General features: G+C 43.7%; 2 protein-coding genes across 8 annotated transcripts in view; one reads left to right on the top strand and one right to left on the bottom strand.

Moving 5' to 3' along the window:
- Positions 1-5374: 5374 nt before the first annotated feature.
- On the bottom strand, positions 5375-66016 carry LOC140741558 (parathyroid hormone/parathyroid hormone-related peptide receptor-like). Of its 4 annotated transcripts, none has more exons than XM_073071857.1 (14): positions 65776-66016; positions 65188-65467; positions 43109-43214; positions 36328-36438; positions 31655-31776; positions 30486-30580; positions 27342-27522; positions 26653-26806; positions 26165-26225; positions 18224-18290; positions 17637-17731; positions 17193-17334; positions 9726-9767; positions 5375-5793 (listed from the first exon to the last, which is right to left on the bottom strand). In XM_073071857.1, the coding sequence occupies exons 2-14, from the start codon at positions 65248-65250 to the stop codon at positions 5434-5436; spliced, it is 1599 nt and encodes a 532-aa protein (XP_072927958.1). In that variant the 5' UTR covers positions 65251-65467; positions 65776-66016; the 3' UTR covers positions 5375-5433. The 4 variants fall into 4 exon arrangements, with proteins under 4 accessions (XP_072927958.1, XP_072927959.1, XP_072927957.1 ...); XM_073071858.1 differs by having other exon boundaries at positions 65188-65464; XM_073071856.1 differs by lacking the exon at positions 65776-66016 and adding an exon at positions 65582-65656.
- Positions 66017-101401: 35385 nt separating this feature from the next.
- LOC140741080 (aquaporin-5-like) overlaps positions 101402-121896 on the top strand; it is a 31050-nt gene continuing 10555 nt past the window's right edge. The window contains exons 1-3 of one of the 4 annotated variants that reach the window (XM_073070790.1): positions 101403-101851; positions 110634-110795; positions 116310-116390. In XM_073070790.1, coding sequence (XP_072926891.1) covers positions 101462-101851; positions 110634-110795; positions 116310-116390 — 633 coding nt within the window. In that variant the 5' untranslated portion in view covers positions 101403-101461. Of the gene's footprint in view, positions 101852-110633; positions 110796-116309; positions 116391-121896 lie in introns of all 4 variants that reach the window. The other 3 variants (XM_073070791.1, XM_073070788.1, XM_073070789.1) reach the window with 3 other exon arrangements.

Genomic DNA, 121896 nt, shown 5'->3' with positions numbered 1-121896 from the left:
ATCACCAAGACTACCTGTAGGGTGAAAGTGAGCTTGCACAGGTTCTGGTCAGCTGATGAGTCACACTCGAGGGTCCAGGAAGCCTTTCCACCACTGAGAAGATCAGGACTGTAAAGCTGCAGGAACTCCTCGCCCTCTTTGCAACTTTAATTTCATTTCTTTCGTCTGACAAAGGGTTTTTGAACTGAAGCATAAACTCTGTTTCTTTTTCTTCTGGTACTGCCCAACCTGCTGTATGTTTCCACCATTTTCTGTTTTCAGATTTCCTACAGTTTATAATTTTCACTCATTGCTTAATTCATTGTCACTTGTCTTCCATGAACACCAAATGTGAAGTTGGCTCCATGCTCCAGCAGATCTTCTGTTTTTGTTAAACCTTGCTCACCCTCTGTTTTTCCTGTTTCCCTTGTTGTCTTCAATATAGTGTTGACCAAATCCTCCCTCCAATGCCACATCTCAGAAGATTTTAGAATCAGATCTATTATCACTGACATATGACATGATTTTCTTTTGTTTTTATCGCAGTAGTACAATGCAAAGACATAAAAAATAAATGGTGCAAAAAAAAAAAGGAAAAATGAAATATTGTTCACAGGTCATTCAGAAATCTAATAGTAGAGGGGAAGTACTGTTTCTAAATCATTGTGTGTGGGTCTTCAGGCTTCTGTACCCTTCTCCTTGATGTTAGTAATGAGAAGAGGGCATGTCCGGATGGTGAGGGTCATTAGTGATGGATGCCGACTTCTTGAGGCACTGAAGATCTACCAACCTCTACAGCATCTTGTAATCCTATGCATTGGAGGATTCATACCAGGTTGTGATACCAGTCAGAATTCTCTCCACATCTATAGAAATTTGTAAGAGTTTTTTGTGACATACCATATCTCCTCAAACTCCTAATGAAGCAGAGCCACTGGCATACCTTCATCATGCTTGTATCCTGTGGCCAGGATAGATACTCGGAAATATTAACGCCCAAGAAATTGAAGCTGCTTACCTTTTCCACTGCTGACACCTTAATAAGGACTGATGTGTGTTCTCCAGACTTTCTTTTCTTTAAGTGCACAATCAGGTCCTTGGTCTTACTGACATTGAGTGTGAGATAGTTGTTACAACATCATTTTTCGTTATCAATTCAGTCCATGTGGATTCCTCACTTCATCATTCTGATACATCCAGGATCACTGTTATGTTCAAGCTATCCAGTGTTTCTCCATCTATTGTGTCATCACATCTTGAGATCCATGCTTGATGCCATGTGGTAGATCTCTCTCTGCAACAAAACTCACTCTGCCTCAAAGCTGCCATGGTCCACAGTTCCACTTCATCCTCTGCTGCCTTCAGTGCACCAGAAAGTCATCTTTGGCCTTCCCTTTAGATGTCTCAGATGCAAATGCAACAGCTTCTGAATTCCAATTTCCATCCCCAGTCTTTCATTTCATTTTCTTTCCTCCAATCCCATTCCTTTCCCCAGTTTTACCTAGGGCTGTGTTTCCACTATCCTCTCCAAACTTCCCCTTTCACTGCCATAAGATCAGTGCTCAGCTTTGTCCCCTTACATCCCCCGCTAGTAAAGGACTGTATTCAGGTGATCCACTCACTGACTAGTTCCACTAATAGAGGAGTATGTTCAAATGATACCTCATTGACAAGTTCCACTAGTAGAGTGGGGTTTTCAAGTAATCCCTCACTGACTAGCTCCACTAGTAGAGGGGTGTATCCAAAGATTCAAAGTATTTATTATTAAAATAGGTATGCAGTATTCAACTCTGAGATTTGTCTTTCCACAGACAGCCACAAAACAAAGAAAACCATGAAATCCATTCAAAGAAAAACATCGACACCCCCCCCCCCCCCATGTGCTAAAACACAAAATCAAAAGAGTCCAATGGTAAAAAACATTCCAGTGGTTGGAGACAGACCTCACACAAAGGAAGATGGGTGTGGTTGTTGGAGATAAATTAAGCCAGCTCCAGGTCATTACTGCAGGAGTTCCTTGGGCAGTATCCTGGGTCTAACCATCTTCTACTGCTTCATCAGTGGCCTTCCTTCCATCTAAGGTTACAGTCTGGGCTGTTCACTGATGATTGTATAGTGTTCAATTCCATTTCTAAGTTCTCAGCAAATGAAGTAACCTATAACTGCAGGTAGCAAGACCTCAACAGGGGCTGATAAATGTTAATAATATTCAAGCTACAAAAGTGCCAAGTAATGACCATCTCCAACAAGGGGGAGGGGGAGTCTAACTTCTGAATCTTGACCACCAATGGCATTGTGCCCACCATTATCTTCCTGAGGGTCACCACTAACCAGAAACTCAACTGGACTAACACACCTCTTTAAACTTTACTCCCTTGACTTAAATTCATGTTGACTGCTTGGGAAAAAAGATTGTCTACCATATCTGTGCCTCATAATTTTATCAACATCTATCAGGTCCCCCCTCAGCCTCCAATGTTTCAAAGAGAAACCCAGGTTTGTCCTACCTCTCCTTATGAATCATACCCTATAATCTAGGCCGCATCCTGGTATATCTTTTCTGCAGCCTCTCCAAAGCATTCATTGGTTAGGGTATTTAGCACCAGTCAACCTTTCTGTAATGCAGAAGCCAGAACTATACTATGCTTCAAATGTGGCCTAATCATGGTTTTATACAGCTGCAACATGACTTCCTGACTTATACTCAATGTCTTGATCAATGAAAGCAAACATGACGTACATCTTCCTTACCACCCTATTTACTTGTATGGCCACTTTCAGGGAGCTATGGATTTGGACCCAAAGATCTCTCTGTACGTCAATGCTGTTAGGAGTCCTGCCATTAACTGTATGCTTCCCCTTTAAATTTGATTTTCCAAGTGCAATACCTCACAGTTTGCTGGATTTAACTGTGTCTGCCATTTGTCTACCTATCTGTGTCTGCCATTTGTCTACCTGTAACCTATCTACATCCTGCTGTATCCTTAGACAACTTTCTACACTATCCACAACTCCTCCAATCTTTGTGCCATCTGCAAATCTACTAACGCACCATTCTACATTTTCTTCCAAGTTATTTACATATCTCGCAAACAACAGAGATCCCAGCACTGATCCCTACAGAACACCACTGGTCACAGTCCTCCAGCCAGAATAACTCCCATACATCACTACCCACTGTCCTGTGATTCCCATGCATTTTAATCTTCTGGATGAGCTACCATGAGGGGTCTTGTTAAATGCCTTACTATAATCCATGTAGACAACATCCATTGTCCTACCTTCGTTAATCACTTTCATCACCACTTCAAAAAAACTCAATTGTTTGTAAGACATAACCTGCCCATACAAAGCCATACTGACTGCCCCTAATCAGACCATATCTTTCTGAATCCATGTAAATCCTATCCCTAAAAATCCTCTCCAATAGGGTCCCTACCACTGACATGAGGCTCACTGGCCTATAATTTCCTAGATTATCCTTATTTTCCTTCTTGAATAAAGGAACAACATTGGCTACTCTCCAGTCCTCTAGGTCCTCATCTGTTGCTAACCAGGATACAAAGAACTTGGTCAAGACTCCAGCCTCTTTCAGTAACCTAGGATATATCTCATCAGCCTTGAGGCTTTATCCACCCTCGATGCTCTTCAAAAGACCCAGCACCACCTCTTTGATCTCAAAGTGCCCTAGCACATTAGTGTGTTCCACGCTGTTTTCACTAACCTCTGTCTCCTTCTTTAATTCTACTTGTTAAGGAAATGTCATAGTCTGTTTTTGACTCCCCTAGTTCCATGCTTGAGTTCTATCCTGCTATCTTTATATTCCTTAAGGACTTTGTCTAAATTTTATATTTTTTATTTAGAGATTCAGCACGGTAACAGCCCTTTCCTGCAGAACAAACCTGTCCCAGTTACACCCATGTGACCAGTTAACCTACTTAACCCGTACATCTTTGGAATGTGGGAGGAAACCGGAGCACCCAGAAGAAACCTATGCGGTCATGAGGAAAATTTGCAATCTCCTTACAGATAGCAGTAGGAATTGAATCCAGGTCACTGGCACTGTAATAGCATTATGCTCACCACTATGCTATTGTGCTGCCTGAAAGCTAAAGTTAGATTTCTAAGCCTTCCTTTTTCTTTTTGACTAAGTTCATAACCTCTCTTGCCATACAAAGTTTCCTTATCTTGCCATCCATGTCCTTCTTTCTTTCCAAAACTTACTGGTCGTGAACTATGATCAGCCAGTCTTTAAACAACTCCCACGTATCAAATGTGGACTTGCCTAACAATAGCTGCTCTCAATTAATTCCCCCAGCTCCTGTGCAATAATGTTGTAATATGCCCTCCCACAATTTAGTACTTTCCTGCAAGCTCCAAACTTATTCATATCTATCTTAAAGCTTAGAGTTGTTATCACTGTTCTCAAAAGCTTTCCCAATGAAAGGTCAGTCTGCTGGCTGGGCTCATCTTTCAAAATAAAGTCTAGTATAGTCCCCATTCAAATTGGATTACCCATGTATTGTTTCAAGAAACTCTAATCCTAACTCTAAAACTCTTGGATTTACCAAAGAAATTCTACAAAGATATTTAAGCCTTGTGCATTAAGGATGTCCCAGTCAATAATGGGAAGTTAAAACCATCCATTATGATAATTCTATTACTTTAATATTGTTCCATAATTTGCCTATATTTCTGTTCCTCTCTCTCCCAAAGACTATTGGGAGGTCAATAGTATAATCCCATCAGACTGATTGTATCTTTCTTATTTTTTTGTTTCTACCCATATTGACTCAGTAGATGAGCCCTTCAGTGTGTCCCCTCTGAATGCAGTTGTAACATTCTCCCTGATTACAGTGCAGCTCCTCCATCTCTTTTACCACCCTATCTTGTTAAGACATCAAAACCCTGGAATGTTGAGCTGCCAGTTCTATCCCTCCCACAAAACTAAATCTCATAGTTCCATGTACTCATCTGGGCTCTAAGTTAATCTGCTGGACCTGTAACATTGAAATAAACACATTCATCCCACCTGTCTCTCTGTTCACCAACCAGTCCTTCTTTTCAAACTTCCTAACATTGACCTTCCCCTTAATCCATCTGTTGATAGGTGTACCTGGCATGCATTGTGTTGTGTTACTTGGTCTGCCCTTCTCTAGATGCTATCTGCCTATTATAAAATGTCTAACATGGGAGATGCTCAAACTACTACAGGCCACAGACTCTGTTGCCTTAGGGCAGGGGTTCCCAACTATTTTTATGCCATGGACCTCTACCATTAACTAAGGGATCTGTGGATCCCAGGTTGTGAACACCTGGCCTTGGGACTTGTCTCTCAAGTTCAGTCTCTCCTGCCTGGTAATAAATGAGTCGACACCAACTTTTAGTTGTTCTGTATACTGTTTCTTTTATTCAGCAGATTGAAGGTTGCAGGGATAAAGCACTTCAGTTTGTTCACATCACTGTTTCCCATTGATGATGGAGAGAAGGCTGGAGATGCTGCTCCTGCTCCGTGCCCTCTACATTTTTCTCTGTGCCCTCTGCATGTCTCTCTGTGCTGGGCAGGCAGTTGTCTGAGGGGGGTGTGCTTGGAGTGTTGCCAGGCAGCTTGATGATGGAATGCAGAGGCAGTGTACAGGGCCGGGCATTGCTGTGTGTTGTGGACAAGCCTCGTGTGGCGATGGTGCTGCTAATGCTGTTGGTGGCATGAGAGGTCACAGCTCCATAAGGGCAGCTACTGCCTGCCCGTGCCTGTTGCTGAAAATTCAGGCGTATGTTCCGCCTCAACCAGGACTTCTTTATTTCTGCCTGAACCTGCAGAGAGCATAGAATAAAAATCTGAGTTAGAGAGTGAGGATTGCAAATGCTGGAAATATTCAGCAGGTTAGATAGACAGCATCTGTTGGGAAAGAATGGTTATGTTTCTGGGCATTAGAGCCAGTGCAGATTGTGATGGGTTGATGTCGTTGAAGAGGAGACTTGAGTGATGATGTCATTACAATGGGATAATAGGGGCTGTGATATGACTGCAAAGGGTTGACTGGGATTTATGACGTCATTCTGAAGGAGCAAAATGGGCTTTGTCACTGTGAAGGAGTGCTGGTTGTTATGATGTCATTTTGAAAGAACGATTTGCCTAATGAAGTCATTGTGAAGAGGAGATGTGTTAAGGTGTCACTGAGAAAGAGATGGGTTATGAACTCATTAGGAGGTGCTGACTGGGATCTGATGCCATTGTGAAGAGCAGGCAGGTCATTTTGTTGAAGAGACTAGGGTGATCATTATTCATCTTTTACACTTTTGTAATTTAAAGCAATTATTATGTATTGCACTCTATTGCCCGGGATTACGGCTGCACAGGTGAAAGGTCAACTGAGGAAGATCTGTACCAGCAAGGCGGCTGGACCGGATGGAGTTTCCCCACGATTACTGAGGGCCTGTGCGACTGAGCTGGGAGAACCACTACAGCGCATCTTCAACATGAGCCTGGAGCAGAGAAGAGTACCCAGACAGTGGAAAACATCCTGTATTGTCCCGGTACCGAAGAAACCACAACCAAAGGAGTTGAATGACTTCAGACCTATTGCCTTGACATCGCACGTGATGAAGACCATGGAGCGGCTGATAATACAGAATCTGAGGCTACAAACCAGGCACGCCCAGGATCCTCTTCAGTTTACGTATCAGGAGAAGGTGGGAGTGGAGGATGCTATCACGTATTTGCTGCACAAATCCCTCTCTCACCTGGATGGGGTCAGTGGTACTGTGAGGATTACATTCCTGGACTTCTCTAGTGCCTTTAATACCATCCAGCCCAGGATCTTAAGGCACAAACTAACGGAGATGGGAGTAGACTCTCACATGGTGGCTTGGATAGTGGACTACTTGACAGATAGACCTCAGTATGTGCGGTTGGGAGACTGTAGGTCTGACATGGTGGTCAGCAGCACAGGAGCGCCGCAGGGGACCGTGCTCTCTCCGATCCTGTTCACCCTGTACACATCAGACTTCCAATATAACTCGGAGTTCTACCATGTGCAGAAGTTCGCTGATGACACGGCCATAGTGAGGTGTGTCAGGAATGGACAGGAGGAAGAGTATAGGAAACTGATACAGGACTTTGTGATATGGTGCAACTCAAATTACCTGTGTCTCAATATCACCAAGACCAAGGAGATGGTGGTGGACTTTAGGAGATCTAGGCCTCATATGGAGCCAGTAATCATTAATGAAGAATGTGTGGAGCAGGTTAAGACCTACAAGTATCTGGGAGTGCAGTTAGATGAGAAGCTAGACTGGACTGCCAACACAGATGCCTTGTGCAGGAAGGCACAGAGTCGACTGTACTTCCTTAGAAGGTTGGCGTCATTCAATGTTTGTAGTGAGATGCTGAAGATGTTCTATAGGTCAGTTGTGGAGAGCGCCCTCTTCTTTGTGGTGGCATGTTGGGGAGGCAGCATTAAGAAGAGGGATGCCTCACGTCTTAATAAGCTGGTAAGGAAGGCGGGCTCTGTCGTGGGCACAGAACTGGAGAGTATGACATCGGTAGCAGAGCGAAGGGCGCTGAGTAGGCTACGGTCAATCATGGAAAACCCTGAACATCCTCTGCATAGCACCATCCAGAGACAGAGAAGCAGCTTCAGCGGCAGGTTGCTATCGATGCAATGCTCCTCAGACAGGATGAAGAGATCATTACTCCCCAATGCCATTCGGCTTTACAATTCAACCGCCAGAGGTAAGATATGTTAAAGTGCTGGGGTTAGGACTGAGCTTAAGTTACCATTCAATGTATTTTAGTAAACTATTTAAGAACTTTTTAAAAGCTATTTATTAATGCTTTTTGAGAGGGTGATTTTAGATGCATATCATATTTATACTGAGTTAAGTATTGTATGTAATTAGTTTTGCTACAACAAGTGTATGGGACATTGGAAAAAATGTTGAATTTCCCCATGGGGATGAATAAAGTATCTATCTATCTATCTATCTATCTATCTATCTACTTTGAGAGAGAGGCATGTGGACCCTGTTGTTATGGTGTAAACAGCTCATTTGGGTGATGTTGACATTGTGAAGAAGTTTACAGGGTTTCTGTGAAAAGTGATGGTGGTGACACTACAAAGGGGAAACAGTATGTTATGTCTTTGGAATACCTTAGATCAGCCTCTCACAATGGCATCATAGACCATTGTGAGAGGGGACTGAGGTTATGATATTTTAAAAGGTGGTTTGGAATAATGATGTCTTTGTCATGGGAGATTGAGATCATGATGTCACTGGTAGGGGTTGAGTGAGGTTCTGATATCATCTGCAGAGGTGATCAGAAACTGGGATTCTGATATAATTGTGAAGGGGTGATTTTAGTAATGATGTAACCATGATGGGGAGCTGGTGCTATAGTGTCATTGAGGAACTGATTGGAGGATGACATTATTGTGAAGGGGTTACTGGATCTATGGTGTCTCTAAAGTGCTGATTGGTGCTATGATGTCACTGTAAAGTGGAGTTTGAGGTAAAATGCATTCTGATAGGGTGATTAGTGTCATATAATTGTTAAGTGCTGAATAGAATTGTGTCATAACTTGAGTTCTTAAAGGAAGAGGTGATTGAAATGAAGATGCGTAGCATAGTGAAGAGCACATTGTGATTATGATGCTCTGGGACTCCACACAATTTTGAAGCTTTGATTACATCATTGTGAAGGAATGGTCATATTTATGGTGCCATGATTAGTTGACTGGGCTTTTGATGCTGTGGGATAATTGGGGTTATGATATCATTGTGACCTAAGTTTTAATCAGGTGTGGGGGAGTTATATTGCTGCTTAGAGAGACACCTTTGATGAACCTTGGTGGTGTCTTGACAGAGATCTTGGTATCCTCTTTTGCCAAGGGCAAGGTAGCAAAAGACTGGACAGTAGCCAATGTTGTTCTCCTGTTTATGAAGAGCAACAAGGATAATTCAGTAAATTATAGTCATGATATTGTTCCAGAGTCTGGGTTTATATTTAAGGGTAACTAGGGATATGGCATCGCCAACATGTACATTAAGCCTAAAGATTAATTAGGTTTTTAAAATCAGCAAAGGATCACCAAGAAAGTTATATAGAAGAAGAAAGTTGAATCTTAGCTCAATGAACAAAAATGTAAGGAAAAACTGAATATTTTCAATAAAAATTAACAAAAATAATTTGTTTAGCAGTCGGCATCATCTCTACAATGAAATGTTTACTGTGAAAAGTGTTTTCATGTCACAGCCAGTGGCTATAGAGCATGTTTTACATGGTTAAAATATCTCGGGCACTTCATAGAGAGAAATTCAGACAAAATTTTAACACTTTCTCAGAGGAACATAACAGATGATCAGGAGACAAGAGACTGTAGTTGCTGGAACTTGGAGCAAAAATTAATCTGCTGGAGGAACTCAATGGGTCAGAAAGCATCTGCAGATGATTAGAAATCTCATACAAGGAGGAAGAGGGAGGCATGGAGTGGCAGAAATATTCAAGGAGGGAATAGCAGCTGGTAAGTTGCAGACAGCTGAAGCAAAGATTAAATTCAGATGATGAGAGATTGCAAAGTAAAGGGTTTCAGAGTTAGAGTGAAGTAGAAAAATCAGGAGAGTGGTGTTGTGAGAGCACTTGAAAGGAAAAATAAGACCTTTTCAGTTCTGGGTTTTTTTAGAGCATGATGTTTTTCTGTTTCTGAAGTAAAGTTTCTCCTTACTTCTGGCCTCGTAAAACTTACCTCACCATTGCAGAAGCAGTAGATAAATGCAACAAAAAAGCCCTGTTTGGGGGTAAAAAAATCAAATTAGTTTAATCATAGAAATACAAGAGCAAAAAGCCGCGCAAACCAACAAGTGTACTCCCCATTAGGGAACTGAAGTCTGTAAACATCATCTTCTAGCAGTGGAAGGTTATTGATGAAGCTGATTGGGCCTAGGCCACTGTTGAAGGAGAATCAACAGGTGGCAATCAGAAGCAGGGTTCCCTCTTCAAGTTTGACCTGATACTATGAGCTTCCGGGGGTCAAGAAATGATATTGCAGATTTGTAGAATACTCTCCCATTTCTACACCACTGCCTCAACACTCTGATGCCTATACTGTCTGGTACCAGTAGGAGAGCAAGATTGATAAAGGAATTTGGGATCCTGGCTGATGGCACGATTCCATTGTTCAATTATGGTACATGATCCAGATGCTGGTATGGAAGACATTGTAGGACTAACTATTGTGTGTCTTCATCGGGACTATCAGCAGGAGGTTTGTGGTTTCAGTTTGACACTCCCATATCAGCTCAGACCCATCTGTGGACCTGTGGTCAGGATCACCCTCAACTCCAAACATCACTGCTACTGCTGAGGAAATCCTCCAGTGTGGCAGGTGGAGAAGGAGCAAGGACTGGGTAAAGCAGACATGTTGCCCAGGCGTGCTTTATATCTGGGATGTCCAAGGGAAGGCGATAACTGAGGCATTAATGAGCCTCCATACCCCACATAGTTATGATGGCCATGTAACCTACCATGTGGCAGCATCTACATGAAGTATTATGAACACTCATTCATCCAAGGGTTAGCCAACGCCCACACTGTCCAAGGAATATCTGGTAGTGAAAGGCCTCCTCCAGTCTCTTGTGGAGCTGGGCCAATTTGGTGATGGCAACAGTTCTGACCTTGGCACTGTGTTCTTGTCCATGGAAGAGGAACAGAGTTTCAACAGTTCCCAGTTCCTCAGAGACCTGAGCCTTCAATACCATAATGATTGTGAATAGAAATAGCTGATGTCAGCACGACTCAGTTTGACATCAAGGAGAGTAAATTAGTCGCCACTTGGAAGGAGGGGATGTTGGACTGAGTTAACAAGACCTGTTTCCTCTCTGCCAGGCCTATTTTCTGTCTCTGCAGATCACTGGTGACACCAGAAGGCTGCACTTTGATTTAGCAGCACCCTGTGACACTGACTGGCACTCTGTCCTAAGAGCCCACCTACAACTAGAAATTCATGCTGCCGAGCTCACCCAGCCAACTCACAGAACTGTTGGAGACATCCAATCAATGGCCTTCCCAACAAATCAGAGGGATCACCTCTGCATTTAAAGTTGAGTTTGGATGAGCTGGTACCGACTACAGTATATTAATAAATACTAGAAATGCTCGTGATTCTGTCTGCAGTGCCATATCATGGCTTCCCAAACAAGAATCCCACATCTGAAACCATAGAGTCACAGAGTTTTAGATGACAGAAACAGGCCTTTTGGCCCATCACTTCCATGCTGATAATCTGTGGTAATCCCATTTATCAGCCACTTCGTCTGTAGCCTCTTGTACTTTGGTGGTTCAAGTGTTCATCTAATTACCATTTACACGCTACATATGAGGGCCTCTGCCTCCATCACCCCTTCAGGCAGTGCATCCAAATTCCAACAACCCTCTACTGATAAATTTCTTCCTTGGATCCTCTCTAAACTTTACACCCCTTACCTTAAACTATATCAGCTGGTTTTAGATACATCTGTGATGGAGAAAGTTTTTCTACTTCTAAACCTGTCCATTCCACTTATAACTTTTTATCTCTGTCAGGTTCCCTATAAACATGGTTTGCTGTAAGGAAAACAAACACAGCATATCCAGTCTTTCCTTGTAAATAAAAAGTTCAATCACATGCAACATTTTCTCTGGGCTCTCACTATTTCAATCTCATCCTTCCTATAATTTATAATTCTATAAATAAGTTGTTATAGAAAACATAGAAAACCTACAGCACAATACAGGCCCTTTGGCCCACAAAGTTGAGCAGAACACGTCCCTACCTTAGAAGTTACTAGAGTTACCCATAGCCCTCTATTTTTTTAAGCTCCATGTACCTATCCGAAAGTCTCTTAAAAGACCCTATTGTATCCGCCTCCAACACCGTTGCTGGCAGCCCATTCCACACACTCACCACTCTCTGCGTTTTAAAAAAAAACTTACCCCTGACCTCTCCCCTGTACCTACTTCCAAGCACCTTAAACCTGTGCCCTCTTGTGGCAGCCATTTCAGCCCTGGGAAAAAGCCTCTGACTATCCACACGACCAATGCCTCTCATCATCTTGTACACCTCTATCAGGTCGCCTCTCATCCTCCGTCACTCCAAGGAGAGAAGGTCGAGTTCACTCAACCTATTCTCATAAGGCATGCTCCCCAATTCAGGCAACATCCTTGTAAATCTCCTCTGCATCCTTTCTATGGTTTCCACATCCTTCAAGTGGGGTCTGACCAGGGTCCTACATAGCTGCAACCATTATTTTTTATTATTTTATTTTTATTATTGTTATTTTTATTTTTTCTTATCTCATGCTGGTAAAACCTGAGGTACAGGCATAGCCAAGCACACTCATTTCTCAATCGCTAGGAACTTTCAGACTATTCTAGCTGTGTTTAATATTGTGGTTTTCTGGAGATTTTCATAAATATTGCTGTGTAGCCCTAATTGTTTAATGCTATTGTGTAGTGTTTGGGATGATATCAGTTGCAGATATTACTATAGGGACAATGTATACCCTGTTCATGTTCCATAATCTTTCAATTTCTTCTTTTGATTCAGCATAGTTCTGGTGTTTTTCACTTATTGATTTCTGTATGTTGTGCGCTATACCTATTGAGTAAGTTGTTCTTTCTTGCATATGCTGTAATATCCGGATGGTTATTATGGATTGTCCTACTTGTAATAACTGATCGGTCATAATATAATTTGTGGGACTCTGACTCTAAAACTGGATCAGGATTGTATTTATAGCAAGGTTTGGTGTCTATTATGAGTCTGTATTTTAAAGCAAGGTTTTGGTGAATGATGTTTGCCTCTTGATTGTGTCTGTGTAAGTAAATCAGATTGAATCGAACTACTACAGGATCCTGTAAAGTGTTGGATTGTTTATGGTTTCTCTTGGTATTTTCTGCATTTATCATCTTGAATTTGTTGGTCACTTATTATGTATTTTTGATCATTTTTATGTTAACCACCTGGTCCTGTATTGCCACAATGACCTCCTGTGTTTCTGGGAAGAGGTCTCCAACTCTGAGCCAGGTGTTTGACGCTTCTCTGACAACATCTAGCCGGCTCAGATTGTGGGGATGTCTTCCATCGAGGTTCACACTCTTCATTGTTTAACTTTTTCTTCTGTAGTGATAATTTCTTCATTTTTCTGGGTTGTACTTTCATTTAAGTTTAGTGGTGTGTACATCTTATCAGAATTGCATCTCCTTGCATGGAGTGCTGAATCCTGGTTTTGTTGATGAAATTACACCTGCCCATTTATCTCCTCCCTCACCTCCCTTCAGGGCCCCAAACAGTCCTTCCAGGTGAAGCAACACTTTATCTGTGAATCTGCTGGAGCTATCTATTGTGTCTGGTGCTCCTGATGCACCCTCCTTACATGAGTGAGACCCATCGTAAATTGGGGGACTGCTTTGTTGAACACCTCTGCTCCATCTGCCAAAAGTAGAACTTCCCAGTAGCCAAACAATTTAATTCTGATTCCTGTTCCTGTTCCAACGTTTTGGTCCATGGCCTCTTCTTGTGCCAAGTTCAGGCCAACCTCAGGGTGGAGGAGCAACGCCTTATATTCTGTCAGGATAGCCTCCAACCTGATGGCATGAATATCGATTTCTCCTTCACATAAAAAAAATACCCCCTTCCCTCTTCTCTGCTCTGGCCTCTTTCCTCTTCCCATTTGCCTATCACCTCCCCCATTACCCCTCCCCTTCTCCCTTTCTCTGATGGTCCACTCTCCTCTCCTATCAGATTCCTTTATCAGCTGTTTATCTTTCTAACAAACCTGGCTTCACCTATCACCCTCTAGCTATCCTCCTACCCCCTACCCCTCATCCCCCTTCCTTGCCAGTCCTGAAGAAGGGTCTCGGCCTAAAACATCAAGTGTTTATCCACTTCCATAGATGCTGTCTGACTTGCTGAGTTCCTCCAGCATGTTGTATGTGTTGCTTTGGATTTCCAGCATCTGTAGACTTTCTCGTGTTTTTGATGAAAATATATCCTTAGAAGTTTTATCTGACTGTTGCGTAATTTTTTTGTCTGTTATTCCTCTTCCTCCTTCTGTCCTAGGTAGTGTTAATCTAAGTACATTTGAGTGTACATGGTCTTTTCTAAAATTTGTCATTTCAGTTGTTATTTTTCTTCATAAATTTTCCAGATCGGCTTAGTACCAAGATATTATACCAAAAGAATATATTAATATGGGTATAGTGCAAGTGTTTATTAACTTTTTTATATTTTCACTGTTGAGCTCCTTTTGGTAGATTTTCTTAAGCCTTGAAGTAAATTCTGTCAAAAGAGTTCCCTTTATCGCATAAATTCTGTCAGAAGATTTCCCTTAATCGCACTATGAACTATTTTCTTTGCTTATTGGTATCTCAGATACTTATACCCGCTCTCTAACTTGCTGAATCAGATGAAAATGGGGAATGAAATCATGTTAGAGAGTGTGTTTAAAGCTAGACAAAACCATTGTGGGATTAGGGAATCGCCCTGGAAAATGCTCGGTTTATTTTGATAATGGTGGTGGTTGTTTTTTGGTTGTTAATAGGGTGATTATAGTACGCCAATGCTTTATCAGATATTGTTGGAATTTCACAAGTATTGGGTGGAGTTTATAGATATTAAGAGCTTCTGTTAACCATGAGTGTGGGACAGAATTGAACATGAAAGATTTCTACTTTACTGCCAAGCTTGATTTAGAATTACAGAATCTATTATCAGTTGTTCTTTACATCCTTTCATACATTTACAAAATCTTTTTGCTCTTCTGTAAGTATATTGTGGTTATCTAAGTAAGTGGTGATTAGTTGCGAGATGCATGATGTTACAATTTTATATATAAAATTTTATATGTTGATATTTTGATGGGTCATTTGTGATATCTGAAAGATATGTTTTACATTCTCTCAAAAATTAGGGCACTTTTTCAGGATTTTTAAGAAAATTGTTGATATGTATTAATAGGTAAGGACAAAGGTAAATACATTTTTATAACCATTTTTAGCATATCCATTGTAACTTGAGGTATTTGCATGTTTTCAATTGTGTGAGTACATTCTTTTTCCTCCCTTGCTTCTTCATTGAGTGTCACCATGTTTGACAGATATTAGACCAAGAGTTCTTTTTCTCTGTTTGCTGGTAATTCTGTGCTAGGGTTGGTGAAATTTTGGTCCGTCATATTTAGTTTCAATGTTCTGTATAAACCATTTTCATTGTTCTTGAACTGATAATTCTGTTTTCTTTGGTGTATCTATTTAGTATGGCTTTGTGTGCACCAAGCTTTTGTTTTAGTTTGTCTATAAATTCGACAGTGCTTTTGTTAGGTTGATCATATCTTGTGTGGACCTTGTATCTTAGAAACACAGAAAATCTACAGCACAATACAGGCCCTTCGGCCCACAAAGTTGTGCCGAAAATGTCCCTACCTTAGAAATTACTAGGGTTACCCGTTGCCCTCTATTTTCCTAAGCTCCATGTACCTATCCAAAAGTCTCTTAAAAGACTCTATTGTATCCACCTCCAACACCGTTGCTGGCAGCCCATTCCGCGCACTCAACACTCTGTGTAAAAAAACTTACCCCTGACATCTCCTCTGTACCTACTCCCCAGCACCTTAAACCTGTGTCCTCTTGTGGCAACCATTTCAGCCCTGGGAAAAAGCCTCTGACTATTCACACGATCAATGCCTCTCATCATCTTATACACCTCTATCAGGTCACCTCTCATCCTCCATCGCTCCAAGGAGAAAAGGCCAGGTTGACTCAACCTATTCTCAGAAGGCATGCTCTCCAATCCAGGCAACGTCCTTGTAAATCTCCTCTGCATCCTTTCTATGGTTTCCACATCCTTCCCATAGTGAGGCGACCAGAACTGAGCACAGTATTCCAAGTAGGGTCTGACCAGGGTCCAATATACAGTAGCTGCAACATTACCTCTCGGCTCTTAAACTCAGTCTCACGATTGATGAAGGCCAATGCACCGTATGCCTTCTTAACCACAGAGTCAACCTGCACAGCTGCTTTGAGCGTCCTATGGACTCAGACCCCAAGATCCCTCTGATCCTCCAGACTGCCAAGAGTCTTACCATTAATACTATATTCTGCCTATATACTATATAATACTATATTATATGCTGTAATACTATCTTCTTGGTATTTCCTTAGCTTTTCTCTTAATTTTCTTGCTTGGTTATCCGTTTTATACTCCATCAAGTGGGCTATTTCTGCTCTTAGGGGTTCACTTTTGTCTCTTGATCTCTTCTGCCATTTCAGTGTCCTCATTTCATTACTAAGTTTAGTGTTTCTATTAATGAATGCCTCTATTTTGCAGCCATTGCACTGCACTGCTGTTTATACTTCACAGTATGTCATTGTGTGTAGTTTTTCAGTGATTTGGTTGTATTTCTTTGTTCTACTGTGAATGCCTGCAAGAAAATTAATCTCACAGTGACACATGTATACGTAGTTTGATAATAAAGTTACTTTGAAGTTAATCTGCTTCCTCAGACCAGCAGATTATTATTATAAGGCGGTGATTAGAATTGCACAGAATACTCCAGCTGTGCCAAACTAATGTTTTATAAAGTTGTAACCGTAATCTCCCTGCTCTTATACTTTAAACCCCAGCAATAAAGACATGTATCCTCTTTGCCTTCATCATCTTACTATTCGTACCTCCTCCATTCACTTCCAGACAAACAGCAAAGGCCCCAGCAACAATCTCTGTGGTACACCACTGGTCAGAGACTTTCAATCACTAAAACATCCCTCACATCACCCCCTGCCTCTTAACACCAAACCAATTTTAGATTCAATTCAGTAACTTGTCTGACCATATGGGGTCTCGTATTTTGGATTAATCTTCCATATGGGATCTTATCAAATATCATCCACATTACCTTAATCTCTATTTAATTATCCATGTATAAATCAATATGTGAGTGTGTGTATGTATGTGAGGGAATGCTTGAGTGTGTGACTGTGAGATTTTGCATAAGTATGTGAGTATGAATGAGTGTGTACAAATACATATAAATGAGTGTGTCAATCTGAGTATGTGTGTTGTGTTGATGTGTGTGTCTGTTTATGATTGTGTGTTTTTGGCATGTGTGTGTGCATGAGTCAAGAGGCCTGAGACTAAGGGTCAGAGCCCTGTTTCCAGATCTGGAGGTGCCAGCCATACCTGAGAGGAATTGAAGAGCATCTCGTAATGCATCTGGATCTGCCAGAGGATCCCGGAGACATCAGTGTATGGTATGGCCATAAAAACCACATAATGGACACCAAAAAGAGGCATAAGGACAAGTGTGGACTTCAACAGTTTTCTGTAAGGAACACAAAACAAAATCACTGTCAGAATGATCCAGGGTCACAGAATGCAGACTGCAGAGTTCACATTACTCCTTGGTCAAAGATCACTTGATAGTCTTGGTCAATGACCAAGGTTCAAGGTTTCAGTCAGTGATCTCAGCTCACGGTCCAGTGGTCAGTCATGAATTGTGGTCACTGTCCTTTGTCAGTGGTGGGATGATGGTCCCAGTGACCAGTTGTGGCTTTTGTTGATAATGGTCATTTGTCAACATGGAGGTAGTGGTCTCTGTGCTGTCTGACTCTGATTGTGGCTCACCTGTACTGTTGCCGAGGGTTTAGCTTTCCTGTATTTGTCTCCCACAGTTTTGATGCCAAAACACGGACAATGTTGATAAAGAGAAAGAAATTTACCTAAAAAATATAACATCAATTATTGTAAATCTACAAGTTTCATTTTCTGGTCCTGGAGTTTGCATTGGCAGAAATCCCAGAATCAGGGGACCCTGTCCCATCAGGGTCAGCACCAGTGAATCCCTATCCCAGCAGGAGTCAGTTCTTGTAGTGTTCTACTCCAGTAGACAGTCACTCCTGTAGATCAGCGGTTTCCAACTTTTATATGCCATGGACCTCTACCATTAACAGAGGGGTTCGTGGACCCCAGGTTGAGAATCCCTACAGTAGATTCTTATCCCGGCAAAGGTTATCACTTTGAGTCGGAGTGTGAGATAGGTGCTGAAAGCCACAATAAAGCAGGGGTCCGAGTAACTTTCTATCCAGTGGAAGATTCTGCTGAGCTCCCCACCCTCACTGCACAGTGATGCCCTGTTCCTGCTGGTTAACCTGGTGTGACTCTGGCTCCCCAGAGCTGCCCACCCCAGCCCAGTGATGACACCCCTCACTTACCACAACAGCAGCAAGAATGGGAACTTGGTAAATCCACTTCACATTTCCAGCACTGAGGTCCCAGCACCTGATGGGGAGAAGAGAAAGGGAGAATGTGTTGATGTATTACAGGTGTTCCAGAGTGCAGCAAGACTGAGACTCCCAGTGGCACGATTAGTATCAGCAACTGGGCACAAATAATCTACTCTGGGATACATACAGGAGCTGGAGGAACTCAACTGGTCAGGCAGCATCTATGGTGAGTTCTATGATTCCACTTGCTCTCGTACAGTACAATCACATCCACATAAGAAAGCTGGCAATGCTAGATCCTACAAGCAGTGAGGCGAGAAAAGCCAGGTCATTTTTTAAAACTGGTATTAATTATGGATTGGGATGTGACCAAAGTACCCACAATGACAGAAGCCCACATTCTACAAATCATTTCAGATCTGATTAGATGTAGAATGGTACAGGAGCACTGGAAGGTTTCTAATGTTATGCTGATACACAAGAACAGGAGCATGAACAAGCATTAGTGAGAGAAAGATTAGCTTTATTTGTCACATTTACATTGAAATGTACAGTCAAATGTGTTGTTTTGCATCAAATCAAATCAGCGTACGTTGTGCTGGGCAGCCTGCAAGTGTTGCCACACTTCTGCCACCACATAGCCTGTCTAATTCTAACCAGAATTCTTTGGAAGTGGGAGGAAACCAAAACAGCTGGAAGAAACCCACACGGTCACAGTGAGAATGTACAAACTCCTTATTGATTGTGGCAAAAATCGAACCCAAATCTTACAGCTGGCTGCTGTAAAGCATTACACTAACAACTACATTACCGTGCAGCCCAGTATGATGTTTATAGAAGTCAATATTTTAGACTCAGAGACATTTGGGTCAGTATGTTAGCATAGCACTTATCATAATGATATTACTGTGTCAGTGACCCGGGTTCAATTCCTGCTGCTATCTGCAAGGAGTTTGCACATTCTCCCCATGACTGTGCAGGTTTCCTCTGGGTGCTCTGGTTTCCTCCCACATTTGAAAGATGTACAAGTTAATGGGTTAATTAGTCACATGGGTGCAATTGGGTGGCATGAGTTCATTTGCAGTTACTGTGCTGAATAAAATAAATGAAACAGTCCCTTTGGCCCACTAAGTTTGTGCTGACCATCAAAGATCCTGTAATCCCATGTAATACTTCCATATTTCCATCAACTCTCTGTAGGTTCTACCACCCACCCTCACACCAGAGACAATTTGCAGTGGCTGATTAACCTCCCAATCTGCATGACTTTGGAGGAAACCCAACATGGTCACAGGGAGAAGGTGCAAACTCCACACAGACAGCAACAGAGGTCAGGATTGTACCTGGATCTCTGAAGTTGTGAGGCAGTGGTTCTACCAACTGCATTACTGTGAAAAGTATATTTTTACTTGGAAACCACTCTCCAGCTTTTACCTTTCCCACCCACCAGGCTTCACCTATCACCTTCTAGCTTATCTCCTTCTCTTCCCCCCACCTTTTTATTCTGGCATCTTCTCCCCTTCCTTTCCAGTCTTGAAGAAGTGTGTCGGTCCGAAATGTTGACTGTTTATTCATTTCCATTGATGCTGCCTGACCAGCTGAGTTCCTTCAGCAGTGTGTATGTATGTTGCTGTCACAGAGAGCTAGCATGAAAATGTGAAAGACAAATTGTGAACAACAGCAGAATTCTTTGATAGTGCAATGCAAAAGGTTGATCAGGTAAATGTGGTGCATGCTTTATACATGAACATTTGGGGAACTTTGAACAAAATATCACAAGGGAGGCTTCAGAAGTGGGATGAATATGAAATGAAGGAGGAAGTAGTCCTACAGATGTCAGGTTCATTTAGTGACTGGAAGCTGGTGTTGGTTGGATCTCTTCTGTACGAGGAGATATTTTCCAAAAATCAGCTTTGGATCCATCATACTCTCTAATTTTGATATGTGACTTGATCTGGGAGGTGGTGAGCAGTGACAGGAATATAACAAAGTACAACTTGAAGGTGAGGGCATTTATTGACTTCACAATGAAGAGGATAATACAACAGACAGCAGGTGGAAGGTCAGCACACCTAAACAGTGTGAGATAGAAAACTATAAGTGAATGGAGGATGTACACATAGACACGTCCTTGTAGATGATGGTTGTGGGGGAGGGGGGGTGGAATATGGTAGATAACGTGATAAAATGTGCGGATAGTTTTTCTTTAACATAAAAACAGGCCATTCAATTTATTCTTTGGCATTTCTGTTTTCCTCTCTCCTTATGTTGTCAACATTATGTTACGGCTCAGGACATTCCAGAGTTCACAGTTCAATTCTGTCACTATCTGTACGTTTCTCCCCATGAATCGCTTGGGTTTCCTCTAGCTGCTCCAGTTTCCTCCCACAGTCCAAAGACATATTGGTTAATAGGTTAATTGGCCATTGTAAATTGTCCTGTGATTAGGCTAGTATTAAATAGGTGGGTTAGAACCATAGAACATTACAGCACAGAAACAGGCCTTTTGGCCCTTCTTGGCTGTGCCGAACCATTTTTCTGCCTAGTCCCACTGACCTGCACCTGGCCCATATCCCTCCAAACCCCTCTCATCCATGTACCTGTCCAAGTTTTTCTTAAACGTTAAAAGTGAGCCCGCATTCACCACTTCATCTGGCAGCTTATTCCACACTCCCACTACTCTGTGTGAAGAAGCCCCCCCAATGTTCCCTTTAAACTTTTCCCCCTTCACCCTTAACCCATGTCCTCTGGTTTTTTTCTCTCCTAGCCTGGGGTTGCTGGGGTAGTGCAGCTCAGCTAGTTGGGTCAGAAGGACCTGTTCTGCACTGTATCTCTAAATAAATAAAACCTGGAAAAAAGCCCTTCAACTCATTTTGTTCATGTTAACCATTGTTATGAGTGATGAACAGACCTGATGGACAATGGGGTAAAGAGTTAACCATCCCCCCCCCCCCCAAGAACCACGAACTATTACTGTTGCTATGCTGACCATGAGAAAGAGAGATGAAAAACAGGCAAGAACATCTGCGACAGATAAGAGAGAGGGGGAGTTTGCTGAATAATTGTATTGTGACTCCTTTTTGAATTATTTACTGTTTCGCTGCAAGGACAATAGTTTGCTCATTAACATTCCTCAGTGGACTGAAGGAGTGGCATGATTTGATGGACACAGTCATTCAGAGTTGATGGATAGCTGAGACCCCGTTAGTAGGGATAAAAAGACAGGTCTGGAGAGACACCCTCCAGACATGCCAGTGGACACTGATTGAGTGTTGGAACCCACAAGAAAGAAGGGGCTTCGGAGACCGAACCAGGAGATCGGTCTGTAAAGCTCACAATGTTACAGCAGGGCCGGTGGGGACTTGTGTGTGTGTCCACTCATGCCAGAGTGACGAGTCCACCACAGAAGAACAGTCTGGCTGAAGACCAGAGGGGTCATAACTGAATGACCACAACGATACGACGGATTAAGAAAGCAAAGGAAGGTTTGGCTGCTGTAGCTGTTACATCTCGCTCGCTCTCTCCCTCTCTCCAACGATTATAACTCAACAAGCATAACTACCTGAGCACTCATGAACTGAACTGAACTTTATATTCTATGACAATTCATTTACCCCTAGACATCGATAGAGCTTGTTTATTATTGCTTATTATTATTATTCCTACACTTATAGGTTTATTACTGCTACCTTGTGTTATATGTATATTTGCATTATTGATATGGTTTTGCTTATTTTTATTAATAAACACCTTTAAATATAGTACCACCAGACTCCAACGGATTCTTCTTTCTCTGCTGGTCTGACACCCAGTTACGGGGTACGTAACACCATGGTTTGAGCTAGTCCTATTTTCCTATGTTTTTCCCATACCCCTCTAAACCTGTCATCCATTCTATAGGACATTCTATTCCATTTCCCTCAGAGCTGACTTATCCTCCTTCAGAATGGATTGAAGAATGTCTTCTCAACCATAATATAAGGTATTTCTTCTGAAGGCATGATTTGTTGGTGATTTTTTATAAATGGGCTGATGTTAAAATTCAGCCATAATTAATTAGTTGAGCTAGCATTTGACCCACTGCTGGCCATGTTTCTTGTACCAGAGCCCTGGCCGTTTAGGTAACAAGAAAAAGCAACGCCCACCAACAACCCCTCCAATCGGAAAACATCTGATCACCACCTCTCTCCGAGGAGCCTCTGAGCCTTTCAGTTATCCACTTCACAATTTCCCTTACCACCATCTGCTTCTACTTGCTGAATCACCTTTAGGAAATTCACCTTTACATTGACAATGCTACTTGTATCAACTCAAGACTTTGTATAGATGTTTGAGTATTTTAAAGGCAGAATGTATTTGTTAAGTAAGGGGGTGAGAATATAAATATAGTTACAAACAGATCAACCATGATCATATTGAATGAAGTAGGCTCAAGGGACTGACTGGCCTGTTCCTGCTTCTGAATTACATACTAGTATGTTGGGCATCTTTACAAGAAATCCAGCTGGCTTTTGCTTATTACCATATATGTCTCTGAGCAAGCATGTACTTTCTCTTTGGCCATGATCTCTAGTCATGTTTCCATTGCTGGCATTAACCAGATTTGCCTGAATTATTACATTCATTCACTTATGTGTTTCTTTTCCTCTAGCCCTCTTTCATCCCCAAGGTTGAATGGGAGGGTGGGGTCAGAACTTCTGGTATCTCCAGCCAGCTTCCTTAACTTATCAGGGTATATCACACTGCACCATCAGAGCGACACCAGTATCTCTAGATCCTACTTTTAATCCACCTCCTCTTTGGTGTTCTTCTGTTCTGAATCTGCTCCACCAGAACATTATTCTCATTTGTATTCATGAGGATGCAAAGTAAACATTTGTTATTTCTGACATGACTTCTGTCTCTACCAGTTTCTTTTTGGTCCAGAAGTTGTGCAGCTATCCTTGAATTGTTACATTTTTATAGAAGTTTTTTGAGTTTTGTTTTAGGTATCCTGCTCACCTTTCTAATACTCTTTACTTCACCTTCCTGGTTGAGGTTTTGTATTCTGCCAGATTATAGATAGTGACTTGTACCTGTAAACTAATGCTTTCTGTTTCATTTAATTTTATTTCCTGGGCCAAGAGGCTTTCTTCCACAAAAAAAAACAGAATATGAAATGTGAGTAAGGAGCTAGTTGTATTATTTAATTGAGAGTGAGGCACTGCTGTCAGGGGTCAGCATTTAATGCCCATCATTAATTTTTTAGAGAGGTGGTGGAAAGCTGATTGTGGACTTCAGGAAAGGTAAGATGAAGGAACACATACCAATCCTCATAGAAGGATCAAAAGTGGAGAGAGTGAGCAGTTTCAAGTTCCTGGGTGTCAAGATCTCTGAGGATCTAACCAGGTCCCAACATATCGATATAGTTGTAAAGAAGGCAAGACAGTGGCTATACTTTATTAGGAGTTTGAAGAGATTTGGCATGTCAACAAATACATTCAAAAACTTCTATAGATGTACCGTGGAGAGCATTCTGACAGGCTGCATCACTGTCTGGTATGGGGGGCTACTGCACAGGACTGAAAGAATCTGCAGAAGGTTGTAAATCTAGTCAACTCCATCTTGGTTACTAGCCTACAAAGTACCCAGGACTTCTTTAGGGAGTGGTGTCTCAGAAAGGCAGCGTCCATTATTAAGGGCATGCCTTTTTCTCATTGTTACCATCAGGTAGGAGGTAAAGAAGCCTGAAGGCACACATTCAGTGATTCAGGAACAGCTTCTTTCCCTCTGTCATCTGATTCCTAAATGGACATTGAATCTTTGGACACTACCTCGCTTTTTAAAAAAATATACAATATTTCTGTTTATGCACTTTAATTTTTTTTTATTCAATATACATAATTGATTTACTTGTTTATTTATTATTATTTTTATGTTATTTATTGTTATTCTTTTCTCTCTGCTAGATTATGTATTGCTTTGAACTGCTGGTGGTAAGTTAACAAATATTACATCACATGCCGGTGATAATAAACCTGATTCTGATAAAGTAAATTTAACTATGCTGTTAATCTTCCACTTCCAGGATTTTGACCCAGTGGCAATGAAGAAATGTCAGGATATATCCTAGGTTAGTATAAGCCATGAAAGGAGAGTGTCCCATAATCCTGGTGACCTTTGTCCTCTTGCTGGTAGAGCTGCTTTTAAATGACCTTAAGGAGTGGGTGGGTAGAGCTTTGAAGGTGGTATACTCTGTGCTGATGGTGCAGGAAATGAATATCTTGAGGCAGTGACTGAATTGTCAGTCATGCAGACAGTTATGCCCTGTGTAACATGACCTTCTTAAGAGTTCTTGGGGTGCAAGTGGAGATTATTCACCTGACCTCTGCCTTGTAGATGGTGGAAAGGCCTTGAGGTATCAGGAGACGAGTGACCCACCAGAGGACACCTGACCTCTGACCTATTCTTGTAGTCATGGTGATTATGTGCTGGTCCAGCTAAGTTTCTAATCAATGGTAATGCTGGGGAACTTGATTTGAATGTCAGACTCACACTTACTGGAGAAAGTCATTACTTGTCATGTATCAGCTCATCCCTGAACTGTCTGGGTCTAGCTGCATGCAAGAATGGGATAAGGGGCTGTGAAGAAAATCAAATATGAAACAATCATCAGGGAAAATCCACACCTCTGCCCACATGATGACAATAAGGTCATTGATGAAGCTGCTGAAAATGGTTGGACCATGGAGACTTTTTTGAAGAACCCACCTCTATAATACTGACCAGCAACCACACTATCTTCCTTTCACCGTTGGAGTGTCTTCCCAGTGATGTCAAGTTTACTAGGGCGACTTATAGACAAGCATACAATTTAAGGGAATAGGAAAATAACTCACTCATCCACCCCTCCAACCCCAGTAACAATTCACCCCCTTACTTGTCAATAATCCATCTCTCTTAAAACATTCAAAGACCCCACATCTACTGCCTTTTGAGCAGGAGAGTTCCTTTGGGAGAAAAGATATTTCCTCATCTAATTTCAAAGAGTGTCCTCAGTTCCATGTTCTCTCATGAAAAAAGCTATCCTCCCCACATCCAGCCAGATCAGACTCCTCGAGATCTCATATGTTCCAATCATAACTTCATTCATTCTTTCAAACCCCAGTCATAGATAAGCTAAACTTGTCCAATCTTTCCCTATCCCACCCCAGGCATTGGTCCAGTGAACTTCTCAATTGCTGGTGATGTACAGTATTATCATTTTTAAGGAGGCCAGTTTTGTCCGCAGTACCCCAGGTGTGGCTTCACTAACACCCTTTAAAACCTCCCATTATGTATAAAATTCCCCTAGCATTAAACAATAACTTCCTGCATGCTGGCCTTGGTGATACCAGAGTGGACATACAAGAGACTGCAGATGCTGAAATCGGGAACAACGATCAATCTGTTGAGAATCGGTTAGTGGGTGATGCTGCCTGACCTGGTGTGTTCCTCCAGCCACTAGGGTGTAGGTCTCCCTGCATCTCAGAACTCTGCAGTCCCTCACTATTTACATAATATACTTCTTTCCTGTGACATTTCCCACATTCTTCATCTTTGCCCACTCACTTCCTTTAGAGGTCCTGGCCAAGCCCAAACTGAGTATCGGTGGGTTATTGATGACCAGAACTTTGACATTACAGGTTGCAGGCTGCTTAATATCAGCACCCCCCCACCTCTCCTGCAGTTCCTGGAATCTTATCTACATCCCACCCACACGTTACCTCATTTTCCACTCAGTGTATAACAAGTCCCACTATGGGTTGTTCCATTCCCCACCCATAGGTTACTTGGATTCCACCCAAAGGTCACCCCATTTCCCCGCCCACTGGATGATGTCGGGTCCCACCCAGCACCTTCTGATAGCTCGGCCAGTTCTGCCACTGTTGTGCCCAAGGATGTACGTACTGTGTATCGGCCAGCAATGCTCTGGTGCTTCCCCATGCAGCCACCACCACAGCAGGGACTCCTGCAGAAGAGGACAGAAGCACGGTCGTCATTGCAAGCCTTACTGTGTTCACGTTTCCTCACCTTCCATAACCCTCACCCCATCAGCATCCCCAAACTCAACACGAAGATCCCAACACTCCAATTGGCAATGAGACTAACAGGACCAATTTCCAGCCTTCATGAGATACAGTAGATGATCCCCCACCTTAGACTCTGTACTGCTCTTTGGGATTTCTCCACGCTCTGTCCTCCCATGGGCTCTCAGTTCACTTCTAAAGGGAGCAGACCACATGCTTGCGCCTGCGGTGGTTACAGTCTCTTGTATGTTTTCGTTGCCTGAGAGGATTACCCCAGGACCCTGTGAGTGGGAATGTCAAACTCACGTGCTGGAGATGGGGCAATCAGTGGGCAGCAAATAATCATTATGGAGTGATCAGCAGCCTTACCCCAGCCAATCAGAGTCAGTGCCCAGAGATACTTCTTGTCCGATAAGAAAGCCATGAAGATCAGACTGTGCAGGTAAAGGCCCTCCACCAGAATCCAGTAGTGATTGGTAGCAAGGAAATACAGAAATGAGATCACTGCCACCTTACAGCCAACCTGCAAACATACAGCTCAGTTACCAGGCAACAAAAGCAATGGGTACCACACTGTCCTAACATCTCAGTAGCCACTGACCCATAACCAGCCACTGGAGCATTTCCTATCGAGTCCCAAAATGGGAGCCCAGAAACCTGCTCTCTGCTCAAACCAGAAGTATTGTTGCGGGAAGTTGATACGGAGTTCGCTGGCTACCTCTCCCTCCCTCCTGGACAGGCAGCTATGGAAGCAGCTTCCTACAGCAATTCCGGACCTGGGCTCTGCCCATTTCTGGCCGGCTGCCCACCCTCGGCTCGTGTCTCCAGAGAAAAGCTCTGCGTCCGTGACTGGAACTTGCCTTGGCCAGGTCGAGATAGACGTGACCTCCCTGCTGTTGGTCAGAACTGGCTCCCTCGTGTTAACTGGTCCTCAGCAGAGGCCTACTATCAACCCTTGGGTTACGCCTCAAGTACAATGTCTTGGCCATGAATGCAAAGCACTGACCAGCCTAAAGGCTGTCCTTCTGATACCCAGCACGAGGTGCGTGTGTACTTACAAACTGCTTGTTGCTGGGGAGTAGTGTCACATCACCCACTAAATCTTCAGTGCGGACCTCCAGCCCGTCCAGCTCCGAGTCCGAATAGACCACAGCATCCTTGACAAAGATGCTGACGGCCCGGCACATGAAGGAAGTGAAAAGGTGCATGTGGATGTAGTTCCTGGTGCAGTGCAGCCGTCTGTGGTGAGAGGGGAGAGACCACAGCATCAAACGGGCAGCACCCCAGAAACATTCCCCATTCTGCTGGCTCCGTTCCACTATCCCCTCTGTTGGAAGCTAGCTCCCTTATGCAGCGAAACGTCATGGGGGTGGTGAGGAGAGGGATCCTCCGAGTAAGGTCCAAAGACAGCAGGAGGAGCACAGCACCAGTGTACAGGAAGTATAACAGAGCAGGCAGGTGAGCTGGGAGCAGCTGTCTTGAGTCAAAATGTGGGTTTGGTGAGGAGGGACAGTAGGTAAGGGACTGGGGATAAATGATGTGGAGGGTAGCGCAGTGCTACGGGACGTGGGAGATCAGGGACGTATCCAGTGTTCATGGTGACCACACCTGTAGGACGTGTGTCCAGCTGCAGCTTCCGTCAGACTGCATGGAGCTGTTGGAGTATGGAGTACTTGGAAAGCAGAGAATGTGGTAGACAGTAGACTTGGTGAGTTGGTCGTGCCATGGGTACAGAAGGAAAGGAGCTCCAAGAAGGGCATTAGGTGCAGGTCTCAAACAGGTACGCCATATCAGATACTGAGGGTGGGGGGGGGGGGTTAGCAGGGGTTGATCTCTCAGAGTTACATACAGAAGGGGAGGGGAGGTCAATGTAAGAACTAGTGTGGATTCATTAGTGACAGAAACAGGCAGCCACTCCTATGGCTGAGAGCAAGACTCCAGATTGGTCTGTTGCCTTCCTAGGATCAGGGATGTTGTCTAAGATACGTCTGAAAGAGGACAGAGACCAGCCAGCAGCTGTCGTACATACTGGTATTTGCAACATGGAACCTGCAGAGTGTGTTAATTCAGCTGCTCCTTACAGCACCCGAGACCGCGTCTCAATCCTGACTTTGGGTGCTGTTTATTCGGAATTTGCACATTCTCCTGTGACTGTATGGGCTTCCTCCCACATCCCAAAGGTTAATTGGGCACAGTATATTCTTCCAAGTGTCTGAGTGAGGGTAGGAGTAGAGGAGAATGAAAAATGGGATTGATACAGGATTGGTGTAAATGGACTGATGTGGACCAAAGGACCTGCTTTCATGCTTCGTCTCTCTAGGACTGGTGAATATTTCTTGACTGTGTTCACCAAAGTGAGGGGCACAGAAAATAGTTCAGGGAAAGGATGTGGATAATCTGGAACACTTCATATTACAAAGATATTATAAATCTCCAGGGTCAGACAAGGTAATATGGGAAGCAAGGGAGGAGATTGCTGAGCCCTGTCAGAGATTTCTGCGTTTTTGTTAGCCATCAGTGAGTTAACAGAAGACTGGAGGTTAGTCAATTATTTAAGACTCAGTGGTAGGGAAATTATTGGGTGGAATTCTAAGGGATTAGGTTTGGAAAGGCAGGGAATAGTCAAGGATAGTCAGCATTGCTTTGTAAGGGAAAGGCCCGATTTCACAGATTTGTGTTGTTTAACGAGGCAACTCAAAAGACTGATGAAAGCCGGGAGGTGGATATTGTCTCATGGATGTTAGTAAGGCATTTGACAAGGTCCTGCATCGTAAGCTGGTCCAAAGGTTTAGGGACATGGTGAGCCAGTTAATTGGATCCAAGATTGCCTTGGTGATTGGAGGCAGAGAACGGTGGTGGAGGTCTGTGGTGTACCACCGGGATTAATGCTGGGACCATGTTTGTGATTACTTGGAAGTGAATGTAAGAGACATAATTAGTGAGTTTTCAGATGACATGAAAATTTGTGGTGTTGTGGATAGAGAGGAAGGTTGTCAATGTCTACAGCAGGATATAGACCAGGGGGAAAGTTGGGCAGAGAATGACAGATGGAATTTAATTCTGATGAATGTCCATTGATGCATTTTGGAAAGTCATGTAGGGGTGGGACATGTATAGTAAATTTGAGGGCACAAAGGGCTCGTGAACAGGGGGACTTGGGGGTTCAAGTCCATAATTGTTCAAAAGTGGCAACGCATGTTTCTAGGGTGGCAATGAAGGCACATGGCTTAATTACATTCATAGGCTGGGGCACAGAATGTAAGCATCAAGATATTATGTTGCAACTCACGACACTCTGGCCACATTGCGCATGGAACGTGGTGTGCAATTCAGATGCCACACTATAGGAAGGATGTAATCACACTGGAGAAGATGAAGAGGGGATTCATCAGGATGCTGCTAGCTAGGGTTAATGGACTTAAGTTATTGGGACAGAGTGGATAAGCTGTTTTCTAGAGGGAAGGAGGCCAAGGAGTGACAATGATAGAAGTATAGTACATTATGAGAGGCAAAGATCGGGTAGACAGTAAAAAAAAAGCTTTTCCTGTGTCAGAGGTATCAAAAACAAGAGGGCAAATGTTTAAGGAAGGAGAAGAAAGAATATTAAAGGGGATCTGACATTGGAAGTTGCGATATCTGGAGGAAGTGGTGGAGTCAGATGCAATCACTATATTTAAGAGACATTTAAACAGACACTTATATAGGCAAGCAAAAGAAGAATATGGGCCTAAATCAGGCAAAAAGGTCAACATAGATGAGGTGGGCCAAATGGCCAGTACAGCATCTGTTGTGCTTCTGTATGGCTAGGACACTGAGGAGGAGATGGGTCTAAGATGAACAGAAAGTGGTCTGAGTGGTGGAGGAGGGGCAGAGTTAAAGGGAGGTGTCCCTAGGTGAGGAAGACTGAGGTGACGAGAGGTCAGAGGTGAGGAGGTACAGAAGTGACAAGTGGTCAGAGATGAGGAGATGTGTGGGATTGGGTGGGTCCCAGAATGGGAGGTGGGAGTGAAAAGCCTCAGCCAGTGTATGGGTTCTCAGCCGATAGTGAGCTCACCCCTTTTCCCAAGCGCCCAAGGTTCAGTGTCATTTATCAGCTGAGGAATAGGTACAATGATGACACTTTTCTGTTGCAATCACACCCTCCCGACACGTTGACTTTGTCAGGCGGTTAAAAGGTCATTGTCCTATTGAAAGGTGCTTACTTGAAATAGCTGAGTATGGCAACAGCGCCCAGCAGGGAGGCCAGAGAAATAGAATAACCCACTGTATACATCAGGTGCAGACGGTCAAACACTTCCTGCAGAAGTCACAAAGAAACAAGCATTCACCACTGTGGCCACAGTACTTTCCCCCTCAGCACTCTCCCTTTGCTAGGGTAGAGATCACCATTCCTACCCCCAGCTAATGACAGCCAGGCCCATCCTTGGAGTGGAAGGTAATCCAAAGGTCTGGTTCTGACTGTAATTGCTGTGTTAGTTTAGTTTAACCTGATCAAAGGTGTTGACAAATTAGTATATAGGAGGGAGTCCTCATTGAAGGATCAGAGGTGGAGAGAGTCAGCAACTTTAAATTATTTGGTTTTAATACTTCAGAGGACCTCTACTAGACCCAGCACGTAAGTGCAATTACAAAGGAAGCACGGCAACACCTCTACTTCCTTGGGAGTTTGCAAAGATTTGGCTTGACATCTTAAAATTTTGATAAACTTTTATAAATGTGCGGTGGAGAGTATATTGCCTGGCTGCATCACAGCCTGGTGTGGAAACACCAATGCCCTTGAACAGAAAATCCTACAAAATGTAGTGGATACAGTCCAGTCCATTAATGGTAATGCCCTCCCCACCATTGAGAACACCTACACGGAGTGCTGTCGCAGGAAAGCAGCATCCATCATCAAGGACCCTCACTATCCAGGCCAGGCTCTCTTCTTGCTGCTGCCATCAGGAAGAAGGTGCAAGAGCTTTAGGACTCACACCACCAGGTTCAGGAACAGTTATTCAACTTCACTCAACGTCACTCAACTTCACTTGCCCCATCACTGAACTGTTGCCACAACCAATTGACTCACTTTCAAGGACTCTTCATACAATGTTCTCAATACTTATTGCTTATTTATTTATTATTATTTATTTGTTTTTATATTTGCACAGTTTGTTGTCTTTTGCACATTGGTTGAACACCCAAGTTGGTGTGGTCTTTCAATATTATGGTTATTATTTTATTATGGATTTATTGAGTGTGCCCGCAAGAAAATAAATCTCAGGGTTGTATATGGTGACATATATGTACTTTGATGATAAATTTACTTTGAACTTTGAACTTTAACTCTAGGTTCATCTGACCCTTGATCGGTTGGTGAGGAGTTGTCTACCTTTTGGTGCCACAAGTCTGCTCTCTGGAGCTGGATGCATTCAGTGTAGTTTGCCCACGTTCTGTTCCTGCTGGAAACCAGCTCCCAGTCACCGTGAGCACTGCACCTGCGATAAGCATGCCCTGCCAAAGGGGTAATGAGACAGTTATTGGACAGGATCATCGAGGTAGTAGCTAAGTCAGCACAGATATAGAGTGAATATGGACTGTAAAGAGTGGGCACAGTGTACAGAGCGTGAGAAGAGAGTTAACAAAAAGTCTGCGGATGGTGAGAAGAAAGTTAATACAAAGTACACAGTGTATGGAGTGTGTAGGAGTGTGATTAGAGGGTTAACACCATGTACAGAGTGAGAATCATCTGAGAGTGAGCCAAGATGTGTGACTTGTGAGCTCCGTGTGAGTGTGATCCCTAGAAATGTGACAGGGAAAGTAATAGAGAGGAGCTATAGACAAGTAGTCACACCAGGGCCTTGGGACACAGATAAGTGGATAACAGTCAGGAGAGGCAAGGGCAAGAATCAGATACTAGAAAGTACCTCAATCACGAGGAAATCTGCAGATGCTGGAAATTCGAACAACACACACAAAATGCTGGTGGAACACAGCAGGCCAGGCAGCACCTATAGGGAGAAGCACTGTCAACATTTCGGGCCGAGACCCTTCGTCAGGACTAACTGAAAGGAAAGATACTAAGAGGATCTTTTCTCTTAGAAGATACTAAGAGGTAAGGAAAGATACTAAGAGATACTAGAAAGTACCTCTGTGGATGTTCCCCTTGACAATAAGTACTCCTGCTTGAGTACTGTTGGGGGGGCTGGCCTACCTGGGGGAAGCAACAGGGGCCGCATCTCTGGCACTGAGTCTGGCCCTGTGGCTCAGAGGGGTAGGGAAAGGAAGAGGATGGCAGCAGTGATAGGGGACTCTATAGTTAGGGGATCAGACAGGCAATTCTGTGGACACAGGAAAGAAACACGGATGGTAGTTTGCCTCCTAGGTGCCAGGGTCCAGGATGTTTCTGATCGCGTCCACGATATCCTGAAGTGGGAAGGAGAACAGCCAGAGGTCGTGATACATACTGGTACCAATGACATAGGTAGGAAAAGGGAGGAGGTCCTGAAAACAGACTACAGGGAGTTTGGAAGGAAGTTGAGAAGCAGGACCTCAAAGGTCGTAATCTTGGGATTATTGCCTGTGCCACGTGACAGTGAGTATAGGAATACAGGAATAGAGTGAGGTGGAGGATAAATGCATGGCTGAGGGATTGGAACAGGGGGCAGGAATTCAGATTTCTGGATCATTGGGACCTCTTTTGGGGCAGGAGTGACCTGTACAAAAAGGACGGGTTGCACTTGAATCAGAGGGGGACCAATATCCTGGCAGGGAAGTTTGCTAAGGCTATTGGGGAGAGTTTAAACTAGAATTGCTGGGGGTGGGAACCAAACTGAAGAGACGGAGGAAGGGGGGGGGGGTTGCCTCACAAATAGAGAAAGCTTGGAGACAGTGTGAGAGGGAGGATAGGCAGGTGATAGAGAAGGGACACACTCAGACCGAAGGTTTGAGATGTGTCTATTTTAATGCAAGGAGTATCATGAACAAAGCAGATGAGCTTAGAGCATGGGTCAGTACTTGGAGCTATGTTGTTATGGCCATTACAGAGACTTGGGTGGCTCAGGGACAGGAATGGTTACTTCGAGTGTCAGGCTTTAGGTGTTTCAGAAAGGAAAGGGAGGGAGGCAAAAGAGGTGGGAGCGTGGCACTGTTGACCAGAGATAGTGTCACAGCCGTAGAAAAGGAGGAAGACATGGAGGGGTTATCTACTGAGACTCTATGGGTGGAAGTTAGGAATACGGAGTGGTCAATAACTCTACTGGGTGTTTTTCTCGAGTACCCAACAGTAACAGGGACATCGAGGAGCAGATAGGGAGACAGATTCTGGAAAGGTGTAATAATAACAGGGTTGTCATTGTGGGAGATTTTAATTTCCCAAATATTGATTGGCATCTCCCTAGAGCAAAGAGTTTAGATGGCGTGCAGTTTGTTAGGTGTGTTCAGGAAGATTTCCTGACACAAAATGTAAATAAGCCTACAAGAGGAGAGGCTGTACTTGATCTGGTATTGGGAAATGAACTTGGTCAGGTGTTGGGTCTCTCAGTGGGAGAGCATTTTGAAGATAGTGATCACAGTTCGATCTCCTTTACCATAGCATTGGAGAGGAATAGGAACAGACAAGTTAGGAAAGTGTTTAATTGGAGTAAGGGGAAATATGAAGCTATCAGGCAGGAACTTGGAAGCATAAATTGGGAACAGATGTTCTCAGAGAAATGTACGGCTGAAATGTGGCAAATGTTCTGGGGATATTTGCATGGGGTTCTGCATAGGTACATTCCAATGAGACGGAAAGGATGGTAGGGTGCAGGTTGTTGAAAATCTATTCAAGAAGAGAAGAAAAACTTATGAAAGGGTCAAAAAACTAGGTAATGATAGAGATCTAGAAAATTATAAGGTTAGCAGGAAGGAGTTTAAGAATGAAATTAGGAGAGCCAGAACTGGTCATGAAAAGGGGTTGGTGAACAGGATTAAGGAAAACCCAAGGCATTCTACAAGAATGTGAAGAGCAAGAGGATAAGACGTGAGAGAATAGGACCAATCAAGTGTGACAGTGGGAAAGTGTGTATTGAACCAGAGATAGCAGAGGTACTTAATGAGTACTTTGCTTCAGTATTCACTATGGAAAAGGATCTTGGTGATTATAGGGATGATTTATAGCAGAGTGAAAAGCTTGAGCATATAGACATTAAGAAAGAGGATGTGCTGGAGCTTTAGGAAAGCTGGACAAGTCACTGGGACTAGATGAGGTGTACCCCAGGCTACGGTGGGAGGTGTGGGAGGAGATTACTGAGCCTCTGGCAATGATCTTTGCATCATCAATGGGGATGGGAGAGGTTCCGGAGGATTGGAGGGTTGCAGATGTTGTTCCCTTATTTGAGAAAGGGAGTAGAGATAGCCCAGGAAATTATAGACCAGTGAGTCTATAATTGTTAAGTTGATGGATAAGATCCTGATAGGCAGGATTTATGAACATTTTGAGAGACATAATATGATTAGGAATAGTCAGCATGGCTTTGTCAACAGCAGGTCATGTCTTACAAGCCTGATAGAATTTTTTGAGGATGTGACTAAACACATTGATGAAGGTAGAGCAATGGACATAGTGTATATGGATTTCAGCAAGGCATTTGATAAGGTACCCCATGCAAGGTTTATTGAGAAAGTAAGGAGGCATGCGATCCAAGGGGACCTTGCTTTGAGGATCTAGAACTGGCTTGCCCACAGAAGGCAAAGAGTGGTTGTAGACGGGTCATATTCTGCATGGAGGTCGGTGACCAGTGGAGTGTCTCAGGGGTCTGTTCTGGGACTCCTTCTCTTCGTGATTTTTATAAATGACCTGGATGAGGAAGTGGAGGGATGGGTTAGTGAATTTGCTGTTGACACAAAGGTTGGGGGTGTTGTGGATAGTGCGGAGGGTTGTCAGAGGTTACAGTAAGACATTGATAGGATGCAGAACTGGTCTGAAAAGTGGCAGATGGAGTTCAACCCAGATAAGTGTGAATTGGTTCATTTTGGTAGGTCAAATATAATGGCAGAATATAGTATTAATGGAAAGACACTTGGCAGTGTGGAGGATCAGAGGGATCTTGAGGTCCGAATCCACAGGACACTCAAAGCAGCTACGCAGGTTGACTCTGTGGTTAAGAAAGCATACGGTACATTGGTCTTCATCAATCATGGGATTGAGTTCAAAGCCGAGAGGTGATGTTACAGCTATATAGGACCCTGGTCAGATCCCACTTCAGTACTGTGCTCAGTTCTGGTCGCCTCACTACAGGAAGGATGTGGAAACTATAGATAGGGTGCAGAGGAGATTTACAAGGATGTTGCCTGGATTTGGGAGCATGCCTTATGAGAATAGGTTGAGTGAACTCAGCCTTTTCTCCTTGGAGCGATGGAGGATGAGAGGTGACCTGATAGAGGTGTACAAGATGATGAGAGGCATTGATCGTGTGGATAGTCAGAGGCTTTTTCCCAGGGCTGAAATGGCTAGCACGAGAGGGCAGTTTTAAGGTACTTGGAAGGAGGCACAGAGGAGATGTTGGGGGGGGGGGGGGGTAAGTTTTTTTACGCAGAGAGTGGTGAGTGCGTGGAATGGGCTACTGGCGACGGTGGTGGAGGCGGATACGGTAGGGTCTTTTGAGAGACTCCTGGATAGGTACATGGAGCTCAGAAAAATAGAGGGTTATGGGTAACCCTAGGTAATTTCTAAGGTAAGTACATGTTCTGCACAGCATTGTGGGCCGAAGAGCCTGTATTGTGCTGTAGGTTTTCTATGTTTCTATAAGCAGAGCCTGTGTGGGCATTGGCATGAGTACAGCAAGCATGGTGTGAGTGACATCGTGTGTGATCAGAGCAAGTGTGAGTGTATTGTGAGCAGGTTCAGTCCGAGCATGGGTGTGGTGTGAGCACAAGGAAAATTAGCCCTGAGTGTGCTGTCAGGAACAGCACCATCTGAGGGTGGCTGGTGTATACGAGGTGTGAGACCACTGTGGGTATTGAATACAGTGCCACTGCACCCAGTGTGAGCAATGTCTCCGTCAGAGTGCAAGCAGGAGTGGTTACCTTTGTGGTTAAAGTCATGGATGTAGTGGGGGCAGGAGACAGAGACGCTGTGGTTGGCCTGGGCAGAGGGCCAACACACAATGCCATCCCACTCAGGCTGGCAGACAGCACCTGCAGAGACACCAAGGAGAGAGCAATCAGAGATGTGCACAATCCAGCAAAAGGCAACCACAGGACAGAGCGGATTGAGTGAGAGGTACCGAGGAGCTTCACCTCCTCTGTACCTCCGTGCTCACTGATATGAGTCAGTGTGGCTGGGAGTCAGAAACAGGAAGGGAGCAATCACTCTGTTGGGGAGTATTCTTTCGTTCCCACCGCCCTTCCCCAGCTACAACATCAGCATAGAGGAGTGGATGAGTAGACAGATATTTAGCAAGTTACAAAAATACCAGGGTTGTCGTCATGGGCATCTTCAACTTCCCTAATATTGCTTGGCACTTCCTTAGTGCAAAAGTATCAGTTAGGTGTGTCTCGGAAGGGTTCCTGACACAGTATGTGGATCAGTTTGCTGGAGGAGAGGCTACACTGGATCTAGCCTTAGGTAGTGAGTGTGGTCAAGTGAAGACCTCTCGGTGAGATGATGACCACAACTCTCTGACATTTAGCGTACTGAAGGAGCAATTCTGTGAACAATTTTCGGCCCCATGTCTAAGGGAATGTGTGCTGGGTCTGGAGTGGATTACAAATTACAGCAGGAGATAGAAAAGGTGTGTCAGAGGTGATAATCGTTGGGGATTTTAACATGACTGAGGATTGGGAAAACCAGGCCAGTACTGGACCTCAGAGAGAATTTGTAGAATGTCTAAGAACAGCTTGTTGGTGAGCCCACTAGGGGATTGGCTGTACTGGATTGGGTGTTGTGCAATGATCTGGAGGTGATAAGAGAGCTTAAGGTTAAGGAACCCTTAGGGAACAATGATCACAATATGATCGAGTTCACTTTGAAATTTGAGGAGAAACTAAATTCCAATGTGTCGGTATTTCAGTGCAATAAAGGAAATTACAATGGCATGAGAGGGGAACTAGCTAAGGTTGATTGGAAAGGGACATTAGCAGGAAGGACAGCAGAGCAGCAATGGCTGGAGTTTCTGCAAAAAATGAGGGAAGTGCAAGACAGATATGTTCCAAATAAGAAGAAATTTTCGAATGGAAAAAGGACACTACCGTGGCTAACAAGTGAAGTCAGAGCCAAAGTAAAAGCAAAAGAGAGGGCATACAAGGAAGCTAAAGCTAGTGGGAAGATAAAGGATTGGGAAGCTGTTAAAAACTTGCAGAAGGAAACTAAGAAGGTCTTTAGGAAGGAAAAGATGAATTATGAAAGGAAGCTGCCAACAAATATCAAAGAAGATACAAAAAGCTTTTTTCAGTATATAAAGGGTAAAAGAGAGTTGAGGGTAGATTTAGGACCAATAGAAAATGACGCTGGAGTCATTGTAATGTGAGACGCAGAGATAGCAGAGGAACTGAATACATATTTTGCATCAGTCTTCACAGTGGAAGTCATCTGCAGTATACCGGACATTCAAGAGTATCAGAGAAGTGAAGTTTGTGCAGTGAAAATTACAACTGAGAAGGTGCTCAGGAAACTTAATGGACTGAGAGTGGATAAATCTCCTGGACCTGATGGAATGCCTGAACAGAGTAGGTATGGCAAAGTTATTTTCCATGATAGGGAAGTCCAGGACAAGAAGACACGACTTCAGGATTGAAGGACGTCCATTTAGAACAGCGATGCAGAGAAATTACTTTAGTCAGAGGGTGGTAAATCTGCGGAATTTGTTCCACAAGTGGCTGTGGAGGCCAAGTCATTGGATGTATTTAAGGCAGAGATTGATATGTTCTTGATTAGCCAGGGCATCAAAGTGTATGGGGAGAAGGCAGGGGAGTGGGGATAACTGGAAGAATTGGATCAGCCCATGATTGAATGGCGGAGCAGACTCGATGGGCCAAATGACCTACTTCTGCTCCTGTATCTTATGGTCTTATGGTGTATGTTCCCAGAATTATATGCACCGAACATTTCTCCACTAACCATCTCTCCTGTCCGTGGAGAATCCCACCACTGATAATCTTCAGAATTCACAACACCCAAATTCTCTCCTATACCCCTGCACTGACGAGCTCCAGGTATGAAGACTTTAGGAAACACTCACTGAGACTACTAAGCAAATCAGCAGTACTTTCACTACCAACCATCTCCACAACTCACTGTACACTTTACAAACTATCACACATGGTGATGGACACACCTGCCGTTAACCACATCAACAATACACATGCACTTTCTCTGCTAATTATTTCCCTAATTCATAAATACAACATACACTAATCACCTGAATTTACTCATCCTGTTCCCATTAAGCATCTCCCAATTTCAGTCAGCTTTCCACTCATAACCTCCTTGATTCACTGACACTGTCTGTCCTAACTCTCCCCACCTTCTGTCCCTATATGTTCATGCACCATTGTTACTCTGCTCTTCATCTACACACTCGCCAAAGCTTCAACATTTTTCAATAATCACTGGTTCTAGATTTTTGTGATGGTCTGGATTTAATTTTTCCTGTAATTACTGACAATTATTGTCCATCCATTATCCCCATTACAGTATAATGATCCTGAATCTTTGCTATTGTTTGTGCAAGGTTGTATTCAATGTTTTTTTTCATGTTTATCTTACCTGATTATCTTTTGAATCCTTTTTTTAAAAAGTAGAGTTATTCAGCACTGAAACAACTCATTCATCCTGACCAAGGTGCTTTCCTGAGCTAATCCCATTTCCCTGTGATTGGCCCATATTGCTCTAACCCTTTCCCATCCATGAAATGTCTAAATGTCCTTTACATGTAATTGCACCTGCTTCTACCACTTTCTCTGGTAGCTCATTTCACATACTCACCATCCAGCTTGTGAAAAGTTGCCCCTCTCACCTTAAACCCATGCCCTATAGTTTTATACTCCTCTACCCTGAGAAGACTACTGTGATCAGTGACCGTCCACCTTATCTATACTCGTGATGATTTTATACATCTTTATAAGGGCACCCCTCAACCTCCTTCGGTTCAGTCCCGACCTATCCAGCTTCACTTTGTAACTCAAGATCTCTATTGCTAGCAACACCCTTGTGAATCTTTTCTGTACCCTCTCTACCTTAATCACGTTCTTGCTATAATATGGTGATCAGAATTGGTGATCCCCCACTTTACGAAAGTTCACTTTATGCCACTTTGCTTTTACAAAAGACTTACATTAGTACCTGTTTTCGCTAACCGAAATAAATCCGCAGAGGATTTTCGCTTTTAGGAAAAAAGGCGAAAAATGAAAATAACGTTCAGCGTTTGTTTTGCAGCAAGCTGTTATAGAGGCAGCGCGCACCCTGAGCAGCGAGTGGCGAAAAGCGAAAATAGCGTTCAGCGTTTGTTTTGCAGTGAGCCATTACAGAGGCAGTGCGCACCCTGAGCAGCGAGAGTGGCGTCGCCAAGCTCCTTCCCCGGGAGCTACACTCAGCATCTGATTGCAGCATCTCAGTGCTGCAATGACTACAGAAAAGTATGACTTTAATTTTGAAAGGGCACATAGCTTTAGAGCAGGTTTGCAGGATGGTTTGAGTGCTTACAAAGAACTGTATGATAGAAAAATGCATGAACCTTCCAGTGTGCTCACTGTCTTCCCAATTCTGGTAAGTGAAACTACACTGTACATACATTATTTCTACTTTATATAGGCTGTGTATTTATCATATCATTCCTGCTTTTACTATATGTTAGTGTTATTTTAGGTTTTATGTGTTATTTGGTATGATTTGGTAGGTTATTTTTTGGGTCTGGGAACGCTCAAAAATTTTTCCCATATAAATTAATGGTAATTGCTTCTTTGCTTTACGCCATTTCGGCTTACAAACGGTTTCATAGGAACGCTCTACCTTTGGATAGCAGGGGAAACCTGTATGCACAGTATTCCAGATGCACTCTCACCAACTTCTTGTACAGCTGTAACATAACATCCCAACTGCTATACTCAATGCCCTTTCCTATATAGGCAAGTGTGCTATAAGCCTTCTTCATCACCCTGTTACCTGTGATGGCACTTTTGGGGAGCCATGTACCTGAACTCCTAGGTTTCTCTGTTATACAACACTCCCAGGGCCCTGTTATTTACTGTGAACCACTATTTAGTCTTTTGAACCAGCTCTGCAATCTACTGATCTTCCATCTCAATGTAATATTTCAGCTCTTTGTGTTTAGAAATCTAGCTCTCTAGTCACACCTATATCCACTGACTCGCCTCCACAGCTCTCTGTGATAGAAAATTCCATCTTCTCCAACCTCTGGGTGAAGAACTTTTGCTTACCTCAGTCTTACCCCATATCCAGAGACTATGCTCCCTGACTCTCTACCTCTCAGCCAGGGGATAGAACCTCCCCATATCCAGACCATCAAACCCTGTCGGGATTTTGTACTCTTAACTGAAATCTCCAGCCCTCAGCCAAACAGTGTTTCCTTGTACAATAATTCCTGCCATCTCAGGAATCAATCTGGTAAGCACACCCTTGCTCTGTAAGGAAAACAGAAATACCCACAGGAGTGCTCTCCCCAAAGCCCTGTGTGACTTGTGCCAATTGCTCCTGCAGTCCAGTCCTCTTGCAATGAGGGACAACATATCATTTGCCCTGCCTACTGTCTACATCCACATATTTGCTTTCAGCAACTGGTGTCTATGGAGACCTAGGTCTCTGTATATCAAAAATCTATCATCAGTTCCACAATACCCTGCCTTTCTGTGGTTCCTACCAAACTGAATAACTTTACATTTATCCATGTAATACTGCATCTGCCGTGTGTTTGCCCACCCACTCAACTTGCCTAACTACTTTGGAGATTCTTTGCCCGCTCCTAACGGTTTACAATCCCACTTTTGTTTCATGTCATCAGCAGGCTTAGAAATGCGTGTTTCCCTCATCCAAGTTATTGACATACTGTATATTACCAGTAGGTGGCGTCCAAGCACAAGTTGCTATAGTACTGCCTGCCAACCTGAAATAGACTCATTTACACTGTTTTCGTCAATGAACCACTTTCAGTCTAGACTAGTATATTACCCCTAATCTCATGTGCTTGTACTTCACTCACTTAACCTCCTATATGGAACTTTATTGGCCTTGTGAAATCCAAGCAAACCATGTCCATTGGTTGCCTTATCTTTTCTATTGGTTACATTTTCAAAAAACTCCAGTGAGCTTGTTAAATGCAATTTCCCACAATTTTTTTTAATTAAGTGCAATCATGAACAATAGCCAGATCAGAAATGCTGATCAAGTCTACTAGATCCCAAAGAGAACTCTGATAGGCCAATCAGATGGTTCACTGCTGCTGAACAATAGAACAGAAAAAAAAAATCATACGTACAGTTAAGAAACATTAAAAAATAGTAGTACTGGAGTCATGATGAAGACTGCTGGAGAGAGACATTTATACACATGTTGTTCTCCACAATTCAGAGAGATTACATGGTGACAAAACATGACAGGGGCACTTGGAACTTTGTATAATCTTACTGATATGTATTCAAAGTGACTTGTACCATAACCTTCTGTACACAGCATTTTCCCTCTGCTGATGTTGGACCAATCAGTTTGTTAGCAGTGTTTTTTCTCTTTTTATTGTGTAGTCTGGACATATATGCACCACTCTGCACCTTGCATATCCTCCAGACCTTTGAAAAGCGCCACAACTGCACCAATGCTTTTAATCCCTTGGGAGCAGATTACCAGGTACTGGACATTTACAGTCCCTTTCATTTCTCCTGTGTATTTTTTTTCACTAATATAAACTTCCTTTAACTCCACATTTTCATTGTCCTCTGCTATCTGTGTATTTCTGAGAAGTTAGCCATAGAGTCATAAAGTTACACAGCACGGAAACTGGCTGACCAAGCTGCTTTGCTAGTTCGTCCCATTTGCCTGAATTTGGCTCATATCCCTTGCTTTAACCCTTTCCTATCCGTGAACTATTCCAAGTGCCATTACTCTCACATAATCTTTCCTGCCTTTCCTCTCTGGTTCCAGACTCCCCTAGCCTGGGAAACCCTCCACGTTATTGAGCCTCTCATCATTTGCAGTCTGGAACACACTGTCTGAGGTGTGGTGGAGGCAGAGACACTCATTACATCTAAGGAGGATCTGCACAAGCATTTGGATCTCTAGGATATAGAAGGTTACTGATCAAGAGCTTTTAAACAGGATTAGTGTAGACGGACACTAAATGCTCAGCATGGACATGATGGGCTGAAGGGCCACAGAAACCAGACCTTTGGACCACTGAGTCTACTGGTCATCCAATGCCCATTTACACCAATCCTACAACAATCCCTTTTTAATGTGCTAACTCCAAACATACAGGTCTGGAGGTTAGGATTGAATCAAGGCTGTTGGTGGACCGTCTGGCACTTTTCTACGCCTGCCCTTCTGTTATTAGCCACGGTTGGGTCACTTGCTTCATTGGGTTTTGCTCCATTCTTGCATTAGTTACTTTTCTGGCTTTTATCCACCCACCAAAGCACCTTTCTGTGAATCTCTCCAATCTACCACAATCAACTCATTCCTCATACCTTCAAAGTTTCATTTGTTTAGATTTAAAACCCCATTTCTGCCATGATGAAGAATTCTATCATGATGGACCCTGTTTTCTAGTTAGATCCGCAATGTATTGGTTTTATCCAATTCTGCATTTGTCGATAGTGGCTGATTTTCCAATTCAAACATTTGAAGTCAGTGGAACATTACCTTCTGTCTGTGCTGCTCTTGCTCTCAGATTTTTTTCACAATCCGCCTTCGCTTCAAACAACAGATAGATCTGCTCCTCCTTCGTGATGACATCATCAGGATCCACCTGTCAATAATAAGTATGAGCTGACACTTTGAACCAAGTAAGGTATGCACAGTTCCATTGACCTGGCACCCAAGGTGTCTCTGCAAATCCATGACCCCCTTGACCTATTGATGGTAATTACTCCACACTCCCCTGTCCTTGCACTGACTCTTGTCCTTGATCTCTAAGTCCTTTGCTTCTCTCTCCTTATTCCAACCACTGCCATATACCTACTTTCCCAAGCATTTTCATAACCTGTATAATTTCTCATTGTGACTCCATCCCAGTCTTGTATCTTTAATCCCACCACAAGATCACGCCTTCTGACACCAGCCCACCTTTACACCATTTGACTGCCCTGAGCTTAGCATCCCTTTCCCTGTTCTCCACTGGAGATTGGCAAGAAAGTGGCCCAATGAGATAAGTCCATTTACTAAGATAGGGTTTGGAGAAAACTGTCTGATCATGGTCGCAATGTTTTCTCCTGATCTTACACTTTGTCTGTGTCCCTGATCATACCATTTACTCTCCTTCCCTTTTGTCTATTGCTTAAACCACAAGGGAAAGACAGCACTGAACATAACAGTGAAGGACCCCTCATAGTCACACTGACCAATTCTACCTGTACCAGGCCAGGTAACCTACACGGATGGAATCAGCACAATAACTTCACAGAGAGAGGAAACATAATACCACGTTGGACCAATTGACAGTAGGTGCCTAGACATCAGAAGCTCTTTGCCCACTTACCTCTCACTGCCCTGTTCCTAAAGGCATTCATTATTTATTAAAGGTCAACAATATCATTTACCATTAACATTAAAATTAAGATATTGTTTAGAATGTACATATGTGGACCATACTGATTTCTCTGAGTGTGTGTTTATATGGCAATGCCATGGTACAGAATTGTCATGTTGAATACCTGCTTCATAAGCTAACAGTTTCACAGGCACACAGTTTGGTTTGTAATCCCCTAAAGTCTTCACACATCAGTAGAGTGCTGACTTTCGCACAAACATTTCCTGCATGTTGTGTCTCACAGCATTTTGAAGATGATTGTAAAGTGATATGTGTCCTAGGCTCATCAGTGCTTCCGAATGTACCATCTCACATTAAAGCCCATCTGCCACTTTCAGTGCATTTCACCGACACATGGATATCTTTCTGTAGCCTTCATACTTCAATAACACTTCCAATTATTGTATCATCTGCAAACTTATGGAATATGCCTCCCATATCCATGTCTAAGTCATTCACAAACAACAAGGGTCCCAGCACTAATCCTGTGGGACACCACTAACCACAGGGATCCCATCACACAAAAAGACCTCTACCATTATCATGTCTTCTATTTCCAAGCCATTTTTGGATCCAGTTTATCAATTTGCTTTGCATCCCATCACCCCTAACCTATAGAACCTTGTCAAAGGCTTTACATCACGTCTATTTTCCAGCCTTCATGATATATTTTTTTGCTCATCAGATTTGTCAGACAGGATCTGTCCTTGTCAAAGCCACTTTAGCTGTCACTGATTAGTCCTTGGCTTTCCTCTCCCTCAGAATTGTTTCCATACCTTTCTACCACTGATGTTAGGCTCAGAGGTCGAGTTTCCAGGCTTCTTCCTGTTACCTTTCTTGCAGTTGTGTTCAGTCAAGGTTTAAAAATCTCAGCTGGAACCTGAACAATCTTTTCCTTGCCTTCTGTAGTAGCCTGAGGTAAATCCCCTCTGGTCCTGGGAAGTTATCCACCTTTAAGCCCACTAAGGCATCAAGTATCCACTTACTTATGAGACCTGCATTTGACTGTCACCTTCACTTTCACTGAGTTCTCCAATTACAAGTCTATTTCCTTTGTGAATACCACAGATTTAATTTAGGACCTTACCTTAACCTTCTGGCTCCATGCACAATTGTCTGTTATCCCTTATAAAACCCCTTTGAATTTATATTAACCATGTCACCCCTCTTTGCCTTCTTAATTTCTTTTTAAGTATCTCCCTATGCTTCTTATACTCTTGACATGCCTCCTTTGTTTTTACTTCCTGATACCTGTCATATGTTTCCTTTCATTTCTTTATTCATCTCTTGACGTTCAGTATTCCTTGTACGTGTTACCCCTGGTTTTTCCTTTGTATGGGAGTATTTTGGCCTTGATCTCCTGCTATTTCTCCTTTGCTTGCTGCTGGGCAGATGTGTACTTGCCTGCAAGTAGGTGCTCCCAGTCTACCTCTGCCAGGTTCTCCCTTATATTAATGAAATTGTCCTTACCACAATTTCAGAACTTTCTAACTGGTTCATCCTTATCATTTTCCATAACAGCTTTAAAATATATGGAGTTACGGTCACTGTCTCCAACATGTTCCACTATTGATACTCCCTCTGCTTGATCATTTACATCACCCAAAATAAAGTCCAGTAAAGCTCCTTCCCTTGTCTGTCCACTTTCAAAGATGATGAACCCTGTAATACTTCCTCTTTGCCTTATTTCACACTCATCCACCTCAACTGTAACACACTTTTGTGGTGAGAAATTATAATATTCATTTTGAACCTGACCCACATCCCTGCTCAGGTCCATCATGGGTCACACTCCCTCCTTTGTTTATCCCCTTGCTCTCTAATCAGTTATCAACCATCTTTGGATTGCCTTTGATTTTACCTGTCAGTATTTTTTTTCATTCCCTTCTTAGCTCTCCCTTTTTCCTTTTAACTTCAAGCCTACACTCACTGCACCTTCCAAAATTTCTGGTGGAAGCTTTCATTTTAACATAGGCATTATCTTATCTTCTACGGGGTGCAGAGGTTTTGCAGGCTGTTCGCTGTGAAAGAACCTACTCTCTCCTTGGAATTCCAGGGGCTGCAAAGAAATGAACCATCAGAATTATTAAAGAGACTGTTGAGCAAGCCTCCAGATGGCTACGGATCCAAAGGTGTGATGAATGGACCTATGTTGCTGGGACACAAGCCAGGGCCTGATCAGCCATGGCTGGGTTGCCTAGGTGAAGGTGCCTGATGTTGAAAGACCCAAAAAACCTGATGTCACCAGGTTATATCACTGATGATGTCGTCGTCTGAACCCTTAGTTCCTAGGTGGCACATGGGGCCTCACACTGATGATGTGTCCCAGCACATCCTAGGATGCATCTTGGTAGCATTATACATCTTATCGTTACACAGCCTAGGCAATAAGGTAGAAGATCAGCCATTATCTTAACGAATGGTAGATGCTTATTGTGTGATGTTTAACTGTCTAGATATTTAGTCAGTGAAGGAACCAGCAATGATTTGGAGCTTGGCCTCTAAATCTGTCTATTCATGAGCATTATCTGCAAAATGCAGTTTGTGACGGCACAGAAGTTGGTGACCTAATTCTGAAGAGGAGATCACACTGGTCTATTTTCTGTTTAACCTGAAGATGACTTCTAATCCTGTGGGAAGTGTGTAGGTAAAGTGCAGCACTGTAGAAACAATGAGGAAAGTGTTGGTACAATGACACACCCTCACAAGAGAAAATCTGCAGATGCTGGAAATCCAAGGAACGTGCTGGAGAAACTCAAAATGCTGGAGGATCTCAGCAGGCCAGGCAGCATCTGTGGAAAAGAGTACAGTCAACATTTTGGGTCGAGACACTTCATCAGGACTGATCAGCATTTTGTGTGTGTTACACAGCTCCACTTGATGCCTTCTGCACTGGGATTGGTTAAGGTAATTTCCTACATGTCATCTTCACAAGGAATGGAAATGAATTTCTGCAGCAACCAAATCTGAGGTAAAGGCTTTGGTGATGTCAAGGAAGTCTAATCACAGAGGTCAGTGCTGCTCCCTGCATTTCTGGCCTTGACTTCCATCCCTTCGCCACTGCACCAAGTCAATTCTGTGTGGTACTGGTGTCTGATGACCATACCTCATTAAGAGAAAATCATGCCTACTATGCCTTTAGAAGGACACAGTCCACACTGTGATCCCCTACACTTCACCCTCTGATGGAGACACCGAAGGAAAGCTCTTGCAATGATCTTCCCTGGGGAAGACAGCAGAGAAGCCCCTCTGTAGTCACCACAGTCAGATGACTCCTTTCTTGAGGCTGGTCATGATTATGCTGTCTCCGAGTACCTCTGTTGCATTCTCCTCTTCCCAGGTGTGGGAGGTGAGGCTGTGAATTAATATCTGAAATTTCCCTTCAGAAAGTTTTGGATATCAGCAGCGATACAATCTGCCCCAGAACCCTTGCCTTTCAGTTGACCTGTGGCTTTCTTAGCTCATTTTTGGCCTGTGGAGGTGTAGAAACTTGACTGGAAAGTCTCAAGGATGGGATCTTGGTGGCGATCTTCCTTTCAGCAGTCACTAACTACTTCCTTCTCCTCTATAAGTTCATCCCCGTTTTGTGTTCTCATAGACAAGGGGGCTTGGATGTTTGATCTGGAGATGGTCTTGACTGTGCTGGAGAATCTGCATGTGCTATGGCTATCAGTGAGCTGCTGTACCTCCTGAACCTTTTCTACCCAAAGCCTGTTCTTTACATTATTGGCTTCTTATTGGACCTCAATCTTCAATAACCTGTAAAGCAGTTTCCTTTCCCTTTATTCAGAGTGGAGTTTCCAACCAAGAAGTTCCTGGATCTCCTAGTCATTCTGGTAATCATTCACAAACACTCACGGTCACATAAACGCACTCATATACAAGTGCACACTAACACTTGTGCATGCTCACACTCCTGTATGTGCATACACACATGCACACAGTATCTCTCAGACCGTGATCGCAGACACTGATCTACAGCTACCCGTCTCACGCATTCTGCAGATTTAAAAAAAGAGGCTCACAAACAGGAGAGAGGAGACTGTTGAATCAGTTTATTCTCCGGCTTCAGCATCACTGATGCTCTCAACAATTAATCCTATTTGCTTTTTATAATTATTTGATCTACATTCCCGTCTGAAATCCAAGGCAGGTTAAAATTTCACGCTGTGACTCAACCTTCCTTCAGGATTTCCCACATTTGCTGCAGAGATAATTCTAGAAGTAACACGAGTGAGAGAAACCCACAGACAAACAAAGGAGCCCAGGCACACAGCACATGTCTGACAATGACTGGGTCAGCAAGCACTGTGACTCTGCCCCACACTTCAGTCTGCACCAGTCACTTTCAGCCATGTAACAGTTCCTCACCAAACAAAACTTAGCTGTGAACTATGCAGGCAGATATTTCACAGTCTAGTTAAACTCAGAAGGCTGCCCATCAATAAGGACTGAGGAGTGGGAATGAATAGATCTGAACACAGGCAGTGTTGTCTGCCAACTGATTTAACTGCCTGTCACAGCTTTTGTACATAACACCTTACTGTGATCAATGCACACCTATTTAGTCCTGAGGGATATCTGTAGCACATGACACAGCATAGTTGTGGTGTTACTGGAATAGTAATATGGAGTGAATTCTTGCATCTGTCTCTGGGCTGGAGCTGTAACACATTTAATTCAGGCAGAAGTGCACCTACTAGCAGAACCCTGGCAGGGCTGTAATATAAGGGAGGTCCAGTTTAGGGTCCAAAACTCATCAGCTACACAAAGGACCCAAATACGTGACGAGAAGGAGATCTGCCTGCTTGGTCCAATAGCCATTGGGATATTGAAAACACACAACAGATCTCAGACAGAACAGAAACATTGTGAAGCAATTTCATAGTGGGAGCTGGGTATCAGACATTCCACTTGAATGGTACAAACCCAGTTTTACCTCACCACTAGCAAAAGATTCAACAACCTGAATCATTAACTTGGTTTCTCTCTGCACAGATACTGCCTCATCTACTGAGTGTTGCCAACATTTATAATGTTAGTTTGCAGTATTAAACCATAAGATCATATGATATAGGAGCACAATTAGGGCATTTGGCCCATCGAGTCTGTTCTGCCAGGCTCCTTTCTTCCCCGTATCCCTTCATACCCTGTTCAATCAAGAATCTATCAACCTCTACCTTAAATATACATGAAGACTTGGCCTCCACAGCTGCCTGTGGCAAAGAATTCCCACAGATTGACCACTCTCTGTCTAAAGACATTTGTCCTCACCTCTATTCTAAAAGGACACCCTTCTATTCTAAAGCTGTGTCCTCTGGTTTTAGACTCTTTCACCATGGGAAACATCCTCTCCACGTCCGCTCTATCAAGGCCTTCCACCATTCAATAGGTTTCAATGAGGTCCCCCACATTCTTCTGAGTTCTAGTGAATACAAGCCCAGAGCCAGTCAATCCTGGAATAATTTCTGTGAACCTCCATTGAACCCTCTCCAGTTTCAGCACATCCTTTCTAAGATAAGTGGCCCAAACGTGCTCACAATACTCCAAGTGAGGCCTCATCTGTGCTTTATAAAATCTCAACCTTAATCCTTGCTTTTATATTCTAGTCCTCTTGAAATGATTGCTAACGTTGCATTTGCCTTCCTCACCACAGACTCAACCTGCAAATTAGCCTCTAGGGAATCCTACACAAGGACTCCTATGTCCCTTTGTGCCTCAGTTTTTGTATTTTCTCTCCATTTAGAAAATAGTCAACCCTTTCATTTCTTCTACCAAAGTGTATAACCATATACTTCCCAACATTGTGTTCCATCTGCCACTTCTTTGTCCATTTTCCTAATCTAAGTCCTTCTGTAGCCTCTCTACTTCCTCAAACCTACCTGCCCCTCTTCATATCATCTGCAGCCTTTGCAACAAAGCCATCAATTCCATCATCCAAATCATTGAAATAAAACGTAAAAAGGACGGTCCCAACACAGACCCCGTGGAACACCACGAGGTACCGGCAGCCAACCAGAAAAGGCTCCCTTTATTCCCACTCTTTGCCTCCTGCCGATCCGCCACTGCTTTATCCATGCTAGAATCATCCCTGTAATACCATGGGCTCATAACTTGATAAGCAGCCTCATGTGTGGCATCTTGTCAAAGGCCTTCTGAAAATGCAAGTACACAACATCAACCAGTTAGTTTCTAAAACTTCCCAATCCTCTAACTTTGCAATAATCTTTGGTCTGTTATATGTCCTCTCTTTGACTTTTATGTTGGCCAAAGCTTTGACTTCTTTTGTTAGCCACGGTTGTGTCATCTTTCCTTTAGAATACTTCTTCCTCTTTGGGATGTATATATTCTGTGCCTTCTGGATTGCTTCCAGAAATTCCAGCCATTGCTGTTCTGCCGTCATCCCTGCCAGTGTTCTTTTCCAATCAATTCTGGCCAGCTCCCCTCTCATGCCTCTGTAATTCCCTTTACTCCACTGTAATACTGATATATCTGACTTCAGCTTCTCCTTCTCAAATTTCAGGGTGAATTCGGTCATATTATGATCACTTTCTCCTAAGGGTTCTTTTATCTTAAACTCTCTAATCAATTCTGGTTCATTGCACAACATCCAATCCAGAATAGTTGATCCTCTAGTGGGCTCAACCATGAGCTGCTCTAAAAAAGCATCTCGTAGCACTCTAGAAAATCCCCCTCCTGGAATCCAGCACCGACCTGATTTTCCCAATCTACCCACATATTGAATTCCCTCATGAATATTGTAACATTGCCCTTTTGGCGTGCACTTTCTATCTCCCATTGTAATTTGTAGACCCACATCCTTAATACTGTTTTGGGGAGGGTGTCTGTATACAACTCCCATCAGGGTCTTTTTACCCTTGCAGTTCCTTAGCTCTACCCACAATAATTTAACAACTTCCGATCCTGTGATCCTCTTTCTAATGATTTAATTCCATTTTTTACCAACAGAGCAACGCCGCCCCCTCTGCTTTTCGATACAATGTGTATTCTTGGACATTGAACTCCCAGCTATAATCTTTCAGCCATGATTCAGTGATGCCTACAACCTCATACCTCCCAATCTGCGACTGTGCTTCAAGTTCATTTACCTTATTCCGTTAACTGCGTGCATTCAGATACAACATCTTCAATCCTGTATTCACCCTTTTTGATTTTGTTGCAACCTTTTGATTCCTAACTTTGACTGAGGTCTTACCAACAGCTGCTTCCACAACCTCTGCACTAACTGTTCTGGTACTCTGGTTCCCAATCCCCTGTAACTCCAGTTTAAACACCACTATGCAACTCTAACAAACCTTCCTGCTAGGATATTAGTCCCCTTCTAGTTCAGGTGCAAACCATCCCTTCTGTACAGAAGGTCTCCCTGGAAGAGAGCCCAATGATTCAAGAATTTTATGCCCTCCCTCCTACACCAACTCCTTAGCCACATATTAAACTGTATAACCTTCCTAGTTCCAGCCTGTCTAGCATGTGACACAGTTAGCAATCCTGAGATCACAACCCTGGAGTCCTACTCTTTAACTTAGCACCTAACTCCCTGAACTTCCTACGCAGAGCCTCATCACTCATCCTACCCATGTCATTGGTAGCTACGTGGACCATGACTTCAGGCTGTTCACCCTCACACCTAAGAATGCTGAAGACTGGACCCTGGCACCCAGGAGGCAACATAGTATCTGGGAATCTCATTCTTGCCCACAGAGCCTCCTATTTATTCCTCTAACAAATCCCCTATCACTACAACTTGCCTCTTCTTCCCCCTTCCCTTCTGAGTTACACTCAGTGCCAGAGACCTGACCACTGTGCCTTTCCTCTGTTAGTCATCTCCTCCCCCCACCCCCCGACAGTATCCAAAGTGATATATCTGTTGTTGAGGGGGATAACCACAGGGGTACTCTGCACTGGCTGTTTAATCCCTTTCCCCTTCCTGACTGTCACCGAGTTTCCTGTGTCCTGCACCTTGGGTGTAACTACCTCTGTATATGTCCTGTCTGTTACCCCCTCAGCCTCCAGAATGATCCAGAGTTCATCCAGTTTCACCTCCAACACCTTAACACAGATTGTTAGAAGCTGCAGCTGGATGCACTTCTCACAGTTGTAGTGGTCAGGGGCACTGGAGGTTTCCTTGCCTTCCTACATCCTGTGAGAAGACCATTTCATTATCCTGCCTGGCATCTCTACTGTCCTAGCTGAGCTTGAGTTTTTTCTTTGCTTTCTCTGAGTGAAGCTTCAAAGAGCTAAAGACTCAAGATCACCACTCTGACACTGTCCGTTCAGACGGCGGCTGCTGTAACAATTTTGTGTTTTTTTAATCATCTGTCACTAGTATTTCTCTCTATTCCTTCCTCACTGTACCATGGTCACTAATTTTCTAATTTCCTCTGGGTCACAATTCTCTATCAGACCCACACTTGCTAACCTGCACTGCCTCCACCTGTCAATGTAAACTCTGGAAGTCCTGCTTTAAATCCCTTAGTCAGTCTGTCTCTCCCCCTCTCTGTCCCTAAATCTCTCTCTCTCTCCCCCGCTCCCCCTCTCCTTCTCCCTCTTTCCCTCCCTCTCAATGGCACATTTTATTTTTCAATTTTCTGTACAGGAGACTGAAGTCCCACACCATCAGGTTCAGGAACAGCTACCATTCAACCATTTGGTTCTTGAATCAACTGGCAAACCCTAATCACCAGTACAGTTTAGCAACAGTACGATCACTTTGATCACTTGCACGAGAATGGACTTGTAATATATTGCCTCAGCACACACAAAACACTGGAGGAACACAGCAGGTCAGGTAGCATCTATGGAGGAAAATTAACAGTCGATGTTTTGGGCTAAGACAGTGCATCAGCCCCAGAAAGGAAGGGGGCAGAAGCCAGAATAAAAGGGTAGAGGAAGCGGGGGGGGGGGGGGGCTCACATGCTGGCAAGTGATAGGTGAATCCAGATGAGGGGTGAAGGCATGAGGGTGGTGGTGGAGGAAAGAATAATATGAGAATCTGGGAGGTGATAGGTGGAAGAGGGAAAAAGGTTAAACTTTCAGCTTCTCACATTATTCTCTTTTCCCTCCATAGATGCTGCCTGACCTGTTGAGTTCCTCAAGCATTTTATGTGTGTTGGTCCAGATTTGCAGCATCAGCAGGATTGCAGAATCTCTTGTGGCTCTGTTGTGTTATACAGCCGTCCAACAGCAGAACAACAGAGTGGAATACAGGAATGGTATCTACGCTCACAGTGAGACAATTGTAAATAGACAATGACAAAAATCTTTGTATTCTCTCTAGCTGCACATGAGGTCCCAGGTTAGCATGTAGACATTGTTGTTTTGTTGTTCAAGAAGGCATTTGGGATAATCCAGTAAATAATAGACTGGGGAGGGCTCTTAGTGATAGGATTTACTCACATTTGGAAAAGCATGTTCCTATTCAGGATAGTCAGCATGCCTTTGTGTGGGGAAGGTCATGTCTTACAAACTTGAGGTGATGAAGGTAGTTTATGAGACTTCGACAGTGGATGTTGTCTATGTGGACTTTAGCAAGGCATTTCACAAGTTCCTTGTGGTAGGCTAGTTTAATTAATAAAGATGCATGGGATTTTAGTGGATTGGATTCAAAATTGGCTTGGCCATAGAAGACAGAGGCTAGCGCTGAAAGAGTGACCAGTGGTGTTCTGCAGGGATCAGTGCTTTTTATGTATCTGACTTCGATAAAAATGTAGAGGAGCTTATTAGTAAGTTTCTTAACAACACCTAAAATTGGTGGAGTTGTGGACAGTGAAGAAGGTCCTCAAAAGGTTCAGCAGGATATAAATCAGTTACAGAGATGGGTGGAGAAATAACAAATGGAGTTTAATTCAAGCCAGTGTGAAGTGATGAACTTTGAGAGGTCAAATATAAGTGGAAAGTATACAGTACGTAACAGGGCTCTTAAAAGCACTGAGGGATTTTGGGGTGCAAGCCCACAGTTCCATGAAAGTAGCAACATAAATGGATAGCATGGTAAAGAGGTGTACAGCATGCTTGCCTTCATTGTTCAGGTATTGAGAATTAGTCACAAAATCATGTTTGATTAGCCCCCTTTAGAATATTGTGTTCAGTTCTGGTCAGTCCATTACAGGAAGGATGGTGGAGGCTTTGAAGAGGATGCAGAAGAGTTTCACCAGGATGCTGCCTTAGCTATAAGGAGAGGTTGACAAACTTGGGTAGTTTACCCTGAGAGTCTTAAGCTGGGGGGGGGGGGGGGAGAGATTTAATAGAGGTTTATAAAATTGTGAGAGATAGAGATGGGGTTGATAATCAAAGTCTTTTTCCCAGGATGGAAATGTCAAATACCGGAGAGCATGGGAAGAGGGGGATGTGTTGGGTAAGTTTTGATACATGGAGAGTGGTAAGTGCATATAATGAGCTGCCAGGGGAAATAGTGGAGGCAGATCCAATTAAAAAGGTTTTTTGACAGTTACATGAGCAAGTGAGGAATGTAGGGATATGGATCATGTGTAGGCAGATAGGTTTGGTTAATTTAGCATCACAGTCAGCACAGATATCATGAGCCAAAGAGCTTCTTTACTTTGTTCTATCTGATGACTATCAGGATTTGGTAGTGCAGTTGGTGAGATTAAGGTGACAGTGATATTAACTCATCCAAGGACTCAGACTGATTCAAATGCACATGAGTTCCAGTATTAAGGTACTGCTTAGATAACTATAAAGAAACACATGACTGCTCCTGTTTCTCTAGTAGCAGTCTGACTCATTTGACAAGTGGCACATTTATGGCTAGTGCACTCTGTGTATAATCAGTCTCCCATGCGTTGTATGCAGCTTACACAAGCCTGTAACATTTCTTTATATTAAACTGACAAGCTGAACGATGAGTAACAATCAGTAACACGTAACAAGCAAAAGCATCAAGGCAGCTACATAAACTAAAGAGGGGTTTGAAGAGACTAACATCTGGTGGATGACACTTTTATTAAATATTCAGTGTGACTAAAGTATCAGCAGATTGTTCAGTGTACTTTACACTTAGGAAAGGATGTGTGGAGCTTTGGTCTAATATACCACTGTGGAGAGTCACCTGTACAACTGCAGGGCTAAAGAGCAACAAAATAAAGGATGTAGTAAATAAAAAACACAAAATGCTGGCCTGCTGAGTTCTGCCAGCATTTTGTGTTTTTTATTTATTTCCAGCATCTGCAGATTCACTCGTGTTGCCAAAGGATGTAGTAACTTGGTTTGTACAGGTGAATTTGGAAAATTGAGAGGTGATGTGACAAAATGTTTAAGCATAGAGAGATTTATGGATGGCAGAGTGCAGCTGCTAGGGCCACTGCCTCACAGCTATATGGCTCAATCCTGACCTCCAGTGCTGCCAACATGGAGTTTGCATGTTCTCCCTGTGACTGTGTGGATTTTCTCCACATTCCAAAGATGCATGGGTCAGTGGATTAATTGCTCCTTCTGTGCTGGTGAGGGATAGAATCTGGGGAGAAATTAGAACATAGAAAAGAAAAGAATTGGAAGTTGATAAGAGGATTAATGTAGGATTGGTGTAGTTAGGTGATTGATGGTCACCACAGACTTGGAGGTTTGAAGAGCCTTCACCATGCTGTATCTCTCCATAGGAGAGGGTCATGAGGGTCACTTTTCCTGGGCGGAGAATTCAAGAAAAACGAGCACAAAATGAGATTAACATAATTCAGACTTAAGACCGAGAAGTAGTTCTTCTCAAAACAGGTGGTAGGAATCGGAGACTCTCCATCAACTGGGGTCCTCAAACCAATGGACTGAGCTGATATTAGGGCATGGTGCAAGACTAATACATATGGAAAAAGTGGGATTGTAGTTGAGGGAGGCAGAGTCATCAATTGAGAAAGAGCACTCTGACCACCTCCACACTGTTGTTTAATTATGCAAAAGTATATGTAAGGCTGAAGCACTGAAATTGGGGGCAGCACTTCAGGGCTCAAGAGGAACTTCTCAGCTGCAAATGCCTAGAAAGAAGAGAGCAAAGTTGGGAGATTTCAATTGGGACAGTGAAATCCAAGAGGACATTAAATTTAAAAAAGGATGCATTGGATGTATTAGTGAGCATAGGGGTAGATAAACCCCTAGGGCCTGGTGAGAGGTATTCCAGGCTGCTTCAGGAGAGCAAAGGAGAAGGCCGCTGGGCTGTAAGGAGATAGTTAAATTTTCACTACGTAGAGGTAAGATGCCAAATGACTGTTTTATTCTAGAAGAGAACAGAGATAACTGAGGTTATTAAGGGAAATTATTAGAAAAAATGATGTACAGTATCTACACTTAGAAAGTCAGGGCTTAATTGGGGGTTGTAGGTGGGAGATCAAATCTGAATAATTTAATGAAGTTTTTGAAGAGGTAACTTAATATATTGATGAGGGTAGCATGGTGAGTTGAAATTGGTTTATTATTGTCACAAGGTACAGAAAAAAGCTATACTTGAATCCTGTTCATATGTGATAATTTTGGGTTCACTGTTTGCAAAGTCCTAAACTCAATCTTTACCACCCCCCAACTCTGTGTTTTCCATAGGGATCACTCCTTTCATGATTCCCTTGTTCATTCATCCCTCCACACTACTCTCCCTCCCAGCACTTATCCCATCAAGTGGCCAAAGTACTACACCTGCCCTTTCACCTCCTCCCTCACCTCCATTCAGGGCCCCAAACAGTTCTTCCAGGTGAGGCAACACCTCATCTGTGAATCTGTTGGGGACATCTATTGTGTTCGGTACTCCTGATACAGCCTCCTCTACATTGGTGAGATACAATGTAGATTGGGGACCGTTTTTTTGAGCGCCTCCGCTCCATCTGCAAAAAGTGGGATTTCCCTGTGGTCAAACATTTTAATTCCAATTCCCATTCCTGTTCAGATGTGTCGGTCCATGGCTGCCTCTTTTGCCATGATGAGGCCAACCTCAGGCCAGAGGAGTAAGAGCTCATATTCTGACAAGGTAGCCTCCAACCTGATGGCATGAACATTGAATTCACCGATTTCCAATAGTTCTCTCCCTCCTCTTTCCCTCTTCTATCATTCTCCTTCTCATTCCTGACAATCCACATGTTTCTAGTATTTATACTGTTTTGCTACTAGTTGACATTATTAGCACAAAATGTTTCTCAGATAACCTTTGCTGCGACAAAGTAATTCACATAGATGTGAAAAAGCTTCTGGGGACAGAGATCCCAGACACCCAAACTTAATACTGTGTGGGCTAACTCTCCCTGTACACAAATATCCCAACTATTGATTGATCATACCTGTGGTTATGTTTGATGTGCTAAATGACAAAATAAATCTGGCCTGGGACCTTCCTTGATCTCTATCACAATGATGCAAATAACTTAGCTGTAGTTACCTGATTTGGTGTAGAGCAATTAACATAACTCCATTGTCTTACATTTAGCTTATGCAGACCAGAATGCCTCATGGTCACTTCACTTTGTAAACCAAATCTCTTGAACCACCCATTATGGGCCAGCAGCCTGTGCTGACAGTGTTTTTTGTTTGCAAAGCTGTCCTTTTAACTTCAGACAGGTTGTTTGTAATTTACACTAAGAATTGAAGACTGGTTCTTGTTTAGAACAGAATCCTGAGCAAGGAATATTTGTTAGAAGTTTAACTTTGTCGCAGGCAAATCTGACCCTTTGGAAAGGCCATGCTGCTGTGCTAGAGAGCTGAGGTTAGCTATAAGCTTCTTGGACCCTTGAAAGTGATTACCCATTACATATACAGATCAATTCATTACACAGTCCATTGTGGCAGCACAAAGTAGAACAATAACAGAATGCAGAATAAAGTGTAACAGATACAGAGAAAATGCAGTGCAGGTGGTCTACATGGACCTTTGACAAGGTCCCAGCTGGTAATGGGAGACAGAGGGTGATCGCAGAGGGTTGCTGCCTGTGTCCTCCACCTTGTTTTATATACTGTGTATTACTGGTTCTGATGTGAATGTAGGAAGCATGCTTAGTAAATTTTCAGGTGGCATAAAAAAAAATTGCAGTATTGTTGACAGTGAGGAGGATTGTTTAAGACTACATTGTAACATTGATCAACCAGAAAATTGGCCAGGGTAATGGCAAAATGAATTTAATCCTGAAAATTCCTTTTTGTACAGGTCATAACTTCCCCAGAAGAGATCCCAGTGATCTTGAAATCTGAAGCCTTGCCCCCTGCACCAGTTCCTCAGCAGGCATTCATCTGCCAAATCATCCTATTCCTACCCTCACTGGTGCATGGCACAGGCACCAATCCAGAAATTAATACCTTGGAGGTCATGCTTTTCAGTTTCCTACCTAGCTCTCCTTATCTCTCTTCAGGACCCCCATGCTTTTCCTACCTATGTTGTTGGTACCAATATGTACCATGACTTCTGGTTGCGATTGTTTTGCATGACTGCAGTTTTTGAAATTTGCTGGGGCTTGTCAACATGTACATTCTTTTCCCTAAACTTTAGCATGTTTGAATGTTACAAGTGTTCCAATCTTTGTTATACGAATATTCAGTATTGTTAGAGTTGTTTAGGTGCTGGTTGAGGAAAGGAACGTGAAGTACAGTATGTAATGCTGAGGAGAACTCCGGAGACATCTGGTATCATTGTACATTCAGTGGCCAAGAGATGCAAGCATGTAATCTGATGCACGTGTGACTCGACGTAAATGTGTGGCTTGGAGACTTGAGTTCCTTTCCCTTTTGAATGTGAAAGACCTTGAGTAATTGACTAGCTATGAGATGTGTTTCAGTACCATAAAAAGAAACAATATTTAAATCATGAAATATTTGAGGGAGAGGTTTGGAGAGGGTAACTTGGGAGAGGACAGCTGCCTCTGTGCTGGCCCATTCTACAACTGTATGATGTCCAGTGATGACACAGGTTAACTCTGCCATAAAAGTTAGCACTGGGTTCAGGTTAGAAAGTCTGAGTTAAAAAGCAGAAAAGATAGGTTTAAACATGCTGAACTTTAGATGACTTAGTGTTTTGAACTCATAACATAAGAATATAGAAACACTGGGGTATGTGTACAAAATCAAAAAATGATACTTCGATTGAGAAGGTGGATATATCTGGAAATAGTGATTAGCATAGATATTTTTCTTTGGAAAGGAGAAAGCAGGGACATGATCTAATCGAGGTTACTAAAATCGAGGAAGTTTTTGGTAAGCTAACTTGAAGAAAATATCTCCAAAATTAGAGAGACCAAAATTAGGATTGAAGACAGTCCCCTTATTATCTGAGTACAGAATTATGCAGAAATATCTTTTCTCCAAGGGAGCTAAGAACGTAGAGCTTGTTGCCATAAGTAGTGTTTGAGAACATTGATTGCAAAGCAGTTTAAGTAGATAATACAGAAAGAACATAGAACAGAGAAATTTACAGCACATTACAGGCCCTTCAGCCCACAATGTTGTGCCAACCATGTAACCTGCTCTAGAGACTACCTAGAATTCCCCCAGCACGTAACCTATTTTAAAGCTCCATGTACCTATCTAAGAGGCTCTTAAAAGACCCTATTGTATCCGCTTCCACCACCGGCACTGACAGTGCAATCCACACACCCACCACTCTCTGTGTGGAAAAACTTACCCCTGACATCTCCTCAGTACCTATTTCTAAGCACCTTAAAACTATGCCCCCTTGTGTTAGCCATTTCAGCCCTGGGGAAAACGCCTCTGGCTATGCCCCTCATCATCTTATACACTTCTATCAGGTCACCTCTCATCCTCTGCCGCTCCAAAGAGAAAAGGCCAAGTTCACTCAACCTTTTACCATAAGGCATGCTCCCCAATCCAGGCAACATCCTTGTAAATCTCCTCTGCACTCTCTCTGTAGTATCCACATCCTTCCTGTAGTGAGGTGACCAGAACTAAATACAGTACTCCAAGTGGGGTCTGACCAAGGTCTTGTATAGCTGTAACATTACCTCACAGCTCTTGAACTCAATCCCATGGTTGATGAATGCCAACACACCATGCATCTTCTTAACAACACTCTCAACCTGTGCAGTAGCTTTGAATGTCCTATGGACTCGGACCCCAAGATCCCTCTGATCCTCCACACTGCCAAGAGTCTTACCATTAATACTATATACTGCCATCATATTTGACCTACCAAAATGAACCACCTCACACTTATCTGGGTTGAACTCCATCTGCCACTTCTCAGCCCGGTTCTGCATCCTATCAATGTCTCGCTGTAACCTCTGACAACCCTCCAAACTATCCACAGCACCCCCAACTTTTGCGTCATCAGCAAACTTACTAAACCACCCTTCTTCTTCAACTAGGTCATTTATAAAAATCACGAAGAGGAGGGGTCACAGAACAGATCCCTGAGGCACACCACTGGTCACCAATCTCCATGCAGAATACAAACCAGCTACAACTACCCTTTGCCTTCTGTGGGCAAACCATTTTCTGGATTCATGAAGCAAAGTCTCCTTGGATCCCATGCCTCCTTACTTTCTGAAGGAGCCTTGCAAGGGGTACCTTATCAAATGCCTTACTGAAATCCATATACACCACATCCACTGCTCTACCTTCATCAATGTGTTTTGTTACATCCTCAGAAAATTCAATCAGGGTCGTAAGGCATGACCTGCCCTTGACAAAGCCATGCTGACTATCCTTAATCAGATTATGTCTCTCCAAATGTTCATAAATCCTGACTTTCAGGATCTTCTCCACGACTTGTTCACCATTGAAGTCAGACTCACTGGTCTATAATTTCCTGGGTTATCTCTACTCCCTTTCTTGAACAAGGGAACAACATTTGCAACCCTCCAGTCCTCCGGTACTTCTCCTGTCCTTGTTGATGATACAAAGATCATTGCCAGACGCTCAGCAATCTCCTCCCTCACTTCCCACAGTAGCCTGGAGTACATTTTGTCTGGTCCTGGAAACTTATCCAACTCGATGCTTTCCAAAAGCTCCAGCACCTCCTCTTTCTTAATGTCTATATGCTCAATCTTTTCAATGGACTGTAAGTCATCCCCACAATTGCCAAGGTCTTTTTCCCTGGTAAAAGAAGTTGAAGGATATGTTGACTCTATGAAAATGTTGTTTAATCAATCATCAGGGGTGATTGATAAGTTTGTGGCCTAAGGTAGAAGGAGATGATTTATTAACTTCAAACTTTCTGCATAATCACTCAAAGTGTTGAACTGGATGTGCTTGTAACAAGAGCTGTATAATTATCTCCTTCTACCTTAGGCCACGAACTTATCAATCACCCATGCTGTGGACACTTTCTGGAGGTCCAAGATCAGTATGCTCTATGACCGTTGGACTAAGTGTATAAATGTAGGAGGAGACTATGTTGAAAAATAAATGTGCTTGGTTTTCTAAAATTGACTCCTTCTACCTTAGGCCATGAACTTGTCAATCACCCCTCGTAATAGGAAAGGACAGAAGTCCATGGAAGAAAGAAATGTGGGGTGGGGGGAGAAGCACCAGAAGGAGGTGGTGGGCAGGCAAGGAGTTAAGGTGAGAGAGGAGAAAGGGGCTGGGAATTGGTGAAGGGGTGCATTAATGGAAGGTTGAGAAATCGTTGCTCATGCCATCAGGTTGGAGGCTACCCAGATGGAATATGAGGTGTTGTTCTTCCAACATCATGACAGTAGAGGAGGCCATGGATTGACATATCGGAATGGGATTGGGAAGTGGAATTAAAATGCGTGTGCCACTGGGATATCCCGCTTCTTCTGGTGGATGGAGTGTTGTTCCAATAAAAGAATTTCCTAATACAAGTTGAAGATCAGTGAAGAGCCCTCTCACACCAATAAGCCAGTGCAGCTTGAAGCTAGGCAGAGGACATAGTTCTGTTGAAGGTAACTAAACATCCAATCTTTTACAAATGATTTTACAAGGGTAATGCAGAACCTGATCTAATATTTATTAGATGGTAAAGTTTTTGCACGACTCCTGAATACAATGGTGTGATAAAGGAATGAATAAATTGAATGAGAAAATGTGAGCCAGGGTATAAAGTAGAACAGGACCAATGAATTAGTGGTGCATAGAATTGAAGATCAAGATACAGTGTCTTAACCAGGCTGATATAGTCATCTTGTACCTGCAGTGGTGAAATCACTCTTTGTGGTACTGCATGGCCGCTGATGAAAATTTTTGTTCAAAGCTTTGACTGTTCCACACAGAAATTAACTTCTTGAAATACAATTAATTAAACAAATAGAATAGGACAATCACACAGGCACCAAATGTGAGATAAAGTAGAAGGTTACAGAAGTCTAAATTCAAATTCAAATTAAATGGTCCACCATAATTAGAATTACCATTATACTTCTAGGATCTAGTTAATAAATGTTTGATATGTTCAACTGCATAATGAGGAAAGGGTTTGTTATGTATTTACAATTCAAGCTATTTAAAATCAATAAACAGACATTTGTACTCATTGCCCTCATGGATTTGGAATGTCACTGGCAAGGCAGGGTTGATTGACCAGTCCTGATTCCCAAAACCAAGGAGAGCATTGGTGTGTCTGGACTCTGGTATTGAGCAGAACTGGCAAGGATAGCACATTTCCTTCCTAGAGGGCATGTGAACAAAATGGGTTTTTACAACAATCTGGTAGTTCCTTGGTGATCGTACTATCTTTTTAACAATGAATTCCCGTATTTTATTTAGAACCATAGAACATTACAGCACAGAAACAGGCCTTTTGGCCCTTCTTGGCTGTGCCAAACCATTTTTCTGCCTAGTCCCACTGATCTGCACCTGGACCATATCCCTCCATACACCTCTCATCCATGTACCTGTCCAAGTTTTTCTTAAATGTTAAAAGTGAGCCCACATTTACCACTTCATCTGGCAGCTCATTCCACACTCCCACCACTCTCTGTGTGAAGAAACCCCCCCTAATATTCCCTTTAAACTTTTCCCCCTTCACCCTTAACCCATGTCCTCTGGTTTTTTCTCCCCTAGCCTCAGTGGAAAAAGCCTGCTTACATTCACTCTATCTATACCCATCATAATTTTATACACCTCTATCAAATCACCCCTCATTCTTCTATGCTCCAGGGAATAAAGTCCTAACCTATTCAACCTTTCTCTGTAACTCAGTTTCTCAAGTCCCGGCAACATCATTGTAAACCTTCTCTGCACTCTTTCAACCTTATTAATATCCTTCCTCTAATTCAGTGACCAAAACCGCACACAATACTCCAAATTCGGCCTCACCGATGCCTTATACAACCTCACCATAACATTATAACTCTTATACTCAAAACTTTGATTTATAAAGGCCAATGTACCAAAAGCTCTCTTTACAATCCTATCTACTTGTGACGCCACTTTTAGGGAATTTTGTATCTGTATTCCCAGATCCCTCTGTTCTACTGCACTCCTCAGTGTCCTACCATTTACCTTATACGTTCTACCTTGGTTTGTCCTTCCAAAGTGCAATACCTCACACTTGTCTGCATTAAACTCCATCTGCCATTTTTCAGCCCATTCCTCCAACTGGTCCAAATCCCTCTGCAAGCTTTGAAAACCTTCTTCACTGTCCACTACACCTCCAATCTTTGTATCATTTGTATGGGACATTGGGAAAAAAAAAGTTGAATTTCCCCATGGGGATGAATAAAGTATCTATCTATCTATCTATCATCAGCAAATTTGCTGATCCAATTTACCACATTATCATCCAGATCATTGATATAGATGACAAATAACAATGGGCACAGCACCGATCCCTGTGGCACACCACTAGTCACAGGCCTCCACTCAGAGAAGCAATCCTCCACTACCACTCTCTGACTTCTCCCATTGAGCCAATGTCTAATCCAATTTACTACCTCACCACATATACCTAGCGACTGAATCTTCCTAACTAACCTCCCATGCAGGACCTTGTCAAAGGCCTTGCTGAAGTCCATGTAGGCAACATTCACTGCCTTCCCTCCATCCACTTTCCTGGTAACCTCCTCGAAAAACTCTAATAGATTTGTTAAACATAACCTACCACGCACAAAGCCATGTTGACTCTCCCTAATAAGACCCTGTCTATCCAAATACTTGTAGATCCTATCTCTTTGTACTCCTTCCAATAATTTACCTACTACCGACGTCAAACTTACCGGCCTATAGTTTCCTGGATTAGCTTTAGAGCCTTTTTTAAACAACGGAACAATATGAGCTATCCTCCAATCCTCCAGCACCTCACCCGTAGATACTGACATTTTAAGTATATCTGCCAGTGCACCTGCAATTCAATTTAATTTATTTAAACTATTTATCTAACTACCATGGTCGTATTTCCACTCTTGCTTCTGGTTGTAGGGTTAATGCAGGAATGGTTGGACTGTCAGATTGAATTGTTTGTGAAAAGATATTAAAACTTGCCCCTGGAATATGGATGGATGATTCAAAAGTCTGCAGTCTTTTAAAATAAAGTGAGAGGAGCAAGGACATCACTGTGAAGTTTATAGAATGGTCACAGCAGGAGGACTGTGTCCTGTTCTCCACAGTGGACTTTAGGGAAGAATGCAGTGGATCCCAGAGATGAGACTTTTTAGTTGTACGAATGCTCTGGAGATGCCGAGGTTGTTCTCCCTGTTTACAGAGATGAGGGTATAGTAGTGTGAAGTATTGAGACCAACTGGAATGCACATCACAGAGACAGTCCAGATTTGATGGGCTGAATGGACTCCTTCCATCCTTCTGTGATTTCATAACTTTGTTGACTTTAGGTCTTCCAACCACCTTGGAAGATTAGGTTATGTTGATTAATACTTCTTACTGTTTGCTAACTTTGACATTTGGTGCTAAGGATCCTTTCGATTTTAAGAGTGATTTCCAAGAGGACCAGTTACTAATCTTTTCTCAAACACCGGTATATGGCGTCAGTTACAGACACCGTCCTGACTCTTCCCAATCCAGATGTTCACCACATCTAAGGCGATTCACACAACCGGGAGCCATAAAACCAAAATCTGAGCGCCCTCCCCGATAAAACGAAGCCCAAGAGGGCTGACTAGGAAGCTATCCTGCTAAGCACCTGTCACCATCACTGTCCTTGGAGGCACAACCTACCCCGTCTGGCACAGATACCCTATTCCCACCTCTGCCCAACCGCTGGCAGGGAGGATGCAGAAGTGTTGATCTGCCGGTAACATCAGTGGTTGGGTTCGCTACTCACCAGGGTATGGGCAGAGCCGAGCAGGGCACAGCATAGCAGGAGCCCAAGGCAGCGGACGGCCATCTCCGCAATTCCACCGATCGGAGCCTGTCTTCACTGGGACCCCTTCCACCTGCGCCGGACGCGCCCGGTCCCCCGGAGGTGATTAGTCACTTCTTCAGAGAGTGAGACGCAGTTGACAGCGGCGGCGTGTGAACTCCCCACTGACCGCCCGGACTAAGTAAACGGGACACAGCGGAGACCATTGAAAGCGCTCGGGTCAGCGGGTTAATGGAAACTGCTGCGAAATAAGAGAATGTCAAACAAATTCAAATGAATAAAGTAAAACTAACAGTCAAACGAAACATTTAAACGAAAATAAATGTATGACATATTCCAGGGTTATTGTTCCCACCTCCGCACCGGATTTACAGCACATTGACTGCTCCCCATACCTCTGCTTCCTCTCCTCCTTTCCCCTTCCCCGATCCTACCTCCCTCCCACCCACTCCAATTTCCCCTCCCCTTCCCTCCCTCCATCCCCACTCCCTCCCTCCCCTCTTCTTCCTCTCAGCCTCCTTCTTTATCCCCTCGCCCGCGAGTACCCACTGACTGGGATGCTGGCGGTGCTGAGATTCTGGGACAATGTCCCGGCTCGGGCTGAAGCTGATTGAACGGATAGCTCACACACTCTGTGTGGCTGACGCGCGAGCAGAAAGTCTGGGTGTGAGCCGGCGCCGTTCAGCGATCATTCGGAGATGCGATCACAAGGAAAGCATATCAGTGACATTTCTTTCTCAGGAGGTTCGGCTTGTCAGCTGACATTCTAACAAACTTCTACAGATGTGCAATTCTAAGTGTCCTGCTTGCGTCAAGATGTGGTACGGCAGCTCCAATGCATGGGAATGTACAATAAGAAATTACAGAGTAATGGACTCTGTCCAATACATTACGGGCGCATCTCTCGCCACTACTGGTAGTATCTACGGGTGGGGACGCCTGAAGAAGCAACATCCTTTATCAAAAATCCCCACCATCCAGGCCATACCATCTTCTGAGGACTAGCATCGGGCAGGAGGTACAGAAGCCTGAAGTCCCACACCAGCAGGTTCAAGAATAACTACTGTCATTCAACTATTTGGTTCTTGAACCCACCAATATAACCTGAATCACTAGAGTTTAGCAAAAGTACGACTACTGATCATTAGTTTTGTTCTAATTGTGTTCTTTCTTCTAAAAATTGCATATAATTTATGTTCAATTTATCTTTTTTTTCCTCTTAAGAATGTGCTGTATGCCTGTGGTGTTACTGCAGGCAATATTTTCATTGCACCTGTGCATACACTTAGACTTTTCCAGTCCCCACCCTACCTTACCTACCCTCCCCCACCTGCTTCCATCTGCCCATCACCCATGCACCTATCCTCCTGGCTTTCTTCTCCCTTGGTCTATCCTTCCTAGGCTATGGTTCAATCTGTTCATCAACCCTTCTTTAACTGATCACTTCCACTTGCCTATACCACCACCTGACTCCATCCAACCAAATCCATTTCTTACCTTTTCTCTTGAATGTTTCCACCTATCGCCCATCAGCCTCTATCTATAAATTACTCCCCCAACCCTTTCCATCTGCCCATCACACCCCCCCCCACTTCACCTATTTTATCAAAGATCTAAAGAGATACAGACCAAAAGCAGGCAAATGTGACTAGCTCAAGTAGACATTTTAGTAAACATGGTTAAATTGGGCCAAAGATCCTGTTTATGTACTGTATAACTCAAAGAAATCCTGACCCTATTCCATTGATCACCTATCAGCTCCACCTCAACCTTTCCTCTTCTGCTGATGATCTCTCCTCTACACCCTCAGTCTTGATGCAGGGACTTGGCCTGAAACATCGACCATCCCTCTGCCTCCACAAATGCTGTTTGACCTGCTGAGATCCTCCAGCAGTTTGTTTTATGCTCCAGGTTCCTACATCTGCAATCTCTTGTGTCTCCACTTAATGAGGAGATGAATAGGTCACCTCAGTTTTGGGCACCTTGTTACAGGAAAGATGCAATCTGCAATCTCTTGTGTCTCCACTTAATCAGGAGATGAGTAGGTCACCCAGTTACAGGAAAGGTGTGGCCATACTCAAAAGAGTGCAGATGAAATTGATGAGGATGTTGTGAAGACTAAAGGACTTTTGAGTTTATAGGGAAAGGTTGGCTAGGATAAGTCTATACCTTCAAATGTATAAGAACAATAGGCAACTATATAAAATGTTTAAAATTATGGGAGGCATAGATAAAAGTAGATGGTAATAGGGTGTATAGATTTAGGGTGAGAAGGGAAAGATTTAAAAGGGACTGGAGGGGAAATTCTTCACACAGATGGTGGTGAAGTATAGAATGAATTGCTAGATAAGGTGGTTGAGGATGGTACAATAATATTGTTGAAAAAGCACTTAGATCTATGGAAGGACAGGGCTTTGAGAGATATGGGTCGAATGCAGGAAATTGGGATTAACTGGGTGGGCGCCAAGGTCGGCATGGAGTTTTTGACCTGAAGGGCCCATATCTCTGCTGTATTGCTCTCTGACTACATGGGTTCATTCACTTACCCTGGTTCAAAACCTCTGCCTCCTCCTCCTCCTCTGGGTGCTCCGGTTACCTCCCATGTTCCAAAGATGCACGGATCACTGTTCCCTCTAACATGTGAGGGTACAGAAACTGAAATGCTTCTGCACCCATAGCCTTTGTTGCCATGCAGCTGGAATTTTCTTTTATATGATATTAATATAAATTTGAAATTATGTTAATATAATTTTAAATCTATGTTAATGTAATTGTGAAATACCGTGTAATTAATTATGTGTTAATGAATATAATCCATAAATTTTCTAAATAATAAAACCACAACCTTCACTTTGGAATATTTTAGAGCTTCAACATATTTACATTGTTAGTGTTTCAAGTTACAACATGGTTACAAATTGTAATAATAAACACAGAATGGAAGTTGAAGGCTCATTGTTAATAAACTGCCGGCCTGCTGAACACCAACACCATCTAAGTTTACAAAATGTGAAAGATTTTCTTTGTTGTACTGCATTTCATTGTACCCTTCAATTAATAAATAAAATCTAAAGTATGTGATGTTTCAATTTTCATTCTAAATATTTACAATATGCATATTACAAAAAAAACATTCAAAATGCTGTGCAGTTTTCAGGCTGTGTAAAAATTTCCTGCTCAGAGCAATGGTGGGCCGATGCAGCTGTAAAAAAAAAATTAGAGGGAATGTTGCGTACGGGTTAGTGCTAGTAAGTTGTGGGCAGGACATGTTGGCGCTGGAAGCATGGCAACAGTTGTAGGTTGCCCCTAGCACAATCCTCGGACTGTTGCTCGGTGTGCAAATGACATATCTCGTGCGTTTTGATGTTTTGATGTAGACGTGACAAATCAAGCTAATCAGCTCACTTTCCCATTCTTTTTTACTATGACCAGACTTTACCTTAACCCGGTCATCTAGATCATTAAAATAGCATTAATGTTAACAGTCAAATCCCCAGCACTGTTCCCTTAGGCGCAGCTATTCGCAGCCTGCTAATGTGAAAATGTTCTGGTGTCTATTCTTTGTTTTTTGTGTCTGCTAACAAATCCTCTATGACTGATCTCACAAGGTCTTTATCTCGTGCTGAGAGCTTTCTTGATGCACCTTATCAAATGAATTAAGCACCTCCCATCTGTCTATCCAGATCTATCTTCAAAAGTAACAAATTTCAACACTATATTCTTTTTCACAAAACCATGTCAACTCTGCCTTTTCCAGGTATTCTCCTGACACGGGCCAACCAGTGATGTTAAGCTAACTGGCCCATAGTTTCTTGTCTTTGCACTGTATTGCTGCCAGAAAATCAGAAATTTTATCTCATTTAAGACAGTCATAGTAATCACGATTCAAATTTCCTAAATTTGTTTCCCTCTCCCTCTTTGTTTTTTAATCTAAAAACCTGTTAGATTCTGGCCCAGATTTGTACTCTCCCCCCCCCCCCCCCCCACCCCATCTTTTTATTCTGGCTTTATCCCCATTCTTTTCCAGTTCTGATGAAGGGTCTTGGCCCAAAGCATCATCTATTCCATTCCCATAGATTCTGCCTGACCTGCCAAGTTCCTCCAGCATTTTTAGTGTGTTGCTCTGGATTTCCATTTGTCATTTCAGCTACTATATGTTGCTTATGTGTTTGTATAATCATCTGTTTGTATACCTTTAGCAACTTGCGGTACATTTGGTTCTATACTTCTGTAGTCTCTTTGTAAAACTGGTGCTCAGCCAATACCTTTTCACTGGTTTCCTTATCTAACCAGTTACACCAGTTTGGTAGACAGTAGGTGCAGGAGTAGGCCATTCAGCCCTTCTAGTCAGCACCGTCATTCACTGTGATCATACACAATCAGTACCCCATTCCTGCCCTCTCCCCATATCCCTTGACCCCGCTATCTATAAGAGCTCTATCTAACTCTCTCTTGAATGCATCCAGAGACTTGGCCTCCACTGCCTTCTGGGGCAAAGCATTCCACATATCCACCACTCTCTGGGTGAAAATGTTTTTCTGCATCTCTGTTCTAAATGGCCTACCCCTTATTCTTAAACTGTGGCCTCTAGATCTGGACTCACCCATCAGCGGGAACATGCTTCCTGCCTCCAGTGTGTCCAATCCCTTAATAATCTTATATGTTTCAATCAGATCCCCTCTCATCCTACTAAATTCCAGTGTATACAAGCCCAGTCGCTCCAATCTTCCAACATATGACAGTCCCACCATTCCAGGAATTAACCTTGTCGACCTACACTGCACTCCCTCAATAGCAAGAATGTCCTTCCTCAAATTTGGAGACTAAAACTGCACACAATACTCCAGGTGGGGTCTCACCAGGGCCCTGTACAGCTGCAGAAGGACCTCTTTACTCCTATACTCAATTCCTCTTGTTATAAAAGCCAGCATGCCATTAGCTTTCTTCACTGCCTGCTGTACCTGCATGCTTGCTTTCATTGACTGATGTACAAGAACACCTAGATCTCGTTGTACTTCCCCTTTTCCTAACTTGACTCCATTTAGATAGTAATCTGCCTTCCTGTTCTTGCCACCAAAGTGGATAACCTCACATTTATCCACATTAAACTGCATCTGCCATACATTTGCCCACTCACTCAACCTGTCCAAGTCACCCTGCATTCTCTTAACATCCTCCTGACATTTCACACTGACACCCAGCTTTGTGTCATCAGCAAATTTGCTAATGTTACTTTTAATCCCTTCATCTAAATCATTAATGTATATTGTAAACAGCTGCAGTCCCACCACCGAACCTTGCGGTACCCCACTGGTCACAGCCTGCCATTCCGAAAGGGACCCGTTAATCGCTACTCTTTGTTTCCTGTCAGCCAGCCAATTTTCAATCCATGTCAATACTCTGCCCCCAATACCATGTGCCCTAATTTTGCCCACTAATCTCCTATGTGGGACTTTATCAAAAGCTTTCTGGAAGTCCAGGTATGCTACATCCACTGGCTCTCCCTTGTCCATTTTCATAGTTACATCCTCAAAAAACTCCAGAAAATTAGTCAAGCATGATTTTCCCTTCATAAATCCATGCTGACTCGGACTGATCCTTCTACTGCTATCCAAATGTGTCATAATTTCCTCTTTTATAATTGACTCCAGCATCTTTCCCACCACTGACGTCAGGCTAACCGGTCTATAATTCCCTGTTTTCTCTCTCCCTCCTTTCTTGAAAAGTGGGACAACATTAGCCACCCTCCAATCAGCAGGAACTGTTCCTGAATCTATAGAACATTGGAAAATGATTACCAATATGTCCACGATTTCTAGAGCCACCTCTTTAAGTACCCTGGGATGCAGACCATCAGGTCCCGGGGACTTATCAGCCTTCAGACTCAACAGTTTATCCAACACCGTTTCTTGCCTAATATAAATTTCCTTCAGTTCATCCTTTACCCTAATTCCTTTGGCCACTATTACATCTGGGAGATTGTTTGTGTCTTCTCTAGTGAAGACAGATCCAAAGTACTTGTTCAACTCATCTGCCATTTCCTTGTTCCCCATAATAAATTCACCCGTTTCTGTCTTCAATGGCCCAATTTTGGTCTTAACTATTTTTTTGTTATTCACATACCTAAAGAAGGTTTTACTATCCTCGTTTATATTCTTGGCTAGTTTACCTTCGTACCTCATTTTTTCTTGGCGTATTGCCTTTTTTGTTATCTTCTGTTGCTCTTTAAAAGCTTCCCAGTCCTCCGGTTTCCCGCTCATCTTTGCTATGTTATACTTCTTCTCTTTTATTTTTATACTGCCCTTTACTTCCCTCGTCAGCCACGGCCACCCCTTACTCCCCTTAGGATCTTTCTTCCTCTTTGGAATGAACCGATCCTGCACCTTCTGCATTATTCCCAGAAATACCTGCCATTTTTGTTCCACTGTCTTCCCTGCTAGGGTATTGTTCCATTGAACTTTGGCCAGCTCCTCCCTCATAGCTCTGTAGTTCCCTTTGTTCAACTGTAATACATACACATCTGATTCTCCCTTCTCCTTCTCAAATTGTAGGTTAAAACATATCATATTATGGTCACTACCTGCTAATGGTTCTTTTACCTCAAGGTCCCTGATCAAATCCGGTTCATTGCACAACACTAAATCTAGAATTGCCTTCTCCCTAGTAGGCTCCAGTACAAGCTGTTCTAAGAATCCATCTCGGAGGCACTCCACAAACTCCCTTTCTTGGGGTCCAGTACCATTCTGATTCTCCCAGTCTACCTGCATGTTGAAATCCCCCATGACAACTGTATCATTACCTTTGTGACATGCCAATTTTAACTCTTCATTCAACTTACACCCTACATCCAGACTGCTGTTTGGGGGCCTGTAGATAACTCCCATTAGGGTCTTTCTACCCTTAGAATTTCTCAATTCTATCCATACTGACTCTACACCCCCTGATTCTATGTCCCCCCTCGCAAGGGACTGAATATCATTCCTCACCAACAGAGCCACCCCACCCCCTCTGCCAGTCAGTCTGTCCTTTCGATAAGATGTATACCTTGAATATTCATTTCCCAGGCCCTGTCCGCTTGAAGCCATGTCTCAGTTATTCCCACAACATCGTACTTGCCAATTTCCAACTGAGCCTCAAGCTCATCTACTTTATTCCTTATACTTTGTGCATTCATATATAATACTTTTAATTTGGTACTCCCCTCTCCTTTCATATCAATTCCTATTTCACTTGGCCATACTGTATGATCTCTTCTTGAGCTTTCTACTCCATTGATTCTGTTGTCCTTTTTAACTTTTCTTATTTTCACTTTCCCTTTAACTCCATCCTTATATTTCCAGTTCATCCCCTCCCCCCCCCCCCCCCCCACTACTTAGTTTAAACACATCCGTGTTGCAGTGGCAAACCTGTCTGCCAGAATGCTGGTCCCCCGCCTAGTAAGGTGCAACCCGTCCCTTTTGTACAATTCATCCCTACCCCAAAACAGATCCCAGTGGTCCAAGAATGTAAATCCTTGCTTCCTGCACCAGTTCCTCAGCCACACACTCAGATCCATTATCTCCCTGTTCCTGCCCTCTCCAGCATGAGGAACTGGAAGCAAACCAGAGGTAACCACCCTGGAAGTCCTGCTTTTCAGACTTCTTCCGAGTTCTCTGTAGTCCCGCTGCAGAATGTCCTTCCTCTTCTTCCTGATGTCATTTGTGCCGACATGCACTACCACTTCCGGCTGTTCACCTTCACCCTTGAGGATTCCCTGCAATCGGTCCATGATGTCCTGGATCCTAGCACCAGGGAGGCAACACACCATCCTTAAATCGCACCTGTTGCCGCAGAAACCCCTTTCCGTACCTCTTACTATGGAGTCCCCTACTACCACTGCTCTTCCTGATGTCTGACTCCTCGGCTCTGCTTCTGCACCTATTTTCAGCTCGCAGACCTGTCCGCCTCTCAGACTGGCAGTATCTTCTGTCCTGACAGCTTCCAAGAAGGTGAACCTGTTTATGAGAGGTACATCCCCTGGGGTCTCCTGTACTTCAAGCATCCTTTCCTTCCTCATCGTCGACCCCTTTCTCTCTTCTGGTATCCTTCTGGTTTGCAATGCAAAGAGAGAGCATGAAGACACATTCCTTTGTAACTGTTTTACTTGCCTCACTTGTTGGTACAAGCTGACCTGTACAACAATGAACATCTCATAAAATAGCTGTAACCATAAGATCTGTACCTCATTCTTGACTCCTGAAGAACCTTCAGGACAACGTCATTTCCCGATCCAACAAGCCATTATTTTGACTGTTTTTCAGTCTGGTTGTCTCTTTACAGAATCCACAAGGTTGGGAGATGGTTAGCAGTGGATCTAACTATCTCTCAGCTTCCTGTCTGAGAATTGTAGGGTATATTCTGTTTACCTGGTAATCCTTCTCTGGTGATATTCTTATAACCAGAAGAGAAAATCGGCAGATGCTGGTAATGAAAAGCAATGCATACATAATACTAGAGGGACTCAGCAGGCCAGACAGCATCTATTGAGAGGAATCCATGAATCTCTGACTTCTGGCAATATCTCCTCCCCTCTACCTTCTTTCTTTTTCCATTCTCCACTCTGGCCCTCCTCTTACCCCTTCTCTTCTCACCTGCCCATTGCCTCCCCCTGGTGCCCCTCCACTTCCCTTTCTCCCATGGTCCACTCTTCTCTCCTATCAGATTCCTTCTTTTTCCTTCTTTTACCTCTTCCACCTCTCACCTCCTAGCTTCTCACTTCATCTCCCTCCCCTACCTGCCTACCCACTTTCCTCCTCACCTGCTTTCACTTATCACCTGCCAAGTTGTACCCCTTTCCCTCCCCACACCTTTTTATTCTATTATCTTCCCCCTTCCTTTCTGGTCCTGATGAAGGGTCTCAGCCCAAAATGTTGACCGTTTATTCCCCTCCATAGATGCTGCCTGGCCAGCTGAGTACCTCCAACATTTTGTGTATGTTGCTTTTTATATCATAGCTCCTGAGACCTATTTGCTGTCATTTTTGGTGTCTTTGGTTGAGATGATATAACTCTTTAACACTTCTGCCAATTCCTTATTGCCTAGAATGATGTTTTATTGCTCATTTTCCAAGGGAATCAGCAGTGTTTGATGAGAGGGAAGAATGAATCACTGCACAGATATGTTTTTGTGATATTTTTGTACAGTTATCGTGAACTATTCATTATTCTCTTTAATACTCTGGACTGGACTGACAGTGCTGCTAGATCCAGCTCAAAATGAACCATCAAGTTTGCTGATTCCACAACAGTGGTTGGCTTCAATAACAACCATGATGAGACAGTGTAGAGGGGCTGGTAGCATGATGCATGGTCAGTAACTTGAGTCTCAATGTGGACAAGACTAAAGAGATGATTGTGGAGTTTAGGAAGGTGCAGGCTACCACTCCTCACTGCACATAAATGGCTCCTCCGTGGAGAGAGTTAGGAGCGCCAAGTTCCTGAGAGTGTACATAATGGATAATCTCACCTGATCCCTCAATACCACCTCTTCAGTCAAGGAAGGAGATTGAGGTAAGTGAGGCTTCTCCCTCCCACCCCCCCCCATACTGACCAATTTTTACAGGAGCACCATTGAGAGTGTCCTGACCAACTACATCACCATCTGGTATCAGGAATTACAAGGCAACTAACCATAAGATCCTACAAAGGATTGTGAGGACTGCTGAGAGGATCATCAGGGACTCTCTTCCACCCATCTGAAATATTTATCGGGAGCGCTGCATACTTAGGGCCATTAAAATTGTCAGTGATCCATCCCATCCATCCAACAGTCTATTTGACTCCCTACCATCAGGCAGGAGGTACTGTAGCATTAGAACAAGCACTGTTAGGACAGGAAGCAGCTTCTTCCTCCGGGCTGTGATATTACCAAACTCCCAGCCATCACCCAGGTCTCATCATTTACGAAGCATCAGTATTGTTATAATGTTTAATTTTTAACTTGTGTTGTAAATGCACCTTATGCTAAATGTCAATCTACTGGAATATATTTTATTATTTGTTAATTTATTTGTGGTAATATTAGCTCGTGTTGTGTGTGAGTTATATGTATGGTGTTGTGTCCCTTGATCCAGAGGAACATTGCTTTGTTTGGCTGTTTACAAATGTACAGTTGAAACGACAATAAACTTGAACTTGAACCAATCAGAATACAGTTTATAATCACTATCTTATATGATGTGAAATTTGTTATTTCCTTATATGAGGAATGGTGTGTGTTCTCCAGACTTCCCTTTCCTGAAATTATCCCAAGAAAGGTTTACAATCTTTCATTCTATAAAGGAAATATGCTGTTCATGTTTAATACAGTACAAACCAAAGTCAAGTGGAGGTGGAGAAACTTACACTGGTATCCTACTGAGCAAACGTAGTCACTGATAAGGCAATCAGTGGGTGCAGATTCCACAATCCATACTTGGCAGAAGAACAGCATTATTTGTTTCAGCATGGCTGCTTGGATGACAATAACCAGGTCACCAGGAGAACATTTCTCTTTCTTGGAGTCATGTTGTAGAATCCTTTACGTCACCTGAGCAGGGAGAGGGAGATACATAGATGAGTTATGGCATGAAAACAGGTCCTTGGTTCCACTCAGTTTGCATCGACCTTCCGAACCCATTTTATCCTTCCCCCACATTCTCCTCACCTCTAACCACACCTCTCACTCCCCAGTGTAGCATTCCCTCAAAGCTACACTGGAGCAGCAAAGTAGTAGAGAGAGTGAGCAATTTCAAATTCCTGGGTGTCAATATCTCCAAGGATCTATTCTGGACTTAATATATGGATGCAGTTATAAAGAAGGCAAGACAGCAGTTATATTTCATTAGGAGTTTGAGGAGATTTGGTTTTTCACCCAAAACACTCAAAAACTTCTACAGATGTACCATGGAGAGAATTCTGACAGCCTGTGTCACTGTCTGGTATTGGGTGGGGGAGGTGTGGGGAGGCTACTGCACAAGATTGAAGTAAGCTGCAGAGAGATGCAAAATTATTCATTTCCATCATGGGCACTGGTCTTTGTAATACCCAGGACACCTTCAAGGAGCGGTGCCTCAAAAAGGTGATGTCCATCACTAAGGACCCTCACCATCTAGGGCACACCCTTTTCTCATTGTTACCATCAGGAAGGAGGTACAGAAGCCTGAAGGCACACACTCAACAATTCAGGAACAGCTTCTTCCCCTCTGCCATCTGATTTATGAGTGGATTTTGAACCCATGAACACGACCTCACATCTTTTTAATTTTTATTTTTGCACTACTAATTTAATTTAACTCTTTAATATATATACTTACTGTAATTCATGATTTTATTGCACTGTACTGCTGCTGCAAAGAAAAATTTCACGACATATGCCAATAATATTAAACCTGATTCTGTGTCCATTTCTCTAGAGTGGAAGCTGAACCCCCAAGCTAGCTCCAACGTGTCTGTAATCCATGGCTAAAGCAGTCCAAGACAATAAGCAAGGTACATAGTATCAACTGAGGCTTTACCTGGAATACACTTGGAAATATAACAAAACCAAACTCCTTTGATTCCCCTTTAATTATAACATAATTGAGATTTATTGCAAAAGAGAAATTAAATTTTATTTGTAGAATAAATTAATCACATTAAACTCAGGAGGACAAGAATTCAAACACAAGAAAATCTGCAGATGCTGGAAATCTGAGCAACACACACAAAATGCTGGAGGAACCCAGCAGGCCAGGCAGCATCTGTGGAAATGACTAAACAGTTGACATTTTGAGCCAAGACCCTTCATCAAGACTGGAAAAAAAGATAAGCCAGTGAAAGAAGGGGAGAAAGAAGTACAAGGTGGTAGGTGATAGATGAAACCAGGAGAGGGAGAGGGGGTGAAGTAAAGATCTGAGAAGTGGATTGGTGAAAGAGATACAGGGCTGCAGAAGGGGGAATCTGATAGGAGAGGACAGAAGACCATGGAAGAAAGGGAAGGGTGAGGAGCACCAGATATGGAAGGTAAGGAGATAAGCAGAGAGAGGGAAACGGGAATGGTGAAGGAGAGGGGAGGACAATTATTGGAAGTCCGAGAAATTTATATAAGGGCAAGAATTTCACAGGTTTCTTTGTTTTATTTCTCTGACAAGGAGAAAGAGGCAAAACCCCCTGGGATGATGAATACCATTACCTACCCATGTGACCTCTAATCACTGCCACCGTATTTACTCAGTTAGGCCACAGAACTCTTCACAACAAGTATCTAAAATACGCTCGGTTAGTGAAAAACATACAAGGCCCCACCCCTATACATTGGAAATCACAAGACAAATCTCTGTAAATGCTGTTCAAGCGATGATGCCTCTGGGTGTATATCGATGTTCCCAACATCCATTATTTAGCTCTGGTGTATTGGTTTCCAAAGCTGGCATCCACCGTCTGTCAGGCGCTGTGATCTTTGCTTGCTTGAGCTCATCCAAACAACGGAGGCTCAGAAACACAGGTTTATCTATCCGTTTTTCAACGGAAATGGCCCACAAGTTTAAGGTTGCAAAGTTCCAGAGGGTGGATTTGCTCCATGCTTCAGAGGCTGGGCATTGACGCTCGGACGTAGGAGCGGACCTTGCAGGGAACACATGCGGTTAATGAAATCGACATCTGTGCCTCTCTGAAATATCGACACCAACTAATGTAGAGATGTACACTAGCCAATTTAACCACAGCGAAATAACACAAATTAAGAAAACTGGATCAATAAACTGCGCATGTTTGAACTCAGAAACAAATACGGGAGGTGCTCAGCACGAAAGGTTCCTGACTTGAAACATTCCTCTCCCCACAGTACCAAACCTTTCTGACATAGACTTTGGATTTCCTACATGTAGCTGAAACACTTAAAACAATGGCATGAACATTAATTTCTCGAACTTCCGGTAATTGCCCCTCACACCTCACCATCCCCGTTTCCCTCTCTCACCTCATCTCCTTACCTGCCCATCACCTCCCTCTGGTGCTCCTCCTCTTCCCTTTCTTCCATGGCCTTCTGTCCTCTCCTATCAGATTCCCCTTTCTCCAGCCCTGTATCTCTTTCATCAGCCCACTTCCCAGCTCTTCACTTTCACCTATCACTTTCTATTTCTTCCTCCCCTCCCACATCCCCACTTCTCATCCTTTTTTTCCAGTCCTGATGAAGCGTCTCGGCCCAAAACGTCGACTGTTGTCCATGGAAGCTGCCTGGCTTGCTGAGCATTCTGTGTGGGTTGAAACTCAGGTAAGCTCGCGTGCTCCTTCTCCCATCAGCCCGTATTGCTCTGTCAATGGCACGACGGGCAAACTGTGCCTGACCAGCCCGGTTTTATTTACTTAGAGATACAGCGAGGATTAGACATTTCCAGCAATTTCAGCCGTGCTGCCTGGGAACCTTGACAATCCCAATTGAACCATAACCTAACCCGAACTAATTTACAATGATCAATTAAACCTGTCCGGTACGTCTTTGGATTGTGAAGAGAAAACCAGAGGACCTGGAAAAATCCTAGCATTCCACAGGAAGGATACACAGAGGACGCCAGGATAGAACTCCGAACTCCGATTCCCCAATCTGTAATAGCGCCGTGCTAACTACTATGGCGTCCCTGGAATTCCTCCAGCATTGTATGTGTGTTTATGGGGGTGTTAAGCCAAGGGTTTCTGAGGATGCGTCACTAAGGGTTTTGTGAGGGTGTGTGGGCCAGCGTTAGGGTTAGGGTGCGGGCAGTGGGAAAATTATCCATCTTGTGCGCCTTGATCTCGCTACTAGATATTCATTATCCTTTCATCACTTGCTCAGCCCCCCCCCACTCTGCTCCGCCTTTTATTAACTTGGTTCAACACCCCTAAGCTTAATTAACCAGGTGTGCACTGGGGTCTTCAGGTGTTTCGGGATTTTAATCAATAGACACCCTCGCCCAAGCGACCCAGCCAGGGTTGATGAGGACCGCCTTATGTTTTTCCCATGGACCAAGATAATGAAATGTATGTCACTTTGAAGGTAACGGAGCGTTATCGTCACTGTGCTTGGACCAAGAATGAAACAAAAGGAAGGGAGTTAATACAATTTCAAAGAAACTCTAACTGGTTGGAATCACATTCGTGATTGTCGTCGTTCAGCTATCCGCTTGCGAGAACACCCTGATTCTGCCTGGGATAAATCTCATTAGGTATCAGAGAATTACTCGCTATGTCATCCAACAATTGCTCGTCAATATAATATGTGGCAGAATTTCACTGCCATCCTCCCATATTCCCCAATTACTGCTTGTAAAGTATTACAAACAATGTAATTCATTGAAGTATATCAAAGTTTCATCTTTCCCTCCCCCACTTTCTGCTTTCCGCAGGGATCGCTCCCTACGCGACTCCCTTGTCTATTCGTTCCCCCCACTCAGCCACTGATCTCCTTCCTGGCACTTATACTTGCAAGCGGAACAAGTACTATTCTTGCCACAACACCACCTCCCTCACCACCGTTCAGCGCCCTAAACATTCCTTCCAGGTGAGGCTTGTCGTGTCCATTCTGGGGGAGCTCACTCACCGGTGGCTCCAAGTAGCTGTCTGAATGCGACAGCGGCCACACCCCGGTACACCGCTTCGACAGATGGGCTAAACCGGGTGAGGGTAGCCGGTGAGCCGCATACCCCGGTGAGATAGGGACATGCCTGTCGTAGCGTGCGAAGTTGGTTCCGATGGACTGGGTGGATGAGATCTACAGGGAGATCCAACGGCCGGGAAGGCGGTACAACAAGGCTCTGTGGAGAGCGAAAGGCAGGACGAGGCACAGAAGGTGACACAGTCACCCACTCCAGCTTGTGGCGTTCCTTCGTACCACTGGACCCGGACTTCTGAGGTCGAGAGAGTGGAACTGACCCATCGATGGATACGACGGACCACCGCCAGTAGTGTTCTAATTTGTTTTGTATTTCAGTTCTGAATAGTCTTATTGCTTATTACTTGCAACTATCAGTGGCAAAAATCCCTGCTTTTTGAACTCAAGCACACGCAAGTTACGCTATCTAAAAACTGTTCGCTCTAAGCACGATGCAGTGTCTAACGGCCACACAAGTTCTCGCGACTGCCGCTAGTTAGAAACTGTCTCGCAAATTTTCTGTCCCAATTAAGCAGCACAGTGTCCCAAATAAAGGAAGGGAATCTCAGCTATTTTCTTGATTAAGTTTTGTTGTTTAAGAGTTGTCCTAAATAAGTGGCTGTCCCGATTAATTGATGAACCAATTAACCGGAATTCACTGTACATATTACTACGAATATCGGTCCTTTCTCTTGTGAGAAGTACTACTGAAGTACAACTGTCAGCAGTAAGGGGACTGGAGTAGTCTTTTCTGTACTGGCCACGTGTCACACAATGAATTCATCAATAATATCAGTGATCTTCAGGACAGAATAACCCAGCCGATGTTTGGGGGGGGGGGGGGGGGGGAGAGAGAGTGAGAGATGGTGAGAGAGATAGCTGAGATCTTAAATTGGAGCGAGAGGAAGAAAGAGAATTTAAAACACCAAGTGTGATTGTGAGAGAAAGAAAGAAAAATAGTAAGCCAAGAAAAATATAGAATGGAAAGAGAGAGAGAAAAAGGAGCTGAAAGCACAGAAAACGAAGGGAGTGAGAGGGGGGTGAGTAGTGAGAGGAAAAGGAGGAGCTTGCCTTGAGTTTAAAGCAGGAGATTAGACCTAGATTACAAAGGGAGGGAGATAGATAGAGAGTTTGAGAAGAAGCAGGGAGAGTCTAAAGTAGAGACCAAGAGAGAAAAGGAGAAGTGTGTGAAGCAGAATGAGTGACCCTTCCTGATGAAAGGTCTCAGCCCAAAAAGTCTACTGTTTATTCCTCTCCGTAGACGCTGCCTGATCTGCTGAGTTCCTCCAGCATTTTGTGTGCGTTCCTCTGGAATTCCAGCATCTAGAGAGTCTCTTGTGTTTGAGAAATAGAAGAGTCAGAGACATATAGAGAAACAGAGAGAGAGAGAGAGAGTGAGAGGGAGGGGGAGTTGAGAGAGCACAAAAATCAGAGTGACGATTTAGAATACTACAGCACAGCACAGGCCCTTCAGCCCACAATGTTGTGCTGACCTTTTAACCTACTCTAGAGGAAGGAAGAACGAGAGGTGGAGGGAAGGGTGTGTGTGTGTGTGTGTGTGTGTGTGTGTGTGTGTGTGTGTGTGTGTGTGTGTGTGTGTGTGTGTGTGTGTGTGTGTGTGTGTGTGTGTGTGTGTGTGCCATACAGTGTGAGAGACAGAGACAGGATGAGACAGAGAAAGAGATAGAGGAAGCAGGCAGAGAGTTAGAGCAGGAGGGTGAGTGGGAGACAGAAAGACAGAGAATGATGCAAGAAGATAGATGTGGAGAGAGACAGAGAAAGAAACTGAGTAACACGAACAAAGGGAGAAAGTGAGTGTAAGAGAGAGACAGAAGAAGAGGGAGAGAGAGGGATTGACACAGAGACAGAAAGATTGGGGGTGCAAAGTGAGAGACACACACATAAAGACAGGGACAGAGGGTGAACGGACAGAGTGAGGAAAAGAGACAGGGAGATAGGCAGAGAGAGAGGGAGATAGAGATAGAGTGAGAAATACAGATACTAAGTGAGAGAGACAGAGAGACAGAGACTGAAAAAGAGCAAGAGAATTTCTGGTGTGTAGGAGGCGGTTAAGACTAGGCGATGAGTTCAAATTCAGTATGCTCTGACAGGATGTGAGGCAAAGCTGCTAAGTTTAGGGAATCTTGGTTTACAAAGGATATTGAAAAATAGAACAGGGAGACGAAAGAAAAACATGCCAGGGTTCGGAAATTGGTTCTGAATGAGTCACCTGAGATTTATAGGGGTCTAGGAGGGAACAAAAAAGTAATAAGGACCGAAAAGAGATTGGATAGGCTGGATTTATTCTCACTGGAATGTAATAAGCTTAGAGATGACATTACACAAATTTATTAAATTATGAAGGATGTAATCAGCATCTTTACTCCAGGACAGAAAGCACAGAAATAGAAGGCACAGGGTTAAGGTGAGAGGGAGAGAAATGTAAAGGAGATCTGAAGGTATGTATGTAAGTACTTGGATAGGACAGCTGAAGAGGGAAATGGGTCAATTGCAGGCAAATGGGATTAATGTGGAAGGCATTATGGTCAATATGGACAACGTAGGCCAAAAGGGCCTGTTTATGTTCTGAACAAATGCATGATTCTTCAAGAGAGATGGAAAGAGAAATAGAGGAAGCGAGACGGAGACGTAAAGATAGAGAGAAAGAGAATGAGCCAAGAATTTAAGTGAGAAGGAGACATCAGGAACTTTGGAGATATACCTCTGAAAAGAGTACTATACTGTAAACAGTCAAAAGAGAAATGGATTATATTTAGTGAGGGTTTAAGGAGCAATCTGTGTGTGGGTAAACTGTCACTGCTGATCTTCTGAGAGTGACATCTTCAAGCTGATGGAATAGTATTTGGAGAATGCTCTCATACACCACTAGCTCAGATGCCTGGAACTTGACGTAACATGGCTCAGCAAAAGGTGTGAGATGCCATGGCGTGACTTCTGTCTCTGTCTGGTCAAATCCTCCAATATAATTTTAAAGCACTTTTCAAGCTAGTAATAATAATAATAATAATAACATGCCTTGTGGTATTCAGTAATGGTTGAAAGCATTAATGGATAGTGTCAGGGTGATTATTGATGAACTGAAAGATTTATAGCAAGTGTATGGAAAGTAACACAATCGAAAACTGATGTTTCTGACTGCAGAGAAATTAGTTTCCTCACAGCTCTCAGGAATGTAATATACAGAACATAGAACATAGACAGTACAGTGCAGGAACAGACTCTACAGCCCGTGATGTACTGGACTAATTAAACTAGTAATTAAAACGCCTGCTAATCTAATGCCTTCTGCCTGCACAATGCTCATATCCCTCCATTCTCTGAACATTCATGTCCTTATCTAAGAGCTTTCTAAACACCTCAATCATATCTGCTTCCACCACCGCTCCAGGCACCTACCATTCTGTGTGTAAAATACTTATCCTGTGCATCTTTCAACTTATTCCCTCTCACCTTAAATGCAAGCACTCTAGTATTAGATTTTTCAACTCTGAAAGAGATGCTGGCTGTCAACTCAATCTATGTCTCTCAGGTCTCTCCTCAGTCACTGCCATTCCAGAGAAAACAACCCAAGTTTGTCCAACCTTTCCATATTGAGAAGTTTCAAATTCCTTGTTATACACATCACTGATAATCTCACCTGGACTGTACACACCGGCTTTGTGGCAAAAAAAGCACAACAGCGTCTCTTCCACCTTGAACGACTGAAGAAGTTTGGCATGGGCCCCGAAATCCTCAAGACTTTCTACAAGGGCACCATTGAGAGCATGCTGACTGGCTGTGTCACTGCCTGGTATGGGAATTGCACTAACCTTCATCACTGTGCACTGCAGAGAGTAGTACGGACAGCCCAGTGCATCTGTGGATGTGAACTTCCCTCAATTGTGGGCATTTATAACAGCAGGTGCAGAAAGGAGACCTGGAAGATCATGGGAGACACCGGTCACCCCAACCATGGACTGTTTCAGCTGCTTCCTTCTGGCAAACAGTACTGCAGCATTAAAACCAGGACCAACAGGCTACGGGACAGCTTCTTTCTACAAGCCATTAGACTTTTAAATTCACATGTCTGTATATTGCAATGGAGTCATAAAGCAAAGAATTTTACTCCGTCAAGTTGTGGGATGGATGTAAGATTTAAATAAATTCTAAATTCTAAAAACTTAATGGCTCATGCCCTCTAATCCAGGCAGCATCCTGGTAAACCTCTTCTGCACCCTCTCCAAAGCCTCAACATCCTTCCTATTGTAGGGTCAACCAGAATCGAGTCCAATATTCCAATACGGCCCAACCAGAATGGGATCATTACCTAACCCAGAGACTGCCTATAAGGTATTGCACCTCATGGTCACTGTGCAGACAATGACCACAATACAAATGTTGGTGATCTCAGCCTTACCTTTAGTCATAGTGAAAACAAATGAGATCTGTGTCTCGCTGTGTTCTCACCTCTACACATTGAGAGTGGTGATTTGTTATGTTATAACAGTTGGTGGGTACCATGCAATTGTGAATCTCCTTTTCCATAAGATATAGGAGCAGAAGTAGGCCATTTGGCCCATCGATTCTGCTCCGCCATTCAATCATGACTGATCCAATTCTTCCAGTCATCCCAACTCAATCCCCACTGAGGATCTAACCTGGTCCCAACATAGTGATGTAATAATAAAGAAGGCAAGACAGCGACTATACTTTATTAGGAGTTTGAAGAGATTTGGCTTGTCAACAAATACACTCAAAAACTTCTACAGATGTACCGTGGAGAGCATTCTGACAGGCTGAATCACTGTCAGGTATGGAGGGGCTACTGCACAGGACCGAAAGAAGCTGCAGAGGGTTGTAAGTTCAGGCAGCTCCATCTTGGGTTCTAGCCTACAAAGTACCCAGGACACCTTTAGGGAGCGGTGTCTCAGAAAGGCAGCATCTATTATTAAGGACCTTCAGCACCCAGGGCATGCCCTTTTCTCACTGTTACCATCAGGTAGGAGGTACAGAAGCCTGAAGGCACACACTCAGCAATTCAGGAACAGCTTCTTCCCCTCTGCCATCCAATTCCTAAATAGACATTGAAGCTTTGGACACTACCTCACTTTTTTTTAATATACAGTATTTCTGTTTTTACACATTAAAAAAAAATCTATTCAATACACATAATAGATTTACTTGTTTATTATTATGTTTTATTTTATTTATTATTTTTTCTCTCTCTGCTAGATTATGCATTGCATTGAACTGCTGCTGCTAAGTTAACAAATTTCACATCACATGCCGGTGATAATAAACCTGATTCTGATTCTGATTCCATTGCCTTCTCCCCATACCCTTTGATGCCCTGGCTAATCAAGAACCTATCTGTCTCTGCCTTAAAAACGCTCAATGACTTGGTCTCCACAGCTGCTCGTGACCACAAATTCCACAGATTTACCACTCTCTGACTAAAGTAAGTTCTCTGCAACTGTGTTCTAAATGGACATCCTTCAATCCTGAAGTTGTGCCCTCTTGTCCTAGAATCCCCTACCATGGGAACTAACTTTGCCATATCTACTCTGTTCATGCCTTTTAACATTCAGAATGTTTCTATGAGATCCCCCCTCATTCTCCTGAATTCCAGGGAATACAGCCCAAAAGTTGTCAGACGTTCCTCATACGGTAACCCTTTCATTCCTGGAATCATTCTTGTGAATCTTCTCTGAACTCTCTCCAATGTCAGGAAATCCTTTCCAAAATAAGGAGCACAAAACTGCACACAATACTCCAAGTGTGGTCTCACGAGTGCCTTATAGAGCCTCAGCATCACATCCCTGCTCTTATATTCTATACCTCTAGAAATGAATGCCATCATTGCATTCGTCTTCTTCACAACCAACTCAACCTGGAGGTTAACCTTTAGGGTATCCTGCACAAGGACTCCCAAGTCCCTTTGCATCTCTGCATCTTGAATTCTCTTCCCATCTAAATTATAGTCTGTCTATTTATTTCTTCCACCGAAGTGCATGACCATACACTTTCCAACATTGTATTTCATTTGCCACTTCTTTGCTCATTCCCCTAAACTATCTAAGTCTCTCTGCAGGCTCTCTGTTTCCTCAACACTACCCGCTCCTCTACCTATCTTTGTATCATCAGCAAATTTAGCCACAAATCCATTAATCCCATAGTCCAAATCACTGACATGCATCGTAAAAAGCAGCGGTCCCAACACTGACCCCTGTGGAACTCCACTGGTAACCGGCAGCCAGCCAGAATAAGATCCCTTTGTTACCACTCTCTGTTTTCTGCCGATCAGCCAATGCTCCACCCATGCTAGTAACTTCCCTGTAATTCCATGGGCTCTTATATTGTTTAGCAGCCTCATGAGCAGCACCTTGTCAAAGGCTTTCTGAAAATCCAAGTACACCACGTCTACTGCATCTCCTTTTTCTAGCCTGCTTGTAATTTTCTCAAAAAATTGCAGAAGGTTTGTCAGGCAGGATTTTCCTTTCAGGAAACCATGCTGGCTTTGGCCTATCTTGTCATGTGTCTCCAGGTACTCCGTCATCTCATCCCTAACAATCGATTCCAACAACTTCCCAACCACTGATGTCAGGCTAACAGGTCTATAGTTTCCTTTCTGCTGCCTCCCACCCTTCTTAAGTAGCGGAGTAACATTTACAATTTTCCAGTCATCCGGTACAATACCAGAATCTATTGATTCTTGAAAGATCATTGTTAATGCCTCCGCAATCTCTCCAGCTACTTCCTTCAGAACCCGAGGTTGCATTCCATCAGGTCCAGGAGATTTATCCACCCTCAGACCATTAAGCTTCCTGAGGACCTTCTCAGTTGTAATTTTCACTGCACAAACTTCACTTCCCTGACACTCTTGAATGTCTGGTATACTGCAGATGTCTTCCACTGTGAAGACTGATGCAAAATACGCATTCAGTTCCTCTGCTATCTCTGCGTGTCTCATTACAATATCTCCAGCATCATTTTGTATTGGTCCTAAATCTACCCTTGACTCTCTTTTACCCTTCATACACTTAAAAAAGCTTTTAGTATCTTCTTTGATATTAGTCACCAGCTTCTTCTCATAATTCATCTTTTCCTTCCTAATGATCTTTTAGTTTCCTTCTGCAAGTTTTTAAAAGCAAACTCACTAGCTTTGGCTTCCTTGTAGGCCCTCTCTTTTGCTTTTACTTTGGCTCTGACTTCACTTGTCAGCCATGGTAGTGTCCTTTTTCCATTTGAAAATTTTTTCTTATTTGGAATATATCTGTCTTGCACTTCCCTCATTTTTCACAGAGACTCCAGCCATTGCTGCTCTGCTGTCCTTCCTGTTCGTGTCTCTTCCCAGTCAACCTTGGCCAGTTCCCCTCTCATGTCATTGTAATTTCCTTTATTCGACTGAAATACGGACACATTGGAATTTAGTTTCTCCTTCTCAAATTTCAATGTGAACTCAATCATATTGTGATCACTGTTCCCTAAGGGTTCCTTAACCTTAAGCTCTCTTATCACCTCCGGATCATTGCACAACACCCAATCCAGTACAGCTAATCCCTTAGTGGGCTCAACAACAAGCTGTTCTAAAAAGCCATCCCTTAGACATTCTACAATGACATTGTTCCTCTGACACACCTTTTCTATCTCCTGCTGTAATTTGTAATCCACATCCCGACTGCTGTTTGCAGGCCTGTATACAACTGCCATTAGGGTCCTTTTACCCTTGCCATTTCTTAACTCAACCCATAGAGACTCTACACCTTCCGATCCTATGTCACCCCTTTCTAATGATTTAATATTATTTCTTATGCACAGGGCCACACCACCCCCTCTGCCTACTAACCCATCTTTCCCATACACCGTATATCCTTGGACGTTCAGCTCCCAATGGCAGCCATCCTTTAGTGAAGTTTCAGAGATGGCCACAGCATCATACTTGCCAATCTGTAGCTGAATTTCAAGATTGTCAATTTTATTTATTATGCTGTGTGTATTGAAATATAACATTTGTTGCTTTCTATGTTTTAATGCACCACGCCTCTATTATCCTGTAACTCATCCCACTGGCTGTGATTATGCCTCATCTCCTGCCTGTCCTTTCTATCATCTCTGTTGCACGCTATCTTCGACTTATTTCTGTTTTCCCCTTCCTCGGCCCTATCACTCTGGTTCCCATCTCACTGTCAAATTAGTGTAACGTGCTGTAAGGTTTCACTGCTAATGAAATGGCTTCTCTGTAATGTTCACTGCTGAGGTAACGGTTTCTCTGTAGCAACAACGTTTGGGTTATGGCTGGAGATAACAGGATGCGTGTTAGCCAATAAGAGACTGTTGCTGTGTCTTGTGAGTCTGGAAAGATGTTTTTTCGCGGTCTTTTGTCGAGGAGAGATGAAGAGGGAAACCGCATGCGGAGACCACCGGATGGAGTGGACTGGGATCTGAGGGTCCGAAGGTCGACGATGTTCAGAGGAGACAGATGGTGGAAGAATGACTACTGAGTGAGTTTCAACATGACTTTGACTTGACTTTGGGCCTTTTTTTTGTTTATTTTCATTACTAACCCTATATGCAGATTAAGATTCATAAAGTTCAATCATTTAATTGCATATGGTGTACTGTCTGATATTTTGCATTGTGGGTTTGTAACTGGGGGCACATTACACAGCATCCACACAAACGTGATTACCCAGTTTGGCGGGGCTGAAGGCTGATTCCCCTAAATGAACATGAGCTGGATGAGCCTGAGGGTTACATTAGTTTAAACTCTCCCTAACGGCTCTAATAAACCTGCCCGCTAGAATATTGGACCCCTTTGAATTCAGGTGTAACCCATTCTTTTTGTACGGGTCATACCTCCCCCAGAAGAGGCCCCAATGATCCAGGAACCTGAAGCCCTGCCCCCTGCATCAGTCTCTCAGCCACACATTTTTCAGTGACTGGTCAGATTTGTGCTTTGTAGACTGCACCAAAGTACTCTGCAATAAAATTCCAATAAACCATCTCACCGTTTTGGCGGGGCCTGTCTGGCAGATTCTCCAGGCTGCGGACATCATTCCTATTAGGTCTCCAACACAATTTAATTCACTTTTTAAAAGATGTTATGTTATTTTATAATAACTTTCCTAGTGCACCATTGAAAGGAACCTAGAAGGTAAGGCCCAGGGAATGGGGAGCCCAGATGGCGGGGCATGGTGAATTGTGAGCCCAGAAGGTGGGACATGGTGAATTGGGAGCCTGGAGGTGAGACCCAGTGAGTTGGGAGCCCAGAGGGTGAGGCATGTTGAATTGGGAGCCAGAGGGTGGGACATGGTGAATTGGGAGCCCAGAGGGTGGGGCCTAGTGAATTCGGAGCCCAGAAGGTGGGATATGGTGAATTGGGAGCTGAGAAGGTGAGGCTCAGTGAATTGGGAGCCCAGCGGATGAGGCCCAGTGAAATGGGGAACCCAAATGTTGAGACCCAGTGAATAGGGAGCCCAGAAATTGGGACATGGTGAATTGGGAGCCAAGAGAGTGTGGCCCAGTGAATTAACATCTCCTCACTGACAATTAACACTGATGCACCTCAGGGGTGTGTGCTTAGCTCACTGCTCTACTCCCTCTACATCCACGTCTGTGTGGCTAGACACAGCTCAAATGCCATCTATAAATTTGTCAATTGCATCACTATTGTTGGGTAGAATTTCAGATGGTGATGAAGAGGCGTACAGGAGTGAAATAGATCTGTTGATTGAGTGGTGTCACAGCAACAAGCTTGCTTTCAATATCTGCAAAATGAAGGATTTGATTATGGACTTCAGAAAGGGGAAGTCAGGGGGTCATACACCAGTCCTCATTCCAACAGTGGAAAGGGTGAGCAGCTTCAAGTTCCTGGGCACTAACATCTCAGGTATATTATCTATTCTGGGCCCAATCATGAAGAAGACATGCCAGTGGCTGTGCTTTATTCAGAGTTGGAGGAGATGTCGCCAAAGATTAGCAAATTTCTATAAAGGTGGACAGCATCACAGCCTGGTATGGTGGTTCCAAAGTGCAGGATCACAAGAGGCTGTAGAGTGTTGTAGACTCAGCCAGTTCCATCATGGACACAAGCCTTCCACACCTTCAAGGACCTCTACAAAAGGCAGTGCCTTGTTAAGGACCCCTACCATCTGGGATACGCACTCTTCTCATTATTACCATTGAAGAGGAAGTACAGGAGCCTGAAGACCCACACTCAGAATCAGAATTAGGTTTATTTACTGACATATCACAAAATGTGTCGCTTTGCAGCAGCAGTACAGTGCAACACATAAAAGTTACTATAAGTTACAATAAGAAATATATAAAAAATTGCACATAAAAAGCAAATAGTTTTGGGTTAGTGTTCATTGGTTGACAGACCATTCAGAAATCTGATGGCAGAGGGGAAGAAGCTGTTCCTAAAATGCTGAGTGTGTGTCTTCAGGCTCAACATTTTAGAAACAATTTTTTCCCCTCCACCGTCAAATTTCTGAACAGTCAATGAACCCATGAAAACTATCCCAGAACTATTCCTCTCTTGCACCGTTTATTGTAACTTATATTTTTGTCTTGCACTGTACTACTACCACAAACAAAAAAGTTTATGATACATGTCAGTGATAATAAACCTAATTCTGATTCTGATTCTAAAACAGACCATTCTTTTATCTCATATAAAGTCAATATTAGGAATAAATGAATAGTTTTCCAAGTGCTTGTTATTTACTTACCCTTTCTTTGCAGTGCATCCCTTGTAGGTGAAGCTTGAACTTTTCAGGGTGGGGAGTGCTGATACCCTGCAGGACCCATGGCTTTGGAGAGCTTCTGACTCCGTAGGGTAGGGAAAAACCTTGGTCCGTACTGTTCTGTTGGCTGAATCCTCCTGATCAACCACTGGGTTGATCTGTGTGATCAGTGGCAGCCCAGATCCGTCCAACAGCCCCAGACACCTGACTCTGAGCAACTCCTTCACAGAAACAGGCCCTTCTGCCCAACTACTCCATGCTGAACATTAATACCCATCTAAGCTAGTCCCATTTGTTCCATATACTGAACACTCTCTAGGTGAAAAAGTTGCCCCTGAGGTTCCTATTGAATCTCTTCCCTCTTTCCTTTCACCCTAAACCAAGGGTTCCCAACCTTTTTTATGCCATGGACCCCAACCATTAACTGAGAGATCTATGGAGCCCAGGTTGAGAACCCCTGCCTTAAACCTGTGCCCTTTAGTACTTTGTTCCCCAGCCCTGTGAAAAAGACTGTGTGCATTCACCCTATCTATGCAACTTCTGATTTTATAAACACAAGTGATTCTGCAGATGTTGGAAATCCAAAGCAACACACAAAATGCTGGAGGAGCTCAGCAGGTCAGGCAGCATCCATGGAAATGAATAAACAGCCAAACATTTCAGTTCTTTTAAATCTTTCCAGTTTAATGGCATCTCCCCTAAATGAAGACTAAATCTGAGCTCAAGCGTCAGCACTGGTGTTAGAAGTGGACGCTTCAGATAATGTGACAGCTGAACACAGTGCCTGTAGAGTAATCTAAGAACTGCTGGAGGATCCGTGGAGGGACAGGGAAGGGTCAGGTCAATGCTGTGCATCTGGGCTGAGAGTGGAGAGGGAGGATGGCCAGTATATAGAAGGGAGAGGGAAGGGTGAGACAGAAGCTGGTAAAATGCTGTGCATATGTCTGGAATCCACACCAGCCTTTTGAACCTTTCCCAGCTTGTACACTTCGGCATCTGTCTAGATGCACCTCTGTTGAGCTGACACAGACTATCTGCCTGACTGAAGTCGATAAAAACTGCCCTTCTCATTTATCCGTGCTCTCCAACCCCTGGTTCTGAGCTAGAGATTGGAAGGGGTAGTTACAGTGTGACTCTACATCAGCCTCAGACTCTTGTCTTGGATCCCTCCTGCTGATCGACTGTCTTTCCAGAGAGTCAGAGTGCAGAAGTTAGATGTATGTGCAGTGGGTTGACTGTGAGTCTGCAAAAGACAAAGTCAGGAACATTGTACGCATGGTGTCTCTGTGTAAAGTGACTAGGACACGTTTCAGCAGAGAGACTTTTCCATAACGGAGAGAGTTGTTCATTAACAATTAATGAATGCATACTGGGCAGTTTCCAGGCCTGCCACATTGACCCTGGGGGCATAGGGTTTAGCTGCCCCACTGCCCCTGATGAGGAGGCTGATGGACTGAGAGGCTCCCCCATGTGCCCCCTCAGATCTGGGGGACCTTTCCCTGAAGGGAAATTTGCAAGATATGTACCCAGAGGAGTGTGTTGCTCCATCAATGTGTGTGTGCGTGTCACTGTACGGCTGTCAGTGAGAACTGGTGGCCGGCTGGTCATAGTGCTGAAGCTAGGGCAGCTGCTGGTGGGGGCAAGCCCCCAGCCTACCCCACTCCACATCCTTTGTGTTGTCACTGTGGCATGTCACACCAACACGCTTCATGGGAATGTTCCTTTGTCAACATTGCAGGTGTGATCATGTAACACCACCCTAACCCTCTGGGTGAATTTCCAGGCCAGTCTGATTCCTCTGACACTGCTCATTGTGGAGATTACTTTCTATGTTTTATCTCATTAGAAATTGATTTAAGAATTGGATAATAAATCCTGAGGCATCCATTGAGTGTTTACTGATAAAATCACAGCAGACCTTAAAAATGCAAGATAGAGCAGGTAAGTTCCTTGATTACCAGGACCATAAAAATGACAACTTGGCTTTTTCATTCTTGGATTTACAATAATGGAGCCTGAGATTCATCAGGATCTTTCTGATTTATTTAGGAAGGAGGCAGAGAATGCGAAACTGTTATTAGAACTCCAAGATCACAAATCCTTATCACTAGAAAATTCTTAATAAAACTGAATGAAAATGAGAAAGCACTGTAAATGGCAGAAATCTGAAAGACCGCACTGGTCGTAATGAAACTTTCATTTAGGGTTGACATTGAGGAGCTTAAATAAGTAACATTAGTTACAGAACACTACCAGAGAAATTAATAGAACTAAATTAATGATTAACAGAAATTAATAGAAATGAATACATTATTATTGCATAAATAATGAATAAGAAATTTCCAGAACCAATCCCTGTGATGCACTATTAATCACAGACCTTCAGAAACAACCCTTGACCATCAGTCTCTGCTTCCTACCATAGAGCAAATTATGAGTCCAGTTAGCTATCTCTTTTTGGATCCTATGTAATTTAACCTTCCAGATGAGCTTGCCATGCAGGACCTTGTCAAAAGCCTTGTTAACACCCATATATGTGATGTCCACTGCCCTACTCTCATCTAGTGTCTTAATAACCTCTTCAAAAATCTCAGAGAGATTTGTCAGACATCATTTCCCATGCACAAGGTCATGCTGACTCTCCCTGATTAGTGTTTGCTTATCCAAATATTGATAGATCTTGTCCTTTAGAAACCCTCCAGTAACTTAACCACCACTGATGTCAGGATCATTAATCTGTAGTTCCCTGGATTTTTTCCCACCCTTCTTATATAACGGTGCCTCATTAGCCACCCACCAGTCTTCTAGAACCTCACCTTTGAATGAAGATGAAGCAAATATTTCTGCAAGGACCTCTGTGAGTTCTTCTCTAACTTCACACAAATTCTGAGGATGCACTCCATCAGGCATTAAGGATTTATCCACCTAACTGTGCTTTAATACTGCCAGTACCTCCTCCCTGGTAATTTGTATGTGGTCCAAGACATCATCACTCATTTCCCTCATCTCCTTAGCTTTCTTCATTTTCTCCACAGTAAAACTGATACAGAGATAGCCATTAAAATTGTTACCCATGTCTTATGGCTCCAAAAACAGGCTGATCTTTCTGGTGCCAAGAGAGGTGGTGGAAGCTATCTCAGCAATGTCTAAGAGGTATTTGGACAGAAACCTGACAGGTAAGGAATGGAGGGATAGGAATCGTGCAGGCAGAAGGGATTAGTTTAAATTGGCATCATGCAGACATGGTGGGCAAAGTGCCTGCTCCCATTCCACTGTTCTATGACCTAGAGTACTGTGCAAAGTCTTAGGCACACATTACATATATAGCTAGGGTCTCATATATAGCAAAAGACTTTTGCACAGTGCTGCAGTAATTTTATGTTTTGCATTGTACTGCTGTCATGTATGCTTGACATACATGAGTGATGATAAACCTGATTCTGATATGGGTCTCTATTGTGGACTGAGGGTGGGAAGGGGGCAGGGAGAGGGGAGGGAGCAGGAATCACTAGAGAGACATTCTGTAATGATCAATAAGCCAATTATTTGGAATCAAATGACTTCTCCTGGTGTCTCAGGGCTGGGTGTGTCTGCAGCTGTGCCAACCCCTTGCCCCTAGCACCTTCTCCACCACCTGTCCCACACCTCTCCTGCAGCCCTCCACTTTCACCATTTGCAACATCCTTTGCTCCCACCAGATTTAGAAACTCTCTGCTCCATGTTGACAAATACAGTACTGAGCAAAAGTCTTAGACACCCTAGCTATATGTATGTGCCTAAGCCTTCTGCACAGTGCCGTATGTTCCTCTAGACCTCTATAACACGGGGAAGGTAAGGCTGTGGATTATTGTGATTGAAAATCAAGAATAACAGATGCTGGTGATCTGAAAGTAAAACTGAAATTCTGGATGTACTGAATGGGTGAGGCAGCATCTGAGCTGAGTTAACATTCAGGTCACTGCCCCTTCATCAAAACTCAAATGAAGGGTCTGGTGGAACCTTTCTGCAGAGATCTGATGAAGGGTCACTAACCTAAAACATTGGACTTTGTTTCTCTCTATATAGATGCTGCTTGATCCACTGAGTGTCTGATTTTACTGTTCATTATAATGGCTGATTGTCCAAAGAGGCCAAATTTGCCAGGAAGAGAGAAAAAGGTTGGGCAGCATCCCTGGAGAGAGAAACTGGGTGAGTGTTTCAGGTTAAATACCTTTCACCAGAACTAGGAAAGAGAGAAAGCAAGTAAGATTTAAATAGCAGAGAGGGGAATGAATGAGGGAATGTGCATTATAGGATGCAGACCAATGTCGTCAAGATAACAGTTCAGAGTTCAAAGTAAATTTATTATCAAAGTACATATACGTCACTATATACAACCCTAAGGTTTCCTTCCCCTGAAGTTCCTTGGTCTTGGTCTTGCCGACAATGAGAAAGAGGTTGTTGTTGTGGCACCACTCAGCCAGGTTTTCAGTCTCCCTCCTATATGCTGATTCATCACCACCTTTGATTCAGTCAATGACAGTGATGTCATCAGCAAACTTAGATGTGGCATTGGAGCTGTACTTAGCCTCACAGTCATAAGTATAAAGTGAGTAGAACAGGGGGCTAAGCACACAGCCTTGTGGTACACCTGTGCTGATGGAGATTGTGGAACAGAGTCTGAGGAATGAGGTGAAGCTGAATTATCTAACAAACGTCAGTGTGATTACCTGAGCTTGTCAGCTGGGACTGCAGTGTGTACAGGTTCCTCCAGATCATGTTAGCCATCATTGGAAGACTGTAGGAGATTGACAACAGAGAATCAGGGTGAGAGTGGGATGAACAGGTGACAAGGGTTAACATTCAGTTATAGCAAGGAATTAGGAAAGTTAGTGGAATATTGGCCTTTATTGAAAGGGCATGGAATATAAAAGTATGCAGGAATGATGCAACAGTTTCAGGCAAAGTCACTGACGAAACCAGCCTAAAATATTACCACCGTAGGGACCTCCCAGGGATGGTAGAACCTCATAGGAGGTGGTGAAGAATGTTGGATTTATACAAGATTCTGAGGATTGATTGGGTGGATACTGAGGCAATGTTTTCCCAGTGGGCTATCTAGACTGGGAGACATATTGTCAGAATAAGGGGTCATCCATTTTGGATAGAGATGATGAGCAATTGGAGACTTGGATTTGCATCCTCAGCATCAAAACCCCAGGCAAACTTGAGTGGCATTGGACAATGGTTAACATAGTGGGCAGTGAGTGGGTGATATCCATCGTAGTGTTCAACGACCTGGCTTTGCAGTGCAGTAGATGATGCAGTGTACACCCTTTCCCTGCATTCTAAGATATGTGTGCTGATTTGGCAAAGGCAGAACCTTTTACAAAGCCACACCTCTCATGTGCTAATGCCCAGCTTGATGTAGATGAAGAAAGTCATTGAATTAATATCCACAAGGTGTAGTCTCTGTATACAATATACCAAATAACTTAGGGGATAATATCAGCAGGTGTGGCCATGATATTATTAATGCAGAGCATCTAACACTGTGCAATTACAAAGGAGGCACAGCAGTGGCTCTACTTCATTAGAGTTTGAGGAGATTTGGTATGTCAGCAAAGACTCACAAATTTCCACAGATGTGCAGTGATGCACATTCTGACTGGTTGCATCACTGCCTGGTACGGAGGCTCCAATGCACAGGATCACAAGAGGCTGCAGGGGGTTTTAGACTCAGTCAATCCATCATGAGCCTCACACCATCAAGGACATCTTCAAAAGGAGATGCCTCAAGAAGGTAGCACCTATCATTATCATTATCCTTAGTTCATTATGGGCCTTCAGCAACCGGGATATGCCCTTTTCAGGTCACCCGTCTTGTAAAGGCACTGTCCAGAAGAAGGCAATGGCAAACCACTTCTGTAGAAAATTTGGTCAATCATGGTCATGGAAAGAGAATGATCGCCCATGTCATATGACATGGCAGGAGGTACAGGAGCCTGAAAATGCACACTTAAAGACTCTGAACTTTTGGACTATTCATTTATCTTTGCAACTTATAGTAATTTTTATGCAAAACAACAAATTTCATGACATATGTCATTGATAATAAAGCTGATTCTGATGATGATAGTGATCGTGGAATTCTGTCTGCAACCTCACACCTTGGACAGTGATTCTGGAAGATTGTGTCATCTTAACTAAATCATATACTTTGGTATAGGTGGAGATTTACTTACATCCGGGAGTTCATGAGGTCTACTGCAGCCAGTAAAGGAAATGTTCCTAAACTCAGTTTGTTTATGGCATGATGCAGTACGATGCAGAATCCTCTTCAAACTCGCCATGTCATTGAAACCATTCGATAAAGATGCAGTTAAAAAATCAGCAAATAGCCCGTGGTGAGTGCAAGAAAAGCCTCTGCAGTGCATTCCAATCTCAGCAGCTAGAGGTCAGACAGTAGATACTCTCCATCCCCACCCTTCACTCTCCTTCTCCTCCATCCTTCAGTCTTCTCTCTTCCTGCCCCCATGTTTCCATTTGAATCTCGGAACTGATCGCATTCTGGAGCAGAACCATCAGTAAACACGATGCAGTAGGTGGTAAGCTGGATGTTTCTCAGAGGACCCGATGTCACCAGAGTTTGCAGTGGGAGGAGTGCCGGGCTCAAACCTGCACTGGTGCAGCCGCAGTAGTGCAGTCAGCACATGCCCCCATGCACCAAGGAAATACTGAGCCAGCTAAGACATTCCATGTTGTGCATGGATTTTGATGCTGCAGCGAACTGCCAAGCTCTCACTTGTTGACCTGGTCATCCAAAGTTTTCATTTTAAAATTAAGCAGAAACTTCTCTGCTTGTGTAACAGCAGGAATGTGTTGGTGAACTCCTTCACTCACCTGTGCTAACACAGCCTGTATTCAGCATTCACCTTGTTCCAAGTTCAGAGCATTCCACCTGCAGCCCTCTTGCATCCAAATTGGAAGGTCAGAAGTTCAAATGCGTGTGAATTATTAGATGACTGTGCAGTGAAGGGTTGAAGGCTTGCATTAAAGGTCCACTTTGGTGGATGTAGCTAATCCCTGCACTGTGCGGAGTACAGCAATGAAATTTTCCACCAGTCATCATCATCCTTAAACCAATTCTCTGAATTGTACTATACTTCACTGGTATTGTGGGTATGACACACAGTTGAAACACAATTTGTGTGAAATATTAGAAGTGCTCGACAGAGTGAGAGGCAAGGGGTTAACTATAATTAACTTCCTGCCCTGGAGAAAATAAACCTGAGTCTGTGAAGAGATGGAGGGGAGGATATAGCACAACCATTAGACCATTGAACCATGGTGATCCTGCCGTTACTAGCAGCAGGGGAGGGGGTGGGCGTGGTACAGAGGGGTTGATGGAGGAAATATAGACTGATGGGGGAGTACAGAGTATGAGGCGAGAGTGCGGAGGGGGATTTACCAGTATGTTACATGTGTGAAGAAGATTGTCTTGGCTGCATCTGTTTAACTTGCAAGGGATGTGCTGAGGGGAAAATGAACTAAGCCACAGATGTCAATGCAAGGTGGATTTTAAGGACCTTCCTGTCCTTAGCAGAGTGCTCAGTAACCAGGGCCCAGGGATAGAGAACACTGGTAATGTCATAACACCAAGGCCACAATGAGCAAGAGCATTGACCTGCGGGTTATGGATCAGAGATGTGGGATTAATCCCAATATCTGGCAGGCAGAGTGAAGTGAATGGCATCCTAAATGGCTTCTGACCCCTTCTTTTCTGGTCCTGAAGAAGGGCCTCGGCCCGATACGTCGACTGTTTATATCTTTCCATGGATGCTGCCTGACCTGCTGAGTTCCTGCAGCATTTTGTGTGTTTTGTTCTGGATTTCCAGCATCTGCAGAATCTCATGTGTTTATGATTTGCTGCTCCACTGCGAAGTACCTTCAAGGGATGCCTATCCTGAGGAAGTTTAAATCTTCTCTTCGACAGGAGTTCTGTTAGACATCTCTCTCTGCTCCCACTCCGTGATCTCTTTGACCATGTGCTCACCCAGCTGTCCTCACTTGTACTCATTTGGTTATCCCACTTTTTAAGAAAGGAGGGAGGGAGAAAACAGAGAACTATCGTCCTGTCAGCCTAACATCAGTAGTGGGGAAGATGCTAGAGTCCATTATTAAAGATGAAATAGTGGCATATCTAGATAGCAGTGATAGGATTGGGCTGAGCCAGCATGGATTTACCAAGGGCAAATCATGCTTGACGAATCTATTGGAGCTTTTCGAGGATGTAACCAGGAAGTTAGACAAGGGAGATCCAGTGGATGTAGTGTACCTCGATTTTCAGAAGGCATTTGATAAGGTCCCACATAGGAGATTGGTGGGTAAAATCAAAGCTCAGGGCATTGGAGGGAAGATATTGACATGGATAGAAAACTGGTTGGCAGATAGAAAGCAAAGGGTAACGGTGAATGAGTGTTTCTCGGAATGGCAGGTGGTGACTAGTGGGGTGCCACAGGGCTTGGTATTGGGACCACAGCTGTTTACCATTTACGTTAACGATTTGGATGAAGGCATAGAAAATAACATCAGCAAATTTGCTGATGATACTAAGCTGGGTGGCAGTATGACATGTGATGAGAATGTTAGGAGAATTCAGGGTGACTTGGATAGGCTGGGTGAGTAGGCAGATACTTGGCAGATGACGTTTAATGTGAATAAGTGTGAGGTTATCCACTTTGGGAGTAAGAACAGGAAGGCAGATTATTATCTGGATGGTGTAGAGTTAGGTAAGGGAGAAATACAAAGAGATCTAGGAGTCCTTGTTCATCAGTCACTGAAGGTGAATGAGCAAGTGCAGCAGGCAGTGAAGAAGGCTAATGGAATGTTGGCCTTTATTACAAAGGGAATTGAGTACAAGAGCAAGGAAATTCTTTTGCATTTGTACAGGGCCCTGGTGAGACCACACCTGGAGTATTGTGTACAGTTTTGGTCTCCAGGGTTAAGGAAGGACATCGTGGCTGTAGAGGAAGTGCAGCGTAGATTCACGAGGTTAATTCCTGGGATGTCCGGACTGTCTTACGCAGAGAGGTTAGAGAGACTGGGCCTGTACACGCTGGAATTAAGGAGATTGAGAGGGGATCTGATTGCAACATATAAGATTATTAAGGGATTGGACAAGATAGAGGCAGGAAATATGTTCCAGATGCTGGGAGAGTCCAGTACCAGAGGGCATGGTTTAAGAATAAGGGGTAGGTAATTTAGGACAGAGTTAAGGAAAAACTTCTTCTCCCAGAGAGTTGTGGGGGTCTGGAATGCACTGCCTCGGAAGGCAGTGGAGGCCAATTCTCTGGATGCTTTCAAGAAGGAGCTAGATAGGTATCTTATGGATAGGGGAATCAAGGGATATGGGGACAAGGCAGGAACTGGGTATTGATAGTAGATGATCAGCCATGATCTCAGAATGGTGGTGCAGGCTCAAAGGGCTGAATGGTCTACTGCACCTATTGTCTATAAACTGTGCTTCACTACCTCTTACCTCATCTTCATCATGGACAGCAGTCCCTGTACACTTCCATTCCCCATTAAGATAATCTCAGGGCTCTCCTTTTCTTTCTGGAACAGGCAACTGACCAGTTTCCCTCCTCTGTCTGGTAGAACTGGTGCTCACCCTCAATAACCTTATCTTCAGTTCCTTCCTTGTTTAGCCATGGCTAATCAAATGGGGCCACTTATACCTTCATTTTGGTGACTATGTGGAGCAGCCCAAGTTCCAAACCTACCACGGCAACACTCCCAACTCATTCTCTACTACATTGACAACTCCATTGTTGATGCTTCTGGCACACACATGTAAAACTCATCAATTTTATCAACTTTATAACTGTTAGAACTGGAGATGATGTTGTCCAGAAGTCAAGAATGAGGCACACAATTTATGGTTATAGCTGTTTTATTAGATAACCATTTTATTAACCCATTGTACGGGTTAGACAGGGTCTGAACCAGTTTAGATCAGAAACCTGTGAACAGGTACTGACTGAGTTACATTTCAGTTTTCAAGACAAAGAAATGGCAGAAGGATAGAGCCAAGTTACTACAATTTACTGAAGATTTATAGACAAACAAGTGATTATGTAACATATAAGCAAGATAAAACTACAAGGAAAAACCCAATAAAAACAACAATATGGACCCAAATCTAACACTAACTTCCACCCAACCTCAAATTCACTGGGCTGTCAATGAGACCTCTTTCCCCTTTTTTAATTCTAGCTCACCAACTCACATATCTGTCTTAACTACGCCTTCAACCCTCTATTTCCTTCATCAGTTCTTGAAACTAGGCCTTCTATCCCAAGACAACTAAGATGAAGGGTCTCAATCTGAAATGTCGATTGTTTGTTCCTCTCCATTGATGCTACCTGTCCTGTTGAGTTCCTCCAGCATTTTGTGTGTTACTCTAGATTTCCTGCATCTACAACCCATTGCAAGCACAGATAAGGGGCTTGGGGACAGTGTGTAACACTTTTTGTCAAACAGGGCAGGTACGGAGTCCCTAACCCCAGCTCCTTTCCACCTGGGAAATAGTCATACTCAACTGGAGGTGTACATTCGCAATCAAGCAGAGACCCCCACCCCTCAGGTTGGGCCAGCCTGTCTATAAAGGTGATGATAGGTGAACGTGATGGCATCCGAGGCAACAGGTACCTGTGGTAATTAATATTGCACAGTCATAGGGAGAGTCACCACGTGACTGTCCGCTAATTTTATAATAATTTGGAATTTTTTTTGCATAAATTGATGCTGAGTAGCGGGCTGTGGAAAAATCCAGAGTCTGGGTTGACCTTGGACGCTGTGTGTGTGTGTGAACTGGGATCCCCATGCCCTCACAACCCCACATGGAGCAGCTAAAGCAGGAGGTGCACAGCGAGTCCTTCTGGCGGGCTTTGCCCGCCGAATTCCTGGGCACGGCCGTGCTGGTGTTCTGCGGCGTGGCCAGCGCCCTGGACTGGGCTGGGGAGCAGCCCGACACCCTGCAGGTGGCCCTGGGCTTCGGGCTGGCGGTCTCTGCCGCCTCGCTCTGCACAGAGGGGGTAGGCGCCGGCCACCTGAACCCCGCCGTCAGCCTGGCACTGCTCCTCGGTCTGCGCATCAGCCCGCTGCGAGCGCTACTCTCCGCCCTGATGCAGGGCTTGGGCGCGATCGCAGCCTGCGCCCTCCTGTACGTACTCACCCCACCCGGCGTCCGCGGAGAGCTGGGGCTCAGCAAGGTAGGTGGGGTGGCGAGAGGGAGAAGAGGGTAAGGGGAAAGGGAGGGGCCACAAAAGAGAGGCTGGGGGAGTGTGGGAAGGGGAGCGGGGAGGATGGGGGAGTGGTGGTGGAGTGGGGTACTGGTCACTTCCAATTGGAGCTGTAACCCATCTCAGCACAGTCAGGGGAGGGGGTGGGGATGGGGTAGAGGGAAGGAAAGAGGGAGAAGGTTGACTGAGGGGGAGTAGGGGGTGGTTCAGGAGGAAGTGGGAGGCAGAGAGAGGCTGAGATGGAAAGGAGGGGAGACAGAGTATGTGGAGTGAAGGAGAGGGAGCAGGAAGGGTAAGAGGAACAGTGGAGGAGGGGGATGAAGGAAGTGAATGGGAGAGGGAAGGGACAGTAAGAGAGAGGAGAAGATTGAGAGGCTGACTGAAGAAGGAGACAAAGTGAATTATGAAGGAGGAGATGGGAAAGGAAGAAGGATGGGGAGAAGAATGGAAGCCTTCGGAAGGATGTTGGAAGGGAGGTGGGTAGTAGAGAGCAAGGTAGTGAGGCTTGGGGAGAGAAAAGTGTGTCAGAGCAGGAGGGATTGAGGGTAGGAAAAGGAATGAATGAGTATGAGTGGGAATGAGGGTGAGAGGATTGAAGGTAGGAGACAGATTGAGTCTAGGTGATGAGAGAGGATCTAGAAGAGGGTGAATGTAATATGGGAGGAAGGGGCAGCGGAGGAGATAGGGAAGTGTCGGGTGAGAGAGAGAGGTGGGTGGGAGGTTGGATTGAAGTTATATTGGGAAAGAGGGAGAGTGTGAGGAGTGAAATGGAGAGAGTGTGACTAGGAGGGGGAAGGTAGGTGTGTGCAAGGAAGGGGCAATAAAGGCTGGAGGGAGGGAAGCAGGGGTTAGAGAACTGGATAGGGTTAGATTGGTGACAGAAGTGACAAGTGAAGGGTGTAAGGAGGGAGAGAGTAAAAAGGAGGAATGGTTGTAGGGAGTGAGGTTCAAAAGTTGGCTTGACAGGGTATGAGGCAGCATTAGAGTGAGACCTTAGGGAAGGGTAGGAACAGCCCAGGACGTATCTTCTTCCTATTCCCTTCGTATTCATGTCTACCTAAAAGCTTCTTAATCTCCACCGAGCAGCCTCCTTCTGCTAGTACCCATGGTAGCCCATTCTGCATTAAAAATAACTGGCCCTCACTTCACCTTTAATCTCCACCCCACCCCCCACCCCTAACCTAAAAATCATGTCCTCTGGTGTTTAATATTTCTGCCCTATCCTGGAGAACAGATTCTAACTGTCTACCTGATCTATCCCTCTCATTATTTTAAAACATCAGTTGGGTCTCCCCCAGCCTTCAATGCTTTAAGAAGAACAACCCAAAATTGCCCAGCCTCTCTCTCCAGCTAATGCACTCTAATCCAGGTAGCGTCCCAATAAACTGCTCCCACATCCTTCCTATAATGGGGCAATCAGGACTGTACATAGTTCTCCAAGTGCAGTCTCACTGAAGTTTTCTATAGCTGCAGCATAACTTCCGTACTCTCATACTCAGCACCCTCCCAGTGAAGGCAAGTATGTCATGCACCTTCTTGACCACCTTATCCATTTGTGTAGCCACTTGCAGTGAACTATGGACTCTGACTCTAGATCCCTCTGTACTTCAATGCTATTAAAGGGCCTACCATTAACTGTACGTTTTCTCCTTTCGTTTGATCTCCCAAAGTGCAACACCTCATACTTGCCTGGATTAAACTTCTTTGCTCATATCTGGAACTGATCTATATCCCACTATTATTTTGATAGTCCTTTACACTGTCTACATCTGCCAATCTTGGTGTCATCCACAAACTTGATAATTTACCCATCTACATTTTCATCTAAATCATTGATATATATATATATATATCACAAATGACAGAGGTACCAGCACCAATCCTTGTAGAACATCACTAGTCACAGACCAAAAGCCAGAAAAACAGCCTTCCACCCCTACTCTCTATCTCCTCTGGGCAAGTCACTTCCAAATCCAAACTTGCAATTCACCCTGGATCTCATGCATCTTCATCTTCTGAATCAACTTGCCATAAGGGACCTTGTCAAATACCTTACCAATGTTGACATCATCCACTACTTTACCTTCATGAAGCACCTCTGTCACCTCATCAAAAACTCAACCAAGTTTGTAGACATTTCCTACCCTGCACAAAGCAATGCTGACTGTTCCTAAGCAGGCCGTGCCCTTCCAAATGCACATATATCTCCAGGTATCCTCTCCACTAGCTTCCCCACCCCTGATGTGAGGTTCACTGGCCTATAATTACCCAGATGACCTATTTCCCTTCTTGAACAAAGGCACTACATTGCTACTCTACAGTCTTCTGGGACCTTGCCTGTTGCTAGCGAGGACACAAAGATTCTTGGTCAAAACCCCAGCAATCTGCTCACTTGCTCCTTTCCATATTCTGGGATATATGCCATCAGGCCCGCGGTCTTATCCATTTTAATGCTTTCAGAAGACCCAGCACTATATTCTTAATCTCAAAATGCCCCAGCACATTAGCAAGTCTCACTCTCCCTTCACCATCCTCCAAATTCTTCACAGTAAGTACTCTTAGATCTAGAGATGATATTGTCCAGAAGATTCTTCTGAAGTCAAGAATGAGGCAAAAATCTTATGTTAGATGAACATCAAAGTAGAGGTAAAACAGGATATGCAGTCAACGCCCCCCCACCCTTGAGTCTAAATATAACATTTTTATTTGGTATGTCTAAATGTTCAAAGGTAGAAAACTGTGGTGCCAGCATCACGTATAAGACTTAATCAATCTCAAATTATCAAACATCAAAGGGTACTTTTCAGCTATGTCATACTCCGGCCCGAAACTCTGACTGCTCGTTTCCATGGATGCTGCCTGACCTGCTGAGTTCCACAAGCGTGTTCTACGTGTTGCTTTGACCACAGCATCTGCAGTGTACTTTGTGTTTAGGGTCCGTTATTGTTTGTCATCTATATCAATGATCAGGATGATAATGTGCTTAACTGGATCAGCAAATTTGTGTATGACACCAAGATTGGGAGTGTAGTGGACAGTGAGGAAGCCTATCAAAGCTTGCAGTGGGATCTGGACCAGCTGGAAAAATGGCTGAAAAATGGCAGTTGGAATTTAATGCAGACAAGTGTGAGGTGTTGCACTTTGGTGGGACTAACCAGGGTAGGTCTTACACAGTGAACGATAGGGCACTGAGGAGTGTGGTAGAACAAAAGGATCTGGGTATACAGATTCAAAATTCATTAAAAGTTGTGTAACAGGTAGATAGGGTCGTAAAGAAAGCTTTTGGCACATTGCCATTCATAAATCAAAGTAATGAGTACAGGAGATGGGATGTTATGTTGAAGTTGTATAAGATATTGATGAGGTCCAATTTGGAGTATTGTGTGCAGTTTTGGTCACTTACCTACAGGAAAGATGCAGAATGTAGACATAGTCTCTGAGGATCATCACCTCATCATGGTGGAGAAGCTTGTGAGTTCCTGAGATCCCAAGTGCGATGCTGTCTGGAGTTTACCTCCTGGTAGGGTCACCCATGGTGGTAAGGTCAAGAAGGAGGTTCCAGATAAAGAGCATTCCAACCAAGACCTCAATGGTGAGCTGGAGGAAGATGGTGACACATCACGATGGCAGTGAAGGTGGAAGAAGGTTGCAGCAGTGAAGGGTCCCCAGTCACCTTGCATTCCAACTACAGGACTCTGTCCCAATCTGTCAAGGACTGTGTGGTGGCTATCCATGCATCAGTCTCCACAGGCATTCTTCATCCTAACATCCCCGTTAGGTGGATTCTGGATTGACCTCTACAGCCACCTGAAGGCTCGCCAATAGACAACCCCTTGTACTCGGCTCAAGTGATTTTAATTACTACTACATGTAAGAATATTCAAGATTTGTGTCTCTCTCAGACTGGTACTTGCCGTTAGAGTTCCCAACCCAGGGACCACGAACCCTTCGGTTAATAGTGAGGCTTCATGGCATAAAAAAGATTGGGAACCCTTGCTTTAGAGCTTGATGGATGTATATCTGTTGAAGGAATGCAACCAAAATATGTATCAAAGACTGTCTGAGCAGGAACATATGTTTAGAATTGTACTAGGAATCTGGGAGTCCAGAGTTGGGATACCAGTGTAAGTGTTGACTGCCAGACATTGGAGTAAAGGCCATGACTGAAAGAACGCAGACATCCTGAGGTAAGAGTTCCGGCTGGAAATGATGTAAGGGGATGTAGCTCCATAATCAGAATTTCAGGAGTAGGAAGGGAGTTCCAAAGACCTCTGGATTAAACTCAGTATCACATGCCAGTGAAAATAAAAATGGGATTGAGCAAGCTGATGTGCAAGGGACATGTTCAAAATGGGGGAGCTGCACTGTAAAGGACAGGGGCAGTTGTTCGGGTGTGGCACTTCACTGGTGTAACAGTGGAAGGCTGAAAGTAAATGGCAGTGGGCAGGGCCTCTGGATGTCACAGCAGCAGAATGTGATAGACAGAGCAGTGCATAGTGGTTGGTGTGATGTTATTACAGTTTGGGGAGCTGGAGTTCAGAGTTCAATCCCAGTGTCCTCTGTACATCCTCCTCATGGAATGTGTGGCTTTTCTGTGGGTCCTTTGCTTTCCTCCCACAGTAGAGTAGTGGTTAATGCGATGTTATTACAGTTAGGGGTGTTGGAGTTCGGCGTTCAATCCCGGTGTCCTCTGTAAGGAGTTTCTATACATCCTCCCCATGGGTTTTCACCAGGTACTCCAGTTTCCTCACGCAGTCCAAAGATATACCAAGTAGTTTAATTGGTCATTATAAATTGACCTGTGATTGGATTAGTGTTAAGTTGGGGTTGTCGATGGTTGCAGGGTGGTGCGGCTTGAAGGACCAGAAGGGCCCATTCCACGCTGTATCTCTAAAGAAATAAAAGAAGAAAGTATTAGAATGAGCCTGGCAAGTGGCTGTCAGAACATGTACAAAGTGTGGTGAGTAAGCTTGATGAGTGTAAATGCAGATAACCGTGTATGACTCCAGTGCAGCAGTGATAACATCAATGTAAAAGGGAGAGGACTGCGGAATTAATATTTCAAGATGTAAGGTGTTCGTAGCAGATAGGGAGGGATCCAAAGTGGCACAACTGACGATTCTTAGTTCTGATGAAGTGCCTGAAAATTAACTCTTTCTCTCTCAACAGATGGTCAGTATGTCTAGTCCCATTTTCATTAATAAATGATGGTAGAGATTGCAGAAGAGCAGTCTTCCCGACCTGGGGTCCATAGGCCCCTTGCTTAAGATCAGAGGACACAGCCACAGAATAGAAGGATGTCCATTTAGAATGGAGATGAGGAGGAATTTCTTTAGCCAGAGCGTGAGGGATCTGTGAAATTTGTTGCAAAGGCAGCTGTGGAAGCCAGGTCATTGGGTATATTTAAGGCAGAGGTTGATAGGTTCTTGATTAGTCAGGGCATGAAGGGATATGGGGAAAAGGCAGGAGATTGACGGTGAGAGGAAAATTGGATCAGCCGTGATGAAATGGTGGAGCAGACCTGATGGGCCAAATGGTCCAATTCTGCTCTTATATCTTATGGTCATAATGGTATTGGTCCATGGCATAAAAACGGTCCTGCATAAAAGGTTACCCTAATCTTCCAACTCTGCCTCGATACAGAAGGGTGTCACAGAACTAGAAAATAGATCATGTATAACCGGTGTTCAAAACAAGACATCAGATACCTGCCAGGCCTGTTGGTGATGGGGAACCTTTAAAAGATAACCAGAGGAAGTAGGAATAGATACAAGGAAAAGTTTGAATTGATAAATGAGAGCCTGCATGTTAAATGCCATTCATGCCTAATGCCAACCATGACTAAATAGCCTGAAATCTTTGAACAAAGTTAATGATGGGAATCAGTGGATAAATACTTAGAAAACATGTATTAATGAAATTCCATGCCAGGCTGGTGAGCAAGGTTTTGGCTGTACAGTGCGGATAGGAGAGGGTAGTAGTGGCAGACTTTGTACGGGAGGAAGGTGAACAGTGATGTTCCCCACGGGTCAGTACGGGACATCATTGCTTTTTAAAATTTATTTTGACTTTGGTGTGTATACATAGGATAGTATTTTCAGACTTGTCAGTGAGACAATATTTGGAAATATGGTTAAACCTTGGGGAGGTGAGGAATGGATAGAGAGGGGTATGTGGATATACCCAAAAAATGGACAGAGAAGTGTCAGATAGAATGGAATACAGAGTTGTAAGAAGTAATGCATTGGACAGAACGAGTATAAGACAATGTCAATTAAATGGAGTAGTCCTAAAGGTCTGGGTGATCCTGAATGTGGTGGGCATGTGTGGTCAGTAGAGCAGATTCAATAACAATGCGGAAAAGCAGGGAGCTAATGTTGAACCAATATGAAACGTTAATCAGGTATTGAACTGGACGATTCTGTGCAAGCTGGCTACCTAAAGTTAGGAAGATGATGAAACTACTTCTTAATTTGCTGAAAAGATTACTTCTTGCTGCCCTGTGAGTGAAGGTGTCAACAACAGTGGTACAAAGGCTCACTGGTAAAACTGGCCAATGGCCGTCCTTGATTAGTGTCATAGCTCACATAGAGAAAGATGGGTGTGATTGTTCTAGATCAATCATCCCAGCAGGAGTTTCTTCAGGCTGTGCCTGAGCCCGACCATCAGCTCCTTTATCAATGAACTTCTCAAAAATTTGTCAACACATGATCTTTTTTATCATGCACAGGTGTATGGTGCAGTGTCCACTGGTCTTCAAGCTCATCATCCCTCCTCACAAGTGTGACTTTCTTGAGCCACCTTTGCTGTCTTTGTTATTCCCCTTTTATCTTGTCCACAAATCCTATAACCAGATAGGTTGTGTTGCTATTCCTGTCTGTTTATGGTTGTTTTGATAATAAACCATGTCTGCACTCTTGTATCGAGTTGTACACATTTGTCTGCTAAATAACTTGAAGATCAGCAAATATGCAACACTTCCAATGTTATCTTTTTGGTGAGTCTGTGAATGAGCCACTGACAAAATGTGCATCAGTATATTTATTTTAAGCCTGCTAGTTTTTGCAGACATCAATTGCTCCCAATGATAAAAGCAATGACGTTAAAATCTTTTGATAACATAAAATGAATCTGATGCAGCCCAGTTGGGCAGCAGGTCTTAAGCTCTCCAGCTCCCCCTGTTGGCTTGTAATGTATTCACATATCGGGGAGCAGCATTGCTGGTGGAGGCCACTGAGCTGGTGGCGAGGTGCCTCCTTGAAATATTACAGTCCTTCTCGTGAAGGTGCTCCCGCAATACCACTGAGAGAGTCGCTGGATTTGACCCAGTGATGAAGGAGCAGTGATATAAGGGCAGAACCACTCATCCCCTCAAACTTACTCCATCATTCAATATTCACAGGTAGCTTTAACCGACATAAAGTAAACAGACATATAAGATTGACAAAGGTGGTCTTGAGGCTCAATTGGTTGTTGTAAATTGTCTTGTGATTAGGCTAGGGTTAAGTGGAGAGAGGGCCCACCTACGCAACACTCACTTCCTCTCCTCTGGCTCTTGCGGCATTTCATCAGTAAATGTCTGACTTCAGGGAGTGAGGTGAGGTCAGGCACCTCGGTAAGGTGGCCAATAGCTGGGCTGCAGAGTTGCCAATGGTGGGATGAAGGGAAGTGGGGAAAGGGGGATGGTGGGGGAGGTGGGTGTGTGAGAGTTCAGGACTGGAGATCTGGTGGATGCTGGAGTGAAGGTTGTCCCACATGTGGGTACAGCACACCCAGGGGAGGGTGTTGACACATGGAATGGAGATTGCAACTTTAGGCCATTGGAGATTAAAAGGCAGCATTTCCTGTTCTACCATTATTAGGATTGATCTTTCAGTGTATAATTTTTAAAAGAGCAATTAGTTTGTGATTAACATATTTCTAATAGCTGTACAGCCCAAAGTGATGTTTGCTGGCAAGTTTAGACAGCGAGGGTCTCTAACAGCTAACAAACACCATGTGGATGTGTTCTGTGAATAAATCCCAGTGCTCCTCTGTGGGGCAACTGCAGGAGTGTAGGGGCTCTGAAGTGGGGGATGTATATCACAGGTGCACTGAGAGATGTGAGACTGTTCAGCCAAAGTCCCATGCAGCATGACATTTACACTCCATCCACCAAAAGCTGAGCTTCCTGGTGGCCAAACATTTTATTTCCCATTCCCATTCCTGTTCCAACACATTGGTCCATGGCCCCCTCTTGTGCCACCTTATATTCTGTCTGGGTAGCCTCCAACTTGATGGCATGAATATCGATTTCTGTAACTTTTGATTTAAAAAAAAGATTCCCTCTCCTCCCTTCTTTTTCTGTTCTCCTCTCTGGTCTCTTACCTCTTCTCACCTGCCTGTCACCTCTCCCTGGGTCCCCTCTTCCTTCTCTTTCTCCCATGGTCCACTTCCCTCTCCTACCAGATTCCTTCCTCTCCAGCCCTTTACCTTTCCCACCCACCTGGCTTCACCTATCACCTTGTAGCTTGTCCTCCTTCCCCTCTCCTCACCTTTTTATCCTGGTGTCTGCCCCCTTCCTTTCCAGACCTGATGCAGGCTCTTGGCCTGAAACGTCAACTATTTATTCATTTCCATAGATGCTGCCTGATGTGCTGAGTTCCTCCAGCATTTTATGTATGTTATGAATGAAAGCTAGTTTAAAGAGTTTTGAACTACATTCTTTGTCAAACTTTTGGAGTGGCTTAATTCTGACCACTTTACTCCACAGCCTTCTGCAGGGGTTACACCGGTCCAGGCCTTGGTGATTGAAGTTATTGTCACCTTTCAACTTGTATTGTGTGTTTTTGTCCTCTCGCAAAAGGAAAGCAACCATGAGGGATCTGCACACTTGACCCTCGGCATCTCTGTGACCCTTGGACATTTGGTGGCGGTGAGCATGATTTTGTGATGCCATTGTTCAATGTCTAGCAGTGCCTTGCCCTCCATTGCACAATGCCAGCCCAATATTACCTGAAAAAGACAGGACCTAGGCACCCTGCCCCTTGGTGGAGGGGAGAGTTGGGCACTTTGTCCCGTTAGTAGGAGAGGGAATGAGTGCTGTAAATCCCTGTTAAAATGTTTGGGTTTACATTTCTGGCTAGAAGACATTACAGCTTAGCTCCATCTTGGGTGAACTCTGATTTCAATCTGCTCACTTGGCTGTCTGGAAGGTCTCAGCTCTGGGATTTAATGCATTTAGGTCAGAAACTGGAAGTGGGAGTGGGGCAGAATGATAGTTAAGGAGTAACATTGTACAGTGCCAGCGATCCAGGGTTAATCCCCACCGCTGTCTCTAAGGACATTTCCCCCTTGACAGCGTGGGTTTCCTCTGGGTGATCCAGTTTTCTCCCACATTCCAAGCACATACAGGTTAGTAGATTAATTGGTTACATGGGTGTAATTGGGCTCATTGGGCAAGAAGGGTCTGCGACTGGGCTGTTTCTCTAAGAAAGAAAATCCTCCTCTGACTATCTCTGGGACTAAAACGAATAACCAAATCCGAGCTATTGAAATCATGCAGATACCTATAGGGCTAATATTTTAAAAAAAGATTATTTTCTTTCCTTTGAACACATTTGCTGATTGATTATAAAATGTGTTGTTTCTAGGGAAGGAAATTTGAAGTTTTCGCAGCACACCACCAAGTTGTGGTGGCGTTCTGAGAATGAGCATGCTGGTCTCCTCACAGCAGAGTGGGGGAAGAGAATGCCCAGCAGGTCAGGTAGCATCCGTGGGGAGAGAAACTGTTAGCATTTCAGATCAAAGACCTTATGTCAGAACTGGGTAGTGAGAAAATGTGTTTTAGTGGTAGAAAGGGGAGAGAAGAGAAAGGTTGGCTGTTAGTGTGGTCCATTCTAGAGGATCACACATTTAAATCAAACCACTGTTTTGTTTCTTGGCAGGCTGCAATCAGTGCGAGAGGTCATTCCTTAGCAACGCAGTGCATGGTTTCAAAACAGCTCCAATGCTTTCGGCTCTTTAGGGCGGGCTGCAATCAGCACAAGAGGTCGTTCATTAGTGACGCAGCATGAGGTTTAAAAAGAGCTCAGGTGCTTGTGGGCTTTTCTCTCAGTCCACAATTAGCGTGGGTCAATAAAAATAAAGGAGGTGTAAGCAAAGCAGCCATCATGTGAGTGGGGCAGTTTTACAGTGGACAGGCTTTGGCTCAACAGGCTCAGGCAAGCACAGGCAGAGGTTCTACGAAAGTATGAGTCTAGTAATATTTCTTCTGTTAGCACGTAGCTGGTGCACTGCAGATGGGTTCGGAGGAAGTGGTATGTTTTTCGTGTGAGATGTGGGAAATGTGGGAGGAAGCGTTAAGAATTCAACCGCCAGGACTTAAGAACTTTTTAAAGCTATTATTAATGCTTTTTGAGATGGTGATTTAGATGCATATCATTTTTTTTTTACTGAGTTAAGTATTGTATGTAATTAGTTTTGCTACAACAAGTGTATGGAACATTGGAAAAAAGTTGAATTTCCCCATGGGGATGAATAAAGTATCTATCTATCTATCTATCTATCTATCTATCTATCTATTTAGGAGACATCCAGTCTCCCTGATAATTACATCTGCACAAAGTGTACTGAGTTGCTGCGCCATAGAGACCGTGTTAGGAACTGGAGCTGCAGCTTAGTGTCCTTCGGTTCATACCGGAGAATGAGGAGGTGATAGACAGGAGCTACAGGGAGGTACAGTAGTCAGCACTAAGTTGCAGGAGGCTGGTACCTGGGTGACTGTCAGGAGAGGGAAGGGGAATAGGCAGCCAGTGCTTAGTACCCCTATGGCCATTCCCCTCAATAATAAGTGTACTGTTATTGGATACTGTCGGGAATGAAACAGCCTAGCGGGGGGAAGCCGCAGTGACGGGGTGTCTAGCTCTGTGGCTCAGAAGGGAAGAGGGGAGAGGAGGAGTGTAGGAGTGATAAGGGATTCCATAGCTGGAGGAGATTCTGTGGACATGCAAGAGAGACCCAGATGGTATTTTGCCTCCCAGGGGCCAGGGCAGAGGGATGTCTAAAGGGGGAGGGTCCACGACATTCTAAAGGGGGAGGGCGAACAGCGGGAAGTCGTGGCATATATTGGTACCAACGACATAGGTAGGAAATGGGAGGAGACCCTGAAGAGAGAATTTAGGGAATTAGGTAGAAAGCTGTAAAACAGGACCTCCAGGGTAGTAATCTCTGGATTGTGCCACGTCCCAGTGAGGGCAAGAATAGGATGATATGATAAGGTGTTATACTTGAATGCACACAGTTCACAGAATAAGGTAGATGAACTTGTAGCACAGTTAAGTTGGCAGATATAATGTTGTGGGCATCTCTGAGTTGTGGCTGAAAGAAGGTTATAGTTGGGAGCTTAACATCCAAGGATACACATTGTATTGAAAGGACAGGCAGGTAGGCAGAGGGGGTGGGATGGCTCTGTTTGTAAAAAATGAAATCAAATCCTTAGGAAAAAGGTGACGTAGATGTAGAATCCTTGTGGCTAGAGTTAAACTGCAAGGGTAAAATGACCCTGATGGGAGTTAGTAACAGTCTATTCTGACCTCTGAACAGTAGCCAGGATGTGGGCTACAAATTACAACAGGAGATAGAAAAGATGTGTCAAAAGGACAATTTTGCGATAATCATGAAGGATTTTAATATGCGGGTAGATTGGGGAAAATCAGGTTGGTGCTTGATCCCTAGAGAGGGAACTTGTAGAATGTCTGCAAGATGGCTTTCTAGAGCAGCTTGTGGTTGAACCCACTAGAGGAATGGCGGTTCTGGATTGAATGTCATGTAATGACCTGGATTTGATAAGGGAGCCTAAGGTAAAGGAACCCTTAGGAGACAGTGATCATAAATTGAGAGAATTCACCCTGCAGTTTGAGAAGGAGAATCTAAAGTTAGATGTATCAGTATCACAGTAGAGTAAAAGGGAATTACAGAGGCATGAGAGAGGAGCTGGCCAAAATTGATTGGAAAGGGACACTAACAGCATTGGCTGGAAACTTGGAAGGTGCAGGAAAGATTCATCCCAAAGATGAAGTATTCTAAAGGCAGAATTATGCAACTGTGCCTGATAAGGGAAGTCAAAGTCAGAATAAAAGCAATGGAGAGGGCATATAATAGAGCAAAATTTAGTGGGAAGGTTGAAGATTGGGAAGCTTTTAAGACCCAACAGAAAGCAACAAAAAAAACCATAAAGGGAGAAAAGATGAAATACAAAGGAAAGCCTGCCAATAATATCAAAGTGGATTCCAAAAGATTTTTCAGATATATAAGGAGTATAAGAGAGACGAGTGTGGATATTGGACCACTGGAAAGGTAGTAATGGTGTGTGTGGGGGAGGGGGAACAAAGAAATGGTGGATGAATTTAATATTTTGTGTCACTCTCCATTGTGGAAGACGCCATGCCAGCATGCCAGAAATTTGAGAGTGTCAGGGGGCAGAGTGAGTGTAGTTGCGTTACCAGGGAGAAGGTGCTTGGGAAGTTGAAAGGTCTGAAGGTAGACAAGTCATCTGGACTATTTGGACTACACCCCAGGGTTCTGAAAGAGGTGGCTGAAGAGATTGTGGAGGCATTAGTAATGATCTTTCAGGAATCACTAGATTCTGGAATGGTTCCCGAGGACTGGAAAATTGCATTATGTCTTTTTCACTCTTTAGAAAGGGAAGGGGGCAAAGGACAGGAAATTATACACTATTTAGCTTGACCCCAGTGGTTGGGAAGATGTTGGAGTTGATTGTCAAGGACGAGGTCTCAGGTTACTTGGAGGGACGTGATAAAATAGTATGGTTTTCTCAAGGAGAAATTTTGCCTGACAAATCTGTTGAAATTCTTTGAAGAAATAACAAGTAGGATAGACAAAGGAGTGTCAGTTGATGTTGTTTATTTGGATTTTCAAAGGCCTTGACTAGGTGCTACACATGAGGCTGCTTAACTAGGAAAGGTACTAGCATGGATAGCAGACTGGCATTTTGAGAGGACCAGAATATAAAAGCAAGGATGTAATGCTGAAGCTTTATAAGGCATTGTTCAGACCAGACATGGAGTATTGTGATCAGTTTTGTGCTCCTTTATTAAAGAAAGGATATACTGACATTGGAGAGGGTCCAGAGGAGGTTTATGAGAACTATCTTAGGAATGAAAGGGGTAACATAGCGTTTGATGCCTCTGGGCCTGTACTCACTGGAGTTCAGAAGAATGAGGGGGAATCCCATTGCAACCAATCAAATCTTGAAAGGTCTGGATAGAGTGGATGCAGGGAGGATGTTTCCTATAGTGGGGGAGTCTAAGACCATAGGGCACAGCCTCAGAATTGAGGGACGTCCATTTAGAACAGAAATGAGGAAAAATTTCTTTAACCAGAGTGTGGGGAATCTGTGGAATTCATTATCACTCTCCTGTCCCAGAATTGTGCTGACCTGAAGGGTGGATGTCTTGGGACAAGGTCCCTTCTCTGCTCCATGGCTCTTTGTTCCACCCATAACTGCAACCACCCCAGCTGGGCACTGTGACAATCACAACCATGCTACTGTCAAGGACTTAGAAGGTGTGGACAATTTTGGTTTGCTGTCTGCACTGTGTTGGGTCTCCCCCAAAGATGACTTTCTGGATGCACTATGAGTAGTGTTTGGTCCAGGAAGGGTTCTCAGAAAGCCCTGAAGCTTCACCTGATCCTGAACACTCAGCTTCACATATCAGATTAAAACAGCTACAATGGTATCTTACAAAGATCTTCAGTCAGTGACCTCCACATTACACTCTAGGCATCTGTTAACTGTGAATCGCTTCAGGAAAGTTATCTAGCTTAAATGGATGCAGAGTTTTCCTCCCAAAAACAGCCATTATTCCCACAAGAACCTGCTTAGAACAAAGGACATTATATTTTAATAAATCAAATTGTCATGATAGTGAACTTTAGTGTTTATAAAATAAGCTGTTCTGCATTATGAAATCATCTTTGAGGCTGCATCCCATAACAATACACAGACCTTCAATCTGCATATTACACAGATGATCAGCAAATGGCCACCTGAAGTACGATGATGGATAGTTCAGATCCATCCATACAGCGATAGAGTGTCTCAGTGAGGGCAGCGAGGTATTTAATCTTTTAATATTCTGCAGCTGTGAATAGTCATTTCACTGTGAAGGTGAAATTTAGTAGCTTCACAGTATTAATGAATCGCAGCCAAATGGCCGATAATGCAATGCACTTGACATCTCAGTCCATTCAATCACAGGTCATGCTTCCTGCTCCACTAACTACCCTCAGATCCTAGTTTTCCTTCAAAGCTTTTGTGAAAGCAACACTCCCTACCCTCCATGACTGATCTCCCACTCTGTGCGTACACCCATTTTTTAAGTGAGAAAGGCCTCGCAGACTAACTCCTGTTGCTGACTACCTACAGATCCGATTCACTGGGTGCAGCATGAATCCTGCGCGCTCCCTGGGACCTGCTGTTATAACGTCAAACTTCTCTCAGCACTGGGTGAGTAACATGCCTTCACTTCCACACTGGGCCTCGTGTTCTTCCTCGATTCTTCAGAGTTAGTCACAAGACACCACGTGACACATTCCACCAATCAGTGATTGAGCTTATGGTAGGGACATCCCGGTCTTGGCTGGCCTACACCCCCCCTCCCCCTCCCGACTCTCCATCTCTTGTTCAGTCATGAACAGCGGTGGGGAGAACACTAGAGATTAAATCAGTCCGAGTCCTGAGTCTCTGAGGGTGAAAGTATTGATTATTGTGGGATTGATGACTTGAGTTTGGGTTTCACATTTTGTGTTAAAAAATCAAGGATCTTAATTGAAAAAATAATAATTATGATAAACCAAGCAGGTGATCTGGAGACATAAGACAGCAGATTCTGTAGACTGGAGCAAAAACAAACTGCTGGAGGAACTCTGTTGATCATCGCTTTAGTCTCCACAGATGCTGCTTGACCTGCTGGGTGTGTCAGGCAGTGACAGTGGGTGATGTGTCATGGCTCCAGCAGATGGGAGCTAATGGCGAATATTGTGTTCCTCATTAACCACGTATGAAGGAAGTGGCTGCGCTTGGTTCAGAGTTGATGAGCTGGAGTCTGAGCATCAAGGCTGGAGGAAGTTATCTGGATTCTTTGTTCCATGTGGCACACACTCCTTTGGATAAGTACTGTGAAACTGTCAGTGGGCCAATAGTGTGAGGCGTGACTACAATGGATCCAGAAGGAAGCATTGCAGAGCCTCAGTCCTTGCACTCATCCAACAAGAGAGAGGTTCTTGTAGCCTGTGTTGTTGAGAGCAGAGACTGCAAGGATAATCAATCAGCACCGTTGCACAGGAGCTTTTCAGCCTGGGGTAGGAAATAGAATGTACTAGGAGGTTAAAAGAAATCATGTCTATAAGACATAGGAGCAGAATTAGGCCATTTGGCCCATCAAGTCTGCTCTGCCATTCTATCACGGCTGATTTATTAACCCTCTCAACCCCATTCTCTTGCCTTTTCCCCGTAACTATTGACACCCTTACTAATCAAGAACCTATCAACCTCTGCTTTAAATATACCTAATGAATTGGCCTCCACAGCCATTTATGGCAATGAATTCCACAGGTTTCCCACCCTCTGGCTGAAGAAATCTCTGCTCTAAAGACATAGTTTTGTACTCTGAGGCTGTTCCTTCTGGACCTAGACTCCCCTACTATTGGAATATTCTCTCCACATCCACTCTATCTAGGCATTTAAATAGTCTCAATGAGATCCCCCCTCATTCTTCTAAACTCCTGTGAGTATGAGCCCAAAACGTTCAAACACTTCTCATATCTTAACCCTTTTATTCCAGAATAATTCTTGTGAAACTCCTCTAGACCCTCTCCAATGCCAGAATGTTCTTTTTTACATAAGGGGCCCAAAACTGCTCAGGATACTGACCAATACCTTATAAGGCCTCAGCATTACAGCCTTGTTTTTATGTTCTAGTCCTCTCAAAATAAATGCTAACATTGAATTTGCCTTCCTTACCACCGACTCAATCTACAAGTTAACCATTAGGGAATCCTGCACTAGGACTCCTAAGTCCCTTTGCACCCCTGATTTCTGAATTTTCTCCCTGATTAGAAAATAGTCTACACCTTTATTCCTTCTACCAAAGTGCATAATTATACTCTTCCCTGCACTATATTCCATCTGCCACTTCTTTGCCCATTCTCAGAATCTGTCTGAATCCTTCTGCTTCCTTAGCAATGTCTGCCCCTCCACCTATCTGCGTATTGTCCACCCTCATTCTTCTAAACTCCAGTGAGTACAGGCCCAGAATCATCAAGCACTCTTCATACGGCAATCAGAAGTCTGATGATTATCAGACACACATGTGTCATAGCCTGGCTGTTTAAAAGTGTTTGGTTGAAAGATAAGTAGTTTGAGTAAATAAAATGGTAAATAATTCAGTAGTAAGTTTCTGTGAGTTAATCTAATAAAGACTTGGTAAGACACTTCAGGCTTGTGGACTGCTCATTTTCACAATGTAGGAACAGCAGGTTGCCTCCAGTGTGCTGGAGAACCGCAGGCACAGGATGTACCTTCAGCTGCAGGAGTCCCAGTTTCCAAGTCTTATGGTCTAAGGTGGGAGAAGAAGAGGACCATTGGGAGTAGGGGCAATTGAATGCTTAAATGGGTGTAACACTGCATAGGTGAGGCACAGGTTCGATCAGTTACTGCAGAAGTCTTTAAAGGAGAAATAGCAGAAATGTGAGGGGAAACACTAAGCAGGTCAGGCAGCATTCTGTGGGAAGAGAAAAGGTTAATGTTTCAGGTTGAAGACTGAGTTCTGACAGAAAGACTTCTGACCTGAAGCATTAACTATTCCTCTCCACAGTTACTGCCTGACCTGCTGAGAATTCCGACATGTTTTATATCAGTTTATTTTGATTTTTGTGATGTGTTTGTGTATGTGTTTGTGTATAAGTGTGGCAGCTATTACTGCAAGCCAATTTGGAATGGCAATTGCTTACATCCACTGAGATCTCTGAAATGGAGACAATCTGATTCTTATCAATCTTAGGCTGTTGTCTCAGAAGGTTGCTGAGGTGACAGTGTAACCTCAGAGGGTGGATAGAGTTTAGGAGGGACCTGATGGCCTTCTTCACTCGGGGGTGGTGAGAGCGTGGAACGAGTTATCACCATAAATGGAAGATGCGGGTTGATTTCAACATTTAAGAGAAGCTTGGATAGGCACATGGATGGGATGGGTATGGAGGGCTATGGTTCAGGCACAGATTGATGGTACCAGGCATAAGTTTGGCAATGATTAGACGGGCTGATGGGCCCACTTCTGTGGTATGGTGTTCTATGACTATGACCACAGTACAGTGGATGCTGCACTTTGCTTCTTGTGCCATTCTGTGTATAAATGATATAAATTTAAATGTAGATGACAATGTTGGGAGAGAAGCAGATAATATTGAAATAGGAAGTTCTAATTTACAGTGAAATATTAATGGATTGGTTAGTTTGACAAAAAGTGGTGAATAGATCTCAATACCAATAACTGTGAAGTAACACATTTGGGAATTGTCATTAGAAGAATATTAAGAAATGTAAAGCAGAGGGATTGTTGGTACAAGACTGTTGATCCTTGAAGGAAGCCTTGGTGGACTAAGGTGGCCAATGGGAGGCCCTAAATACAACAGTAAGGATAAAACAAACAAATCTGGAATTAGTGTAGTTAGCCCTGTTCAGAATCTGGGCATTATTGCCCATCCTTCATTGCCCTTGAGAAACTGGTAGTGAGGAGGTCCCTTTCTGGTGGAGTTACACCTACAGCGCTAGTGGGAAGGCAGCTTGGGCGTTTAGACCCAGTGACGAAGAAGAACCAACGATATATTTCCAAGGCAGTGAGCTGTGTGACTTGGAGGTGAACTTGGTGTTCATTATCACCTACAGCCCTCGTTCTTCCTGGTGACAGAGGTCACAGGTTTGTGGGACAAGGTCAGGTAGGCAGGGTGAGTGCTTTATGGAAATGATTCATACTGTAGCCAACACACACTGGTGGTGAAGATGTGTTCAGGTTGATCCGTAGTCTACTAGCCCAGTGGGTTGCTTTATCCTGGGTCGAGTCGGAAGTTTCTTCAGGGTTAGTAGCATTGTCCTCACTGAGAGAAGTGAAGAATATTGCATCAGGTGCCTAACTAGTGGCCCATAGATGATGCAAGTGCCGAGCAGAGTCAAAGGTGAGTCACTTGCCACAAGATACCAGGTCCCTAACCCATTCTGGTGGACATGGTATTTATGTGACTGGTCCAATTGTGTTTTCAGTCAATGATGGTCCGCAGGAATGTAACACTCATGAACTTGGTGATCGTAATGCCTTAAGCATTAAGGGTAGAAGTTGAGACAGAACTTTTGTGGCGTGGATGTTACTGGCCACATATTGTTCCATGTCTGAATGTTGTCGAATGACTTACCATATGCTAATAAGTTTGCAAAGGAATAGTGAATGAAATTGAACTTTGTGCAAACATCAGTGAACATCCCACTGCTAACTGTATGATGGCAGGAAGGGCACTGGTGAGTCTGAAGATAGCTGGGCCTGGGACGTTGCCCTGAGGAACACCTGCAGTCACATTCTACGGCTGTGATGATTGACCTCCAACTACTGCAACCAGCTTGCTTTGTGCAAGGTATGACCCCAACCATCAGGATGATTTTTCCCCTTGATGTCCATTGATTTCAGTTTCACCAGGGCTCCTTGAGACCACGCTTGCTCATACACTACCTTGGAGACCAGCACAAGGCTTAAATCAGTAAGTTTGCAGATGACATCAATTTAGGTGGTGTTGTCGACAGTGAAGATTACTGGGGTATCTTAATCAGTTAGGGAAGTTGGTTGAAGGGCAAATAGACTTTAATACAGATACATGAAGTGATGTATTTTGTAAAGTCAGAACAGCGTACAACTTTTTCCATAAATGGTAGGGCACTGGGGAGTACAGAATGACTAAAGAGTACAAGTATGTAGTTCATTGACAGCAGTGTCATGTATAGATAGGGTGGTGAAAAAGACTTTTAGCACATTGGCCTTTATCAGTCATACCACTGAATATATAGGAGTTGGGACATTATGTTGTAGTTGTATTAGTTGTTGTTGAGGCCACTTTGGAATACTGTATACAGTTTTGCTTTGTTATAGTAAAGATATGGTTAAACTGAAAAGAATGCAGAAAAGATTTATCAGGATTAGAGGGCCTGATTATAGGGAAAGGATAACCAGGCTAGGCCTTTATTCTTTGGGCCATGAGGGGACGGATTAATATAAGTGTTTAAAATGATGAGAGCTATAGATAAGATGAATGGTAACAATGTTTTCCCCAGGGAAGCGGAGTCCAAAACGGGTGGGGGGGGGGTATAGAATTAGGGTGAGAGGGGCAAGATTTAAAAGAAACATTTGCACACAGAAGTTGGTGAATATATGGAACGAGCTGCCAGAGGAAGTGGTTGAGGCAGGTACAATCGTGTAATTTAAGAAACACTTGGACAGGTGCACGCAGGAGCAGGGCTTAGAGGGATATGGGATAAACATGGGAAATTGGGATTAGCCATGTGGATGTGGTCAGCATGGAATTGTTGGGCTGAAGGACCTGTATTCATGCTACATTGCTCAATGACCTTATGACAGTCACTCTTGCCTCACCTCTAGACCTGAGCTCTTTGGTCTATATTTGGACTAAGGCTGCAATGAGAATTGTATATGTGTGGGATTGAGGAACTCCAAATTGGAGGTTTGGTAAGTGCTGCTTGATACTGCTTTTAGCTGACACCTTCCATCTGCTTATTGAGAGAAACTTGTTGGTAAGCAATTTGTTGGATTGGATTTGTCCTGCTTCCTGTGAACATCCCTGAGCAGTTTTCTATGTTGCCGGATGGGTGTCAGTGCTGTAAGTGCAATGGACCAGCTTGTCTTGTCCAGAGGAACAGCTAGTTCGGAAGCGCAGGTCTTCAGTACAGCAGCTGGGGT

The sequence above is a fragment of the Hemitrygon akajei genome, chromosome 18, assembly GCF_048418815.1.
Source record: "Hemitrygon akajei chromosome 18, sHemAka1.3, whole genome shotgun sequence".
NCBI lineage: Eukaryota > Metazoa > Chordata > Chondrichthyes > Myliobatiformes > Dasyatidae > Hemitrygon > Hemitrygon akajei.
Note: the sequence above shows the minus strand (reverse complement) of the source record. Positions and strands in the feature narration are given on the sequence as shown.

Bases quoted from the DNA above. Each gene is read 5' to 3' on its own strand.
- LOC140741558 (XM_073071857.1), bottom strand. From the start codon at position 65,250: ATGGCCGTCCGCTGCCTTGGGCTCCTGCTATGCTGTGCCCTGCTCGGC. The intron at 31,777-36,327 runs GTAACCACTCCT...CCCCTTTGGCAG, and splicing joins CCATGACTTTAACCACAAAG to GGCATGCTTATCGCAGGTGC. The intron at 26,226-26,652 runs GTAAGGCTGCTG...CCTCTTCTGCAG, and splicing joins ACTGACTCTGATTGGCTGGG to GAGTCCCTGCTGTGGTGGTG.